We start from the raw sequence: 144,179 nt of genomic DNA on the forward strand, positions 1-144,179 counted from the left end.
CAAATAACTGTTTAAATTAAGTAGTTTCTATCTATCGTTCTAATTTGATCTGATCATTTGATCTTTAATGCCCTATTTGGGAAACAGTATTTTCAGCAGTTTTCTAGAAATCCGACCTTTCAGGAAAAAGTCGGACAATATCGGACTTTTGTCGGATGAATCAGGAAAATGTTATAAAACCTTTGAAAGGTCAAAACAAGCTTCCTACTAGTGATAGTCATAGACATGCACTTTAATGTATCGTTAACCTGAGTTCGGACCCTGAGAGTCCCTGTGGTCGTGTAACTTGAAACCTGTCTCTCCCCGAATCTCCCTTAATTTGCCCATTAACATCAGACGTACCTAGTCTGTATTGAAATTGATACTGAGTATTTTCATAAGTACAAAATATTCATAACCACATTTGAGTAAAACCATCAGTAGAAAATTTTAACACCAAAATGTCACCAGAATAGTATGAAGAAATGAATATTTCGACTGATCTTATACGTGCTGTACTGCTCACCAATCCCTATCGAAGTATAGCCTTATATTTGTGTATATACCCGCTTGTATCTGGTCACATTGTAGCAATGTCACATTAAAGGCACTATGCTATCTGGTTTTAGAAACCATCAGCCTATCTCCAGGTGGGACTGCCTTTGCACCGTCTCGACAGAACCTCGTCACTTGTGATTAAAATCACTTCAAAATCTCTCAGCTTATCATGAAATTGTTTTGCCTCTCGTCCAATTTTTCCCCAGAATGTCTGGTTGAAATTGTCAAAGAATATGTAATCTGCTCTACTCGATCGCTTATGAAGAGTTTTGAGATATGTAAAGTTTCTCCCCGACTGGGGCTTAATTTGGTGCTTTTTATCGAGGTTTTTGTTCAGGTGCAAAACGACTATCTCTTCTGCCTTCCAACACAACATGCGCTTCAATAGTACAAGCAATTCTTTAAAGTATTCCGTGATGGCTACGAGGCGGAAGTGCTTGTCGATATACGCAATGAACTCCTCCACTACCGCGGGGTCATTCTCCGAATGGTGTGAGAATCCAAACTCCGTGCTGATAAAGTTTTGAAAGTGTTTGCCGTAAATGGTATTTTCCTTTAAAGTGGGGTTTTCTATGTTTTAATGGGGTCGGTCCCTTAATATTCAGAGCCCATGGATGGATCTATAATGATTATTACCAACCACGCTTTACACTAGGATCCCATCATAGATTCTATGATAGTAGATCCACTGATGGGCCGTGGACGTTCCATTGATGAGAGTTCCATCATAGGCCCAATGACGGTGGGTCCTATAAAAATGAACGTGAACGTATGCAGCAAAGTACATGCCCATTTGAGTAACAGTCTTCAGAATTCTGGAAAATAGGAATATTTCACCTATTCTGCTATAAATTTGTTGATGGCCTGATAACGGATTCCATCCATGGATCAATGATAGGCCCATGGATGATACGACGATGGGTTCCATCCATGGGTCTGAATGGGGAGTCTTCATCATATATGCATGGATTGGCCATGGGATGGAACTCTTATGATTAATCGCCGTCATAGACGAATGCATGAGCACTTTTGCCTGTGTAACGCAGCCACAGTCACATAATATTAGCTAGCCTATCTCCAGCGTTCACCAGTAGTCGATTAGATGTGAAAGCTAGTACTCCGAACTACAAAAAGACAAGAAAGTACATGCCTATTAAGGTTGTCGGAACGAACTTTGAATAAAGCCGCAACATGTCTCACTCGTGGGAAGTTTTGGCACCAAGTGTTACCAAAATGTATGTCTACCCAGAATTGCCTTCCCTCATTCCCACATCTCAGCTGCACGTCCCTTCCTCAGCAAACGTGTTATTATAGTTTGGCGCAAATTCATCAAGGTATCTTACATATTCATAAAAGGGCCATTTCCCATAAGGCCAATTGTATCATATTTGTTTCTGGTTAACACCCCCTTGTGAATTTTGCATCCTCTTTCGAGTTCAGACTTTTTTTTACCTTAGACAGTCGGTCCATTTTCGGTAACAAAGTCAACAGTTCTAGAGAGGTATGTCATAGTTACCCAGACCTTCTTGGTCAGGATGCCTCGCTTCAAAAAATTATTTCATTTGTATCAAAATGGTCCATTGATTATAAGAATAATTTGATTTTTGCGTTTTGATGACTTCGCCGAATTCAACTCGGACGCCCGGCACGCCGGCGACTATAATTATTTTGATCGCACGTCAGACTGCGACGCAAGCCTATAGTTCTTTACATTGGCGTCAAATTACTGATTGCACGTCGATCGGATGTATGGGCATGCGTCGAAGTATGAAATCGGCTTTATCTGGACTCGCCAATGGATCAGGTAATTATCAGTTGATGTGGTCTAACCAACCGTAAATAAACATTAGACAATTCAATATGTAGAGAGGGACTGAAAGGGAACTAAAGCAGGGGCTAGGGGGTCAAATTAGTAATCATCACAAGACTAGTATGCATAGTTAGGGGAATGGGTCATGTTTGGTTTATCATTGAATATATTCCTCGTGAAAGCGTGAATAGTTTCGTTGTACTGTCAGATGGGAGAGACCCCTATTGGCATGTCCGGGTAACTCAATCTGACCTACCTGGCTCTTCCCTACAGACGCCCTTTAAATAGCAAACAGTGAACTTATTTTCAGGCATCATCTTATTCTAATAAAAATTCAACAATCCTCGTTTTAGTATTTTGACCTGAATCATTTGCAAATATCAGAAAATGAAATGGTCCAGGGACCATGCGCTCACCTCGGCTAATGTAATGCATGTCATTTGCAGTGGATATGGGGAGAACAGTTTCTGGCTAGTTTCACCAGTTTTGATTCCATTGAATACTATTATTCTTTTTGGCTCAATGGCACAAAAGAAAATTACCCGTACCATCTAAGCGTAGCATTTTGGTTATAAAGTTGACTGAATTTCAGGGTTATTGAAGAGTGTACATGTCACATGGAAATTAGTTGACCTCTCTTAAACAGTTTAGGAGTAATAGGACTTTGTTGGATTTTCACGATGGCGGCCTGGCGGCCATATTTGTCATGGGATTTGACTGAAAATTAGGGATATTGATGAGAGTACATAGATACATAATCACATGAAATTTGGTTGCAATCCGATCATTGTTTTTGGAGTAATAGGACTTTGTTTAATTTTCAAAATGGCCGCCTGGCGGCCATATTGGTAGATGGATTTGACTGAAAATCAGCGACTTTGTAGATAGTACATAGATATACAATCACATGAAATTTGGTTTCAATCCGACTTTGTTTAATTTTCAAGATGGCCGCCTGGCAGCCATATTTGAGGTGCGAGCGGGACAAATTTTTTGGGTAGAATAGAGGGTCCCTAGATATATGTCCTCACAAGTTTAGAACTTTCTAGCTCAAATAGAAACGAAACGTGCCATCACCAATCAGTGATTTAGAGAACTTTGACCTCTGTGACCTTGAAAAGTAGGTCAAATCAAAAAACCCGGGAGATATGTCATTGAACCTTATTAGATACACCCACCATAAACATTTAGTCACTCAACGTACAATCATTAGCATCAAAAAGGCAAAAAACCAATTTCCAAGATGGCCGCCTGGAGGCAAGAAAAATACGTCAAATCAAAAACCCGTACCATATGTTATGTATCTTTATTAGATGTACCTATGATAAAAATTTGGATATGATCCAGCTATGCATTAAGGAGATATAGCACTTTTTGTGTTTATGGTTTTAACCACCTGGTGGCCAAATCAGGAATCAGACCGGACTGAAATTTGGTCACCCAGCTTTCATTACATGGGGAAACATGTGTACCAAGTTTCAAGTCAATGGCTCCAGTAGTTACGAAACGTGCCCTGCTAATGGACGACGACGGACGACGACGGACGACGACGACGGACGACGGACGCCACGCCAAAGCAAAAGCTCAGAGGTGAGCTAATGATAAGTGATCGTTAGAGATTGTCCATAAGTTTTTTGACAAAAAAACAATTAATCGACTTTTGTTGGCCTTATTGCCATTATGGAACAGACGATGCAATGCTATTGGTTTTAGATAGTATCATAACCGTTATAATAAATCTTATATCATCCCATGGCCTACATTGTCTTCCGGAATCAATGTATTATACGGTAAATTCAGACTTGTACAGTATATTCCCTCATACAGTAGTCTTTACTGCATGCGACACCATCCTGAGATGTGGATCAGTTAGAGAGAACACTAGCCCGTTGAAATAAGCTGTTCATCGATCACATGTGCGACCTCGACAAGGCCAGAAATTACAGCCGCATGTAATTTAGCCTACTGCGCAGACGGAAGCCCCGGCTCTGTAGTATATTCACTATTCTCAATACGCCCGTGCGTGGAGCTGTTTTGTTGACATTTTGGGGAATTTGTAAGAACTCCCTATTCGCGCTTGCGATACCTACGAAAAACTAATTGAACAATACGTTTAACCAAACCAAGTTGGGCTGGATATCTGGATTGACGATTATAAGCAGATAAAAGCTCGACAGAACATAGAAATTTCGATTATCATTTCAATATGTTCTGATAATCTATTCATTCATATATACTGCATGCTGTCTGGCTAAAAAGGCTAAGTTTGATGAAAGATAAAATCCAAATGTTTGGGTTTTTTCTGTACAGCTATTAGGCAGTCTGGCCGGAGCAGGCATTGTAGCGATAACAGGCGTCATTATGGCTGTTGTTCTATGGTAAGCTACTTCAAATACAGTTCTGTTGGTAAAACGACGATTACTCAACAGATTTCGGTGAAGTTGAAGGGGGGGGGGGGGGCATATAGCTGTCGACCAAGGAGGATACCGTGGTGACATCACAGCTTTTCCAAGATGGCGCTGCATATTGTAAACAAAGTCGATCCACGGCCAAGGGAAAATCAAGTCATCAAATAAAGTTAGATTTTTCGCATCAAATCAGAGTTATTAGTACTTTTCTGCTATGAAATAAGTCTTCAGACAATAAGTTATCATTTGAATAATGAAAAGTGCTGTTTTGATGGGGAAAAATAGGGTTTTTAAAACCAAATAGCCGGGCACCGATGTTCCAAAATTAGCGATGGTTTCAAAACAGTCTCCAAGATATGGGGCAATCTCTTCATTATCATAATGGGATTTGGAGGAATGTTTACAGATTTTACAAGTTCGAGACCTGTAGGACTTAAAACTTGCATAGATCCCCATAGATTCCCTCTATTTGTCGAGTTAGCGCCCTTGTAAGATCATGCATTTTCGGACACTAGAACGAAATCTTCCTGCGGATATCGCGGTTTCGGTGATGATTTAAGGAGAAATTGACTGTTCTAGAGTTGTATGGGACAGAAATGAGTTCATGCTTCATGAATACATGAATATATTATGATATGGGCGGGCTTCTAAGTCAAAACAATAACAAACTCAACTGCATCTCTACCGTGTATCGCGTAGTGCATTGCCTAGAGTATTTCGTAGTGTATTTTAGCGGAGACATTATTTCCGCACTTTGGCCACGCCAAACGTCTTTTTTATTCGTGGAAGTTAATCTGCTCTGTAAATTTTATCTTACACAGGAAGAATCCATACTAGTTATTGCAATATTTCATGTCTATTGGTGTTTTTGTGTACAGGAGCGCACCAGACAGTGATACGTGGAGATGTGTTCAGTGCTGGTGCTGTCAGTAGACTGAATCTGATTGGCCATAGCGATCAGTAATATGGGTCGTGATCATGTAATGTGACGTCACCGCGGTATCCTCCTTGGTTGTCGACACTGGTTTCTTGATCGTATTATATTAAGGACCTACAATAAATATCCCAGAAACTATCAACACATGAAGCTAGTTGATGAAATATTAGATAAATAATCTTTAAGATTCTTACCAAACATTGACGGTTCATAGAGTTGGATAATTTAGGCAAGTCATTTGTCATACCAATGTGAAATTAACCTGCCATGCACTAGTGATGTTTTGATTTTGATCGCTATTTGCGCACATTGACGAGAAACTCAACTTCCAAACCTTTTGTATTTACTTCTGTAGGCAACGTGGTCTGCTGCGATGGGGAAAGAGGCAGAGTCACCGACCTGCAAATGATACCGTTGATTATGAAGATACCAGGGTTGAATTCACAACCGCCGGAAATCGCCCTGTACACACCTACGCTTACATTGAGACTGATTACGTAAATGATTTGTTTGACCCTGTACACTGGCATGGGCAAATGAAAAGGCCAGGGGCCATTTTGCTCACCGGTATTTAGGTAACGATTTAATTGACAATGAATGTTTCTTGAGATATGACCGAGGAAGACTCTGAGGTACCACTAGTATCATATCAGACTGAACATAAGCCAACCTTACCTTTGGGATAATGTGCAACAAATATGAACTTCATTGTCATTGCAGTTAAGAAACTTGCCATAGTTAGGCCGCCAAACAGCAAATTCACGTGATTTGACCTCTTTGACCTTGAAAAGTAGGTCAAATCAAAAATCTGTATAATATGTAATGTATCCTTGCTGGGAGTACCAACCATAACAAATTTATCGAATACGAATCACTAATGAGCGAGATGTCACACTGTCTAGGTTTTCACTTTTTGCCCCCTGGTGTCTAAGTCGAGAAACAGATCAGACCAGAATTCAGTGTCAGAGGTAACCTGACCTAGGGAGTCTTGTGTACAAAGTTTCAAGCCTATTGCTCTAGCAGTTACGAAACGTGTCACAGTTACGCTCAAACGGCCAATTTACGCCATTTGACCTCTATGACCTTGAAAATAGGTAAAATCAAAAACCTCTATGATCTGTGATGTATCTAGGCTTGGTGTACCTACCATAAAAATTTCATCAAAAACAAATCACTAATAAGTCAGATATCACACTTTTGTGTTTTCAGTTAAGGCCCCCTGGTGGCCAAGTCAAGGATCAGATCAGACCAAAATTGGCTGGTAGAGGTCATCTGACCTAGGGGGTCATGCATAAAACTTCCAAGCTCATAGCCCTACCAGTTAAGTAACGTGCTACAGTTACACTCAAACGGCAAATTTACGCCATTTGACATCTGTGACCTTGAAAAGTAGGTCAAATCAAAAACACGTGCGATATGTACTATTATCTTGCTTGGAGTACCTACGATATAAAATTCATCAAAAACGAATCACTAATAAGTGAGATATCACACTATTTAAACCAGACCGAAATTCAGTGTCAAAGGTCATCTGACCTAGGGAGTCATGCATACAAAGTTTTGAGTCCATAGCCCTAGCGGTTAAGAAACGTGCCGCTGTTTTTGGAATAGGATACGGCAGACGACGGACACTGCGCTGTTGTATAGACTCACCCTACCGGTGAGCCAAAAATCCACAGCCAGTGCCTGCGGAGCACCGCGTTCCGGTTCAGGGAGTCCATGGAAATGTAATGTATGGGTTTTTGCCCTCCAGGGACCTTATTCACAAAAGCTCCGTAGCAACATACGGTACCGTAAGGCCACTGTAAGGCCCCCGTAGCGACTTACGCCCATTTCACAAACCAACCGCAAAGTAACGGTCCCGTAAAAACCGACCGTAAATTTGCCAAATATTACGGGAACTTCAAACCTCCTGTAAATTGTTACGGAGCTTCCGTAGAGCAGACCGAGAGAGTCATGGCGGTCGCGTTTCTTCTTGCTGATCAAGAAAATCGGCGGGCGAGACGCCGAGAACGCATTTTTCGGGATCGAATGCAACCACTGGATTACTATGACGATGTGGATTTGATGAAACGTTATCGGATGCCTAGACACGTGCTGACTGAAGTCATAGACTTGATTCGTGCTGACGTTGAACACCCTACTCAACGATCGCATGCCATCCCTGCTACCTTGCAGATTCTCACTGCTATACGGTTTTTTGCGACTGGTTCCTTTCAGTTAGCAACAGCTGACATGTGCGGTAGCATCAGCCAACCATCCACTTCCAGGATTGTGACAAGGGTAGCCACCGCACTTCAGAGGATTTCGCCAAATATCATTGCATTTCCACGGGAACGAGAAAGAAGGAACCTTATTAAGGAGGGCTTTTATAATGAGCGCCGTAGAATACCCAGCGTTCTGGGATGTCTAGATGGATCCCTTGTTCAGATCAAACGGCCGTCCCAAGATGAAGCTGCATACGTATGTCGACACAATTACCATGCAATTAACGTTCAGGGAGTCTGCTCACATGACAAAAAGTTCACGAATATTATGGCGCAGTGGCCAGGCTCCACACATGATTCATTCATGTGGACACATTCGCACCTTAACAGGGAGCTGGCAAATGACCCTCATCGTGACGGACATCTTCTGGGCGACTCTGCATACCCTTTGCGCCCATGGGTACTCACGCCTATACAGAATCCCGCGGATGATGCAGAAAGACAGTACAATATCCACCATAGAAGGATTAGACAGGCAATCGAAGGTACTTTCGGCCGATGGAAGGTCAGATGGCAGTGTTTGCACGCAGAAGGTGAGTTTCAGTCTATTGGACAGAATTTCCTTTCAGCACAGCTTTGAAGAGGGAAAATGGGCAATAGGCCCTTTCCGGCTTTGGATTTGTTCAGGCCCTATCCATTTTCTAAGAAAAAGTAATCGGGACCGACTGAGTGAAATACTCCTGTACTGGGAGTTTCCAGCAACACCTTTTGCAAGGACACTTCCCAAAATACCATCGAAGTCAACCTATTCAACATGAAGAAAATGCCGAGATTGGAAATGTGTCTGCAACATCCCCATGTTACAGTTTGTTCCCAACGTTTTTCAATTTATTTTCAGGAGGAATCCTCAAACTCCGCCCTGAGCGGTGCTGCAGGGTAATCATCGCAACTGCAGTGCTTCACAACATCTGCGAGGAGCATGGTATACCACTTCCACCTGGTGTACAGCCCATGATTGGAAACAATCCAGACCTAGACGATAATCGTCCTGTCATGGCTGATGATGCCGATGGGACCGTTGCTCGAGCAAGGATAATAAGAGAGCATTTCTGGAACTAAACACTTTATTAACGGATCAGTGACTGATTTTCAAATCAAGGACACATAAGAGCAGTGAAAGGGGACTACCTGTCCCACGCTAATCTGCCAGTCAACTAGTTTTTGTCCTTTGTCCTCACTAAAATTGATTAGTTTTTAAAATAGTTAAGAAACCTCACCTTAACGAGAACGTTGACGTTAATTACGCATTCTGATGGCTGAACAAAGCAACCCCTTGAATTTCACAGTTCAATCAATAAAATCTATACTATTAAAAGAATGGACTTCCGTTTGAATGTCTGCACCTGTGCTCATCAAACTCTATACCAAAATGTCAACCATGTACCCACAGCTGAAACCTCCCTATACGAACTGGAACAAATGCAATTCAGCATGATTTTGAGGTGGAATTCTTTCGATATGAACATGTGTCCATAAATGGTCACATCTGCATGGATTCAAAAATATTTTTAGCAGTATTGAAAGACGCGTCGCGGGTTGCGTAGGGTTCTTTTCTGCCGCAAACGTTAAAACTGTACTGCTGCTGGACCGCTGGAGATCCAACTTTTCGCGTTCAATTTGAACGAGCTCTTCGAGAAGGGATGCAGTTTTCACTTCAATTTGAAGTCGCTTTTTATCGACCTCCAACCTCTCCTTCTCCATTGACAACAGGTCACAGGTCACATTGGTCGCAGTGGGAGCAGGGCTTCGCGTCCTTGAGGTAGGCTGAGACGAAGGTGAAGAAGTACCTGGAACACTTTTATCTTCCAAGTGTTCCGAGAACAACGAATTCCGCCCACGTTTTCGAGATTGGGCAACTGCTGCTGAAGTATTTGGAACACTTGCATCTTCGACATGTTCCGAGAAAGGAGAATTCGAACGTCGTCGAAATGCGCCAAAACTGAAGGGAATTTCTTTCTCTGGGCCTAGGTCATCAAGCTCTTCCACATCAGACTGCTCTTGGTCACTCAATGGAGTTGAGATAGTGGCCGGCGCTGAAACTCTCTGAAACGAAAATGGCAGGCCCTTTCTAAAGGAATTGGCAAACAAACACATTTATTTCCATCTAAAGAAAACTTATACAATATGCATCCGTTGATACTGCACTCTAAATATTACTTCAATATCTCACTCTAACATCCTCCATTTGACTGGAAAGAAAGATGTTTGATTGATTTCTCCTTTGTAGATATATCTGAAAAATATTTTAGAAATTCATCTTGAACCTACCATTGGGTGAACATTGGTTAGTGCCAATTTTAATTGAATGGCTCATAACAGTAATTAATTTCAATCATTAGATTGAATTTTAAATTGTTTTCTCTGTTCGTTTTGCTCAAAATTTATTGAAATTATACGACAGTTGAGTTCCTTTGAGGAAATAATGCCTTTAGTAGACTAACCTTGGATTGTTTTGGTGTGGGTTCTACATGTACTTGAGAGTGAGTTGGGTTAGCCGTATCATAGCCTCCTTTAATCCCAAAAACTTTAGTCGTTCCCAAGAGACCAATAACTCTCCGGTCAATATCTGACAAATCTTCAGTTCTACGAGGCTCATTCCCTGTCTTAGCGTCCTCTGCCCTATCTTTGTTCGCCCGTTTCTTGGCCCGAGTCTTTAAAAATCATCCCACCTTTTTTTCATGTCATCGATATCTCTCTGGCATGGTGAAATTGCATTCACTCTCTGACAAATATCCTTCCAATACTTTTTTTTGCGCTCGTTTGTGACACTGTCAGAAAATTTCGAAGAGATTACTTCATAATGTTCTTCAATTAGCTCCAAAAGCCGGCGAGTTTCGTTTTCTGTAAAGTTCAGTTTTCTCTTTCTTTTCTCAGACATTACGGCTGTTGTATCCCTGCCAGGAGTGTTAGTGAATACGCATAAAATGGAACGAAGTACATGTAGTAGAATGTTCACTGCAATCGCCTTGCGACTTTCCGAAAGAACGGTCATCTCTTTACATAACAATCGCTGCGCGTAATGTTGGTATCGGCATTGAAGAATGCATGCGGGCCTTTCCAGGAACGATGATTTCCCGGAATGCGTAACTTTGCGGAGATCCTTAGTAATAAGGATGGTCTACGGAACGTTTTGTGAATAAAGCGTAACGTAAATCTTACGGTATCGCAGGAGGTCCGTAACTAAAGGTTACGGATGCGCAAGTTACGGATCTTTTGTGAATAAGGTCCCAGGTCCCAACCCAATGACAACGCGATATATATCCTTTATATTCTTTATTTCCTCTTGCTTCCTTTTCTCGGTCTATATTCGACCAGAGCCAAGGCTAATCTCCCTCTCTACAGAAAGTACCCCTTGGTATTCGTTAGATATATGAGATGAGTTCGTGTAGAAGGAGTATAATAAATTTCGCCATAGTTTGCAATATATACACCCGGGAAAAGTATATTAGCCCTGGTGGTGGAGAGGTGATTCATTTTTTGACAGTAGTATTTTTTTGGTGCATAACTAGAGAGGTGAACTATAGTTGACACAACTTTTATAGAGAGGTGAACTTTCTTCCATTAGATTGACTTCTGAAAGTGAGGAAATGCAATTTAGACCATATTGTATAATTCGGCGGACGAAAAGCAAAAACTTATAGACCAGATTAAATTCTGATCCAGTCATTAATCTACCAGATCAAATACATATTTTGCAAATGCCACTATAGTTTTCACAAGATAGATAGATTTGATGTTGCGAATGTCTACTAGAATAAACTTCTGTTCATTTTAATTGTAAAATATGTCACCTTGTTTTAAAAAAATAGCCTCTGAGCTTGGCGTTGGCCTAAGTTTTACCACCTTTAAAAAACGCCCAATTGCACAGTGGACACGTGTTCTGATTGCTTTCCGTTGGGTCATTAGTGTGGTTATATATACTTAAAATATGTAATGATTTTGATTAAGCTGATTACCAAATACTTTTTTTCTTTCACTATCTTTTTATTTTCACGAAAATGAAAAGAGTAAAGAGTTGGTGGTAAAGAGTTGGTGGTTTTATATGAATAGTATACATGTCGTCACCCAATCGAATACATGGTACTAGTCAATGAATAATCATTTAAAGCATCATTAACGAGCTGGAGGCTTCTGTAGATTGACGTAAGGAGTTTTCGAAAATCCCCCAAAACGTCAACGTGAACGCCTATCCCATTGTTCGACATAGTTATCGCGTAATCGGGAGGTCGAACAGTGGGATAGGCGTTCAAGTTGGCATTTCGGGGGATTTACGAAAACTCCCAAAACCTCCACCTCGCGGAGAGTTCACTATTTGTAAAGGATTGAATAGACATTGATCGTTGATCGTTGACCGTTGATTAAAAAAACGAATATGCGTGTGCTTTGGACACATCCTCGGCGACATCTATCGTCACGCTAGGTAGTATTGGGAGAGAGACGGGACCAATGTACTTAACCGTATGGCAAACAAATAGGTCCCGCATTCCCCCGAAAAACTCCTCAAATATCATCAAAACTCCACAAATATCCTTAAAATATCTACAACTATCCAAAACTCCCAAAACTCCCAAAACAAGTAATCTCAAGAAATCTCAGCCTCAGAACCTACGTGAAGACAAAGATTCACAGGGGCATGTGCCCCGAGGGTAAGAAGCTGCGCAACCTTAACTTGTGTTGGGCTGCAATTTAGTATCACCATCTTCATTATTGTCATTCTGGCCAAGGCCTAAAATCGTCTGTCTAAAAGGAAAAGCGAGGCAATAAATCACACAAAGAGACATATTACAATCTATCAAATAACTGCATCGGCCAGCATTCACAATAAAAAGCCTGATTAAGATTATGCAATGAACTTTTGGTCCATATTATAGATTATAATGTGTGGTAGACGACATTCCAATACGTTAGCATTTGTTTAGCTCCCACATACCTCTTATGCAGACTTGTTTAAGCAAATGAGGGCGTAATACCGGGTCGATTAAAATTTAGTTGCAAGATACATTCCCCAAAGGGGAGAAATTCACATACACACATCACTAATCTGGGGATACGAACAGTGTTAGTTTATCACTGTCCACTATGGTTACCAAAGCGGCTAACAGACGACAGTAAATAAATTGAGAGCACAGGCAGATTTAAGGGTTGACCATATATAGGTACCGCTATTTTAGCTAGAACTTGAAATCATAAAGCTTTTAGAACTCCTTCAAAAAGTAGTGAATACTTATTTCAAGGGTGGGAGTATGTTCTTTGTTTTCCAGAGAACGGCCTCCTGCCCTTGAAATGAGCATTCAATTCATTTGGGAAGAGTTCTAATTGCTTTAGGTTTCGGAGGTCAAGCCAAAATGGCGGTACTTATGGTCAACCCTTAAGGTCGATCTATACCCATGCGTGGCGCAAAACTTCCCAACTTCAACTAGTGATAATTCATTGATAACAATGATTCCAAAAAAATTATGGTACGGTACGTTACGCATGAAGCATCTAAGTGAACTTTCCCCCTAAATAACTTGATCATATCTCTGGATTACCCAAAAAATGACTTTTTTGGGAAGGTCAAAAAATCACCTTGATCAATATATGTCAACATGCTATGTCGCATCGAAGCACACTCTGTTGGAAAGGACGCAGCCATTCTTACCGCATGTCCGTATAACCGCCGATTATTAAAAAATAATAATAATAATGCATATAATTAACAGTGTATCAATCAACAATGTCTTATAGAGCGCCAAACTCCAGGTAAACCTGCTCAAGGCGCTACCTCCCCACCAAGAAATGCTTCCTCGAACAGCCAGGATTTTAGGAGTCGTTTAAAAGCAAGCAGCGCGTCCGCCCCCCTGATGTGCTCCGGTAGGGCATTCCACAACCGGGGACCACATGATGAGAAGCAGCGGTCACCGAATCCTGTCTTTGTCCGCATACACGCCAATGACGTGTCATTAGATGACATGGTGACACGCCGCCTCTCAACATGTTTGAGGCTCAGGTATGCAGGTGCATAACCCCGGACCACCTTGAAACACATCAGGAGGACCTTGAAAATGACACGCTGCTTCACCGGGAGCCAGTGAAGAGACCTAAGAACCGGTGAGATGTGGTCATACTTTCTCGTCCCGGTCAAGATCCTGGCTGCCCGGTTCTGGAGTCTCTGGAGGGGAGCCAGCGCCTTGTCAGGGAGACCGTAGAGAATCCCATTATTGGAGTCAAGGCGTGACATGACAAAGGCATGGATAAGCCTCTCGATGCTACTTGTGTCGAGAATTTTTTTAATTCGGCTTATCTTATACAAGGCAGCATTTACATTCTTGCAAATCGCCTTGATTTGCTCCTGCATTGTCATGCCCTCATCCAGCCACACCCCGAGATCCCGAACACTGTTTGACTTTGCAACCCATTGCTGTCCCACAGTGATACCTTCCACAGAACCAGTCCTGCGCGACGAAACAAAGTTCAGCATGTCTGTCTTTGGGGCATTCAAGGAAAGTTTGTTCACAACCAGCCACTTCTCTATGCTGGCAATGCACTGCTCTGTATTCGAGATCGCAATATCTCTCTCATCTCCTGAGCCACAAGGAAAAAAGTTCATGAGCTGGTTATCGTCAGCATAAAGTTGAAAAGGCACTTCCCACGACCGCATGATATCCCCAAGGGGTAGAGTATACACAGTGAAAAGTATAGGCCCTAACACAGATCCTTGAGGCACACCATAGGAAAGAGGGGACCAAGCCGACTTTGACCCATCGACCACCACACACTGTTCCCGTCCAGTGAGGTAGGAGGAGAACCACTCCAAAGCTTTTCCGGAAAGGCCAATGCGGCTCGACAGTCTACTGATGAGGATGTGGTGGTCGACAGTATCAAAGGCGGATGACAAGTCGAGCAGAACAAGAGCACCCTCGTTCCCTACATCCATGGCCTTGAGGATATCATTGCACACCTTCAAAAGTACAGTCTCAGTGCTATGTCCTTTTCGATATGCTGACTGGTTCACATCGAGCATATTATAGCGTGACATGTGTTCATTTAGCCGTGACGCAACAATCCTTTCAATGAGTTTTGAAAGGTAGGCCAGGTTGGAAACCGGGCGGTAGTTGCTGAACACATTCTTGTCCAAGGAAGGCTTCTTCAACAGTGGTTTGACCATTGCACACTTTAGGTTTGATGATACCTGGCCACACTCAAGAGACTTGTTTACTATATGCGTGATGGCAGGCAGCAAAGCGTCCAGGAATTTCTTTAACAACCAGGTTGGCACTGGATCAATCGTGCAGCTTTTAGCCGGCAAGGACAATACCAGTCTTTTGATCTCATCCATGGTAGCCGGTCTGAAACAGTCCAAATTGCCAGCCGTTGGCATACTGTGAACACTAGTAACAGGTTCATCACATGAACTGTCCAGCTCGCGACGGATTTTTGAAATCTTCTCCAAGAAGAAGTTGCTGAACTCGTTCGCAATAGGTGTATAGCATTTACTCTACATAATTTCTCTATTTCGGAAATTTCGCAGAAATCTACTTGAAAAACCCAAAATCCTCGGTTATACGGACAAGCTCCAGTCGGTTAACAGCACATTTCCATTTTCAAAATTTGAAAAATATTTTATAAAAGTGGAGAAAAACTGCTTGACATTTTGAAATTTTATCATTCACGTCAGTTTGTTTACTATTTACAACACGAGCCCACTAGAGTGCGATTTGAAATATTATGCGCAAATCAGCGGACCACTCGAGCGCTGACTCTGCCTAGAATCGGCGAACAGAGTCTAGGCAATTATGATTCATTATGTCACCCTCCAATGGGTAGCTTGGAATGTGCTTGCCTTGGGGAAACCCCTTGACTGTAGATCAACCATTTCCTGTTCTATATGGCACCCAACGTAGATTTGCTGGTTTGTATTTCCAGATGATACATTGTACCTCAAACAGATCTTTTAATAGTTTTATATTGATGAACCAGTGAAATCGGTGTTTTTGTAGCCCTACGCCCAATTAAGGGTACAAATTGCGCATATACGAGAAACTCCCACTTATCATATCGTTTCGTACAGACCTAACACTTTCTAAGTTCACATTTGGTCATTCACAGTAGCGGGCGGGTGAATATGACTATTACGTGTAGGGCTACCAGTCTTTTTATGTACGCGCGCATTACCGTACCTGAGTTCACCAAAGACAGGTTTCAGTCAGCTTTGCTTTGCAGAGAGTTGACAGCACGGATGAGAATACTAGGGCTGATGCGAGTTTTGGTCTTTTACGAATGCTTGGCCACGCATGGGAGCGCATCGAGCCCGAAGCTATACTGATAGCTTTGCGTGTCAGTCGTTTAGTTGTAGAAAACGTAGAGATTAATGACTTGTGAATCGAGGAAGAGGACAATGTAGAAGGTTTATAGTTTTTTTCAGAGCCTGCAGATGATTACTGAATTGAATGTAGAAATAATGTAGAAATGCATTACAATCAATAGCGATTTAATCGGTGTTGTTGATTCACTTGCATAGGTGATCCCTAGAATCATGTCAGTTGGAGTTGTGCGTTGAATTTGTGGCTCGGATTGTGAAGTGATGGCAAAACGAATATTAGTGCAAGATGCATCAATCTGTTAGTAACGATGTCTAGTTGTGTCTAATAAGATAAAAAGTGAGCATAAGTGTCCACAATTGTGTGTTTTCACACTTTTGAAAATCAGACCTCGAGGCAGGCTGCAGCTGTGTACAATGCTTCTGTACATACCTTTATTGGTGGGATAACAAAATGTCTTCCTATGGCGAGAGTAGAATTTTTTGTGCGGATTTTGGGAACGTGGTAACTTATGTACGGGGGTGCACCACGATGCACACGAATTGAGTAAAATATTCGCGTTTTAGTCTCTGACAACACCGTCCGCCATGTTTTCTGCTTGATCACAGGTTTGAGAAAATTATGCGATGGCATTGGTCAATCGTGTCAAGCAAGTCTTTAAAATAAAGTGTTAAACATTATTTGAATAATAAATATTATTTACTAATGTTAGTTTTGTCTAAAAAAACTGATTAAAAAGCCATGATTCATTTCGATCTTTGGAGTCGCCTGTGAGCGCTTTCCGAGTGCGTGTGATTTGGGCAGAGGGTATGTCTTCAGGTGCAAGCTGGGGTCCAGGTGGTAAATTTGTATGTTTCGTATGCGCGTTTGCAGGCAAGATGGACGATTATTCAGGCTGGGAACGATATCGCACATGTTGCCGCATCTTTTGTTTTCCGTTCAGCCACTGCAACCGCGACCACGTTTGGAATCTAAATCGGTGAGTTTTTCTACATCATTGAATGTAAAGTAATGTTTACAGTTCCAACGATGATGAAGCTTATAAACCATAGAAAGTAGTTAAGCTGTTTTGCAAGGAAATATGTTTGTTCATCGCGAGATCTGAGGCTCTTCCTTTCCAAGCATCCAGCTCGGAGTGGTTCGGCCATGACGGCGTCGCTTCAATCTACACCGTGTTTGTAATACACTAGCCCTACATCATGACATGCACTACAGCCAGCCATGAACGAACAACAGCCAGCCAGGCTAAAAATGATGGCGCGTCATTCTAATCTAGGCTTTGGTCATGTAACATACTGGTCACTTTCAAATAGGCCTTGTGTCGTTGTGGCCTGAAGTGGCCCATGATTGATTGAAGAGCAGTGACAGTGTTATTTTCCCAATTTTTTGGCCAGCCGCGGCGCAACCTTTTTGGCCTGACATGGTCTTAGAAGTGGATGGAAGATCAGTGGCATAGATAACATCACGCCACCACGAAGTACTTCTTTCCAGACTAAAATCGGAGTCGCTAACTGAAATTGGAGTAATCCCGTAATGCTATAGAGCCTAGGGGCGTAATGCAATCAGTATCAGTAGCTATCAATAGAACCAATAGAACGACACATGTACATATGATTCACTAGCATCACTCGCATATAATTTGAACTCGTTATTGCTAAATACGGAATCAAAACTTCCTTGTGGCAAGCATCAGCAGTATAACATCTTTCAGTTCAGGTTAGCAGGGTACTAACTATAATTTTTCTTATTCTTTGCAGTTCTTGTTCATTAAATTTTCATCACTACGACACTACTACAACACTACGATACTAAATCAGCCATGCCTCCCAGGAAAGCCACAAAATTATCTAATACTTCTCAATCAGCACAGTCACTCAGGTAAATCATCAATGGGTAGAACTAGTTCAGTAAAATGATGCTGTGCTAGTCCCACTTTCGTAAAAAAAGTCCCAGTTTCATATAAAAAGGGTTATATAACTATTAAAGCCTATGTATGAGTATGACGTGTTCTGAGTGTGGGCCTTTCTTTATTTGGGCTGTGTGAAACGGTCCATTGTGTCATATAAAGGCCTTTGGCTACATTATTCCTGAGCATACCGTGATAAGGCTGAAAGTAAACCTCTGATTACGCCATTTGTTCTTTTTCTTTGCAGGTTTTTGCAAATCATCATCATTCTTCATTGCCATCATTTCAAAACAAGGTTAGTATTGTGTTTCAACTGGTACAAATGGTGACACACAGTAAAGTTTATGTATGAGTATGACATTGTCAAAAGACGGCTTAGGCATTCAGATGTGTTCTGAACGGTCCATAGTGTCATAGGCCAGCGGCTACATTATTCCTGAGCCGTTGATACCGTGGTGGTATTGTTTACTACATTCTACGCCATGAAGGCTGATACAAACCTCTGATCATGCCGTTTCTTTTTTTGCAGGTTTTGCTATCTTATGATCATCCTCACAATCATCATTCTTCATTGCCAGTACATTCATATTGTGAACAGTTATGAATGTATTTGAGAACTGCCACATCATGTGATATCCACAATAATTCAAACCTAGTCAACATAATTATCGCTCATTTGTATAACCCACTCTGCCACCCATTGTCGTCATTGAGGTTTCATCATATCATGGTAACTCACAACTTCCATTTTGTCACTTAGTCCTCAATGATACAATGTAGTCACTTACTATGTGCATAGTTAGAAATGATATATTATTTTTACCCAAGATCTCATGAATTCACAATCTTGTGAACATTGTATAAGCCAAATGCCTGCCATTGTTGTCATTTTCAAACAGTCATAATATCAAATTTGCTCTTACTTGTTAAAAATGAATATGTATATGCAATTATGTTCCTCTCCTTTAACATCAGTAGATTTTAATAAAGCTCAAATCGTTCATATTGATATCCCATCTTAACTCTTCTTCCTTGAATTCCTCACAATAAATGTACATTGACAAGAACAGCTTCGTGAACCGAAATGATTCTCCATTGATTTAAGTGCCAAAATTCACAACCTTGCTTGCATCGAACGATCTCGCCAATAGTAGCAAGCAACCTCTATTGCATTGCCCTGAAATGAACATTTCCATGATCAGGAAAACTCCCAGACTACAGCCTCTAGATTGTGACTATTACCTGAAGGACACATTTTCCTACAAAAGTGTGGACAATTCTGTCCTGGGCACGAGTCCTCCGTTTCAAAGAAAAGACAACACCATGAGATAGCCAGGGTGTCTTTCGACTTTCATCCTTCAACTGAGAATGTCTCCTATCCATGCGAATAACTTCTTTTCTTCCCCAGAAATGACAATTATCACTTTTTAACTAATTGCATGTCACAACCTGTCCACTGCACTTGAAACCATTCTATCCAACAAACTTAAGACAATTTCCCCACAACCACTATCATTTATGTCACAACCTGCCCTCGAACTCCACACAAACAATGTCACAACCTGTGGTACATCAATATTCTGTCCCCTATCAAAACCATTCCATCCCCCAACTTCAAATGAACTTTACTCATACATTTGGACAAAAAATTACCCCCCAAGACTTCACGACTGTGCACTATTATCAGTGTAACGGCCCATAACGCTCTGCGGAGGAAGTTGCTAAATTCGTTCGACGACTCCATATTGAAAATTTCATCCGAGTCGTCACCACATGACGATTGTGACGAGGTCGCGCAGGTGGTAGAGTGAACTGGTAAAACATAGTTTTTGGCAAAATAATTTTATTTCGTTTCATTCTCATTTCATCGTATTGATATAAATCAGTGATTTGATAAGACCAATCCATTCCCAAGTGAATCACAACCGCCGAAGGGCTTGTTTGTTTTGTAATGTTGATTCTACCCAATGCCCAACTAAAAAGATGTGCAATAAAGAAAGTCCTCAATTAAATTGTTTTTATTTTAAAGGACTTTCTTTATTGTTCTTTATGGAAATCTTTGAAGGAAAACTTAGTGAGTCATAGGGCCAGCAGTCAAGACTACATGATACAACTATTGAAATCTATTGCGTTCCTGAACATGATCTATGTAATGGACATGGAATATAGAAGCGGCCACACGACCTTTCAATAGAAAATTATTGCAAACGACCTAATGAGCATAATGAACTCTCATTACAATGGTTATGGTTTATCCCACTTTCAAAGGCACAAATTCGAACCTATGACAATACTAGTGGCAGTACTACTTAGCAAGTTGTGTAATATTCGGGATATGCCGGTAACAGCTCATCCTCCAGAACATGGTTATTACGTCCTGTTCAATTCATCAGCATTCAAATGACTACACATACCCCCTACAGAAATCGGGACAAATCGGACTCAGAAAATTTGGCCTACGCGCATGAAACGATGTGGTAAGCGGAAGTTTCCCGCATCTACCATATTTCCTAAGTTGTGATTATCATTGCACATGCTGTGTTGTGTAGCATGTAAAACAGAATAGAAAGATGTGATAACAAGCACTTTACGCAAAGTGTTGCAAAACGTGACTTAAAATGCTGTTAAAGGAGGCAGACTGTCTGTTATGGTTACATGTGGACACTGTCATGACAGTCCGCTATGTTTATGGTTTGACGATTGCCGCCAGTCACACAGGTGCACAGAGGTAACCACAGCGGACAGTCACCTCATAACGCGCTTGTTATCACATCTTCCTATTCTAATGTACATGCTACTAAACACAGCCCCTGCAATGATCCACAAGTTGGGCAATTATGGTAGAAATGAGCGCAAATTGTGCCATTAATTAGGCATAGAGCTTCAAAAACACTGTATCTACTCATTCGGGACAGCTTGATCAATATAAAACTATTAACAGATGTTTTTAAGCCATCGTTTAGAAATACTAACCAGCAAATCCACGTCGCATGCCATATGGAAAAGGAAATATTCGCGGTTGAATATGCCGGCGCTTTAAATTTCTTTGCTGTCGTCTGCTAGTCGCTTTAGTAACCATAGGCGACAGTGATTTGCTCACACTGTCCGAATTCCCACACTGATCATGGCGCAGGGCCATCATGAAATACACCAAGAACTTTCTAGAACGTAATTGAATGAAATGGCCAGGGCCATTGTGCTCCCCTCATGTGGAGAAAAGATGGATGAAGAGCATGGTATTGTGTCATGTAGTGTTAGGTTTGATGTAGGTCCAAGCAATTACAATTTCCCCAAAATGGCCAATTTACAGTAAATTTGACCTCTGTGACCTTGAAAAGTAGGTCAAATCAAAATAGACCCGGGTGACACATTGAATGGTAGTTAGAATTAGATGTACCTCTGATATAAAATTGGTGGCAATCGGGCAAGTAATTAAGGAATAATAGCATTTTGAAAAATTTTGGATTTGGCCCCCTCCCTTGAGGCCAAACGGCAAATCAGATCGCACCAAACTTCGGTACCTTAGATCACCTGACCAAGGGGTACATGTGTACTTAATTTGTGATCAATAGTCATTGCGGTTAAGAAACTTGCCATAGTTACGGCCTGACGGCCAATTTACGCCATTTGACCTCTGTGACCTTGAGAAGTAGGTCAAATTAAAAACCTGTGTGCCATATACTGTATGGTGGTTAGATGTACCCATGATATCAAATTGGTGGCAATCGGGCAAGAAGTTAAGGAATAATCACATTTTTAAGGTTTTTGGATTTTGCCCCCTGGTGGTAAAGTGGTGAATCATATTGGACCGAACTTCGGTCCCTGAGATCACCTGACTAAGGGGTACATGTGTACTAAATTTTGGATCAATAGTCATTGCAGTTTAGAAACTTGCCATAGTTACATCCTAACGGCCAATTTTACGCCATTTGGACTCTGTGACCTTGAAAAGTAGGTCAAATCAAAAACCCGTATGATATGTGATGTATCATTGCTAGGAGTACCTACCATAAATTTGTTATTGAAAACGGATCATTAATAAGAGACATATCACACTTTTTATGTTTTCATCCAGGTGTCATTACATGGGGAAACGTGTACCAAGTTTCAAGTCAGTAGCTCCAGTAGTTACGAAACGTGCCCTGCTAACGGACGACGACGACGGACGACGGACGCCACGCCAAAGCAAAAGCTCACCTCTCTGAGAGGTGAGCTAAAAAGGAGCATGTCCACACATCTCACATTTAGGAACACAAAATAATCGAGCGCAACTCCTCCTATAGAGTCGTCGTATTTATACCCTAGCTAATGCTCACAAGGTAGCTCGCAGGCGGATTTTTTATAGACCCCAACTAATGCTCGCAAGGTAACCGCAAGCAATGCTCGCAACAGATGATATAAATATTACCCCAGCATGCTGCTATTGCTGGTCACAAATGTCTCGCAAGGTATCTTACCCCCAGCAATGAATGACGCAAACACGATCGCCGCAAAGAGAATGGCGAACGAATGACGGGTAGGCCAAGCTATTCATGCGCTCGACGTAACAGATGTCGCCTCGGGTGGTATATGATTTCTGAGCCCAACGAAAAGGGAGAGATTTGGTAACTAAAGGCCGCGCGTCACGTGATTGCGTCGATTTGAACTACATGTAGATTATGTAATCCAAGAGGTTAATAACGTGATACATGTATCTATAATAGTAAATCTACCATTAGCTCTCATAAATGAATTATGAAAACATATGCTCTGAAACTGGAAGGGTTTGCCTGTATTCATCAACATGATTGCATAGTGAATAGAACGTAAAAATTCAAATAGGGCAACAACATGATTATTACAGTCACGAGTCCGGTAATGTTAACTTGTTAAATAAAGAGGTCCCGTGCAGTAAATCAGAGTACATAATTATGTATATAATATACTTCTTTGTATATTTGTATTCGCCAGCCCCGTCAGACTACGGTGATGTATCGAATGCCATTCATATTACGTGTAATGCTTTGTTTAAAAAAACCATACAGATCTGATAGTTTTCATGTTGACCATTGCCGGGAATTAAGGCCAATAGGTCAGATCAAGAAGGGGCCGTGTGGTGTCATCTTGTCACGAAACTTTATGCCTTAACACCAAGAGCCATCGCATTCCACGAAATTGTATACCTAGAGCTGGTTATCGCGTTTAAATGGAGTAACCCGTACCCGGAGCGGAGACATTAGTTGACATGATAATAGTCTGAACTAATTACTATATACTCGAAATTTATCAGCCCACCACAACTCTGATCGCAATCACGATGAAGCTTCTTCAACTTTCGGTACTTTCATTTCTCATGTTCAGAGGTAAGTCGTTTTTATGTACATTACATTTTCTTTTATCGCACTGCTGCAATAATATACATCATTACTAGAGCAGAGTTGCTACTTATTTATAGTTCTATGGGCTATACCTAATGCAAATATAGCCATAACCATAGTCGTCCAGACCTAAACCTAGGTCAAGAAAACGGGAATCAGCGGCCAACTTCAAATTAAAAAATATATTTTTCGAAAACCAAATAAGAAAACAACTAGAGGTGTCCGGCGGTCGCGGGGCAAACCTCGGAGGCTTCCCCGCAGTGTTTTCTTATGCAAATTAGTTATGTAACTGAAAAAAATCAAAATCAGTGTCACGATTTAAGTTTGTGCAACCTTGCATCTATCCGTTGTTGACACCTTGGTGGACACTTTCTTACAGATCATTGAATATTATTTTTTTAAGAAATACATTGCTAATTCTACTTATTTTCTCTGTTTATAATAATATTCACAAATATCGAAATTACCTTCAAATTTATCTCTGTTCCATTTCGAAATTATGTTTCTTTTTAAAATTTCACAACATATTATTATCAAACTTCTCTGTGGACAGTGACGTGCTTTCTTGTAACCTCAATCTCTACTTCCATTTCGAAATCATCCTCCACATTTCTTGGTGGACAGTTTTCTAAATCTTTCCCTCATTTCTCTGTCGACAGTTCTTTCTCTTAAGAATGTTTCACTATATTATTCATGAAAACATGTCCACAACATTTTCAACTTCGAAGGCATCTTTGGGGATTAACCCCGTCCACAAAATGCCAAATTTTCTCCGTCTAAAAGACATATTTTTGAGTGGACTAAAATGCTCCTTAAACAGTTTATTCCTCAATCTCGAAGCCAAATTGTTTAGCTAGTACACGGAAAATGTCCACAAATGTTTAATTTCCTTATTTCAAAGATACATTGCCCAGTAGACCAAAACATGTCCTCAAAAATATTTTATTTCTCCATCACAGAGCCATTTCTTTGAGGGCAAAAAGCGTTCAAAATGTGAAATTTCTCAGTCTCAAAGACTTAAATTTTTCAGTCATCAAAAAGTTCAATCTCGAAGCCATCTTTTTTCGCGCACCAAATTATGTTCACAAAATGTTTGACATTAATATTTCCTTGCCAAATTACTCAGTGGACCAAAATTACCCCCAAAATTCTAAAAGTTTTTGTCGCTCAAAGCCATATTTTTCAGTGGACTAAAAAGCGTCCTTAAATAGCTAACACTTTTCAATTTCGAACACAACATATTTTTGGTGCACGAAAACATGTCCACAAAATGTTCAATTTCTCTGTCACAAACCCATATTTCTCAGTGGACTAAATAACGTCCTTAGAAACCAAAGAGTGTCATAAAAAAGTGTTTCTCCCCAATTTTTGCCATATTTGTCGAAAAGGTATCCACAAAAGGTTAATTTCTCATTCTCATTCTCATGTTTTTCAATGTTGTCCACAGAGAGATATCATATGAATCTAGAAACGGAACAAAAAGATGTGATGGCCTTTTGTCCCTTAAGATTTTTGGTTAAAAATTCTATGAGAATATATTTTGTTTAGTTAAATTAACCACAGAATATTAAGGAAAAGAATTTCGAAATGGAAGAAAGATATTTTAAGAATGATGTCTTGTCCACTGAGAGTTTTGCTGGTAATTCGATTCAAAATTTTTTCACTGAAACTGTCCTCAGATAAATTTGGCAAAGGATTTTGAGGAATGTATTTTGATTCTTGAAAACATATTGTTCCGCAGATATATTACGAGAAGGATTTCGACTGTACAATGGAGATTTGAAGATATGTCAACAGAGAGTTGTGTTAGTAATATACGATTTAATAGTTTCAATAAAATCTAACAGTCCACAGAGAAATTTGTGAAAAAATATTCAGAAATGAAAAGTGAGTGATTTGATGAGAGAAGTTTGTCCACAGATAATTTTTTTCATAATTTAGTTTGATACATTGTATATCATTGAAATTTCACTGTCTACAGTTAAATTTGAAAGAAAGATTTCGAAATGGAAGAGGGATATAATTTTGATTCTTGAAAAAATGAAAGAACTTGTTCACAAATAAATTTGGGAAAGGAATTCTAAATGAAAGACAGATTTGATGAGGGATGACTTGTTTACTTATAATTTGTTCATAAGTTAGTTGCATACCTGACAATTAATTTGTTACACAGAAAAATTTGGAAAAGAAATGCAAAAAGAAATAGCAGAAAGAGATTTGATGAGTGATGTCTTATCCACTTCGAATCTTGTTGATAATACAGATTGATATAATATACTGTCAACAAATAAATTCGGAAAAAGATTTCGAAATGGAAGAGATATTTGGAAACAGTATTTCTTTAGTATTTTTGAAATTTATTGTCCACAGATATATTTTGAAAAAGAATGCGCGTGAGGAAAGAGAGAGAGATCTGATGAGAGATGTCTTGTCCACTGAGAATTTTGTTGATGATAAAGTTTGATTTATCATTGGACTTATTCTGTCCACAGATACATTTTAAACAAGATTTCGAAATCGAGGAGGGAGATTCAGATTGATTAAATGTGTTTAAAATAATCTCTCGAGAGGTTATTGTCCACACAGAAATTTGGAAAAAGAATGCGTGTAAGGAAAGAGAGAGATTTGATGAGAGATGTCTTGTCCACTGCGAATTTTGCTGAAAATATAGTTTGATATATTATTGAACTTATAATGTCCACAGAGAATTTTGGGAAAAGGTTTCGACATGAGAGAGATAACGATTTGATTACAACATATCGGAACTCATTATTGTGCAAATTAGTTATATAACTGAAAAAAAAACCACATGACAACTTCAACATATCACCTGTTATTCCTGAAAGTTTTAGTGCTCTCTGCCAAGCGGTTACGGAGAAGTTGTCCAAATTTGACTAAAATTAGCCATAAAACATTCGATTTCATGCAAATTACATAATCAATGATAAAAAGGACAGTGCCATTTTCATTCATATCCCCCCCCCCCCAACTGATACGTTTGTCAAATTTCATTGAAGCTCATAACCGTTTGGGCCCAAGAAGTGATGATACGAATAATAATAATAAGAAGAAGAAATATTTTTGGTTGAGTAAAATCAACAGTCTTCCCCAGCTTGTTGGCTGGGGAAGCCTGAATACATTTTTCGAAAACTAAAAAATTAAAACAACTATGGGAGATGTCACAGGTTGGAAGGAAATTTCAATGAAACCAAAATCGCTTGAGCGCTGCGAAGTCACTCAAAACATCTGCTTCGTTTCATCAATTTTTCGTTCGAATAATGATCTATTACCACTGAATTGTTCTACCTCGTCAACACATTGATACGATGTTACTTCATATTGTTTTTCGTTGACAAAAGACCGTGTTGCTTTTCTAATTTCAGGTACTCTAGAGTTAACGGTAACTAATACCATCAGCAATTCAGGTCCACGCCTCGGTGAAACAATAACGCTGAATTGTAACATTGTGAATGGAATCGCTAGTAGTGTTATATGGTACAAGGGCAGCGATTCCAACACAAAGGAGATATATATGTCGCACAATTGTTTAGTGGTTGAAGAAGAGTATAAAGCAAGACTAACAAACGTCAAGTGTGATACGAATGAATATATATTTCAATTAAGTAATGTTGAAATTTCGGACAGCGGGAATTGGACGTGTGAGGCTAATGGAGAGGAGGCCACAACCTTGGAATTGGATGTTTTAGGTAAGTTTGAAAAATATATAAATCAATGCAGAATACATGTACATAATTTTCTTCCTGGAAAAATGAACCGATGAAACGATAACGAGACGTACGTAACAAAAGACCACAACCAGGCTGAGATTACATGTTGGGTAATATTGTTAAGGCTAGGGTTCACCGAAGACACATCTTGTGTGCGCTGCAAACAAAAATATCTATAACAAATTACTCACAAAAGGGTATCTATTTATTTATATGTATGTTTTAGTTCCAACCATTATCTTCCCGATTGCATAGAAAATATCAATTTTTACTGATTAGAATAGAATTAATTAGCTTTTAATTAAAGATCATAATTTGATTTTTGAACAATCCTACAGACTTTACGATGCGACACATCTGTTTCAGATTTGAACTCGATCACACATCGAGGCATGGTGCGTGCAGGTGCTAACAATCCGGGGTTTTTTCCAAAAATACATTCCATTTAATTGGTATCAGCAAATAAATGCCCTAAAAGGCCTCGGTTTACAATTTTCCTGAATATTGCCTATTGCCTATTTCCGTCCAAATATTTCAAAAAAGCGATCGTTGGGATCTGGAATGCACATTTGGCTATATTTTACAAAAATAATTTTTCGAATGCAACCGTCCATAAAAGAGAAGACTTGTAACAAAAATCTGAAATTATCGCGTGCCGACCGCCACTTACAACTTTGTTATTGTATTTCGAGTCATTCCCGCCACTACGTATAGCTGTTCGGATATTCTGTGGTCGCTTGCGCGCGTTAACTTGTGGTCAATTGCAAACCCAAAAAGCGCTTGCTGTTGGTGAACCCAAACGTATAGAAAGGGCCACAAACCAGGTTTGATGTATTCGGTATGTCAAAAAAAAGTCAATGCTTACACTGCAAGCATCTCCCTCAAAATAGCAAACTGTAGTAATTCTGGCCGGTTAGTTTCAAGAACATTTTCAAGAATAAATACCTGAATTCGAAGATGCATGCACTTGATTGTAAACGGGGGCACAATGGCTAGCCTCGATTTAGCTGGAGGTAATATAAGGAGTGGTGTTGCGTTACTGGTTCTGCCGTTGGGTTATCCTCACTTTCCATGTCTTGGCTGGTAAAATATTCACGTAGGCGGAGACGGCGAAAGTAGTCCTCCATATCACCGCAAAGCTGAATTTTGTCCAGTTTGGTGGTAGGACAAAAACTCAGACCATGCGATAGAACACTAGATTCCAAATCGGTCAGTTTATGGCTTGATATGTTTACAACTTGATTGTCCTTCTCTGATGTATTCCCAAGGAACGGTGGGGATATTCGTTTCAATTTCTTGTCTTTGCGTGCAAGAGCGGTTTCAATCCTCTGCTTGTAGTGTTGTTTGATAGCATTTTGAAATGGTAGGTGATAAAGCTTGGAAACAATGAAACCTAGGAACCAGTGATGAACCTTGGAATAGTCACTACTAAACCGTGGAATCACTGTGCAAGTACCGCGTGAAATCGGGTGCGTTCCTTCCACGATTTATACCCTCCCAACTGCCGATCTCGTCCCAGCTGACTTTATTGATGGGTGATACTACACAGTGCAGAGGACAGTGTCAAGGGCAGCGTCAAATTGGCCCCGGGCAACCGACACGAGGTAGTCTTTCAGTTCCTGTTGAGGCCTAATCATACATCACAGGCACCATAATCTATACATTTCTGGGTTCGTATGAATCCAGAGATGAAGTCTACGGCATTTTCATTGCATTTAATTCATAAGTGCACCGATGGATTGCGCCACCTTTGACACCACTTGGATCCTGAAAATGTTGTATAATTGACCAAGAAATGGCAGGATGTGTGCGATCTTCAAACGGGCATCAATCGGTTCAAAATGAATGATTTGGGAATTACATTACCACCGACATATGGCCAAATGAATCTTGTTTCTTTATTTGATGTGAAAACATGGGGTCATCTCGGCTATTTTTTAGCTATATGGCCTAGAATTTAGACGAGCATAATTGATACACGCACAACTACGCCCAACCTCGCGTGGCAGATGGAAGGTACGTTATATAGTGAGGTTAAACTGGGGATTGAAACCCGCCTCAAATTGCACAGGAGCTAGGGTCATAAAATAGCCATATTTGAAATACGATTGACCCATTCAGGAACATGAAAACGGCCTGCGTCTTAAGAACTACTTTTCTCGGGGATGGGGGACAAAACAGACCCCGACCCCACTGTGTAGTGCCACCATAGGTCTTACTAGCCGTCGCGGAGGCCAAGCCTACCTGCCTCCAAAAATGACCCGACGTCATTTCATGCATACCCCTATTCCAACGGCTGTAGACTTGGCAGTACCTTACTCTCACATAAACCTATACATTTCTGAATAGCTTGTCTATTGTAGAATACATCTGGCCAAGTTTAAGCATCGTCTAGATATACAGTCATGCATATACAGATGCAGCACAATGCATGAGACACCTTGTGTGTTATCGCAAATTTGTAAAATTTCACCTCTATGCCTTATAACTTCAAGATTAACAAGGCTGGCGAAAAAACATTTTCATACACATCTACTCATCACCTTGAGAAAGCCAACTGACGACTATTTCAATATTTTATACAAAAATAGGCTGTCATTGCAGCTCTTCTTTGAGTTTTTTTGCCCTCGAAATTTTACATGTGCATTGTCACAGGAACCAGTCGATTGAGCTATAAATAGTATGCGAGGCCTGCTCACCGCGTAAGTGCACAGAGGAAACTGGTATTTTCCTCAAATCATCGTCAGAGCTACCCCTTCACAAAAAACATCGGACATTGACATTTGAACAAGCAGCAATTGGGATAGAGTAAGCCCATCTGTATCCATGGTAAGCACTCGAGATTGAGGAACTAGTTTTTTGCGAGGGTACAATCCCGACCTGCTCACCACTTGCTAGTGAGACCATAGCAATTTGTCAGTAGTTCCAGAATCAACCTTTTGGTGGATGATGACGTCATCATGGAATGCACTAGAAATGCGTTGTTATCGTTAAAAAATAAACTTATATTCATGACGGGCCGCAATTGCAAATATCTAATTATTTCTCTTCAATAAAAGCAAAAGTAAGTTTTTGTGATTGTTTTGTATTCCATACACTAGAATAAAACGTTGTTTATTAGAAGAAACATTTTGTATATATTATGCTCTGATAAAGCTCGGTAGATAGGACAAAACATGCACACGGGAATCACTAAAAGATGTGTCCGCTTAGAATTGGTGACATTACGAAAAGATCTCTACATCCCTCGATGTGTACATGAAGATGTACGAAATCGCTCACGGTAAAGGAATTTGTTCACATTTTTCATCTCCAAACCCGGCTAAAAATGTTTGGGAATAAACCTTCTTCTACGTTCTTGTCATGTTTAAGATGTACGGATAAGTGCCAGCCGGTACTGCATGATGTAGTCAATCTTCTTTGTATCACCCTGTATGATCACACCGCTCCGTAGTTCAAATAGGCCCCGTGTGGTGGCGTCGTAAGCGGAGCGCTGATTGGTCCATATCATGGGTGTGTGGTTGGCGTGTCGTCACGTGCATGCCCATATTTGGGAGCTCAGTACTGTACACGCGAGGCGAGGTACGACTTGGTTGTTTTAAAAAATAGATTGTTGAATCGGATATGCCACTGATTTCTAAACTACCGTCAAATATCCGATCTGATCATTTAAAAATAAGCTCCAAATATTGATTCGTAACCACCTTAGGTTCCAATGGCATTATTTCATGTTTAATGTATTTTTAGGACTGTTTCCAAGGTTTATCACTGGTTCCAAGGTTTCACTGTTTCCAAGCTTCATCACCTACCTTTTGAAATGACTCTGTGTTGTTAGCTGAAGTCAATTTCAGAAGGGATTGTTCCTGATTCTGTTTCAGCGACTTCCTCTTGCTGTAGAGGACATGTATAAGATGTTTCCTTAATCTTTCAGAGGTCGGATGCAAAGATCGTTTGAAAATCGTGTGTTGTGAGCAGTTATCTTGATCTTAAGTTTTTAGTTCACCTTTATTTGGTTCACCTTGTTTTTTAGTTCACCTCTAATAATTGTTGTTTTTAATATAATGCGTCATTTCCTCTGTGCACCCTACAGGTGTTTTGTCTTTAATTACCTTATTTCCTACTCTTTAATTACCTTATTTCCCACCTTTTTTGCCCCTGTCTACGTTTAAACCTTATTAACCCTGATCGCTTTGTTTTTCTGTGGTTTTCAATCTAGTGTATAAACAACTTTTGTGTTTACTCTACAATTTGCATTGCATGTATTAACTTGGATATTTCACTTTTTTGCTCATACTTGATTAAGGCACAGTACGTGTCAAAAGCTAGCACCGGTGTAAAAGTAATCCAGGTCCTACCTAGCTGGAGTCGGCCGGACTCTAACTCCTAGGAATCAAAGTCCTACGGTCCTGGACGACTAGAAGCTGGAGTCCTAGGACTTAGATTACTAGCAACCAATGTCCTAGGACCGTGACTCTTTAGGAATGTAGGTCCAAAATCTAGTAATCAGCGTCCCAGGCGGACTTTCTTTCCAAGGAATCTAACTCCGCCAGACCTTCTTTCCTAGGAATCTAAGACTGCTCGGCGGATTGACCGCTTCCTCGAGATACTGCAACGAGCTGGATAGGCCTGGTTCCGTAGAAATGCAGGAATGAAGGCCAATACAAGTTTCCAAGTGCGTTTTATTGGTCTAGAAAGCAGGCTAGACTGATGAATATGGTTTAAATGTGATCGACCCATTCCTTAATTGATGAATCAGTCGAATGATTGTAATCGATTATGCAAGAGGTGACAAGGAAAAAAGAAAGAGTAGACCGAGAAGGACTCAAAACCTAGGGTTCTTGCTGACTTGGCAGGGACCATGACCACTAGACTACGAGTGATTGGCTGGCCGACACCCCAAAACCTTAGATATTAGAACGCATGTTCTATTATATGCCATAGTACATTCTATTGTGTATGCAATTTAAATGGGTACGGACATTGGTTACGGGGGATATTAATTTCTGTCACTGCTGTAAAAGAAATCTAAGTCCCCCAGTAATCAGATTCCTACCTACTATATAGGAATCGTTGCCCAGGAACGGTAGGGCCCCATTCCTTAGGCACCAAGGTCCGTAGAACTTCGGTTCCGGGCGGACTTGTATTTCTTTTACACCGGGTCCTCGGACCAAATTATTCAGTCTATCATGAAAACAGTGTTACTTTCGATCTTTTCGTTATTGTATGTATTAGACTCGCATAAAGTGCATCCTCGCATTCAATGATTATATCTTCCAATACCCAAGTTCCAGGTCTCTTGGTGATGTAAATTATGGATTTCATTTATAATCACAAAAACTGTTAGACCAGTCGAGTCGGTGCCAGGTTTATTTTAAGAGATGAAAAGTCGTCTGAACGATCAATGTGAGTCATCGTTTGATTTTGCGAAAATAAACTCATCCAAAAAAATAAGATCAGACTGAGTTCTTCTTGTAGGCCAACTTTTTTCGAAATGACCGGATGCTGTTTTCTTATAGTGGCTGCGGTATAAAGGCCGGCCTCTTTCTCCATTTATCGGGTTCTGCATGTAAGAACGATAAAGATATATGCTTACACGTTTCTTACTATGCCGCCCAGTTACTGACTTCTCTCTCCTTTCTTGATTTCAGTTCCACCCCTCACCCCGGCCGTCACAAACCCATCACCGATCAAAGTTGGAGACACTGCAAATTTTACCTGCAATGCCGAAAATGAAAACGTCACGAAACCAGTCACGTACACGTGGACTAAAAATGGCACCACTGTGTCACGATCTGGGACTAAAGAACCTGGTGCTCTGCTTTTTTCACCCGTCAAGAAGGCTGATGCGGGAAAATATGTCTGTGTTGCGAAAAATGATGCTGGCTCTAAGGCAAGCACTGTACAGGATTTCGTTGTATACTGTGAGTATGAGTATTTATGCATTTCTGTATTGTTTGGGTCTTGTGCCTTCTCAAGTGCACAAAGACGAAGAAACAGTTCCTTTCCAGGGTCGAACCCACGAGTTTATGAATATGAGCCTGAATATAAAGGCCGGCCACTTTCTCCATTTATTGGGTTCTGCATGTAAGAACGATAAAGATATAGGCTTACACGTTTCTTACTATGCCGCCCAGTTGCTGACTTCTCTCTCCTTTCTTGATTTCAGTTCCACCCCTGACCCCGGCCGTCAAAAATCCATCACCGATCAAAGTTGGAGACACTGCAAAATTTACCTGCAATGCCGAAAATGAAAACGTCACGAAACCAGTCACGTACACGTGGACTAAAAATGGCACCACTGTGTCACCAGGGACAACTGAACCTGGTGCTCTGCTTTTTTCACCCGTCAAGAAGGCTGATGAGGGAAAATATGTATGTGTTGCGAAAAATGATGCTGGCTCTAAGACAAGCACTGAAGAGGATTTCGTTGTATACTGTGAGTATGAGTCTTTATGCATTTCTGTATTGTTTAAGCAAACCCATAATTAAGAGATTTGTTTAGCGCTTAATCCAGTTGCTCAAAGCCCTTTATATTTTCACGCCAAGCTGCCTGTACATGTACATTTATGATTTAAGCATTTAGTAGGGCAGGTCCGACCTCCGCGCTCAGGACTGGCATTCATATTCGCCATCAATGCTAGCTAGGTACCCATTTACTCTCGAGTGGAAAGAAGAAATCTCACTGGGTCTTGTGCCTTCTCAAGTGCTCAAAGACGAAGAAACAGTTCCTTTCCAGGGTCGAACCCACGAGTTTATGAATATAGGCCTGAATATAAAGGCCGGCCACTTTCTCCATTTATTGGGTTCTGCATGTAAGAACGATAAAGATATAGGCTTACACGTTTCTTACTATGCCGCCCAGTTACTGACTTCTCTCTCCTTTCTTGATTTCAGTTCCACCCCTCACCCCGGCCGTCACAAACCCATCACCGATCAAAGTTGGAGACACTGCAAATTTTACCTGCAATGCCGAAAATGAAAACGTCACGAAACCAGTCACGTACACGTGGACTAAAAATGGCACCACTGTGTCACGATCTGGGACTAAAGAACCTGGTACTCTGCTTTTTTCACCCGTCAAGAAGGCTGATGCGGGAAAATATGTCTGTGTTGCGAAAAATGATGCTGGCTCTAAGGCAAGCACTGTACAGGATTTCGTTGTATACTGTGAGTATGATTCATTGTCGATTCTGTTTTTGTTTAAGCAAACCCATAATCAAGAGATTTGTGTAGCACTTAATACAGTTGCTCAAAGCGCTGTACATTATATCGCCCAGTATCGGCCCGTACATTCATGATTTAAGCTTTTATCTACTCTCTGGGAGTTTGACTGGTCCGACCTGCCGCTATTTACAGCGCTCAGGACTGGCATTCATATTTCGCCACCTATGCTTGCTAGGTACCAATTTACTTCTGGGTGGTGAGAAGCAGGGTTATATGCCTTCTTAATGACACAAAGACGAAAAAAGTCGAACCCACGACCTTATAAATATGAGCCTGGCACTCCAACCACCATGTAACTGATCTCTCCTCAACTTGACGGCTTGAACAGAGAGATTCTCGGCAAACGATCAACAGGGTTTACACAGGAGAAGAAAGAATTCACAGAGGTCTCAACAAAAGGCTGAAAAGTAGGAAACCTAACACTTTTCATCAGTTTACAAAATCTTCCCCGTATGCATCGCACTGTGCATTATGCATAATGGCCACTGAAACTCCCTTTTCACCCATAGACTCTCCTAGAATAGACCCAGAGGCCAAAATGAAGTATGACGTGGAAGGAGAGATAGGCAAGGAGGCATCATTCGAACTTTTCATAATCGCCAAACCGACTCCGGCAACAACTGGTTACATTTGGTCCAAAGCTGACATTAAACTTTCAAACTCATTGTCCAAATATGAAATTACATCCGGGTCGACGTCGAGCAAGTTGTCAATCAAAAACGTCACATCCTCCGATTATGATAACTATACGTGTTCTGTGCAAACGAGCGGATTTCAAGCGATGGTTTTCAAATTTAAGCTCCTCAAACCAGGTAAGTTGTATCATCTGTGTTAGTGTTTCCACGAAGAGGGGTGTACTTCAATAGCCATCTTAAGAGTAAATTCTAAAAGGTATTGGTCACAGAATATTAGTATGTTTACACTACGAACACCAACTCTCGTTTTTCTCTCGGAAAACTCTCGAAATCTGCATCGGTCACGAAATCTCTCGTAAATCACTCGTAAAGTGCAGGGATTCCTAATCGGATTACACGCTCAGTGGCGATGCCTCTCGAAAAGTCTCGAGTTCTTGAATTCCGAGACCTTTCGTCAGTTTTTCGATACCTTTCGACAGTATAATCTATTAAACGGTTATTTTCATGTTGGTTTGCAGGGGGCGCGACAAGCCCGACCATTATGATTAGCGTGCTCAATATTCATGATAGTTGTCAGTTCCACAATGAAACATAGGAGGCGGATAAGAATGCCGTTGCTTATATTTTGTAAAAAGTCAACTATGCGGCCAGAGGCAATTCATTTATTGAGTGTCCCTTCCCGGGCAGGCTCTTCCCCTATCATAATTATGTTGATGACAACCGATGCGTTTATTTAACGCGTTGGCCTTTGATGATTCCAAATAAGCATCAAGAAATAAACATTAACCTCATTAAGTGTGTTATAAAAAAAAAATTATTTTAGGATTTTACCCGATCCGCAATGCATGGTATGAGTGCGTCCATATGACACCGTTGAAGGTCGCTATCAGTGTGAATCGAGTTTAGCCAAGTTCGTATCAGACCGATTCCTCGCGTCAGTGTATTGTACACTTTTTTCCGCGCTTCACGTTCGCAAGGCGGAGATAGACTGGCGCTTCGACATAGCGTTTTGTATTAGTAGCGCTGTGCTTCAGAAAATAACAGTAAAAACGTCAGTCTGTCATTACTGCAGCATCTGAACAGACAAAATCTTAAAACCACCGGATGCCATCACCTTTTTATACATATGTAAATTAAACCGCAGTATCAATAAATGGTTTATGATATTTGCTGCTCGGGTGGTGCATTAGCAACAAAACGGCAAAATAGCTGTCTATCACATTATCATTTAGCCATTACTGTCAAAGACCCTTATTCGTCGGTGATTATCTCGCAATATATCACATCGGATTATCACACCAAACTACTAATTTCTTTTTTGGATCATTCAACATAATAAGACTTATACGAACAACACTGAATGACCACAACTTCCTGATGTCAGGTAATCCTTTAATGTGTGTCTATAGAAATGTTTCTTTTGAGCTAAAAATACATTCGTCCCTCAATCAAAACAGGTTTTCTTTTTTATTTGACCAACAATAAACTTGCAAGGGTTACATACACCTTACTTTCCACTTTTTCTTTTAGCAAAATATGAACTTTCGAGGATCTAAGTTCCCGTAAGTGGATGCTTAAGCCAGTGAAACATCATTCCTGTGTTTGTCCCCACTATATTTTTATGTTTCCATACAAAAGACAACTAGAAGAAAAACCATGAGGGGAAAACAGAAAATGTGCCAATCTGTGTTTCAGCGTTTCCAAACAGCGAGGTTCGCGAACATATGACGCAAGAGCCAATTAATTGCTTTTTTACATAGATATTCCAAAGGGAAACATAAAATCTGGTGTTTTCTCCACCACATAGGACATTGAGATGTAGTAGGGTCAAATAATGGTGGGAAAGTTTGGAAAGGTTGGCGTGTCTTCGGAAGGTGGACCAGCGTGAAATTTAAGAGCCGTAGAGCACTGACAAAACTGAAGTTAAGAGTCGCCCGCATACACTGCTCTACAAGTAGGAAGAACAGTCTAATGGCCACATTCGTTCTTTATGCTGGGGGCCGGGAGGGGGGGGGGCACAACTTGGAAAAAGCGCAATTGATCGGATCATTTTTCAATAACACTGTAATCGGTCAATGTGTAACAGAAGTGATGATAGACATGTGATGGGCTCCTGTCAAATGGTAACCCAAATGAATGTTGTCAAAATCAGTAACCTTGGCATATCAACTCTCTGATCTCGGATTACCTTTTTTTGATACGCACTGTATAACTTCCCATCTTACTTGATGTTTACCGTTCATTGTAATGAGGCAACAATCGCCGTCACCGAGCGCAATGCTCAATCCGCGTTCATTAATTTGTCGTGCATCAGCAGTCGCTCTGCTCTGTGATGAGTCTTTAGCGATCTCCTGAGTTTGTCTGTCGTATGAAGAATTTAGTGGTGTGTTTTTTCCACAAGACACTTGTCTTAAACCAAACTAATTCTCACCAAAGTCAACCCACTGCAAAGAACAATGATACCGAACTGGGTGACATGAATAGATTCAAAATAACCTCCCGGGGAACAATAGTAACTAATTACAAAAATTCGAGACTGTGTGTGCCACTAGTAGTCACATCATAAATCGACCTTAAAATATTTATGACTGTTTACAACATGACGGGCGCGTCCCCTTTGTCTTTACCTGTTGAGTTGCTGGACATGTGTGAGGCAAGGATTATGTTTGATTGTTTCTAGAGACACAGCCACATCTTTTTGGGAATAAAGTGAATTGCAATTCCTGGAGAGACATTCACTAGCCTGTTCTTCCTTGTCTGTTTAGGTGTGACACTTACATGACTAATGGGAGACTGTCGCAGCCTAACGCGGGCCTTAAAGTCAGATATGATTGTTCCTACTAGTAGAGAAAGACACATCCCGTCTTTCCATGTATTTTGAGATGTTACAATAATAAGAGACTATCGCAGCATAACGATGACCTAAAGAGTTGGAATAAATTGCAGATCGTTCCTAGAGAGACACGTACCGTCTTTCCAAGTCAGTTAAGGTGTAACAGTAGGTGACTATCATATAATAACGCAGGCCATACGGTGCAGGACTAATCGCTGATTTTTCCTGAAAATATAGTCACATCACCGTCTAACCGTGTATTTTAAAATATGACACTAATGCAAGATGTCGCAGCATATCGCACGCCTAACACGCCTAAATGTAGTGGAATATAGTTGAATGATTCTGTCATGTCCGTGGACAGACAGTCAGACCCGGTCGTCGTTCCATGCTTGTTGAGATGTGACACTTATAATAGGCTGTCGCATTATAGCACAGGTCAAAATGCGTGAGAATATCCATGTTGGCTGAGATGTGAGAATAATAGGAGACTTCTCAGCATATCGCAGGTCTAATTGGTAATCATAGTTGTTGATTGTTTATGTGAAGACAAACACTTTCATTCCCATTCTGTGGAGACCGAGACCAGAGTGCCAAAGCATAACGTGGAGTATGGGACTATCACATCTTGTTTTTCATATTTGATTTATGGTGTTGTGACACTGAAACAAGGTTATCATTACAGTCACAGCTTTAACGTAGGAACCGCGTAGTTAAAACAATTTTTGATTGTCCCAGGGAAACAGTCACATCCATCCGTGGCCTGTTGAGTAAATACTTACATGTGACAGTCACAACATGACGCATGCGGAAATTTGTCCTGCTATACAGTCACAAACCGGGGAGACTATCAAAAGGACAGAGTATATATGTTGGGATGGCCATGGATCAGCAGTTACGCTGTGTCTTGCCATCCTTGCTGAGTTGTGACACGGACACTGGCATAGTACAGTTAAAGCGTAAGACAGGTTGAATGAATGCTGGAGATTATTGCTGATAGTTTCTGCGACACGGTCATATATACCTCTAGCTTTGTTGTCTTTTGAGCTGAGGTGCTGATATGACTGACAGGAGACAGTCACAGCATAGAGTATGACCAATATTAGTACACCCCAGAATAATTCATTAGCACATTACTTTCCTGCTGCAAGGCGAGGCAGTCGTCAGGATCCCTAATTAGTTTACAAAACATTGACGTTCGACATGCTGTAAATGTAGGTAAATACTAGTATCTTGTCATGTTCATGGAAATTGTATCTAAAGGACTTCCAAGACATGAACAATGGATTCTATCATATTAACACACCAGGCTGGGTAGGAAACATCTGGTAATATCAGTATAACAAAAGTAACTGTTGACATAATATTAGGATGTCAGTTGATATGTCGCTGTTATTGATACCGTTCTGATGAGTCTAAACAACATTTCTAGACCTTATTCAACTTTAACATATTGACATCAATAAAATGATGTCATGATAGGCGGGCTCTGTCAAATTAGTCAGAATGAATTTGTGGTTGGTTAGACTATACCATGCAGAGAACTCATAGTGTTCAATATCTATTTAGTTTTTCATGGAGGGGGGGGGGGAGGGGCGACACCCACCCGTGGCCGTGTTGAAAGGAGTGACTTAGCTTTATGCATTTCAAATATAATGAAAAGACAGTATCTTAAAGTCTAGCTGAATATAACTATGTACATTATTGTTCTTTTTTGAGTGGTTTTGCAGTTGTCTGAACTCGGCCTACGAGCAATAGTTTTTCAACAATTTATTTTATAAAACCAAAACGGTACTTCGCTCTAGCAGAAACGAGTAATCGTGAAGGTCGCGTTCAAAAATGTGACATCAAATCCGGTAGTAGCTTAAATTAAATTAAAGTGTATTGGATATCAACACGATTAGTTTTAGGAACATTATCCTTAGGATAATCGACTTTCATACTCGGCCATAAAGCGTTTAAACTCAACAAAAACAAATATCTCAAAAACTACTGTTCCTATCGAAAAATGGCAAGAAACGTTGTCAGCCATCAATAATTGCAACAATGTGTGATTGTTTTTCAACCTACAGCCCTAAATGCGAAACTAGCTTAACGTTTCGAATATTCAAGATCATTCACATTATCAAAGTCACCTTTTCGTCGTTTCGATCCAACTCTTCAGCTGGGACCTGCTCATGACATGCACACAGTCTACTACGTTTGTGTTAGCCACTCATGCATTATTGTCAAACTTGAATTGACTGCCTCTGGCAGAGAGAACTTTTCTATCAGAAAGAAGAATTGGCGGTTCTTGGGAAGCAGCCGACAACTTTGTTATGCTGCCCTAAAATCACCGTTGGTTCATGCATGAAGCTATGCTATAAACCTGGTCCTGTAGTACAGTGAAAAAAAATTCCCTGAGGCTGCTTCTTTCAAAACGTCTCTGATAGATGACTGTCTGACTCACATACTTGAGCATTGTTCGATAAACTAGCCTCGGGCTTTTGCCCGGACTGACTGACCATGTTGCATCACTATTAAGTAAACATTCAAAATAAATTAGGTGCAATTATCCACCTTTGGTTATGTTGGTGTAAGACCAATGGAATGGTCTGATAATGTTGCGTTTTAGTAGAGAAATGCAGATGATATTTTGGGTATATTGCAGCACATTTTCATAGAGCCCCATGTTTCAAGATAATTTTAGGAAGATTTGTTCATGAAATACTTCGTATGGAGTGTAGTGCTGCTGTAAGAAATGCAACTTTCTGTTATGACATTTCTTAGAAATTCGAAGACCAGGCAAACAAGTACATGTAGTCAATTAATTCTAACTTGGTGTACGGGCCTAAAGGAGAGATTATTCAATATCGAGATTTTCACGTGATTTTTACTTTGTCAGATTGTTGCCATTATAAATGACTATACCTATATATCAAATATTCTTTCGTCATCTTTTGATGCCAGCCAACTGGCAAAGTTAAAATGTAACGAACAACATCATTTCAATATGTTTTTGATCTCATATCCGCCTAAGTGGACAAACGTTTTGAACGAATGAGTGTTAGAAAAAGGTCTTAGAAGAAAAGGGCAAGTTATCAAAATAGCGCAAGGAAATGTGGGTTTTTTTTAATTATCATATTTTCATGATATTTCTAAACTGACCTTTTTATTTGGACAGTTTATTGATCGTTTAAAATTACTGCACACGCAATTGTTAACGCTTCCATGCCAACGTTATGTCGCTTATTCATGTACTTATGCTTTATATATTTTATATGACTGAAGATATAAGGCAAGTAGAAAGCGGACATGGAGTTTCGTGCCAACCATCTATTAGTTTCAAATATAAACCAGAAAATGTCCAAGCCACCACAAAAACATTTCGTGCTCTGAACGTTCCAACGTTAAATACGGGAAGTGTCCTGAAGACTTTAAGTTGGAATATTTTTTGGGCTTCAAAGTTTTTGACTATATCTAAACCGAACACGTTTTCTCTTATCAACGAACAAACTGCAGAATTGCAAATTCCTATAGAGCCCATGGAATGTTTTTCTTAGCGTTTTGTTGGATTGTAAAGCATTCACTTGGTTTTGAAAAGGGCCATCAAAGTCACACTATGAGAAAGATTTACAACATATTTGTCAAAGTAACTGGGGAGTAATTAGGGACACCATTCCAAAGAAGGGATGTGGGCCGTTTATTGAGAATATTCGAATGGTTCATTTCGTATTTCTCTGACTAGGGTAACATGGCCGATACAAAAATGTCCAAAACTGAAAATCATGACTTTGAAATGAAAAAAAAGTCCCAACTTTAAAGGACGAATGACATTTTAAAGGGCATTATTACCAAGCTGTAGGCTGCCTAGTCAATTTCCACTCTGATGTAGCAGCCAGTTATGTCAATCCTGCGTGCAGCGATAATTTTTGCGCGGGTCGATGCATTTAAAACGCGCTGCGCGATGGCGAGAACCTTCACTGTGAAGTTACTGTGAAGGCACTGTTTGTGGTGGTTTCAATTCTTTTATCGAATTCGCTATATTATTATACCAGACTTTTATGATAATCCAAGGACTTTTATTTGCAATTTTACAACAAATTATTTTGCGTCAATCTTCTCTCAAGTTTTACTTACTCGTAAACTAAGCAGTTAAAAAGCCGTTACAATTTCCCAGCAGACCAACTTTATTAAAAGGTGGAGATGATGCTCAAATATTTCCAAATCTGCGATCAATTAAAAATTTTGCGATAAAAGCAAGATCACTGTCCACACACTGACCACCACATTTCTATTTGCTCATGTGTTAGCGACAATACTACGCTGCAGTAATATATATTGCCTAGCAGAAATCGAGGAGTCAATGTAAAGTCTTTATATAGTTGGTCCGCTCTGAGGGGTCCTAATGAATCCATCTTGTCAGGGCCAACTTTTTGTTGACCCAAGGGCTTATCTGAAAACAGGTCTTGGGGCAAACCATGCTTTGTCAACAAATTACCTTTTGCTTTGTGGTTATATATGACGATTGTCAGATTAATTTTGTTCCATTTTTGGTTGTCGAGCAAGGGATTAGCCTCCGGTTGGCCATATAATGTGTTGGTCATAACAAATCAGTATGAACAAAGTCAATTCTGCTTGTATTTTAAAGAAAGGATTGCACAACGAGACGCTCGTGTGGTAGCACTTACGAGTAATCCTAGTAAGCATGGTAATCAGCGACGGCACGTGGCTCGTTGCGCATCACCTCAACACTGTGACACAAATTTAAAAACGGCCGCCCAGCAGCCGGACAAATCATCTATAGCGTGATCAACGTTTTTTTCCACAATTATGCGCACAAAATGTCCATATTATTAGCAGGAATGGCAGGGCTCGCGAGGCATATCGCAAAAGTTACTGCCAGTCATGCCAATGGCAGATGAAGATTGTAAGCTTGTAAGCAACAGTGGGATGAATATTGTTTCCACTCGTTGGAATATTATTATTTTGCAGAGCGCCGCGAATATGCCCAAAAATGAATTGTCTTTTTTAATCATCAATAGAAATCCATGGTGCAGATAGTGCATGTTACTTCATAGGTAACACTCTCAGGGTAGGATGGCGGACTATTTTTCTATCAAGACGCACGATCTTCAAAATATCAGTGAGATATTAAACGCGCAAAAAAGGGTCCGACATGTCCGAAGGAGGTGTGATGTCATAAAAATAAATGTGCGTGTTGAGGTGTTTAAAGTCTGCGCAATGCAGTTCGCGTTTACAATAATAGGGTGTTTTTGCAACCTCACGCGAAACGCCTACGTGAACGCCTATGTTCACGCACGTAGGCGTTCACGTAGGTTCTGTTTATTTGTTTTCGCACTAGCGCTCGTGTACGTGTACGTGTACGTTCACGTGAAAGTTGAACGGTATGCTCTTTTGTGGGGAATAGGCATTCATGTTAAACATCTTACGCAATTAAGGCGTGCACTCTTTGATAACGATGCTCGGACCCAAGGAGAAATTGCACATTCATGTATTATACATGACATACTGGTAGCAAGAAAATGGCTGTGTATAACATGCCGATAGAAAACGTGCTGCAACTTGCCGTTGTGCTTGAGGACGACGGGCTACTTTTGGCAGCAGCTGAGAACAAGAAGTCGAGATCAACCTACAACTCGGAAACCCTGCTGTTTGACCTGGAAAACCAAACAGACGGAGAAAACAAGGCAATGTTTCGGTTTTCCAAGGAAGAGATCTTTAGACTTGCCGAAGCTCTTAGAGTTCGAGACAAGATAGTACTCCGCAATCGTGGAGTAACGAATGTAAGTCGGTACTTTCATGCCTATTTTCCGACACTGTTCTTAGACAAACATACACTCAGTTGGCTGTTAAACATGACACACATTCAGGAATGAGAGCGGCAAAGCCATCAGTGGAGCAATGCCGTTTTTTGTAGTCTGTTTTCACTTAAAGAGTATCATTACTGAATGACCACTAACAAAGCTATCATAGGGACAGGGACATCGAAAAGGTCGGAATGGCTTCTAACCAATTATTTGCTTTTTAGGGTGTTGAAGCTACATGTGTTATTCTGAGGCGGCTGGCTTATCCAAACCGTCTGTGTGACCTGAAGGGGGTGTTCGGAAGGCCTGCAAGTACACTATCGCTGATTTTTACTTACATGGTATGTTTTGATGTTGCAAACTTGTTAGTCTAACAGATGCTTCCTATATACATAATATAAGACACCTCGTGGCCGATATAAAAGAGACTGACACGAGAGCACGTACAACACCAGGTCAACCTTTTTCATTCTTAGTGTATGTATTTAGCATGACCGACGGATTTTACACTGTATGGGCCATACAACCCCAAGCCGCGTTAAAAATATCTAAAACTTGTCCGGTGTTTTATTTTCAGGTTGACCACTTGTGCACAACATTCGGTCATCTCCTGTCGAACCTCAACCAGCCTTGGCTTGATGCACAGCACATCCAGACATATGCGGAGGCGGTGGAGGCGAAGGGTGCTCCACTTAGTCATTGCTGGGGATTCCTGGATGGAACCGTCCGTCCCATCTGTCGGCCGGTACAGTTTCAGAGAGTGTGCTACAACGGCCATAAGAGAGTTCATGCACTCAAATTTCAATCGATCATGCTGCCCAATGGACTGATTGGCAATTTGTTTGGGCCAGTTGAAGGAAGAAGACATGATTGTGCCTTGCTCCGACTGAGCGGGCTTTTGCCGCAGTTGCAGGCCTTGGATTTTACCGATCAGGACGGAAATCCATACTACTTGTATGGCGACACAGCCTACCCTATTCGGCGCTGCCTGATAAAGCCGTTCAAGGGAGCGAATTTGACGGAGGAACAAGTTGAATTCAACAGAGGCATGTCGAGCGTTAGGGAATGTGTAGAGTGGGGGTTCGGGAACATAGTGCAAGAATTTGCTTTTTTAGATTTTAAAAAAACCTAAAGGTCTTTTTGCAGCCGGTCGCAAACATGTATTTGGTTGGAGCGCTCCTGACAAACTGCGACACCTGTTTTTATGGCAACACCACATCCATGTTCTTCCAGTGTAATCCACCGTCACTCGAGGAGTATTTGCGACCGGTGTGATAGAATCAAATGCCCTCCCTTTCCTGATGCCCGCCTGTATTGTTCGTCTTCGGATTAAGGGTCTTGGCCTCTCTGGAGGCCTATTGAGTGGTGCCGTGTTCTATTGTTGAGGGCATTTAATATCAGGGGGCATCTGATTCTATTACACCGGCTCCACTTCTACATGTACATTGTAATGTGAATTGTCAAGAATACTTTAACACCAGAATGCTGCTGGAAGCCATTGGATTTGTAAATATATATTATATGTAAAATACATGTAAGCCCTTAAAAAAGAATAAAAAATCAATGAACGTTGTTAGTTGCAAGCATGTAATTTCATTTCATTCTACATGTACATGAAATTGTATAGATCTCTTGAGTCACTTTTTCGCCAGGCAGTCACGCATCATCTGCATATATACTTGTTTTTCTTCTTTCTCCATTTCCAATCTTTGCTCCCGTTCCTTTCGTTCCATTTCGAACTTGGCTGCCTGCAATTTCAGCTCCTCCTTCTTTAGTTCCAATTCCTCCTTCATTAACTTAGTTTCCTCATTTTTAATCTCTGCATCCTGGCCTAGTTTTTCGGCGAGGTAGTCTGTCAAAGACGTTGTTGATCTCCTTTTCGCACCTGAAATAAGGATTAAACCTGATAAGGATTAAACCTGGTATTTATAACTAATATTTGGCCAGTTATTTGAGGGGTAGGACATCCGTATTTGAGGTGAGACCAAAAGTTGGGTAAACGTTTTGGAAGTCTGCTATTACCCCCGTTCAACATTCAGTTTTCTTACACTGACAAGATCGTGAAGGCTCGCCACCTCGTCCCCTGGGCTTAAGGGGCGAGATGGGCAGGTAGTTCGCCATATTGTAAACGACCATCAACCCCGTCGAGCGGGAAATACCCTTGGAACGAGGTTGGAAGATTCGCTCTGCTAAAACATGACTAACATCGTCCACGGCAGTACTTAGGGTTCACTAACTTCTTGACACCACAAGATTTGTGGAACTGTTTTGCGGCCTTGTTTTGTATTCTGCTTTCTCTCAATACATACATAAAATACAAGCGTAGACATACCTTTGGTTTTGCCCTCTGTTGCAGCTTGCCGAATCGCTTTTCCGGCTTCCTCCAACTGTTTTTCTTTTTCATCCTTTGATGGAGCATCCGTTACGGCTTGTAACGCTTTAGCCGCTTCCCGCTCATCAGCCATGGTTACCATTTCACCCAGGAGTTGTTTTCTTTCATCGTACTCTTCAGCTGTACCAGAGCTAAAAGGCGAATGAAGCTTGAACATATCAATAAAGTCGACCCGATTGGTCAGGAGCCTCCGCTTTTTGGGACTAATGACTTGGCCCAACAAAACACTTCCATGCGCATAGAATATTGACAGAAAGCAGAAACTTGTTTTAGTTTGAAGTTGGCGAGTACTTCAAATTGACAGTTTTTTGGTTAGGAGATAATTTACAATGGATGTTGGCCCAAAATACCATGGACATCATACTGTAGGAGAGAATAGCATGCGCGGACATATTTTGGGACACGCCATAATTTGTAGGCCTAACCATAAAGTCATCGCATTATGCGGAGAATGTGAAATGTGATCTGGTTTTGTAATACCGCAGGCAAGTAACCTCCTCTCGATAGGCCCGAAGTTTAGACCATCCGTTATGAATGATGACCACTGTGAATACTGATTATCTTTCCTCAACGCAATTGGTTAGAAGTTCCATTGGGGCGGAAACTGATCTTAGAAGGTTGGGCTATGGCAACGTAAACTCCAAGTCTAATCTTTTGGACAAGGCATGGACAGAAAAATAACCTTGCGTTCAAACATTTTAAAAAAGTGGAAATACTTACGATTTTATGGAGTCTAGCTCCTCTTTTTTAAACATCTTTACCAGGCGCTCACATCGCTCTTTTACACATCTTGCTGTGAGCATACCGAAATGGTACCCCACTTCTTTGGTCTTCTTTTTCTCTTTCACCCAAGTGTTAAGAGCTGCTGCTATTGTTTCCCATCTATTTGCATCACCATCTACCGCCACAGCTTCCCGCAACATTGCGATATCCAGCGCAGGAAAAAAACGGACGAATTTTTTACTCATAATTGCTCCTGAAATGAAAACAAAGCAAAATAAAGGTTGCAGGCATCTCATGTGTGGATGAAGTATCTAAACTAATAGCATGTAGTCTGTCTACCTAATATCCAGATTGCTTGAGTCGCGGTGCAAATAAATCAGGGCACCCATACACCCCTGTTAGGTTGAAGAGCTTGAAATATAAACACCGAAAGGATAGGCAAGAAACGAAGATTTTCCCGGGGCCACCACGGTGCCGGTGTACACGAAAGAAAGGGGGGAAATTCGGACAACACAGAGACAACGTGGCAGACACATCTTTGAAATACCCATGGGCCATAGGCCATGGGCGTACAAGTGCAGAACTCACCTCTATCCAGCGAAATGGACGGTCGAATAGGACGCGCATCCTTTATAGGCCTGTGGTTTACGTCATACAGTGCGCATAAACTACTGACGTAACAGTTTCGGGATTCGATTCACGATGAAAGGCCATTTATAAGCAAAAACGGGCGTCTGAATAATAGAGCTTTAACGAAGGCCCGCACGTTATCCGTGAAATGACTTTCACTCGCGTATGTGTATACGTCACAGGTACACAATTTTCAGTGAGTAGACGTTCACGTAGGCGTTTCGCGTATCGGTGCGAAAACACCCTATTATCTGGTTGACATGCCGGAGCTGCTCAATTACATTTGACTTTGTACAAGTTGTTGTTAACTGCCATGTTGGGAATTTCACATTTATCAGTGAGAACTGTTAGAACTGATGTGACCGGCTTCGAGTTCGAATTCGAAGACTTTTATGCATTATTACTTTTAGTTTAATCTAAAATAATTCATTGCTTATACATCAAACACACACATATTGCCTGAAAGAATATATATTGACACCATCTTCTTCTTCTTATGATTTTTCAATGGATGATAACGGCTTTTGTCTAATAAGCAAGAACCTAGTTCATACCGTTTTGAAAATAAATAAAGTCCGAAGATTTTGATAATTTTGACAGGTTAAAAGCGTTGGTTATCTGGGCGAACATTTGGCGCATGTTTTGTCAACGCTGAAGGGTGTTGTGACAACCAATGTTACGAGGGTAACAACCGGACATTTACTCGGGACATGCCGTTTTCGAAACCACCTGTGAGAAAAACGATAGAAAACGATACTTTTCGAGTCCTTTTGTATTCCACCGCACCTAATTTCGGTAACATTCGATTCTTTTCGATACTTTTAGACCCCCACCTGCGGTTTCAATAGATGTGATAAGATTGCGGGTTTGCGACACCTATAACGTATTGCAGAACTGAAATAATTGCTCGATCTGAATACCTCTCGAACTCTGTCGAAAAAAATCGAAAATACTTCTCAGGCAAAAGCATTAACATTTTCGGTCATTTACGATCGTTTTCGGAAATATTCGACAGGGATTAGACCAGCAATCACAATAGAATTAACTGTTTCGATTTTCTTCGAAACTTTCCGAGTTCTTGCCCAGCATGGCTCGCCAAGGCCGGGTCGAATTCCGTGAGATTTCCGAGAGACGGTTTAATGACCGTGAAGCATTTCGAGTGATTTTCGAGTGATTTCGAGACCGATGCAGATTCCGAGAGTTTTCCGACAGAAAAACGAGAGTTGCTGTTCATAGTGTTAATGGAAAACACGTTGAAACTTTTTTTGGCCGCACGGGTCATTGCATCACAACAAAAGACAGCCTTGGTAGGTGTGGTGTTCAAGAGGAATCTCGTAGTGTGGAGCCACGTGTATCGAATAGTGAAAGAGAAAGAGTTCGAGGCCAATCTGCTCGATCTGTTGTAAAACTTTATTTAAACTGAACTAAAACATGAAACATAAAACCATCATAATTATGATGTGTAAGTAAGTCGAAAATCAATAGTAGGCTGGAGAAAACCTAGTTATAATAATGAGAAGAATAAGTATTATTTTTTAGGGTGGAAGGCAATTTCAATAAAACCAAAAAGCTGGAGCGCTGCGAAGTCATTAAAGAAAAAACAATGAAACAAAAAAACTGATGAAACGAAGCAGATGTTTATCTGCTCCGTTCCATCAGTTTTTCGTTCAAATGAATAATCCTTATCGCTTAATTGTTCCACCTTGTGAACGCTACATTGACAAAATATCGTGTTGCTTTAATTTCAGGTACTCGTCAGTTTAAGGTCACCAATACCATCAGCGATTTACATCCACGTCTCGGAGAAACGATAATGCTGAATTGTAACATTGTGCATGGAAACGCTAACGGTGTTGCATGGTACAAGGACAAACAGTTCGTCGAAAAAGTGATTTATTTGTCGCACAATTGTTTTGTGATTGCAGAAGAGTATAAATCAAGACTGACAAACGTCAAGTGTAATTCGAATGATTATAATTTTCAATTAAGTAATGTCGACATTTCGGACAGCGGGGATTGGAGGTGTGTGGCTGATAGAGAGGAGGCCACTACTTTGAGATTGGATGTTTTAGGTAAGTTCGAAAAATACATTAATCAATGAAGAATACATAATATTCTCCCAGGGACAGTGAAACGACGGTACGATAACGGGACGTACGCAACGAAAGGCCACAACCAGGTTGAGATTTGTATGTTTGTTAATATTGTTTAGTAAAGGCCACAAACCAGGTTTGATGTTTTCGGTATGTCAAAAAGTCAATACAGCACTCAAAATCGCTCTTAAAAGAGAGGACAGTGTCATTAACTCGGATTTTAGAGTGTTCCGTATTATTATGCCGAGTAATTTGTAACGTCAAACCAGGAGGACCACAGTTAAGTGCTGTGCAGACATGTGCGCCTTTGTTGGTATTGTAACTCGCTTTTCTCAACTCCATCAGGGTGTTATCCTTCTAGAGATGACATTGTATATATTAAAACTCGCGTAAAGTGCATCCTCGCATTCAATGGTTATGTCTTCCAATACCCAAGTTCCAGGTCTCTTAGTGATGTGAATTATGGATTTCAATTATAACCATAAAAACTGTTAGGCCGGTCTAATCGGTGCCATGTGTATTTCTAAATATGAAAATATGGTTTTTTGGTTTGAGAACCTGCACATGTATACAATCAAGTGCTCCAATGGCACAAGGAAATTGATATTTCGCTTGCCACGAATCTTAGCAGTCTGAATATCTGCTGCTTCAGTTGGAAACTGAATCCAAATATCGGCTTCTCTACAATCTGGTTAACAATGGCAGCAAAGGTCTTTGATACTGTGCACTGATGTATCTCAATGTCTTTGCCAACGCCGAGCTGAAAACCTGGATCCCCAACATGCCTCAAAAAAACCTCAATTTGCTGCTTGGAGGAAAGAGTGCCACCCCTAGTCTCAATTCGTTCTCCAAGAAAATGTTCCGCCATCTAAATAACGTTTTCTTCATTAAATCGAAATTCCAATCGATACGTTGCACCTGATGTTGGTCTTCGTGCGTTATACTCCTTTCTCTTCCTCGGTACACCTATAAATGCAGCCATTTCCTAAAAATACGTCTTTCCTGTTTGACTTCCAAGGTTGGTCTGGAGCTACCTTGGAATTTTAAAGTATTTACTAGAGGATTGGTAGTAATTACTTCGTTTTATGCATACTGATTGAAGTATCTACTAATTTTGGAGTAAACGCTAGAGGAGTAAATATTTCTTGCTTCTACTAGTGGAAAAAACTTCTAAATAAAAGTTTTACTTCATCTTTATGCATACAGATGGCAGTAAATACTAGAAATTTCAAGTAAAAAGTATTTACTAGTTTTTATGCACACCACCCAATGTTCGATTTTGCGAAAATAAACTCATCCAACAAAATAAGATCAGACTGAGCTCTTCTTGTAGGCCAACTTTTTTCGAAATGACCGGATGCTGCTTTCTTATAGTAGCTGCGTTATAAGGGCCGACTTTTTTCTCTATTTATTGGTTTCTGCATGTAAGAACGATAAAGATATAGGCTAACACGTTTCTTACTATGCCGCCCAGTTGCTGACTTCTCTCTCCTTTCTTGATTTCAGTTCCACCCCTGACCCCGGCCGTCAAAAATCCATCACCGATCAAAGTTGGAGACACTGCAAAATTTACCTGCAATGCCGAAAATGAAAACGTCACGAAACCTGTCACGTACACGTGGACTAAAAATGGCACCACTGTGTCACCAGGGACTAAAGAACCAGGTGCTCTGCTTTTTTCACCTGTCAAGAAGGCTGATGAGGGAAAATATGTCTGTGTTGCGAAAAATGATGCTGGCTCTAAGGCAAGCACTGAAGAGGATTTCGTTGTATACTGTGAGTATGAGTCTTTATGCGTTTCTGTTTTTGTTTAAGCAAACCCATAGTTAAGAGATTTGTTTAGCGCTTAATCCAGTTGCTCAAAGCGCTTTATATTTTAACGCCAAGCTATCTGCCTGTACATGTACATTTATGATTTAAGCACTTAGTATGGCAGGTCCGACCTCCGCGCTCAGGACTGGCATTCATATTTCGCCACCAATGCTAGCTAGGTATCCATTTACTCCCAAGTGGAGAGAAGAAATCTCACTGGGTCTTGTGCCTTCTCAGGTGCACAAAGACGAAGAAACAGTTCCTTTCTAGGGTCGAACCCACGACTTTATGAATATGAGCCTGGCGCTCAACCACCAGGCCACTGAACTCTCAACTTGACGGCTTATGTACCTTTAACGAGTTTCCTATGTGTTCATGCGCCTTGCAACCCCAAACCGTAGTTCCATGCCCATGCCTTCAAATCTGTGTCAAATGTTTGTCTTCACATGCTTGAGGCAGTTTTAAGCATATTTGTGCAATTCTCGAGGAGCTTTGGTGGAAATGACGTTCCAATGATTTTACAAATGTCAGTACCAGAGCGTGTGTGGTTTTATTGAAATCAGGGTGATGAGCAGGGACTATCTGAAGACTGACCTCGAGTTTAATGTGGTCAACTTTTTGTCAAACTCACACTTTTATAGGTAGGAATAAAATCAGCTGACTATCTTTTTTTTCTGGTTTAGGAGTGCTTCCAGACAGAAAAACTATTTTTGTGACAATTTACCTATAGTATGGGTATCTTTTTCTGCATGCTCAAGTGACCTTGACCTCGTCGTTTCGGCCCCCTGTCTCCAGTCAGATGTTCGAAGGTACTGCCCAATCCTCATCTGTCAAGTTAATGATGGGATGTCAACTGATATGTGTGTGACATTTGGATACAGGAGACAAATACCAGTCAATTGATATACATGTATATATAACACTTCTGGGTCATTTTAATTAATGTTGATCTATCAGGATCAAAGTCTATTGCCTGGCCGAAGTTCGCTGGGGAATGCACCTCAGATTTTGGCTGAAAACTGTTAAGTAGTACCTTACACAGAACCTATCGCCAAACAACCAATAGATATGCTACACTGGAAAACTGGAAGTAGTCGGCCAATACTCATGGATCTAATCCGACTTCTTCTGTTGTTGGCTGTGCCAATGCACTTTAGTGGAAGGCCGGTGTAATTGCTTTAAATGCCCTTAAAGAGTAAGTAGGACAGAGTGTCATTGGGACAAAGGATTCTTTTATGCAATTTCAATCTCTAATCCGTCTCAAAAACAATATGGAAGGACACTTTTTCCACGGTTAGGTTGGCATTTGAGACTGCTACACCGATGCGAGTGGTTTTGATCGGAGAAATTACACAGAGTCCGATTATATTCTATCATAAATCATTAATTATTTAGGAGTTTCATAGCCTAGTGGTAAACACTGCTGACTACCACGCAATAGGGCCCGGATTTGATCCCGGGGAGAACCCAGGATTGTGTTGGAGCTTCATAGCCTAGTGGTTAACATTGCTGGCTACCACGCAATAGGGCCCGCGTTTGATCCCGGGGAGAACCCAGGATTGTGTTGGAGCTTCATAGCCTAGTGGTTAACATTGCTGACTACCACGCAATAGGGCCCGCGTTTGATCCCGGGGAGAACCCAGGATTGTGTTGGAGCTTCATAGCCTAGGGGTTAACACTGCTGGCTACCACGCAATAGGGCCCGCGTTTGATCCCGGGGAGAACCCAGGATTGTATTTCTGGATAAACCGGCCTGGCTTTCAAGGAACAAAAATTCCTGGCTCTTCATAACACTTGTCCGTGGTCCCTTGTACCTGAGTGTCCTATATTGGGATCATATATACCATATAGCCGCCATACCCCCGGCAAAAATCCAATAGGGTTACGACACCGGTGGATGATATGATATGGTGATATAATGATAATAAATTATATTTTCCCGTGTTTAGGTTTTTCATTATTTTCTATGAGTTTCACTGGCTTGAGATACCACAGCTGGTCAACAAGAGAATTCTTTCTGCAACATATCAAATTATTATTGACTTTGCCTTTAGTTTTCTCAACACTTAATCCAACTAACATGTCAAGTTATGGCCTTGAATATAGAGTACATTGAATGTCTCCTCTTTCTAACGTAAACTTCTCATTTATAGCTCCATTGACACTATGGATGACATTACGGGATGACCTGCGTATTTTGTTGTGGGTTGAAACATGGGTGAGGTGGTATTTGGTCGTACAGCTTCACATTATGCAGAGTAATAATTCCTGAGGGGGATATTTAAGGTTGAAGAGAGATCAGTGGGTTTAAGGTGTTATAACGCATAACTTGCTGAAATGGAATCAGCTTTAAAAAGCCTTGCTTGAATTTTAGATGCTCCATCAGTTGCTTTGTTATTGAATAAAACAACTCGGTCTTATTCAACATCGGAAGGTGACATGGAAACGTTTACATGTGAAGCTATTGGCGGCATCCCTGTACCGCTGGTGAAACTAATACGCCAGGAGGGCACAACAAAAGAAATGATGATTCAGCAAAATAATCGTGTTGTAATATTTCGACGGCAAATGATTTGACAGGATAACTAGATCAAATTCTACTGCGAGGCGACTGGACTAGGAATCCCCGAGTATGATTTGTCTTCGATTGTCACATACACCGTGTGTTATAGACCAGGAGCCCGGGGGTTCAGCCTAGCTAAAACGTTAACCAATTTCTATGTGTGTCTACAGGCTGCTTAAGGGTAACTATCAAAGGATATGAACGTCTGCCGCGCTCGTTGTGGTGGGTGTGGTCAGGAGGGGATAAATAACTGGACCCCCAAAATAGGCTCGACTAGTTCGTTTATTAACCGCACGAAACTTGTTGCAAAATGTTCAGCATATTCTCATGTCTCATGTACCCCCACCAGACGTTCCTAATTATCCTACCCCTAAAGCTAAGCAAGACTAGCTCATTTACTAACCGCACAAAACATGTTGCAAAATGTCAAGTATATTCACATGTATCAAGAATGACCATCGCCAGATATTTTCAGTGGTGGGGTACTCCCACCAGACATCCCTAATTGCACCACCCTTACCGAGGTAAGCTAGACAGGCCCATTTACTATAAACCGCACGAAACTTGTTGCAAAATGTTTAGTATATTCACATTCAAGAATGACCATCGCCAGATATTTTCAGTGGTGGGGTACCCCTGAAAGCTAAGCCAGACTAGCTCATTTACTATAAATCGTACGAAACTTGTTGCAAAATATCCAGCATACTCACATGTATCAAGAATGACCATCGTCAGATATTTTGAGTGGTGGGGTACCCCCACCAGACCTCTTTATTTGCCCCATCCTTCTAAGCTATGAGCTGGACTAGCTTATTAACTAACCGCATGAAAATTGTTGCTACAATTTATCAAAAACATACTCATATGAATCAAGAACAACCACCGTCAGACATTTTCGGCGGTGTCACACATCCCTTCAAAGTTGACTAACCAATAAAGTGTATCTCAACATATCCCAATGCGTCATAAATTACCAAGCTCGAGCATCTGTAGGGGTAGGTGGTCTACTCCTGCCATGCAGAAGGACATAGTGACAGTCATGGCAAAGAGACTATTGTTGGGAACGAATGAGACCCCGACACTGCATCTCTTAGTGAACTTAGTTGTTCTGATGACGAACCCATGGACAGAAGACTCTGATTCTGATCCTGAATAAGACAAATACTATAGTCTTTTACCTGTCCAGACAAAATGAACTTAGTTATTCTAACATTAGCTGATTTTGCAACAAATTTAAAACGTGTTATACCAGTCACTGAGGGCTATACGATTTGGAGTTATAACTTTCCTGAAAAATACAGTAAATATAATAAACAGAAGCTCATATACCAAGTGATTGAATATGTAGATCTGTTACCACTAATATATCAAACAAGGTAATCATGTTTGTCATCAAGATCAAATCAAAGAATGTGCAAGACACCTCCGCACCCTTTGTATATGTATCAATATACCCAGCATCAATCAATTGATTAACCTCATGTAATCAATATAACAGGAACGGACCAAGTCTGAAATGACAATTTGATAGTGTGTAGTTCTGGAGTATATCTTCAATAAGACATGGCATGCCTACCTGTAAAAGGCTGATGTGAAATAGTACCCGCTGAAGGCATAGCATGGTATCCGGGTAGTGCTCTGGAAAGTCCTGGTTTGCGCTGTTCAAGAACTTCGGCAATATATTGGTACGTTGATGTATCTCCGACTGTTTCCCAACCCACAATCCATAATGATGGTCTTCCCAGATCGTAGTTCTTGATGTTGCTATCCTAGTGCACCAATTAGTATAACCAAAACATCTGTGTCTGATGCCCTGACAATTATCTCACCTGCCGAAATGTTAGAAACATGAAATTCAATCAGTGTGTCGACCACTTCGTGATCCTCTTGGAGATGTACTGGCTTGGTGACTTCTTCATCAAGGACATACCATCAGCAATATCCCACCCAAACAAAGTCTTCCCACCGAAGATATTCCAGTAATGATCTCGTCTCCATTCGCTCAGGAGGAGTTTCCCAAGTTCATTCTTGAACACTCCGTATTAAAGAAGTTTTTCACCATTTGCTCAGTCCCCCTGATACGTATGTGTCTTCAACTGCACCTCGCATCTTCATCTATATCTTCATTGGAGTTTCCAACACATTCATTCAAACAAATATGAACCTCTTAAGCCACCCCCCCCCTCTCCCCCGCCCCAGAACACCGACTTGAAATAATTTTCCTGGAAATTGATGAATAGAATGCACCAGATTTAGTTCATGACTTGACTGAATGCAGAAAAAGGCGTGGATATGAGTGGAGTTTCTCGGAATCTCGGAGTCAGTGATGGGTTCAGTCTGCATGGACTATCCGGACAAAAACATCAATCTTTTCAGCATTAGTCGTTGCCATCTGCAAGGCAGGTGACTTTGCTTTCCTCGTTTTCGTTTTCTGAAGCAAAGTTTTGCACTTTAGTACGTTTCACTCTTTCCAGGCTCCCGTTCAAGTTCAAAATTGCAAATTTTTGATAGAAAAGAGACTTACCCTGTTGATATTCAATCATTTAACTGCTATTTTCCAAGGAACGTTATTTTGCTCCAATCGTTTCGTATTATTGTTTTCAACAGAAACTCCAACAGTAACTGAAAGCGATAGTAGGCCGGTAGGGACGCAAAAAAATGTGATTTAGCTAGGAGTCGAACACATGCCTAAGGGTGTCAACAGCAAGTGTGACGGTGGTATTTCCCCTCTATTAACTAAACGTCTCTGGGTCGTGGGGGATGCGCAGATGTATGATGCAGATGTAGCGAGTTGAGTAGCCCCGCTTGCATTTTCTGTTCCAATTATCTCTAATAAACGTTGTGAAACGGAACACCCTGACGTTCGTGTTGCATTGCTAGCGGGAGGACAACACGAGTGTCACAGTGGCGCCCGACGAGTGGGCCTGAATCTGCGAAAAGAAGGATAAATTCGGACCGAAATCGTGCAAGTATCGGAAAAATCATGGTCAGTTTCGAGTTTTTGATCATGACAGGTCGGAAAATATCAGGTTTACGAACCCGCTGTGGGGTTAAAACGTGATGTCAGCTACTGCCGATGGCATGATGTGTTCCTTGGAAACACTTGGAAACTACGTGAGGTTACCCTGCTTGTAATGTTTTTCTGCGAGAAACGGTCTGAAATTAACACCAATACGATCGCTGTCTCGTTCTATTCCGACGCTTCGTTGATTTTATTAATACTGAACCACAAAGCGATGTACGTGCATGCAATGCATTGGATGCTGAGTATTAAAGCGAACCACGAGAAATGACGTCACGATAGTCTAATACCATTAGGCCCCACGGGTGGCGCTGAAGTGGTGGCCAACCGAGGGGCCTAAATCTTAACGATTTTAAACTCACTTGGCAAAGTGATCTATTAAATCTGTGCATGCTATTTTTTGTAGACCCGATTCCTCGGCGATGGCATAACGAATATTTGTGCAAGAGGTATCGTTGCGTTTGTGGTGATGTCTATATTGGCTTGTTGAATCAGAAATGAACTTTATTGTCCAGAAATATGTGTATTCGAACTCTTGGAAATCGAACCTAGAAGCAGGATGCAGCTGTGTCCAATGCTCGTGTACTTGCCTTATACAACTAGATAATAAAATAGCCATCTGTGGCGAGCATGAAATTTTGTGATGCGGATTCACTGAATGTGGTAAGTTATGCATTGGATGTACACGCGCAGAAAGGTGTCTATTGAGACTGAGAGTATCAACAGTAAGCATGTCTATAAATAGCATGTACATTTAATATGTATCGCGCTCGTTGCATTGTTCATAGGGTATTGTGTAGTGGATCATAGTCAGGCGGTGGTGGTCTCTGATGTCACTAATACTGTTTTCTGACCTTTCTTAGCATTAGCTGGCATTGCTGTCCTTTTCAGTAGGGATTGCATTTGGACAGTGCCCTGTGGTTACCATAGTGCTAGCAGACGACAACAACAAATGGAGTAGTAACGTATCTGTTTTGTCTGTCAGGCTTATATTCTAAGTAGCAAGCATTGATTTTAAAATCTATGCCTGTTAGCAGTAAGAGAGGATCCCAAAACTAGTACTGAATGCGCAACCCTCAAAATGATCCACCACTGCTTGATATTGAGCATGATTAATCAACCATGTTTTCTAAATATCCCAATACCACAAAAAGAATATTGGCCTCGATCATTCCTCGCCACAGAATGCAGGCGACCAAGGAGGATACCGCGGTGACGTCACGGCTTTTCCAAGATGGCGCTGCATATTGTAAACAAACTCGATCCACGGCCAAGGGAAAATCAAGTCATCATAAAAGTTAGATTTTTCGCATCAAATCAGAGTTATTAGTACTTTTCTGCTATGAAATAAGTCTTCAGACAATAAGCTATCATTTGAATAATGAAAAGTGCTGTTTTGATGGGGAAAAATAGGGTTTTTTAAACCAAATAGCCGGGCACCGATCTTCCAAAACTAGCGATGGTTTCAAAACAGTCTCCCAGATATGGGGCAATCTCTTCATTATCATAATGGGATTTGGAGTCATGTTTACAGATTTTACAAGTTCGAGACCTGTAATACCTAAAACTCGCATAGATCCCCATAGATCCCCTCTATTTGTCGAGTTAGCGCCCCTGTAAGATCATGCATTTTCGGACACTAGAACGAAATCTTCCTGCGGATATCGCGGTTTCGGTGATGATTTAAGGAGAAATGGACTGTTCTTAGAGTTGTATGGGACAGAAATGAGTTCATACTTCATGAATACATGAATATATTATGATATGGGCGGGCTTCTAAGTCAAAACAATAACAAACTCAACTGCATCTCTACTGTATATTGCGTAGTGCATTGCCTCATGTATTTCGTAGTGTATTTTAGCGGAGACATTATTTCCGCACTTTGGCCGCGCCAAACGTCTTTTTTATTCGTGGAAGTTAATCTGCTCTGTAAATTTTATTTTACACAGGAAGAATCCGTACTAGGTATTGCAATATTTCATGTCTATTGGTGTTTTTGTGTACAGGAGCGCACCAGACAGTGAGACGTGGAGATGCGTTCAGTGCTGGTGCTGTCAGTAGACTGAATCTGATTGGCCATAGCGATCACTAATATGGGTCGGGATCACGTGATGTGACGTCACCGCGGTATCCTCCTTGGCAGGCGACTAAATACCGGTGTTGTCATGGTCACCATCTGGAGCGGCAACATTGAACTATCAACCCAAGTGAGTCAATGGGTGATTTCAAAGTTGGTTTTGGTTTTAGTGTTGGGTGTTAGTGTCAGTTTTACTCTTAATTTCTACCCCTAAAAACCTATGTCTGGATAAGACCAATTCGAGGTTTTAGTTTAACACCAACACCTGGTTTTGTCTTAACTCCTAAAACCTGGGCTGAAACTAAGAAGAGGTTTTATTCTGCAGAGATAAAACCTTGGAAAAACCAAACATGCATGTTGTTGTCGTTGTTACTGTTGTTTCCCTATTGTAACCGCTTCCGATCTATATAAATTTGTTCGTCTTCTTTCACGTCCATCATCATTCCCATCAGCGTTCAAAATACCAGTAACTACTTCTTGAAATGGTACAAACAACATGATTTTTTTTTTAACACCAACACCAACTTTGAAATCCACTCGGTGTTAATGCCTAAGGTGTTAGTTTTATTGGTAATACAAAATGCACTACAAATCTTCCAAATATAACACCGAGCTGGGATTAAGATCAGACCTTGGTGTTCCAATTGGTTTCAGTGTGAAACTAAAACCTAATTTGAAATAGGATAATGCTAAAACTGAGTGTCAAAACTAACACCAGAACTGACTTCATTTGTGGTGTTGTGGAGAGTTTTAGTTTTAGTCCCGGTGTTAGTTTTTGACACTAAAACCATCCCTTAGTTTTTAGCTCAAACCGGACATAATGCTAAAACCAACAAACACCAACTTTGAAATAGGATGCAACTAAAACCCAATTCATTTCAATACTGGTTTAATCAAGGGTTTTAGTGTTCCATTTAGTTTTAAAACTAAATCTAAAAACTGACTTTGAAATCACCCAATGTCGCCAAATGGCTTGTATTTTTGTATTTTGGAAAATACGAATCTTTGGCTAGGAATAAATTTTAGTGTTTTAACGACCCAAACAAATGTCTTACATTTAGTTGTTCATGTAAGGTGTCTGTTTCAGTCGTAAATTACACAAATTTGACTGTTAGTATGGACTGGCAGATTTAATTGAATAAAATATTCCATGTTTGAAAATCGACGACCAACTTCTGTACAGGTGACCAGTGTGTAACAGTTCATTCCAAAGCGAGGCGGGTACTGTAGGTGATTGCATTTAGCATCTGTCGTGTGGAACCACTATTAGCCAGTTCCGGGCCACTCTCTGCAATGTAATCAAGAGAGCGGCTGTTATAAAACGCGAATTCCGCGGAAATCCTCGTGGATTCCGCGGAAATCCTCGGAAAAATCACAAAGCCGCCAGTAAATACGCGCATGATATTTAATGATAATTATATTATACAAATAACAACATAAATCATAAATCGGAGGCAAGAACTACCAGTTATCTGCACATTTCATCGGTCAGATTTTAATCCTCTGGAGCGCCATCCATGCCATTCCGATCGACTCTTCCCTCTTTTTTTCTTGGTGTTGATAAACTTTGCATGTTATCTTCGACACCACCGTGGTTCCTTCCCTAACGGAACACATTACGAGGCTGCTTTCAAGTGTGATTGATGCCCGGATTGATGTACGTTACGGTGTATGTCTCCTTCAAATATAAGTCTCGATGACGAACTGAATTCTGGTCTACGAAAATGTTTTAGGACAATCTCCTTGCAGCTCGAACCTAACCAACCATATGCGACTGCACATCGGAGTCTATTTTAAGCAATCACAAAAACTTACTTCGCGGCCCGTCTAGAGTATTAGTTTATTTCAAACTACAAGGTGCTTGTGATTTACGGCGCATACAGCGCACCATATAACGGGAATTCCCAAAGACCTTGTCACCAGGAGTACTTCATGCCCACAACAATGCACACTACTAATATGAAAAACTCTCACCTGCGGTTCAGGTAGCCACCCAGTAGCCAAGTTAGATTTTTCCGCGGATTTCCGCGGAATCCGCGTTTTATAACAGCCGTCAAGAGAGTGGTTGAGTCACTCTAACGTCACGATCGAGCTTTGCGCGTACTGGTGTACAGTTTTGCAGCATTTTCCAGTTCATGAATAAAGAGGTTTAGAAACTACTTACGGTGAAGGAGGTAATAAGAAAATTGCGTGATTAGACAAGATGCCCGCTTTTATTAGACCACCAAGGCTTGAACCATTGTCTGATGATGCCACCCAGGATATCGTTACATGGTTTAAGCGGTTTGACCTGTTAAACCCTCAAGTACCAGATGATGCTGCTGCTGATGTTCTAAGAAGACATCAATCGCTACCATTATATTTGACTAGGCGTGCCTTTGTCATTTATGTTGATCTTACCCCAGCTCAGAAGGGTGATTATGAGGATATCAAAGAGGCACTGAACGAACGTTTGGACCCAGCTGAGCATGCATTGCTACACCGACACGAGTTTTCGGGTTTCCAGAGGGCACATGAAGATTTGTTAGTTGATTTCGAGCTGAGAGTTACCCGAGCGACTTCCAGGGCTTATGCAGAAGTTCCTAGACGACACGACAATTAATGACGAGAGAACAGTTTATGAGGAGTGTTGGAGATAAGGCAATGCGGTTACATCTTCTCACTCATAACCCCGCAAATATCAGAGAAGCGGTACAAATGGGACAGCAGTATTAACAGATTCATAGCATGGTGAATCCTAATGTGGATCGGAAGGTTAAGCCACCGCCAGTTGTTGGGATGCTGCAGGATCCCGGTGGGTTGGGCGCACCCTCTCACTCGGATTCCGCTAACCAAGCAGCTGGTGCAACCCAGACTGGAATAGATGCTAGACGCCTTTTGGATCTGAGTAAGTTGGTCGCTCCTACGAATTGATGGAAGAGTACGAACCGGATTCATACAAACCCAAACCGAATGAACATCAGGATGAAAGACTCCCAGCTCTCGACCTGAGTAAGAGTATGTTCACTATGAGAGGTGAAAAGCATAGACTGAAAAACCTGTTGAGATAATTTAATGATGTATTTAGTAAACATCCAAATGATCGAGGACTGACAAATTTAATTGAGCATGAGATAGATACCGGGGATGCTGCTCCCATACAGCAGCAAGTGCGAAGAATACCATTTCATTTGAGAGATGAATTGAACAAACAAGTTCATGATATCAGATATCCATTATGGCGATGGAGTTGTTGAAGACTGACTTGGTCAGAGGTCATCCCCTGTAGTGTTAGTTAAGAAGAAAACAGGAGGGTTTAGATTTTGCGTAGACTACCGTAAGTTTAATGCTGTGACTAAAAACGACGCGGATAATTTACCAATTACTGATGACTCTTTGGCAAGCACGGATGGTGCGGTGGTGTTTACGAACCTCGATTTGACCTCCGGCTATTGACAGGTACCCTTAAAAACGGCTGATAGAGACAAGACAGCGTTTAGCTGTATCGATTTACCAGATTATCCTTTGGGCTTTGCAATGCACCACCCCTTCTTCAGCGCCAGATAGAACTTGTGTGCTTGGATGAGTTGGAAAGAGATGCTCACTTACTTGGATGATCTGGCCATTTTCACTAAAGACTTTGATTCCCACTTGGTGGTACTACGGGAAGTGTTCACACGGCTGAAACGTGCTGGCTTGAAATTGCAACCAAAGAAATGCAACCTAGTGGGAGACCAAATCGTATTTCTTGGCCATCACATCAGTAAGTCAGGAATCAAGCCTGATCCTGGTAACATCGAAAAGGTGGAGTTGGGAGCGCCAACAATCGGCACGTCTGGACAGACGTTTTCTAGGCCTGGGCTCGCACTACCGTCGCTTCGTCCAAAACTTCTCGGAAATTGCGAAGCCATTAAGCCGGTTAACTGAATCATACGTACCCTTTGTGTGGGACAGTCAGTGTGATGATGCGTTTGAACTTTTGAAATCAAAACTGACTACAACGCCGATTCTAGGATTTCCCCGATGGGGTGAACCCTTCAAAATGTACATTGATGCAACTGATTTGCAGAAGGGGTTGTCGCGCAGGAGCAAAATGACGTGGAAAGAGTTATCGCCTACTGCAGTAGTTCTCTTGGAAAAACTGAGAGAAATTGGTGTACCTATGACAAAGAGCTATGAGCTAGTAAGACGCGGGATTGTCCCAGTTGGCTGAAGCTGAATGTAAGCAATTGCTGTATCTCACCAAAGCAGCTAGGAATAGGAAGAACGGAGAGATGAGGAAAATGGAAGAGAGTGCTCTGTGGGATGACGCTTTTGCCAGCTTGGGGATAACCCAGCATGGCAAAGTCCCTAAAAAGGACACTATGACTAATACTACCGGCTGATCACTTGGTCCCTCAAACAATCGATGCCCTTACGATAGAACCACTTTCATCTGCAGCAGTCGCAGTCGCAGTCGCAGTACCGAGCAACAAACCGACCCTACAGTTTCGCAAGTGTATTGCTGGTTGAAGGACAACGATTGGCCAATCTGGGAGGCTGTAAAGGACCAAGGTCGGGAGTTAAAGAAATATTGACATTTATTCGATAAGCTGGAGATCCGGGACGGATGTCTTGGCAGACGTTGGACACCCCCAAGCCGCCACAAGGAGATCTTTGCACAAGTCATTCCAGTGGGGCTGAGACCTCAGGTGTTGGAGGAGTCTCATGCAGGACTATACGTATATACGCTCCACATTTTGGACGAAACTAGACCAAACTTCGAATGTTGATACGACTCTATTGGCCGAGAATGGATACAGATGTGGCTGAGTACTGTAACACGTGTCCCACCTGTGTTGCTCGAAGGAAACCCAAGCCAGGAGTGAAAGCGCCATTGGTCAATATTGTCGCTACGCGGCCATTTGAAATCGTAGCAATGGACACAACTAAGTTACCCATAACTCCACGGTAGAATAGCTATTGTTTAGTTGTCGGAGATCATTTTACAGAGTATGTAAATCTCTACGCGATGCAAGACCAGACCGCACGTCCCATAGCAGACATTCTGTTCTAAAACCATGTGATTGAGCATGGACTACCACAGTCGATTCATTTAGATCAAGGCCGTCAGCTGGAAGAAAACATCATGTAGGATCTATGTACCATGCTTGAAATAGATAAGACCCATACTAAGCCACATTGGATGATAGAACGATTCAATGAGGCTTTCAAGATCACTATTGTCGTGACTGTGGCCGATGTATTGTATGGGAGCCCCAGCAAGGATGATTAATGGAGGTCAACAAGCCGTTATTCTAAAGAGACATTTGGGAATTTGCAAGCGGCATGTGCAAATGCGGGAGAAGCTTTGGGAGTTGCCTAGGCCAGAGAGAAAAGACAAGTGGGCCACACATCATCCTTACACGAAAGGGGATCAGGTCTGATTGTATAACCAAGTTTGCAAGGATAGACATCGAACATTGCTTCTTCCATTGGTAGGACCACATGTCGTGAAGAGATGATTCAACTAGCCAATGAGTTACCAGGTGTCACTTACCGCATTGTACATACTAGCATATACCCGAGGCGCGGGCTGTTCGAGGTATAAAAATCGGATTGTGTGGGTGCAGGTATGTTGTGGGTTTGGTGTAAATGGGGTGCTGGTTTGTGAGTAACACTTTTTTTCATGAGTGTAATACTTCTTGAAAGCGGAACTATGTAACCATGTACATGATGTACAGGCGTCCACAATGCTAAACCAATTCTCGGAAAACCAAGATGGTGCAGACTGGTGATGTACTCGATATCAGTCAGAGATTAGCGCCAGGATGGTTTAAGTTACCGGTGTGTGCGTAAATCTTGTCTCCCGTTGGGTACATTGTGTCCTAAGATGAGCTATTTGTGAATAAATGGCTGTCTCGAGGTGGAAAAGCAGCATTTTTCCTTCAGCATGTTCAGAGATGGGCGCCGCCATCTTACATGCTGGCGTCAGTGACGTCGATTTTGATTGGTGGATGATGCGCGCATGGAAGTGACCATTTGAACAGGACATCTGATTGGTCGATCGCGGAATTGGGAGGTGGCTCGGCAATTTTCGTGACGGTAATAATGCAGAGAGATTACTGATGGCCTTCTCGGCGAAGAGATTACTTGGAGCTCTCCAGTTGATGTCATCTCCACAAAGTTGTTATTTATTCCAAAACCACCAAGATATTCGTGGTATGACACCCTCAGTGACACTCTTACTTATGATCCACACCTACGAAGCCAAAAGTTGCAAGAATTCGACGCATTTCCGAGGCCCAATTTTGAAACAAAAATCGCCTCCTATTTAGCGGCCACAACGCGCATTATAGTATAGATGGAGACTCACAAGGAACAGGTGGTCCATCACAGTCGTTTGAAACCCTTTGTTGCTCCAAGGATTCCGAGGCCATTGGCGAAGGCGGCACATCAACCAACTGTGGGTGCTGGAACCGGGATAGTCCCGGCAACTACAGACCGACTACCGAGGCCGTCAACTAGCAAGATCGTTCCGTTTGCAATGACTGATATACCCCATGATGTATCTTGACCCAGGATTGTTGCATGACCTGGATCCAGAAGTGGAAGTGCAGCCTGAACCAGAAGGGCTGCCAGGACCAGCACTAGATGTGCCAATTCAGGATGTGTCTGTTCTTGGGCAGGAGTTACCAGAACCAGGACCCGTCGTAATTCCTGGAGATAACCCGGATACGCCGGTGAGGACACAATGTGGTCGTCCTGTACATCGCCCAGGACACCTTCAGGATTACGTGAAAAGACTTCAACTTGGAGACCATACTTAGAAACAGCACTGTAGTGCAAGAGTTTGGAATGATAGACAGTGATCATCATGTGTTTCTAAGTGTGAGGATTTCAAGGATTACTAGTAAATTCATTGTGGATATATAATTATTCTATAATGTGAGACTAAAAACTGGCAGCCGATGCCCATTTTTGTGACTATCAATAGGCCTGTGTGTGTTGTGGACATGCTAGGTGTGGTATGGATAATAGACATTTATGGTTGTGCTAGGACGATTTTGAATCACAACTCGACCAGTGTTATCAGACTGTTCAGATATTTACTATTGGACTTCTGCAGTTATTTGTGTTTAGTAGTGTCGTGCGCATCTTGGAGACTTTTAACCTTCACCTTGTCTGTAACCGTATAGGTACACTGCATGAAGCCTATGGCAGTAGTGATTCAGTTTATGGTTACATGCAGTAGAACCTTTTGTTTGTGGTTGAGTGAAGATGTGGGACACATCTTTTCTTAGGGGGGACGGATGTGACGGTGGTATTTTCCACCTATTTACTAAACCTCTCTAGTGAAGCTGCGCCGTGGGGATGCGCAGATGTGTGATGCAGACGTAGCAAGTTGAGTAGTCCCGCTTGTATATTCTGTTCCAATTATTTCTAATAAACGTGATGAAAAGGAACACCCTGACGTTCGTGTTGCATTGCTAGCCAGAACACAACACGAGTGTCACACAAGCATCTCCCTCAAAATAACAAACTGTAGTAATTCTGGCCGGTAAGTGTCAAAGCAATTTTCAAAAATAAATATCTGAATTCGAAGATGCATGCACTTGATTGTAGAAAAGGGGACAATGGCTAGCCTCGATTTAATTGGGGTTTACATTAAAGAGTCGCTACAGTTTTGCCTCAAAATGCAACACCAATGTCCCTTTTTCTCAACACCAAAACCTTCTCTTTTTAGTTCCGCTCAACGTTCAAGTCAAGATCAATAAGATGACTGTGAATGAACATGGATTCGTGCGGTTTGAATGTGCCACCAGCGGTGACAACCCATGGGTCATCGAGCGGTACCAGTGGCTCTGGTTGAAGATTGGCTCCCCCGCGGAACAGGTCATCCAAGACACCGCGACCAGCACGCAGAATGGGAAGTTCCTAGAGTTCACGCGCATACCGTACGATAGGAGTGGGACGTACACATGTAAGGCTTGGATCCTTGGTAGGATGGAACAGGAATCGGCATTCCTGAATGTGCAATGTAAGTTTGGTTCTGCATTCTTTGTCATATATGCTGAGTGATTTTACTGAATCATCTATATCCAAACTGAGATTTCATATGAAATTCATTTCTATTTATTTGGAACAACTGGTATTCAATAGCTCACCTGTCTAACCATTATCATTTAAAATTATTGCTAAAATAATTGAAGAGGGTGAAACATTGTGAAACATCCGTAAAGGCTTTACATAGGAGGAGAAGGAATTCACAGAGGTCTCAACAAAATACTGAAAAGTAGGAAACCTAACAGTTTTCATCAGTTTGCAAAATCTTCCCCGTATGCATTGCACTGTGCATTATGCATTAATGGCCACTAAAAACTTCCTTTACACCCACAGACTCTCCTAGAATAGACCCAGAGGCCAAAATGAAGTATGACGTGGTAGGAGAGATAGGCAAGGATGCATCATTTGAACTGTTCACCATCGCAAATCCGGTCCCAGACACATCTGGTTACGTCTGGTCTAAAGATGACAACGTTCCACGGAAATTTTCTTCAGGTTATAAATTAATTTCCTGGCCAAAGACGTATAGCAAGTTGATAATCAAAAACGTCACATCCTCCGATTATGAGAATTATACGTGTTCTGTGAAAACAAGTGGATTTCAAGCGAAGGTTTTTACATTTCGGCTTCTCAAACCAGGTTAGTTGTATCATCTGTTGTTAGTGTTTCCCCGAAGCCACCTTAAGAGTCAATTCTGAAAGGCCTTGGTTACAGAATATTAGTATGGAAAACACGTTGGGGGTTCCAGAAGAATCTCGTAGTGCGGGGCCACGTGCATCGAATAATGGGAGAGAAGGAGTTCGATGCAAATCGGCTCTGTTACAAAACTTTACTGAAACTCAACAAAACATGAAAGATAAAACTATCACAATTTAATGTGTAAGTAATGTTATTGATTGGTCAAGCTATTATACAGAGATGCGTGACCTGATAGCGTCCCGGGTTCCGGCAATTGGTATGAAATTCTGAATCAGCAGCCGAATTCTTTTCATTGTCAAGTCAACATTTTAACGTCAAAGTACAGCTCAAAACCCATTACCTGAGATTATTCAAAATGTTCCGGTGAAGTTGTAGGAACTCAGAAGACGAAGGCCTACAATAACAGTGTAGCTTAGCGTATTGTCGCATACAAATTGTCCGGAGGGCAAAATTCCTTGATTTCATCGAAAATTACGCATGAAGTGCGCATCAAACACCTAGATATCTATCACAGCCGTTCATTACCCTCTCAAATGAAGCTTTAGTGTCTTAATTATACAACAAAGGACTTCATGCTCGGTATCAGCCTTAAATCCGAGTCATTCTCTAACAAAAAACATACTGTGACATAATGGAGTTGCCGTCCAATCAGCATGGGGAATGATCTGGCTCGGTCATGATTATTGATGAATCATGTGTGCGTAAATGTATTTAGCCCAATAATGAACACTCCCAACCGTATTAGACCTCGTTTCCGATGTCCAATTGCATGCATTTCATCGTGTTTGTGAAAAGGCATAGAAATAGGTACCACTTTTTTGGTTTCCCCCGTTCATTGCGCTAGGTGTAATGATTGCGCTGAATACAGCAAGCCGAATCTAACAAAAGGTGACGTGAATGTCGGTATTTTCCAACTTGAAATTAGTTCTTAAAAGCCTTAAGATAGAGTTGTGGTCGTTGCCCTGTTTACCCTTTGAGTGCAAGATGACGTTTTAAGCTCTGTACACACTGACAACATTTTCGGTAACATTTTCTGAAACATCTCGGCAACACACCTGGGCAACAAAAATGTGGCCCTGTGTACACATGTCAACATTCGACAACATGTTGGGCAACTTGTTATCGAATGTTTCTGAGAAAATGAGGATTTTGGACGGAAATTCATAAACAATGGAAGATTCCAAGAGAAGAAGATGTATTGTCGGGGGCTCTGCCATAATTTTCGTATCCTGATTGAAAGACGGCAAAGAAGACGTAAAGATGAGAAAAGAGTGTGGACAAGACCATGGATATATATGAGAGACCAGCATGGGGCCTAGCACTGTCTCCTGTCTACTGTCATCCCATAAACAGGCACAACTTTCCCATACTGCGATAAGTTGTTCCACTTCACTCAATAACCATTCCTTGCTAGATGCTGCTATTTTGACTACATCAGTCACACATGGCTTCAGGTAGATCATGTGATTTGTGGCCTATTTCTGATTGGATAAAACTCGACAACACTCGGCAACAAAATTGATTTTGTATTATTTCGACAACATTTGAGCAACATTTGGCCAACATGTTACCGAATGTTTCCGAACTGTACACACTGCCAACATTTTCGATAACATCGCACCTGGACAACATGTTGGCCATGTTTCCCAAAATGTTGTCAGTGTGTACAGTGCTTTAGGGTTGCAGTTTAAGGCTTAAGGAATTGAACCCGAGGCGGAGGACCTTGGTTGAGTTACCAAGACACTCGAGGGTGGAGCTAAAATACAGTCCAAACCCGAGCCGATAGGCGAGGGTTTGGACGAAATTTTAGCTCCATCCGAGAGTCCGGTCCGAAGCCGAGGGTTCAATTTCTATTCTAAAATACCTCAAACTTAAAAAGATAGGCCACGAAAATAGCTTGAATATGTGCGAATTTGGCAAATTCCATCTATCGCCGGCCCGGAGCGCCGGTAGCGCCGTTGTTTACATTATGTTACGGCAACGTTACAGAAAATGAGACATGTACATTTTGTACAGCGCGCACAGGAAGTCTGCATCGGCTCGCTCAAGTGATGCTAAAATCCGCGCAAATGGGCTATTTGGAGCGTTTTTCTCGGCAAATATCTGTAGTGCTCATTAAAAAACTTAGGGTGGTTGATGCTTCCTTGGCTGATTTGTGTTTGAAGCAGTGTTTTGAGAGCTTCAAACTTCTGAAGTGAGCTGAAATTCCATTGACGTGACGTGTGCATGGTTTCCACATTTTAGTGCAACCCGAGGGAACTTGGTTGCGTGTCCAAAACACTCCACTCTCAGAACGAGGCTTATGCATTTTCCGTTTAAAAGTTGACTTTACGGTACCAAGGTATTTTAGAATATATAATTATGTGTCTATGCTGTCAGAAAGTGACAGTCATCACAGAAATTATCAACGACTATATTCTATAAGCACTTGTAGTTCATGATTCCAACTGAGAAATTAAAAAACCGAATGTGCACATCTATCTCATCCACCCTCTACATCCAGCAAACGCAAAGTAGTCAACACAACTGCGGTAGCAGCGCAGCGACTCTCGAATGGATCTCAGATTTCAATAGCAAATTGGACACTCAATTTTTTTCAGCTGTTAGTTCACACCTGAGCTGCAATATTTGCGTCTTGAGGAATACCTCCGACACTTGTTATGGCTTTCTATGAATCTTTACTCTCAGCAGTGCCTCTAAATAGGATGAAAAGCTGAGATACCCCCGCCTTAAATTGGTACACCACTTTGGGTGCTGATGGATTCGATCCAAAAAAAGCTGTTCGGTATAACAATGACTTCCCATACCATCATCATATCCTCAGCCATTGCTTGAACCATTTCTTCAAATGTGTTTGTTTATTTACTTTGCAGAGAAGCCCGAAGCGTCCCTCATAGGTGTGAATCGGATAGGTAAAAAAGTAATCGAAAATATTCAGGGCAAATGATCAGATACTGCCAGACTAGTATGGACGGCTGCAAAACATACACTGTGCCTAAATCGGAGGATATATGCATCATTTTCCGTTTAGCCCGATAAGTCATATGATTATTATGTGGTTGATGGTGGTGATATTGTGTACAGATGCGCGAGCTTCAAAAATGAAGTTGATCACGAGACAAACTTAGATGAGTCGGGTTGGCTTTAGCTTAATATGAGTATATCGACGATTATGAACACGCCAGATAATTAAGCTCGACATATCGAACATATATAGAAACGTCGCTGGGAATGCAGCATAATCCGAAAATCTATTCATTCATACTTCATGCTGGCTTAAAAGGCTAAGTCTGATGAAGATAAAATCCACATTTTGTTTTTAATTTCTTTACAGCTGTTGTTGCTATCGTTTGCAGTCTGGCCGGAGCAGGCATTATAGCGATAACGGTCGTCATTATGGCTGTTGTTCTATGGTAAGCTACTTCGGATACAAGTCTGTTGGTAAAACGACGAGTACTCAACAGATTTCGGTGAAGTTGAGGGGGGGGGGGGGCATATAGTTGTCGACACTGGTTTCTTGATTGAATCATATCAACACATGGGAGCTGATCGAATATTAGATAAACTAGCATAATACCCATGGCGCGGGTTGTTTTTGGGTGTTGGCTTACTGTGGGGTTTGGGCAATTTGGGTGAAATGAAATGATACGTCTGGGGGTTGTGATGTTGTCTTGATTTTGATGATTGGGACATTATGGGTGATATGGGTTGATTGGCATGAGGGGGTGTGACCTGAAAAATCAAGCTCCACTCCATTTCGACGAACTATTTCGCGAATGGTGAAGAGGTAATGGCGTGAAGTTACGAACTTAGTACAAAAAATGTCGCGACCATAGTGGGTGGCAGCACCAGACGGAGGAAGTAGTTCGCCTAGGGTTTTTTCGACACCCTCCGCACGGACTCCACTCGTTCCGGAACACTCACTTACTTGTTAATCTGCAGTGGTTAGCCGGTTTTTATGACTGTAAAGAAATGTTAATCGGAATTTTATATTATATTTTATATTTGCCCCGGGTATTCATATAAGGAGCTGTGCGCTACTTTGCGCCCAGTGCTTGGGTCGGGTGAGGCGGTTTTGTTATTATGTGACGCGTATCACGTGATGAATTCCCATAGGGTACTTCGAAAAGTTAAGAGCGATTATCAACGTCAGGTGAAAGAGTACGACCAAAATAAAGGGGGAAAATTGCGGAGATGGATGAATGCTTTAAACATATAGTGGCCCCAATACTTTCCCGGCTTATTTTTGTATAATCCCACACGTTTGATTTAATAGATGGCCCCATATGCAAATCAGACCTGCTGAAATGGCCCCTTATGTTAATGAGTATGCCCATCTATAGAAAGAACAAAAAATGCTATTTCTCCGAGATGGCTGCAAAGTTTACCCATTTAACCCGGCAAGGACCATCTCCATATCAACCACGACTTTCAGGAAAAGGTTTCGAGGTCATCCGATCTGAACTGACGAAGGAGATGTGTGACAAACTATTTGAGCTCTACGTCCATTATAGTAGTGATTATCCTTGAGATTCTTATCAAACATTGACGGTTCATAGAGGTGGGTAATGAATAATTGAGTAATGTGACATACAAATGTTAAATTAACCTGCCTAGCACTAGTCATGTTTTGATTTAGATAACTATTTGCGTGCAATGACGAGAATTCCAACTTCCAAATCTTAGCCTCTCTGATAAAACTGTATTTACTTGTGTAGGCAACGTGATCTGCTGCGATTGGGGAAGAGGCACAGTCACCGACCTGCAAATAACACCGTTGACTACGATGATACCAGGGTTGAATTCACAACAGCCGGAATTCGCCCTGTACACACCTACGCCAACATTGAGACTGATCACGTAAATGATGTGTTTGACCCTGTACGCTGGCGTGGACAAAACCCCACACAGCCAGTGCCCACGGGGCACCACGTTCCGGTTCACCGAGTCCATGAGAATGAGCCAACAGACTCAGACGATGACGTTTGTGCGTACGACTACGCGACATGGCAGCAGGGTGTTCTAGGTCAAAGCCCAGTTCCTGAACCTCAGCAGAGTCAAATGGAGTGTGGCTCCTCAGACGATGAGTATGGGGAGTACATTTTAAGCGATCCAATGAGCAGGCAGGAGGGACAGGAGCCTGAAGGCACATACAATGAGCTACCAATCCTCGCAGAAGACGAACATATGGAGCTAAGAATCCTCGTAGAGGGGCAGCCTCACCGCAGCACAGCAGAGAGCAGTTCAAGCCAAGCCAATGGGGCCAATGGGAGGACTCCAATTCGCTCGAATGTGGCCCAAGAGTTGACTCCAAGTCGTTCGAATGACGATATGGCAAACGAGCAAGGGTCACCATATGCGCATTTAGATCCAGTAGCGCCAGTAACGCCTGGAGATTATTTGGACTTCAGACAACTAGGTTCGGAATAATAGGGTATCCACATCCCAATAGCCGGCGCAGATATTTACTTAAGTATGCGTCAAAAATACGTCGAAATGCAGACGAGATTAAGGTTACAATGAAATACCCTAGTGACAATCAGTGTCACGTGGGGGCGGCTGTGGTATTGCTGGTACGCTGTTAAGACCTATCAGAAAACTCTCAGAGGGACACCTATGTCGAGTTGTTTGTCTTTGCTTGTGAAACAGGTGGCGCTGTGTATAACATGATATATTGTATTGTTAATGTAATCTATAGGAAGGTTGTGACCGTCGGTTACGTCACGTCGGTTTTCGTTGATACTGGGCTCCATCAAGGCCGCAAAATTCCGCTGTACATTTTAATAGATAGAAGTTCTTTTTGCCGCGAAAAGTCCTTACAGTATATCTTCAAAAATGAGTGGTTTTGTAATATATTGCGTACATTTGAGCACTGACATGACTGAAGTACTGTGGTAGCGTACCCGGGGACGAAAGAATTCGAGCTTCGTGACATAACCGAAGGTTTCCACCAGTCCGGTCCTATAAGGTATCGATATGTACGATATCCATAGCCTGCAATATACATACACCCGGGAAGAGTCTAGCAGCCCTAGTGGTGGGGAGGAGAACTATAGTTTGCACAACTTTTATGGAGACATAAAGGTTTCGTTGAAGGAGAACTTTCTTCCATTAGATAAACTTTTGAAAGTGTTTATATTCAATTCAGATCCTATTTGATTCTGCGGACGAAAAGCAAAAACTTCGACCAGACTAAATTCTGATCCAATCTTTAATTTTCCGGATCAAAAATATGTGTTTTGCAAACGCCACTATAGTTTTCACAAAATAGATAGAGTTGATGTTACGAATGTATGATAGCATGAGTTTCGATTCATTTTTATTGTAAAAAATGTCACCTTGTTTTTCAAAATTAGCCTCTGAAAGCCAAAATTGGCCAAAATTTAACCACTAAAGTCGGCACAACTATTTATCGAACTTACTTCCAGCGGAGTAAGTTCTGATAGTATCGAAGAAATTTCCATTTAGACTATCTTATTCTGATGTTGCGGACGAAAAGGAAAAACTTAGACCAAATTAAATGTTGATCCAGCCTTAAGTTACCGGATCAAGATTTAGTATAAACCGTAGAACCTCTCTATTAACGACACCCTCGGGACTGACAAGTGCTGTCCTTAATAGAGAAGTGTCCTGATTGAGACGTCAAATTGAATGGAAACAATCGATTTGGGACCAAAACTGATGTCCTCAATAGAGAGGTGTCCGCTAAGGAAGGTTCTACTGTAAATGAATTTTGCCAACACCATTATTAGCCTGACAAGAAGACATATTTGATATTGCTAATGTATACCATTACATGTATAAGCTTCTATTCATTATCATTGTAAAATAGTATGCCACATCTGTTTCAGAATAAGATGTTGAAAGTTTGGCGTTGGCCAAATTTTGGTGAATACCACTTTTAATAATCCAATTGTGACGAATGGACTTATATTTTGATTGCATGTGTCCGAGTTGGCAAGGTTTGATCGTTTAGAAGGTTTAGTTTTTAGTTTTGCATGACTGTATAATAAATATTGATAAATAATAACTACTGAATTAAAAAAAACTGAATTGCCATGATTTTTGATTTAGCTGACTAAGGAGATTTCTTACGCGATCTGTGTATTTTCGTGGGTGTAAAAAGTCCGTGGAAAAATTAGCTTTTTTATGTTAGTATCGTACGTCAACCCATCAAATACTATACTGCTCTTAATGATGATGAATTAGGTGATAACATCAGAAAGTCATCAGGTTCTAAGAAGAACACAAAGACGAAACAGTGGTGATTTCCGTTTGTGAAATTCACGACCCCCTATAAATCAGGAGCCCGGGGCTCTCGCCACTTTGCCACTGATTCCCCTAATCTAGATTCAGAGAAGGGATGGGAGGGTACAATAGTATAGATACTATTCTTAACCCCCTACATGACCCTCAGAACAGCCTAGTGCACACATCATGTTGTACATTTGGATTAATGGGTGTACCCTTCGCAGATCCAAATGCACATTACAAACATTCCATAATATACTTGGCTTCGGACTGATCCGTGCTCATCCGACCGTGGGCCCGAATCATTTAGGTGACACTGATAGGGCATATTTGATCCGTCAGCTATAAGTCATGAGCATTTTTATCAAATCTAACGCCATCGTCTAGTTGAGGTTTTTTATTCTATATCGAGCTACTCAGATTTAATCAGGCTAGCTATCAGGAAATCATATCAGGCGAGCGACTCGCTTGTATAACTGGTAAAACTGTGGCTCCAAAACCGGCCAAATAGCGTCTAATTCACAATATATTTCCATTCCCAGTATTTTCGTTCATGTTTTATTAGTCTCTGGACATTCTAAATTGCGTTCGCACAGGGAAGTACCGAAATGTACCGAAATGGCCACGACCACTTATTTGTATTCAGGGGAATTGCACAAATAACTGTTTCAATTTAGTAGTTTCAATTTGTCGTTCTAATTTGATCTGATCATTTGATCTTTATTGCCCTATTTGGGAAACAGTATTTTCAGCAGTTTTCTAGAAATTCGACCTTTCAGGAAAAGTCGGACAATATCCGACTTTTGTCGGATTAATCAGGAAAATGTTATAAAACCTTTGAAAGGTCAAAACAAGCTTCCTACTAGTGATAGTCATAGACATGCACTTTAATGAATCGTTAACCTGAGTTCGGACCCTGAGAGTCCCTGTGGTCGTGTAACTCGAAACCTGTCTCTCCCCGAATCTCCCTTAATTTGCTCATTAACATCAGACGTACCTAGTCTGTATTGAAATTGATACTGAGTATTTTCATAAGTACAAAATATTCATAACCAAATTTGAGTTTTAAAACCATCAGTAGAAAATTTTAACACCAAAATGTCACCAGAATAGGGTGAAGAAATTAATATTTCGATTGATCTTATACGTTCAGTACTGCTCACCAATCCCTATCGAAGTATAGCCTTATATTTGTGTATATACCCGCTTGTATCTGGTCACAATGTAGCAATGTCACAATAAAGGCACTATGCTACCTGGTTTTAGAAACCATCAGCCTCCAGGTGGGACTGCCTTTGCACCGTCTCGACAGAACCTCGTCACTTGTGATTAAAATCACTTTCAAATCTCTCAGCTTATCATGAAATTGTTTTGCCTCTCGTCCAATTTTTCCCCAGAATGTCTGGTTGAAATTGTCAAAGAATATGTATTCTGCTCTACTCGATCGCTTATGAAGAGTTTTGAGATATGTAAAGTTTCTCCCCGACTGGGGCTTAACTTGGTGCTTTTTATCGAGGTTTTTGTTCAGGTGCAAAACGACTATCTCTTCTGCCTTCCAACACAACATGCGCTTCAATAGTACAAGCAATTCTTTAAAGTATTCCGTGATGGCTACGAGGCGGAAGTGGTTGTCGATATACGCAATGAACTCCTCCACTACCGCGGGGTCATTCTCCGAATGGTTTGAGAATCCAAACTCCGTGCTGATAAAGTTTTGAAAGTGTTTGCCGTAAATGGTCTTTTCCTTTAAAGTGGGGTTTTCTATGTTTTAATGGGGGTCGGTCCCTTAATATTCAGAGCCCATGGATGGATCTATAATGCTTATTACCAACCACGCTTTACACTAGGATCCCATCATAGATTCTATGATAGTAGATCCACTGATGGGCCGTGGATGTTCCATTGATGAGAGTTTCATCATAGGCCCAATGACGGTGGGTCCTATAAAAATGAACGTGAACGTATGCAGCAAAGTACATGCCCATTTGAGTAACAGTCATCAGAATTCTGGAAAATAGGAATATTTCACCTATTCTGCTATAAATTTGTTGATGGCCTGATAACGGATTCCATCCATGGATCAATGATAGGCCAATGGTTGATACGACGACGAGTTCCATCCATGGGTCTGAATGAGGAGGCTTCATCATATATGCATGGATTGGCCATTGGATGGAACTCTTATGATTAATCGCCGTCACAGATCCATGCATGGACACTTTTGCCTGTGTAACGCAGCCACACTCACATAATATTAGCTAGCCTATCTCCAGCGTTCACCAGTAGTCGATTAGATGTGAAAGCTAGTACTCCGAACTACAAAAAGACAAGAAGGTACATGCCTATTAAAGTTGTCGGAACGAACTTTGAATAAAGCCGCAACATGTCTCACTCGTGGGAAGTTTTGGCACCAAGTGTTACCAAAATGTATGTCTACCCAGAATTGCCTTCCCTAATTCCCACATCTCAGCTGCACGTCCCTTCCTCAGCAAACGTGTTATTATAGTTTGGCGCAAATTCATCAAGGTATTTTACATATTAATAAAAAGGGCCATTTCCCATAAGGCCAATTGTATCATATTTGTTTCTGGTCAACACCCCCTTGTGAATTTTGCATCCTCTTTCGAGTTCAGACTTTTTTTTTACCTCAGACAGTCGGTCCATTTTCGGTAACAAAGTCAACAGTTCTAGAGAGGTATGTCATAGTTACCCAGACCTTCTTGGTCAGGATGCCTCGCTTCAAGAAATTATTTCATTTGTATCAAAATGGTCCATTGATTATTAGAATAATTAGATTTTTGCGTTTTGATGACTTCGCCGAATTCAACTCGGACGTCCGGCACGCCGGCGACCATAATTATTTTGATCGCACGTCAGAGGGCGACGCAAGCCTATAGTTCTTTACATTGGCGTCAAATTACTGATTGCACGTCGATCGGATGTATGGGCATGCGTCGAAGTATGAAATCGGCTTTATCTGGACTCACCAATGGATCAGGTAATTATTAGTTGATGTGGTCTAACCAACCGTAAAAAAACATTAGACAATTCAATATGTAGAGAGGGGCTGAAAGGGAACTAAAGCAAGGGCTAGGGGGTCAAATTTGTAATCATCACAAGACTAGTATGCATAGTTAGGGGAATGGGTCATGTTTGGTTTATCATTGAATATATTCCTCGTGAAAGCGTGAATAGTTTCGTTGTACTGTCAGAGGGGAGATACCCCTATTGGCATGTCCGGGTAACTCAATCTGACCTACCTGGCTCTTCCCTACAGACGCCCTTTAAATAGCAAACAGTGAACTTATTTTCAGGCATCATCTTATTCTAATAAAAATTCAACAATCCTCATTTTAGTATTTTGACCTGAATCATTTGCAAATATCAGAAAATGAAATGGTCCAGGGACCATGCGCTCACCTCGGCTAATGTAATGCATGTCATTTGCAGTGGATATGGGGAGAACAGTTTCTGGCTAGTTTCACCAGTTTTGATTCCATTGAATACTATTATTCTTTTTGGCTCAATGGCACAAAAGAAAATTACCGGTACATCTAAGTGTAGCATTTTGGTTATAAAGTTGACTGAATTTCAGGGTTATTAAAGAGTGTACATGTCACATGGAAATTAGTTGACCTCTCTTCAACAGTTTAGGAGTAATAGGACTTTGTTGGATTTTCACGATGGCGGCCTGGCGGCCATATTTGTCATGGGATTTGACTGAAAATTAGGGATATTGATAAGAGTACATAGATACATAATCACATGAAGTTTGGTTGCAATCCGATCATTGGTTTTGGAGTAATAGGACTTTGTTTGACTTTACTTGATTTGACTGAAAATCAGGGACTTTGTAGAGAGTACATAGATATACAATCACATGAAATTTGGTTTCAATCTGACTTTGTTTAATTTTCAAGATGGCCGCCTGGCAGCCATATTTGAGGTGCGAGCGGGACAAATTTTTTGGGTAGAATAGAGGGTCCCTAGATATATGTCCTCACAAGTTTAGAACTTTCTAGCTCAAATAGAAACGAAACGTGCCATCACCAATCAGTGATTTAAAGAACTTTGACCTCTGTGACCTTGAAAAGTAGGTCAAATCAAAAAACCCGGAAGATATGTCATTGTACCTTATTAGATACACCCACCATAAACATTTTGTCACTCTACGTACAATCATTAGCATCAAAAAGGCAAAAAACCAATTTCTAAGATGGCCGCCTGGAGGCCAGAAAAATACGTAAAATCAAAAACCCGTACCATATGTTATGTATCTTTATTAGATGTACCTATGATAAAAATTTGGATATGATCCAGCCACGCATTAAGGAGATATAGCACTTTTTGTGTTTATGGTTTTAACCACCTGGTGGCCAAATCAGGAATCAGACCGGACTGAAGTTTGGTCACCCAGCTTTCATTACATGGGGAAACATGTGTACCAAGTTTCAAGTCAATGGCTCCAGTAGTTACGAAACGTGCCCTGCTAATGGACGACGACGGACGACGACGACGGACGACGGACGCCACGCCAAAGCAAAAGCTCAGAGGTGAGCTAATGATAAGTGATCGTTAGAGATTGTCCATAAGTTTTTTGACAAAAAACAATTAATCGACTTTTGTTGGCCTTATTGCCATTATGGAACAGACGATGCAATGCTATTGGTTTTAGATAGTATCATACCGGTTATAATAAATCTTACATCATCCCATGGCCTACATTGTCTTCCGGAATCAATGCATTATACGGTAAATTCAGACTTGTACAGTATGTTCCCTCATACAGTAGTCTTTACTGCATGCGACACCATCCTGAGATGTGGATCAGTTAGAGAGAACACACTAGCCCGTTGAAATAAGCTGTACATCGATCACATGTGCGACCTCGACAAGGCCAGAAATTACAGCCGCATGTAATTTAGCCTACTGCGCAGACGGAAGCCCCGGCTCTGTAGTATATTCACTATTCACAATACACCCGTGCGTGGAGCTGTTTTGTTGACATTTCTGGGAATTTGTAAGAACTCCCTATTCGCGCTTGCGATACCTACGAAAAACTAATTGAACAATACGTTTAACCAAACCCAGTTGGGCTGGATATCTGGATTGACGATTATAAGCAGATAAAAGCTCGACAGAACATAGAAACTTTGATTATCATTTCAATATGTTCTGATAATCTATTCATTCATATATACTGCATGCTGTCTGGCTAAAAAGGCTAAGTTTGATGAAAGATAAAATCCAAATGTTTGGGTTTTTTCTGTACAGCTATTAGGCAGTCTGGCCGGAGCAGGAATTGTAGCGATAACAGGCGTCATTATGGCTGTTGTTCTATGGTAAGCTACTTCGAATACAGTTCTGTTGGTAAAACGACGAGTACTCAACAGATTTCGGTGAAGATGAAGGGGGGGGGGGGGGCATATAGTTGTCGACCAAGGAGGATACCGCGGTGACATCACAGCTTTTCCAAGATGGCGCTGCAAACTCGATCCACGGCCAAGGGAAAATCAAGTCATCAAAAAAAGCTAGATTTTTCGCATCAAATCAGAGTTATTAGTACTTTTCTGCTATGAAATAAGTCTTCAGACAATAAGTGATCATTTGAATAATGAAAAGTGCTGTTTTGATGGGGAAAAAAAAAGTTTTTAAAACCAAATAGCCGGGCACCGATGTTCCAAAATTAGCGATGGTTTCAAAACAGTCTCCCAGATATGGGGCAATCTCTTCATTATCATATTGGGATTTGGAGGCATGTTTACAGATTTACAAGTTCGAGACCTGTAGGACCTAAAACTTGCATAGATCCCCATAGATCCCCTCTATTTGTCGAGTTAGCGCCCCTGTAAGATCATGCATTTTCAGACACTGGAACGAAATTTTCCTGCGGATATCGCGGTTTCGGTGATAATTTTAGGAGAAATTGACGGTTCTAGAGTTGTATGGGACAGAAATGAGTTCATACTTCATGAATACATGAATATATTATGATATGGGCGGGCTTCTAAGTCAAAACAATAACAAACTCAACTGCATCTCTACCGTGTATCGCGTAGTCCATTGCCTAGTGTATTTCGTAGTGTATTTTAGCGGAGACATTATTTCCGCACTTTGGCCGCGCCAAACGTCTTTTTTATTCGTGGAAGTTAATCTGCTCTGTAAATTTTATCTTACACAGGAAGAATCCATACTAGGTATTGCAATATTTCATGTCTATTGGTGTTTTTGTGTACAGGAGCGCACCAGACAGTGATACGTGGAGATGTGTTCAGTGCTGGTGCTGTCAGTAGACTGAATCTGATTGGCCATAGCGATCAGTAATATGGGTCGTGATCACGTAATGTGACGTCACCGCGGTATCCTTTTTGGTTGTCGACACTGGTTTCTTGATCATATTATATTAAGGACCTACAATAAATATCCCAGAAACTATCAACACATGAAGCTAGTTGATGAAATATAAGATAAATAATCGTTAAGATTCTTATCAAACATTGACGGTTCATAGAGTTGGATAATTTAGGCAAGTCATTTGTCATACCAATGTGAAATTAACCTGCCATGCACTAGTGATGTTTTGATTTTGATCGCTATTTGCGCACATTGACGAGAAACTCAACTTCCAAACATTTTGTATTTACTTCTGTAGGCAACGTGGTCTGCTGCGATGGGGAAAGAGGCACAGTCACCGACCTGCAAATGATACCGTTGATTATGAAGATACCAGGGTTGAATTCACAACCGCCGGAAATCGCCATGTACACACCTACGCTTACATTGAGACTGATTACGTAAATGATTTGTTTGACCCTGTACACTGGCATGGGCAAATGAAAGGCCAGGGGCAATTTTGCTCACCGGTATTTAGGTAACGATTTAATTGACAATGAATGTTTCTTGAGATATGACCGAGGAAGACTCAGAGGTACTACTAGTATCATATCAGACTGAACATAAGCCAACCTTACCTTTGGGATAATGTGCAACAAATATGAACTTCATTGTCATTGCAGTTAAGAAACTTGCCATAGTTAGGCCGCCAAACAGCAAATTCACGGGATTTGACCTCTTTGACCTTGAAAAGTAGGTCAAATCAAAAATCTGTAAAATATGTAATGTATCCTTGCTGGGAGTACCAACCATAACAACTTTATCGAATACGAATCACTAATGAGCGAGATGTCACACTGTCTGGGTTTTCACTTTTTGCCCCCTGGTGTTTAAGTCGAGAAACAGATCAGACCAAAATTCAGTGTCAGAGGTAACCTGACCTAGGGAGTCTTGTGTACAAAGTTTCAAGCCTATTGCTCTAGCAGTTACGAAACGTGTCACAGTTACGCTCAAACGGCCAATTTACGCCATTTGACCTCTATGACCTTGAAAATAGGTAAAATCAAAAACCTCTACGATCTGTGATGTATCTAGGCTTGGTGTACCTACCATAAAAATTTCATCAAAAACAAATCACTAATAAGTCAGATATCACACTTTTGTGTTTTCAGTTAAGGCTCCCTGGTGGCCAAGTCAAGGATCAGATCAGACCAAAATTGGCTGTCAGAGGTCATCTGACCTAGGGGGTCATGCATAAAACTTCCAAGCTCATAGCCCTACCAGTTAAGAAACGTGCTACAGTTACACTCAAACAGCAAATTTACGCCATTTGACCTCTGTGACCTTGAAAAGTAGGTCAAATCAAAAACACGTGCAATATGTACTATTATCTTGCTTGGAGTACCTACGATATAAAATTCATCAAAAACGAATCACTAATAAGTGAGATATCACACTATTTAGACCAGACCGAAATTCAGTGTCAAAGGTCATCTGACCTAGGGAGTCATGCATACAAAGTTTTGAGTCCATAGCCCTAGCGGTTAAGAAACGTGCCGCTGTTTTTGAAATAGGATACGGCAGACGACGGACACTGCGCTGTTGTATAGACTCACCCTACCGATGAGCCAAAAATCCACAGCCAGTGCCTGCGGGGCACCGCGTTCCGGTTCAGGGAGTCCATGGAAATGTAATGTATGGGTTTTTGCCCTCCATGTCCCAACCCAATGACAACGCGATATATATCCTTCATATTCTTTATTTTCCTCTTGCTCTCGGTCTATATCCGACCAGAGCCAAGGCTAATCTCCCTCTCTACAGAAAGTACCCCTTGGTATTCGTTAGATATATGAGATGAGTTCGTGTAGAAGGAGTATAATAAATTTCGCCGTAGTTTGCAATATATACACCCGGGAAAAGTATATTAGCCCTGGTGGTGGAGAGGTGATTCATTTTTTGTCAGTAGTATTTTTTTGGTGCATAACTGGAGAGGTGAACTATAGTTGACCCAACTTTTATAGAGAGGTGAACTTTCTTCCATTAGATTAACTTCTGAAAGTGAGGAAATGCAATTTAGACCATATTATATAATTCTGCGGACGAAAAGCAAAAACTTATAGACCAGATTAAATTCTGATCCAGTCATTAATCTACCAGATCAAATTCATATTTTGCAAACGCCACTATAGTTTTCACAAGATAGATAGATTTGATGTTGCGAATGTCTACTAGAATAAACTTCTGTTCATTTTAATTGTAAAATATGTCACCTTGCTTTAAAGAAATAGCCTCTGAGCTTGGCATTGGCCTAAGTTTTACCACCTTTAAAAAACGCCCAATTGTACAGTGGGCACGTGTTCTGATTGCTTTCCGTTCGGTCATTAGTGTGGTTATATATACTTACAAAATGTAATGATTTTGATTAAGCTGATTACCAAATACTTTTTTTCTTTCACTATCTTTTTATTTTCGCGAAAATGAAAAGAGTAAAGAGTTGGTGGTAAAGAGTTGGTGGTTTTATATCAATAGTATACATGTCGTCACCCAATCGAATACATGGTACTAGTAAATGAATTATCATTTAAAGCATCATTAACGAGCTGGAGGCTTCTGTAGATTGACGTAAGGAGTTTTCGAAAATCCCCCAAAACGTCAACGCGAACGCCTATCCCATTGTTCGACATAGTTATCGCGTAATCGCAAGGTCGAACAGTGGGATAGGCGTTCAAGTTGGCATTTCGGGGGATTTACGAAAACTCCCAAAACCTCCACCTCGCGGAGAGTTCACTATTTGTAAAGGATTGAACAGACATTGATCGTTGATCGTTGACCGTTGATTAAAAAAACGAATATGCGTGTGCTTTGGACACATCCTCGGCGACATCCATCGTCACGCTAGGAAGTATTGGGAGAGAGACGGGACAATGTACTTAACCGTATGGCAAACAAATAGGTCCCGCATTCTCCCGAAAAAACTCCTCAAATATCATCAAAACTCCACAAATATCCTTAAAATATCCACAACTATCCAAAACTCCCAAAACTCCCAAAACAAGTAATCTCAAGAAATCTCAGCCTCAGAACCCACGTGAAGACAAAGATTCACAGGGGCAGGCGCCCCGAGGGTAAGAAGCTGCGCAACCTTAACTTGTGTTGGGCTGCAATTTAGTATCACCATCTTCATTATTGTCATTCTGGCCAAGGCCTAAAATCGTCTGTCTAAAAGGAAAAGCAAGGCAATAAATCATACAAAGAGACCTATTACAATCTATCAAATAACTGCATCAGCCAGCATTCACAATAAAAAGCCTGATTAAGATTATGCAATGAACTTTTGGTCCATATTATAGATTATAATGTGTGGTAGACGACATTCCAATACATTAGCATTTGTTCAGCTCCCACACACCTCTTATGCAGACTTGTTTAAGCAAATGAGGGCGTAATACCGGGTCTATTAAAATTTAGTTGCAAGATACATTCCCCAAAGGGGAAAATTCACATACACACATCACTAATCTGGGGATACGAACAGTGTTAGCTAATCACTGTCCACTATGGCTACCAAAGCGGCTAACAGACGACAGTAAATAAATTGAGAGCACAGGCAGATTTAAGGGTTGACCATATATAGGTACCGCTATTTTGGCTAGAACTTGAAATCATAAAGCTTCTAGAACTCCTTGAAAACGTAGTGAATTCTAATTTCAAGGGTGGGAGTATGTTCTTTGTTTTCCAGAGAACGGCCTCCTGCCCTTGAAATGAGCATTCAATTCATTTGGGAAGAGTTCTAATTGCTTTAGGTTTCGGAGGTCAAGCCAAAATGGCGGTACTTATGGTCAACCCTTAGGCACCTATTCCATAGAGCTATACCCTATACTATACTATACGCGAACAATAGTTTCATGGTCATGCACCCTTTGTGAAGCCATTGTTCGCGTATAGTGTAGTATACCGTATACCTCTATGGAATAGGTGCCTGTATACTACACTATACGCGAACAATGGCTTCACAAAGGGTGCATGACCATGAAACTATTGTTCGCGTATAGTATAGTATCGGGTATAGCTCTACGGTATACTACACTATACGCGAACAATGGCTTCACAAAGGGTGCATGACCATGAAACTATTGTTCGCGTATAGTATAGTATCGGGTATAGCTCTATGGAATAGGTGCCTTAAGGTCGATCTATACCCATGCGTGGCGCAAAACTGCCCAACTTCAACTAGTGATAATTCATTGATAACAATGCCAAAAATTACCTTCCCAATTACCTTCCCAAAAAATGACTTTTTTGGGAAGGTAAAAAAATCACCTTGATCAATATATGTCAACATGCTATGTCGCATCGAAGCACACTCTGTTGGAAAGGACGCAGCCATTCCTACTGCATGTCCGTATAACCGCCGATTATTAAAAAGAAATAATAATAATGCATATAATTAACAGTGTATAGCATTTACTCTACATAATTTCTCTATTTCGGAAAGTTCGCGGAAATCTACTTGAAAAACCCCAAATCCTCGGTTATACGGACATGCTCCAGTCGGTTAACAGCACATTTCCATTTTCAAAATTTGAAAAATATTTTATAAAAGTGGAGAAAAACTGCTTAACATTTTGAAATTTTATCATTCACGTCCATTGGAGGGAAACATAATGAATCGTAATTGCCTAGACTCTGTTCGCCGATTCTAGGCAGAGTCAGCGCTCGAGGAACTTTTATCGATGCCTATAACCGCAACCCTGAAATGTGACAGGACTTATACATGCTTCCCGAAATTGGTGGCTTGCATTGGAACTAACTTTTTCCCCCTTGTCCGTCATTACAGGCATTTAAGTGTGTTGGTCAACCATGACTATCTCCTTTGTCCCTCCACCATAACGCCAAGTTTCCCCTTATGACATCACTATTTCGGACTCTCAGCGCCCCATTTCTGGAAAGGTGTATAGGCCTTGGTTTTCAGTGGTCCGCTGATTTGCGCATAATATTTCGAATCGCACTCTAGTGGGCTCGTGTTGTAAATAGTAAACAAACTGGTAGCTTGGAATGTGCCTGCTTTGGGGAAACCCCTTGACTGTAGATCAACCATTTCCTGTTCTATATGGCACTCGACGTAGATATGCTGGTTGGTATTTCCAGATGATACCTCAAACAGATCTTTTAATAGTGTTATATTGATGAACCAGTGAAATCGGTGTTTTTGTAGCCCTACGCCCTATTAAGGGTACAAATTGCGCATATACGAGAAACTCCCACTTACCATATCGTTTCGTACAGACCTAACACTTTCTAAGTTCAAATTTGGTCATTCATAGTAGCGAGCGGGTGAATATGACTATTACGTGTAGGGCTACCAGTCTTTTTATGTACGCGCGCATTACCGTACCTGAGTTGACCAAAGACAGGTTTCAGTCAGCTTTGCTTTGCAGAGAGTAGACAGCACGGATGAGAATATTCGGCCTGATGCGAGTTTTGGTCTTTTACGAATGCTTGGACTCGCATGGGAGCGCATCGAGCCGGAAGCTATACTGATAGCTTTGCGTGTCAGTCGTTTAGTTGTAGAAAACGTAGAGATGAATGACTAGTGAATCGAGGAAGATTACAATGTAGAAGGTTTATAGTTTTTGTCATAGCCTGCAGATGATGACTGAATTGAATGTAGAAATAATGTAGCAATGCATTACAATCAATCGCGATTCAATCGGTGTTGTTCGTTGTGTAATGTTGATTCTACCCAATGCCCAACTAGAAAGAAGTGCAATAAAGAAAGTCCTCAAATAAATTGTTTTTATTTTAAAGGACTTTCTTTATTGTTCTTTATGGATTTCCCTTGAAAGAAAACTTAGTGAGTCACAGGGCCAGCAGTCAAGACTACATTATACAACTATTGAAATTCACTGCGTTCGTGAACATGATCTATGTGATGGACATGGAATATAGAAGCGGCCACACGACCTTTCAATAGAAAATTATTGCAAACGACCTAATGAGCATAGCGAACTCTCATTAAAATGGTTATGGTTATCCCACTTTCAAAGGCACAAATTCGAACCTATGACAATACTAGTGGCAGTACTACTTAGCAAGAGAATATATGTATTGTGGTGGTAGGAATCTAGGTAATTCTAAGCTATTTTAACAAAAGCCCTTACAGGCCTTTTTGTCTCAAAATAGCTTAGAAACCCCTAAGAACCAGACACCACAATACATATATTCTATCATTCATGAAATGGTCAGTGAAGCGTTGCAGTGAAATGGTAAGGGAATACTAGAGTTCAATGGGTTAATGTAATCATGACTTACTGTATTCCAACAGAAAGTACACGTCAATAGCTTTTTTCCGTGCATTTTACCTGATATATGATGTTGGCACTGTTCACTGCATGTACATAATTTTACTAGTAAATAAATAGAAAATGGCAACAGGATATTTATTAAATACCGAAAGGGCACATAAGATTCCACTTGGTTTAAAAGCTGAGAGGCAGCATCATATCATTACTCATAACCCCTCATCTGCTAACCCCAAAGAAACACTGTATGTTAGAATACCGGCATTGCGAGAGAATACATTCTTTGTACCTAAATCTCTTTATCTGTCTGCTGATGTAACCATTTCTGGTGATTCTAAAAATAGTGTTGTAAATAATCTTGGTAGAAACCTAATCTCAAAGATGGTGGTTAAGTGGGGAACAGAGCAGATATTTGACCTTGACGAATACAGTCATTATTCTACATTTAAAGATCTGTGGTTTACAGAAGAAGAAAGAAATGATAGAGTTTTTCAGGGTATTCAGTCAAAAAATCTTAGAGAATTAAGATCAGGAGTCGCTGAAGCTGATGTCACTGGAGAAACAGCTAATGAAAAGACTTTAAAGAAAGTGTTTGACAAGAAGTACAAAATACCATTAGATTTTGAACTATTCCATCATCATGCTCCATTTTACAAGTTTCCAATTCAAGAAGATGTGATTATTGAAATAACTTTAGCACCAAAGGAGGAAATCATAGTTACCGCAACCACAGCTAGCATGGGCTACAAACTTGAAAATATTTGTTTTGAATACGACACGGTTACTAATAAGATGATTGCTAGTCAATTGAGTAACAAGTACAATTCTGGATTCTCAATATTTTATGATTGGGTAGACCATTTTAAGACAGTCAATGTTACTGCTAATGAAACACTAATTAATGAGAACATCAACCTTCCAAGAATGTCTATTAAAGGATTATTATTACTATTTGTGTCTGACTATGTAGATGGAGCTAGAGATTCAGAGAAGTTTGAAAACCCTAACATAAGTAAAGTGCAGATCACAATTGAGGGTGTTGCCAATCAGGTGTTCCCAGAAGGAATGAGAATGATGGATCAATGGGAGGAGATCAAGAAACATTTTATGTCTGAAGATTTGAAGAAAACTCATGACTGTAACATGACCATTGAGAAATACTATGGTGATTCTAATCACTATGGTTTATGGTTGGACCTGAGAACTTCTGAGGATAATCGCCTTCACGGATCAGGAAAGAAGCTCCAGAACACAAAAGATGGTATTCAATTATCTATTACAAAGAAATCTGGAAAGGGACCATACAAAATGCACATATTCGTGGTTTCTGACGCCCAGGTAAACATCCAGAATTCTCAGATTGCTTCACTCCAGCACTGAGGTGCTGCAAGAACAAAGTTCGCTCCAACACTGAAACAAAGTTCGTACAACACTAAATTAAATACTGAATACTAGATAAATGAGTTTTACTAGTGATTTTCTAAGTAATTAAATGGATACACCAGGAAAGAAAGATATCATAAATACACTGTATCAAAGTTTACTGTTGGCATCAACAACAATTGGTTACTCTATGTTACTGAAAAGGTTCTTGAGAATCAATATTGGTCCCCCAAGTCAGGCCAACCTAGAGGAAATTCTTAAACTGGGAGGAACTGTAGCTATTAGTAATGGAACATTAGAGTACCTTTACGATCAAGGAATCCTACCCAGAAATATTATGAAGTAAGAATAATTTACTTATTTGATAAAAGCTAAATTTGAAAACGAAAATTTGCTTAAGTAAATGATTACTGTAATGAACATAGATTCAAGTGACTATCCAGATCAGAGTTCAAGTGATTTAACAGTCAATCTAAAGACTGAAATTCAGGATGCATGTAGCATCACTTTAACTTTTGCAGTAATACCTTGTACATTCTACAACATAAGTGCAGCCAGGGAGAATAACCGAATCAAAGTTAAGGGTTTTGATGTGGCAGAGATTACGCTACCAGATGGTCTCTATGACCTACAGAGCTTTTCAAAAGTATTTGCGGATAAGTTGAAAGAAAATAGTATGAGTAGAGGTGCTGTCAGATTTGACCTTGAAGAACCAACAGGTAAGGCCATCTTACACTTCCTAAAGAGAAAAAATGAGGCGCATTATCAGATCTATTTTCTTGGTAAAAGTAATGAATTATTTGGCATGAAATCAGAATGGCCTTACCCTTTAGACAATAAAAGTAAGGATGATGTTGTAAGCGAGAAACCCATCAATTTTAGACCAATTAACCATTTTGTTTTTCACTGTGACATAATCGAATCTAATAGTGTATTAAGTAATGGTGAAGCATCTGATGTGCTAACCACAAGACCAATAAAGGAAGCTAATTTTGGGGATTTAATAGCATACACATTTGAGAAACCAATAGCAATTCCCTGTAAACCAAGATTCAATAAGCTGAATATTCGCTTAACTGATGAAAAAGGTGAAATCATCGATCTTAATGGTCATAATGTACAGTACCAATTGGTATTAACTCGAGCTATGCTCTCAGGGACACATCATTGAAATTAAAATTCATTGGAATTAAATGGCTGGCATTGGCATGTTATTTGGATCTGCAATAATCAATGGATTAGCATTCACTGGATCCGGTTACCTTTTTAAAAAACTAGACAAGAATGGCTATGAGACTGAAGTGAAAAGACATGATTTGGCTCAGGAGCAATTACAAAAAGCTTCAACCGAATGGGAGGAGCATAGGAAAAGTACCATTGACTTCGTTAATCTTGAATTAAAGAGAGAAAGAGACGCTTCTATTGATTTTAACAATACTGATTCAGCACTTACTGTTTACAATCATTTACATCCAGAAAGAACTATTGTACTACCTCAGCGACCACAATTAAGTGATTACTACCAACCTAGTGATGAAATGAAGAAATACGAGTACCTATGGATTATCCTAGGACTTAGTGGTTTAGGGTTAATAATTTATTATTTTACTAGGGTTAGAAAGACTAAGACCACTGATCGGACACAGTCCTGATAGCATAGCTCGATGAGAAGCGGGACTAAGATTTTTGATGTGAAAGAGTAAATCCAAATGGATGTTGTAGTCTAATGATCAGTTTTGATCCTTTTTTCATCTTAAGTTCTTCTATGTAGTACTGTCTTTTCTCCTTAGGAATAACACTGTTTTCTTCTAAGGCATCTTTCATGGCTGATTCATCCTTATTAAAAAATAATACTAAAATTCTTATGTTCTCTCTGTAGTCCTTGACAACTGAATTGTACTTCTGAACTAGTAACCAAACAGTGAGATTGTAGTGCCTGCCCGAAAAGGCAAGATTACATAACTCGGACACCTTCTTTTTTGTGTCACTCAAATTAGCACAGTCATCAATGAGGAATAATGTGTTAGAACCAGCAAAGGTCAGAGTAGCAAACTGAAGCACAAGGTCCAAATTACTGGCCACAGCTTCGGGATTAACTATGTAGACGTTCTTGTCTTGGTAAATCCATTTCCTTTCATATGTCTTATTGTTGAAATATGTTGGACAGAAAATTACTATGTTCTGGAACTTGTGCCGATACTCCTTTTCTAAGAGGTCAAGGGCAAAATATGTCTTACCACAATTGGTAACACCAGAAATTAACATATTGTGTGGCTCGTAAATAAATACTTCACTCATTTAAATGAATGTAAAGGATGACAAACAGCAGTATCTAAGGGATTTGTACTACAACCCCGAGAGTCCCGTGGCTTACAGTTCTTTGAGTAAAATCTGGAAACAGGTCAAGGAAGATATGACTTCGTCACGAGAGCAGAGCACAACTTCGTTGTTAGGGACAAAGTCCCGCTCAGGAAAACTTATTAAACAAAAAGAAGTGAAAGAATTTCTAGAAACACTGCCAACTCACCAACTACACAAACCGGCCATTAAGAAATTCACCTTCAGGAAGACAATGGTATCGTACATCGATCAACAGTGGCAAGCTGATCTGGTTGACATGCAGAAATTCGAGAGTAAGAATAAGGGTTTCAGATTCATTTTAACAGTCATAGATCTATTTAGTCGTTTTTCTTGGGCTCTAGCAGTTAAGAGTAAGAGGGGAGAAGAAATCAGAGATGCATTTAAAGTGATATTTTCAGGACTTCGTCCAAGGAGCAAAGCTCTAGAGGAAGCAAAACCAACGAAAATCCAGTTTGATGACGGTAAAGAATTTTACAACAAACACTTCAAGGAACTCTTAACAGAAAATGACATAGACTGGTTCTCCACAAAATCTGATAAGAAGGCAGCAGTAGTAGAGAGATTCAATAGAACCCTTAAAGAAAAAATGTGGCGTTATTTCACCGCTAAGGAGACTGACAAGTGGATTGACGTTCTGGATGACCTGGTCAGCGGCTACAATAACACATTTCACTCATCAATAGGTATGAAACCTGTAGACGCCAGAAAGATGGAAAACGAAGGAACAGTGTGGTACAATCTTTACGGTCTTCATCTCAAAGAGACATTTGGTGATCCAAAGTACAAAGTAGGTGACAGTGTAAGAATTTCAAAGTACAAGTCCATTTTCGGTAAAGGTTACATGCCCAACTACACTGAGGAGGTGTTCCAAATCAAACAGATCATATTTACTCACCCTATCGTCTACCAGCTTGAGGATTACCACAAAGAAGAAATTCAAGGATATTTCTATGAAGAGGAATTGAGCTATGTTCCTAATCCTGACCAGCTAGAGTACAAGATCGAGAAAATCCTAAGGTACAAGACCAGTAAAGGCAAGAAATACGGATTAGTGAAGTGGAAGGGTTACAGTGATAAGTTCAATGAATGGTTACCAGTTTCTGATATCAAATCATTGAAATGAAATAAAGTCTCTAAAGTGACTTAAGTCACAAGAACAAGTTCGAAAAACGTAATTTAAAAAAAAAATGTCCTACTAAATAAAGAAAGAAATGGATGGAGCAATATTTGATAATCAAAATGGTATGATGAATCAAAATGGTATGATGAATCAGAATAATATGATGAATCAAAATGGTATGATGAATTAGAATATTCAGAAGTTTTTGTATTATTTGCATCAAAATAATATGTTAAATCAAAATCTGATAAATCAGATTATGTTAAATCAAAATATGATAAATCAGTTTATCTTAAATCAAAACATGGAAAATCAAAATATGATAAATCAGAATAATATGATGAATCAAAATATGGAAAATCAGAATAATATGATGAATCAAAACATGGAAAATCAACCTACAATTTATTGTGTTAAGTGCTGTGAAAAGAAACCTGAAATTAATTTTGAAAAGAACAGGCGTAATAAACTACTTGATTACTGTAAAGAATGTGGTTCAAGTAAAATCAAGGGATGTAATAAATGTTATGAAAATAAATTACTAAGTGATGGTGAATTTGGTAAAGACGGAAATAGAGGTAACTGCAGATCATGTTTTAATTCATATTACAAAAATGATTACCTTGACCAAAATGGTAATAGAGACAGACACAAAATTAGAGTTGGTCTAAACCGCATTTCTAAGGGAGAGTGTAATCGAGCTATGCTCTCAGGACGAAGTCCGACCGGTAATTCATCATTCAATCTAGGATGTACAGACAGTTTCTTCTCACAGTGGTTAAAGTACCAGAGGAGTCTATCTCCAATAGGACAAAGTCCCGAGAACAGAGTTCGAATAGTAGAAGAAGAGTTGGATCATGTCTTACCAATCAAGGAATTCAAAGATAAACCTGAACTGTGCTTTGCTTGGTTTAACATTAGACCAATGTCTAAAACACAAAACAGACAGAAGAGTGCTAAAGTAGACTACACACTATTTAAGGATCAATTGGATAGGTCAATGGATTTCATGGTAAAAATGAGAAGTGAAAACTGGTTTGTCTTTCGAGACCAAGATGTAATACCAAATTGGAAAATAGTGATATCACAGCATTTCGGGGATTATCTTCGTGATGAAAATATGATTCTGCTTGATAGATTATCGAATTTAAATAATAACATGAGAATGAACCAGAACATTAACATATGTAGTCAGACAGAAATCATAAACGAGATGATTAAGTTGAATAATAGACTTGAAAGAAATTTACTCTTTGCAGTGAATTGATTTTATTTTACTTAATTAAATGAATAGAACTTGGGGTTACACAAAACGACCACGTAATTGGAAAGAAAGATTAGAACGATTTCATAGAGAATTAGAGGCAGAAGTAGAGTCAAAGTTGGAGCCTGGTCCCGAAAAACCTTTAAAACCTGCTGTGCCTGCTGGGACAGAAAAACCTGTTGGGTCAGAAAAACCTTTAAAATTTAATGTACTTCAAAAACCTGTAGTGTCTGTAGGATCAACACTAAACACTAGAAATGACAGAACAACTGATTCTAGTTATTCCCACTAATTAAATGGATGGAGACAATAAGGTTTATCCAGATTTAAGTAATTTAAACTCTGAAAGTCATTTGAACTATGAAAGGTCTGAAAAGCATACAGAAAGTAACCCTCAGGCTTTCAGACTACAACAAATATGTGAGGTTAAGAGTTTCTTAGAAAGCGAGATTGAATTTAGAAGAAAGATATTTTCAAAGTACAAAAAAGCATTTAGCGTAATTACTGGCATTAGCCATTTCCTTAATTTTGCCAGCGTTGCAGCCGGATCTGTTGGTGTTTCCGCTCTAGCTGGTGTCATCACGGCACCGATAGGCTTAGCTTTGGGTGGCGTAACAATAGGTAGTGCCATTATTTCATCAGCCTTAGGCTGGGAGAAAAAGAATATTCTTAAGAAAATTGAAAAGCATGAGAATATCAGAATGTTGGCAATTTCGAAACTGAACACAATCAATGATTTGGTTAGTAAAGCCTTAACCGATTCTCACATATCTACAGATGAGTTTACTTTGATTCTCAAGGAGAAGGAGAAATACATTTCGATGAAAAATGCCATTAGGAAAAAACAAAGGGAGGCAAGTTCAGCTGTTGATGTAGAGTCTTTAAAGAAGACTTTTTTAGAAGAAGGAAAAAAACTAGCACAGACAGAGATGCTAGAAAAACTAAAAGTTCAGTAAATCAAACAGGACCCGGACTACGTCCAGAGAACAAAGTTCGACTCGAGCTATGCTCTCAAGACGAAGTCGGACCCGGACTACGTCCTAATCCTAATGTGGTGTATCACTATCACTATTATCATGACTTCGGTGTTAGGGATGAATTTCACCAAGTAACACTACCATCAGCACCACCCTATTCATTAGTTTAATCTAGCTATGCTCTCAGGACAAAGTCCGTCTAGGACAAAGTCCAGAGAACAGAGCTCGACTCGAGCTATGCTCTCAAGACGTAGTCGGACTAGGACAAAGTCCAGAGAGCAAAGCTCGACTCAAGCGAAGTTTGAATCGCTGTAATCTATGTAGCCTTCATAATACATTCCAAATGGTAAGGTGCTTATTCCATCTTCAAGTATGAACCTCTTGTCATCAAAAGGACTGAGGCTTTTTTTGTCAACTTCTTCCAAATAGATTTGGTGTTTATCTGATCTTAAGTGTCTCATCTTGTGGTAAAATGACCTACTCTTTTCAAGACAATCAACATAGTCATCAAATGAGATATTTCTCCTTACTACATTCTTGGCAATACCCTTCAATTTCTTAGAATCGTAATCTTTTGTCGAACTTTGTTCTTGGGACTTTGTCCTAGTCGAGCCTTGCTCTCCAGACATAGTCTTGGTCCTGTAAGCGTACATCTTACTTCTCAGGGCAATGAATTCAGTCATCTCTACTCCTCCTAGCTCATCCTTAAAGTAGCCTGGTACCTTCTTCTTACTGGTATCATAGAGTGGATGATCTTTTGGATAATTACTGAAGTCAAAATAGTGTTTCAACTCCTTTAAGTCTTTAGTTAAGTCATCAGTATTAATGTTAAGTACAAAGGAATCTGTATCTAGATACAGCAGTTCAATATTTTTCTCACCAAAGTACGGTTGAAGAACTTCATAATAGAATTCATACATTAATAATTTAGACAATTCAAGTACTGAAGCTCCTATGTAGATTGGTTTGTTGAATTTCATTGATGTTTTCCTCATGCTAATAGCAGCATTATGTTCGTCAAATACGCATATCGATGAAAACCTGGGATTGGCCATTACATTCCTGGCTCTCTCCCCGTCCGATACAAATTCAATTTCAACCCTGTTCCTTACATTCTCACAAGTTTTTCCATAGAACGCATTGTTCATTAATTTAAAGTAATCTTTCTCAAAATCAGTCTTAGAATCCATACGTCTTTTAGTGTTAAAATCAATGTATGGTGCTAACCACTTTGATTGTTTAAAGCTTATCACTGAATGAACCCTCTTAAGTACCATTCCGTGATTGAGGTAAAATTGTAGCATTCTGTAATGCACTATGTAATTAGTTTTATCCTTTTGTGTTAGTATTAGTTTCTCTACATTTGATCTTTTATCATCACCCAGTAACTCTCTCTGGTAAGGACTTAATTCATCATCTTCAATAAAGAGAGATTCGGGACAGAATGGAAAGTTCCTCGACTTAAATTTAATATTTCCTGGATACTCCAAATCAACCTCTAAGAAGTAGCCTACTTCACTATCACTTGGAATTGCCATAATCTGCTCTTTACTGATAACATTCATGTTAAGTCGAGCTTTGCTCTCGGGACTTTGTCCTAGTCGGACTTTGTCCTGAGAGCATAGCTCGAGTGGATCAATATCTATCATTTCAAAACTACCATAGGGTTGAGGTTCCATCATGGACCAGCCGTAGAGATTATTTGCGTCTACGTAGAGTAGTTTGTGGTGTTCATCTGCCTTGACATGTCTTGTTCCCATAACACCCGAAATTCCACCTCGTATTGCTTTCTCAAAAGTAAGTAAGATGTTGGTATCAGTCAGTAGTTCTAGGTTTATTCCTGTGTACTTCAAACCAGCTTGCCAGGTTAGGCCTGGTGCCGAGTAACAGTGACATGGATCTATCTGAAAGTAGTTCAAATTGACATCCCTGAATTTCTCAAATAAATCAGCTAAAAGGATCACATCAGTTTTGAGGTAGAGGTCAATGAACTCACCGTGATTCCTGATCTTGAAATGATCCCATATTACCTTAGCCTCATCATAGGCAGAATCAGGTGCCATTTCATTTTTCAATTCGTCAAAAAACATAGACTTTTCTAGGTAAGTAACATTGTAGCTTTCATGTGATGTGTAAAAAGAGTAAGGTACTGAACCCTTCTTCCTCAATAGTTTAAAGTCAGTGGTATTTGGGAACAGCTGTCTGGTAATTTTAAAATCATCATCCAACATTGATTTGGTTATGTTGTCTAAACTGGACTGCAGGAATCTGTACGAGTCCAAAAACCTGAAACAACCGAACTGAAATGAGATGTATTCCTCTGATGTTTTGGCAAGTATTTTCAGTTTCTTGTACTTCGGTAGCTTATTCATTAATTCTTTAATAAATAAGTGAGAATCGTAATTACTGAGATTGTGAAAAAACACTGGAACAAACATAGCTTTCTTTTCATTCAAATTACACGAGTTGTGAGCAGCACCTCGATATCTACCACAGTAGTGATCATGATCCTTGACCTTGTCATATCCCAAAGGTTGATTACAATAGTAACAATGTGTTTCTAATTGATATTTATGCCAGTCGGACTTCGTCCTGAGAGCAGAGCTCGAGTCTTCATCTGTCATTGTTAGAGGAAAGTTACAGTTCAATAAATTAGAGAATTGTTCTTCCATCCTGATTAACCAATTACAGAACACATCTACAACATCAGCACCCCTGTGAGACACATACTGGCTACTGTAAAGGTGTGTGTAGTCTGAGTGAACATAAACACCAACAGCTGATGCATTTTGTTTAAAAAGTTTCTTTGAACTCGGTTCTTTCATCATAGGTGGCTCTACTGATACTACTGGTATGTTGCCTTCGGCAGAAGAACAAGGTTCGCTTATCGCTTCGAAATCAGCATAGATCACAAACGGAACTCTATTTTTGAATGAGTGTTTTTCAAATTTAATTTGTGACCATTTACTGTTAGGTGGAGGCAAAGTAATCTTACAGTAATCGTGTTCTCCACATTTCTTTTTATGTTTATCTAGTGTTGACTTCCTGTAAAAGTAATTCATGCATCTCCTGCAAAGATACACTCTATGAGCTAGTGTCCTGAAGAAAAGATTGATGTTTCTTATGTACATGAAATGGTCCTTGAAATACAACAGATCGATGACATCATCATCATCATAATTCTTGGACAGGTAGAGAGGTTCTAGTTTTGCCTCACAGGTGCTCTTAGCCCATTCGTTCTCTAACTTGAACACATTAATCTTGAGATTATTATCACTCTCTATCTTAGGGATATCCTTTTGAATACATACAGGAAATGATTTGATTTTGATATCGGTAGTGATATTGAATGTACTCTCGAGCTCTGCTCTAAGAACAAAGTCCGTCTCTGGATTTTCTTTCAGATATTTAGCGGCCAATAAAGACCAGAGAAAACATTTATTGTCATTTGATTCCACATTTATTACTGCTTTTGTTTTAAATGGTAATTTAGTGTAATGACCACCTTTACACCTCTTGTAAGAACAGATGGTCATGTTACAAGACTCTATTTTATTTAAAGTAAGTCCAGACCCTTGAAAGTACCTTTCCTCAATCTGTGTCTTAATGTAGTTTAACTGGTTGGTTATGGCATAAATTGCCTGGTTCCTTGAAATTATGCTTTCCATTGGAGACTGTATGGGGTGTGTTACACTTTCACCCTGACGATCAAACTGAGCAAATACTGATATGCTAATTTTGTGATGGTAATCATTGAGTTGAAATAATACCTCCTCTAATTTATCTCTGTATTCATACACTTGTTTAGCTTCTCTGTCAATCTTCAAACTAATGGTGACTACAGGCTTGCCAAATTGTTTTACTATTTCTATTCCACTCACTTTCTTTATGCCATCTAGCTCATTTTCCTCAAATGCAAGTTTCTTATCCATAGTTTTAGGGATCAGGGATGGGGCTCGGGGTTGAGCAATAGGTACATAATCCGGATTTAATTTACTTAAGTGACCTTTGGTTCTCCTGTGAATAGCCATATTATTGTAGGATATGTACTTGTCACATGTAGTGCAAAGTATTTTCTGATTCTTATCAGTCATTCTATTTATTAGATTAAAATTTATTAAATTCAATAAATCTCTTGAATTAAATAGAAATGGACTTCATTATCAATGAACAAGGATGTAATGAAGCCAAATTTGAGTACTACTTAACAGACCAATTAGACATAAAATCCATTACTTTGAAATCGATAACCTTTTACAATTCATGGTGGACAGGTGATTTTCTACCAGAGGGAGTAAGGATTTTCTCATTTCTAGTCGAAATAACCAGAATTACAAAACATGAGCCCTTAGATAAACAATTATGGTGTAGGACATTATTTGCTCCTGGACTTGAAACAGATACACTTGAAAAGGAAGTCATGAAAATTTGCGAACGGCATTTGGAAAATGATTCTACCACAACTAAAGACACCATTACTCAATACACATTTCCATACTCTCGACATTTTAGTTTAAGTGAGTTTTGTGAGGTATGGCAAAAATACATAAAAGAAATTGGAATAAGCCATGTGAAAATTTACTGTGATAACAATAATTACATAACCCTTGAACTTACAGAGGATAAAGAGTACCCTCTGAAAGTAGACAAGTTAGATAAAAATGAAAAAATCAAGATTGAGAGAAACACAGAAGGTTTTCAAATAAGCAAAACCATAAGAGAGGTGATAGAAAAACAGCTCACAGTGGTGAATGAGTGGTTTGGCTTTAAGCAAACTAAATTCACCAAGAAAGGAAAATACTACTCCACAAGACCACTCAACTTTTACAGGAAATATCTATTCCTGCAAGCTAATTTGGTTGACAAAGCTAAGACACTCTACAACAATAAACCATCTAACATTTTCTGCATCATACCTGTAGAAGATGGTGACCAAATAAAAATGCAGCGATACGAACCGAATTGTAAGAAAACGATAAATAAGTGTACTAATCACATAAAATTCGAAATCACTGATGAGAATGGTAAGCTAGTTAATTTCAGAGGAACAGAGGTTTCTTTAGAGTTAAGAATCGAGCAGAGCTCTCAAGACGAAGTCGGACTAGGACAAAGTCCAGAGAGCAAAGCTTGACTAGGACAAAGTCCAGAGAGCAAAGCTTGACCACCTGATGAGATCATTCCATTAAAGGAATAGTACATTTCTTCTCTTTAACTACAGGTTTAACAAGAGGGTTAATTGATCCCTTCATGACTGCTTCATTCGGACTTTGTCCAGAGAGCATAGCTCGATTCAAGCCTGATCGCTGCTCTTTACTTACTTTTTTAGGAAGTTTCTTAAACATGATAAATGATGCTAAAATAATTGCACCTAAACCTAGTACATAGACATAAGTATTACTACTAGATTCACGCAGTGATACATCAGTATTTTGAGATTGTGGTTCTTCTTCCTCTAATTCTTCTTCCTCCTTTTCCACAACTCTGTTGTTTGGTGAGGAGTCCTGTACTTTAAATGTCGTCTTATCCTTTTTTATCCTCTTAAATTCCTTAGATCTTCTACCCAGTTCTCTAGACCATGCTAATTGTTTCTCTGATCGAGGTTTCTTAGACACTGAAACTTTAGTCGAACTTTGTTCTCTGGACGTAGTCCTAGTCGGACTTTGTCCTGAGAGCATAGCTCGAGTAGTATCAGTTACAGTTTCAAGTTCCATTTATCTTGGCCGAATTTAATTCGAACTATGTTCTCATAACCAGGTTAATTTAGTCTTCTTTATCATCACTACCTGTGATATCTAGACTTTCATCTATTGATTTGTCACATTCAGAGACAGTCATATTTGGTGTATTCATATTTGATGCAGTCATACTCGATGTATTCATAGATGATTCCTCATGACAATGACCTAAAGTAATAAGTGTTGTTGAGGCAAGTGCAGTTAATGGTCCCATTCTCAAACTCAACCATCCAAGCCATTTATCCAACTCGTTAGTTATCAAATAATCATTTCTAAGATCATGGTAAAGATTATCTTCATCATCTATTGGTAATAACCACCTTGATAATTTAGTGTAAGCTTTAAGTACTGTCTTACCCAAAGAATCATTAAGTCTGGCAGCCATCTTTGTTTCATACATTCTATGGTGTTTTAAGATTTCTTTTTCAGTCATATTATCTAAGTCATTAAAAGTTATTTGTTTATTAAGGAAATCCTTGCTTTTACCAGTTGCAACTAGAATCTCTAAGTCTTGTTTGGCTTTAAGGCCACTATCAGTCAAATAGTTCAAATTTTGTTGATTGCTAGTCGGACTTTGTCCTGAGAGCGTAGCTCGAGTTGAGCCTAGTTGGCAACTAGAATTGACTATTCCTTGACTGGGATTAACTATTCCTTGACTAGGATTAACAAAATTTGAACTATTCAACTGCTTGTTTGAAACTTGTTGATTTGTAGAGCAGTTCTGTTGAAAGTTAGTTCTGTTTTGTTGGTAACTACCAGTGTTCTGTTGGTTAGAAGCCCCAACTCGAGCTAAGCTCTCAGGACTCATAACACCAATCTGTTTCATCTGTTGTTCAATCACTGCAGATGTCTGACTATTCATTTGCTGATTATTCATTTAAAATTATGGAAAAATGACTGTTAAGTGCAAAATGCTGTTTTCACAACTTTATTGCATCTTAACACTAGATCGAGCTGTGCTCTCAGGACGAAGTCCGGCTCGAGCTGTGCTCTCAGGACGAAGTCTGGCTTGTGTAAACTTAATATTACTGATGCAGTTAATGTCTCGATCTGCACTGGCACTCAGTAAAACGTCAAACTGCTTGTCAATATCCTGGTCATATTCCTTCTCAACCTTGTAATTCTGGAAGAAAATACTTTGAGTGAAATCATACCATAATATCTCCAAATCATTTACTCGCTCCTTGTTGGTTAAAAAAGGTGTAAATATTACATAATCGATTTTCAGCGTTTTAAAGGCTTGGTGTAAAAATACCTTGTAGTTAATGGTGACCTTGACACCACAGTAATGCAGAAATCTAAGGAAAGCATAGTACACTAGTCTAAGGTCAGTGATATTCTCATCGGTTAATTGCGGTTTACCAATTGCCCTGTTAATAAATTCAATGGCAAGAAACCAATCATATTCCCCACAGTGAAATTTAAAAAGCATTGCTTCACCATGTAACCCTTGGTTACATAACTTAGAGGGGAGAGTGTTAATACCCATTTTTAGGGCTGACTGAAGAGTACTTTCATATCTCTGCTTACTAAGACATTTTCTGTGACTTGAAAAGTAGCACTGTAAATACCCTTCCACAAAGTCCTTTAAATACTTAACTGCCGATTCGGACAGCCGACTCCATCCAAGTTTCCTTAGAATACTGTCAAAGTAACGTGTCTTGTTGTCAATATTGATCTCAAGAGTTTTAAAATCATCGTCGTAAGTAGTCGAATTGCAATTGGTGCAGAATTGATACTTCACAGTTTTAGCTGCGTACCTTGCTGAATTCAAGTTTTTTTGATACTCAAAAAGTGTCCACCTTTTACAATTACGGCAGAATTGAGCATTAGTGTTGGTACTGACGTCATATTCTTTCATTCTTGGCAGGACTACTTTGATTGTCTCAGTCGAGCTTTGCTCTCTGGACTTTGTCCTAGTCAGACTTCGTCCTGAGAGCTCTGCTCGATCCATAACCCTAGGACGAATGTATCCTTTAAGATTCTCATTGTTCCACTCGAGCTCTGCTCTCAGGACGAAGTCCGACTCACTAGAATAATAGTCTTTTAATGAGATGTATTTATTCATATTTACATAATAATTATTTTTTAAACATTGTTTTGATAGAAGGTAACCTAAGACCTTTTACGTGATTTTACTGTTTTACGTGATTTTAAGGCTTTAACACCCCCAATTAAACCATAAATTATGGAACTAACAATAGCAATAACTGCTATGATCAGATGTTCGGCTAGAAAGCCAACAACTGCACCAATTGTTTTCAGGAGAAATGATACGATAGAACCGATGATTCCCGGTAAAGCCGCAGCTGATTTCTTGGCTAGTTCTTTTAGCCATTCAGCAAACTTCTTGAGACCTTCTTTTACTTTATCTGGTATTGATGGTTTTGGTCCTGGTTCTGGTGTAGGTCCAGGAGTTGGTTCTGGTCCTGGAGTTGGGTCTGGTCCTGGAGTTGGTTTTACAGATTTAGTAGCACCACTTAAAGCACTACTGATACTAAGACCTAGAGTTGTAAATGTCATTACAACAGCTGTTATTATGGCGCTAATGGTTACACCATACGTCTTAAAAAGTAACTTTATTCTGTCCTTCAGAGGAATAGTTGAATCTGGTTTCTTTAGAACATCAACAATTAAACGTTTAATTCTTCTAGTTTGTGACTCCCTGTCATTGTCTAACCTCCATACCTTTGACTGTTCCTCATACAATTTGTCATTTAGTTCATCTATTTGCTTTTTCAACTCTCCTTTATCTTCAGTATCTTCTTCTACAGACTTTACATAGTCTCTTGTTAAATTATTAAGTTCTTCTTCTAGGCTTTCTATTTGCATGTCCTTATCCCTCTTTACTGCAGCTAGATCATCACCAGCCTGTTTTAACCCTCTAAGTTCTCTCAAGGCAGATTCAGTAAAACCCAGTGTTTTAAGTTCATCATCATTAGAATCAATTAATTTATCTATTGGTTGGTTTGAACTGTATACCTCATTAATTACTGCCTGTGTTTCAGGGGTTACTAATGTAGGTTGACTTACTGGTGGGTCAGGTGCAATCATACCTCTAATCATGTCAACAAATCTAGTACCAAACTTAGTCTTTAATGTGCCTTCAGCATAGAAGATTCCATTATCCTTAGTTAAAGGAATTAACTTTATCTTTTCTCCATTTTTATCAGAATATTCAAATAAATTTTTGTTTCCTCGTTTATCTTTTATCAAATCAAATTCAGAATTTCTCGGATTGTAATAAAGTTTGTTTCCATTGTAACTAATGTGTGGTGAAAGATTACTCAATTTTTTCTTGTCATAATTCCAGATTGATCCTCCCAATGCTTTATCAAGTTTATCCTTTATTGTATCGTAACTTAACTCCTTTTCCATCAATTCAGGGACAATACCTCTTACTCTTTCTGGTGTACTGAATGAAGTTTCAGTAGTAAGATTTCCACCTCCTGTGTTGTATGTTGTGCCGTCATCTTGAAAAGTTCTATTGGTTTCACCTGTATTAGGATCTATCTCATCCATTTGGATATATTCACCTCCTGTGTTGTATGTTGTGCCGTCATCTTGAAAAGTTCTATTGATTTCACCTGTGTTGTATCTTGCGTGAATATATTGATTAATTAAATCATCCTTTCTCATTTCTAGAATTTGTTCAAAAGTTCCTGATGATGATGATGATGATTGTGAATCGTAATCATCCATTTCATAATTTTCACCTCCTTCAGCCATAATTACTTATTTATCTAACCATAAAAACAATCAATGTACCAACAACTGAGTAAAGCATGAATTTAATTGTTTCATGAGTATCATCCTCCTTCTCAACTTTGGTGTCAAGTTTAGTAGTAGTAGGAGTATTCTTTGAGGTTTCATTTGTTTTTGGTGTATCAACATTACTATTTGGTTTATGACTGGTCTCGAGCTTTGCTCTCAGGACGAAGTCCGACTTGACAGTACCAACACTACTCTTAACTCTTATTTTCTTAGAACTATTTCCTTCCATCAGTGGTGGTGGTAAGGTCTTTTTGTGGTTAATGTCATTCTTACCGGGTTTAGCATTTTTTGGCGCTATTAAAATGTTATTATTGTAGTTATCCAGCTTACCAATAACGAGTACCATATTTGATCCTATGACATACAATCCTGGTGCTATTACATAATCTAGTCTTGTATGAGTGTCACTCACTGCTTTTTGGTATCTTTGAATTGAAGTGGGAATATCAGGATGTTGATTAATCGAGTCCTTTAATAGTTTGTTAAATTCCTTCTGTGCATCCAATTCTGTACCCGGTACTCCAATTATTGGTGTTCTGGTCAACGCCTGAGCACCCAGAATACAGTAAACATATGTTCTTATTGTATCATTCAACCTCTCTATTCCAGGATTAGAGAAACCATTTGATTTAAATATCATGAATTGTTGATAGGTTTGACATTCATTTTGTGTAATTACATCAAATACATTCTTGTGTCTCCTGACATGATCCTTGATGAAAATATCTGGATATTTGAAATTAGCCATTCCAGCATCCCAGTCTTTACTGAACATCGGTGGCATTCTATTTTCATGAACTTGCATGAGGAAGAAATTGATTTTAGAATCATTGATGTAATATCCGGGATCAGTTATGTTCGGGTTGTAATCCGGTACATTCCATGACCTCCAACCACCGTTATTTTCAAACACCGAGAAATCGTACTCGTCTTTTAAACCAAATTCACTCAATAACCCTCCTAGTTTCCTACGGTTAATGTTATTGTTTGTCTCATTAAAATCACTTTCACCTGGAATTGGTATCTCTAGATTCTTCATGATCTTCAATATTTGATAGTAAACATGAAACCTGTAAATTGACCTTAACAATGGGTCACTGTGATTCAAGTGATCGTCTATTGAAATACCACAACCTGTTGTAGCAAACCAAACAGCCATGTTAAATTGGTTTTGGTAAAACGATAATTGATTCTTTTCCAGTCGCAGACAGTCTTTCTTATTTTTCAGGCTCAAAAACCCAGGTGTTATCTTAGTTTCTTGTAGTCTGAAGAAGTTATTAGTATTAACAGTTACTTCTAAATTAAAGAAGTCATAGGTGAATTTACTTTTATGTTGATTTGCTATTGGATAATACATTTAATTTCCGTGAAATTTTTCCTTGAATTTTGGATAATGAAGACAGTAAAAAGGCCATTTATTTTAATGGAATAACCCATTGAACTCTAGTATTCCCTTACCATTTCACTGCAACGCTTCACTGAAGAATGATAGAATATATGTATTGTGGTGTCTGGTTCTTAGGGGTTTCTAAGCTAATTTGAGACAAAAAGGCCTGTAAGGGCTTTTGTTAAAATAGCTTAGAATTACCTAGATTCCTACCACCACAATACATATATTCTAGCAAGTTGTGTAATATTCGGGATATGCCGGTAACAGCTCATCCTCCAGAACATGGTTATTACGTCCTGTTCAATTCATCAGCATTCAAATGACTACACATACCCCGTATAGAAATCGGGACAAATCGGACTCAGAAAATTTGGCCTACGCGCATGAAACGATGTGGTAAGCGGGAGTTTCCCGCATCTACCATATTTCCTAAGTTGTGATTATCATTGCACATGCTGTGTTGTGTAGCATGTAAAACAGAATAGAAAGATTTGATAACAAGCACTTGACGCAAAGTGTTGCCAAACGTGACTTAAAATGCAGTTAAAGGAGGCAGACTGTCTGTTATGGTTACATGTGGACACTGTCATGACAGTCCGCTATGTTTATGATTTGACGATTGCCGCCAGTCACACAGGTGCACAGAGGTAACCACAGCGGACAGTCTGCCGTATATTTTTGCATTTTGAGTCACCTCATAACGCGCTTGTAATCACATCTTCCTGTTCTAATGTACATGCTACTAAACACAGCCCCTGCAATGATCCACAAGTTGGGCAATTATGGTAGAAATGAGCGCAAATTGTGCCATTAATTAGGCATAGAGCTACAAAAACACTGTATCTCCTCATTCGGGACAGCTTGATCAATATAAAACTATTAACAGATGTTTTTAAGCCATCGTTTAGAAATACTAACCAGCAAATCCACGTCGCATGCCATATGGAAAAGGAAATATTCGCGGTTGAATATGCCGGCGCTTTAAATTTCTTTGCTGTCGTCTGCTAGCCGCTTTAGTAACCATAGGGGACAGTGATTTGCTCACACTGTCCGAATTCCCACACTGATCATGGCGCAGGGCCATCATGAAATACACCAAAAACTTTCTAGAACGTAATTGAATGAAATGGCCAGGGCCATTGTGCTCCCCTCATGTGGAGAAAAGATGGATGAAGAGCATGGTATTGTGTCATGTAGTGTTAGGTTTGATGTAGGTCCAAGCAATTACAATTTCCCCAAAATGGCCAATTTACAGTAAATTTGACCTCTGTGACATTGAAAAGTAGGTCAAATCAAAAAAAGACCCGGGTGACACATTGAATGGTTGTTAGAATCAGATGTACCTATGATATAAAATTGGTGGCAATCGGGCAAGTAATTAAGGAATAATAGCATTTTGAAAAATTTTGGATTTGGCCCACTCCCTGGAGGCCAAACGGCAAATCAGATCGCACCAAACTTCGGTACCTTAGATCACCTGACCAAGGGGTACATGTGTACTTAATTTGTGATCAATAGTCATTGCGGTTAAGAAACTTGCCATAGTTACGGCCTGACGGCCAATTTACGCCATTTGACCTCTGTGACCTTGAAAAGTAGGTCAAATCAAAAACCTGTGTGCCATATACTGTATGGTGGTTAGATGTACCCATGATATCAAATTGGTGGCAATCGGGCAAGAAGTTAAGGAATAATCACATTTTTAAGGTTTTTGGATTTTGCCCCCTGGTGGTAAAGTGGTGAATCATATTGGACCGAACTTCGGTCCCTGAGATCACCTGACTAAGGGGTACATGTGTACTAAATTTTTGATCAATAGTCATTGCAGTTTCGAAACTTGCCATAGTTACATCCTAACGGCCAATTTTACGCCATTTGGACTCTGTGACCTTGAAAAGTAGGTCAAATCAAAAACCCGTATGATATGTGATGTATCCTTGCTAGGAGTACCTACCATAAATTTGTTATTGAAAACGGATCATTAATAAGAGACATATCACACTTTTTATGTTTTCATCCAGGTGTCATTACATGGGGAAACGTGTACCAAGTTTCAAGTCAGTAGCTCCAGTAGTTACGAAACGTGCCCTGCTAACGGACGACGACGACGGACGACGGACGCCACGCCAAAGCAAAAGCTCACCTCTCTGAGAGGTGAGCTAAAAAGGAGCATGTCCACACATCTCACATTTAGGAACACAAAATAATCGAGCGCAACTCCTCCTATAGAGTCGTCGTATTTATGCCCTAGCTAATGCTCACAAGGCAGCTCGCAGGCGGATTTTTTATAGACCCCAACTAATGCTCGCAAGGTAACCGCAAGCAATGCTCGCAACAGATGATATAAATATTACCCCAGCATGCTGCTATTGCTGGTCACAAATGTCTCGCAAGGTATCTTACCCCCAGCAATGAATGATGCAAACACGATCGCCGCAAAGAGAATGGTGAACGAATGACGGGTAGGCCAAGCTATTCATGCGCTCGACGTAACAGATGTCGCCTCGGGTGGTATATGATTTCTGAGCCCAACGAAAAGGGAGAGATTTGGTAACTAAAGGCCGCGCGTCACGTAATTGCGTCGATTTGAACTACATGTAGATTATGTAATCCAAGAGGTTAATAACGTGATACATGTATCTATAATAGTAAATCTACCATTAGCTCTCATAAATGAATTATGAAAACATACGCTCTGAAACTGGAAGGGTTTGCCTGTATTCATCAACATGATTGCATAGGGAATAGAACGTAAAAATTCAAATAGGGCAACAACATGATTATTACAGTCACGAGTCCGGTAATGTTAACTTGTTAAATAAAGAGGTCCCGTGCAGTAAATCAGAGTACATAATTATGTATATAATATACTTCTTTGTATATTTGTATTCGCCAGCCCCGTCAGACTACGGTGATGTATCGAATGCCATTCCTGTTACGTGTAATGCTTTGTTTAAAAAAACATACAGATCTGATAGTTTCCATGTTGACCATTGCCGGGAATTAAGGCCAATAGGTCAGATCAAGAAGGGGCCGTGTGGTGTCATCTAGTCACGAAACTTTATGCCTTAACACCAAGAGCCATCGCATTCCACGAAATTGTATACCTAGAGCTCGTTATCGCGTTTAAATGGAGTAACCCGTACCCGGAGCAGAGACATTAGTTGACATGATAATAGTCTGAACTAATTACTCTATACTCGAAATTCACCAGCCCACCACAACTCTGATCGCAATCACGATGAAGCTTCTTCAACTTTCGGTACTTTCATTTCTCATGTTCAGAGGTAAGTCGTTTTTATGTACATTACATTTTCTTTTATCGCACTGCTGCAATAATATACATCATTACTAGAGCAGAGTTGCTACTTATTTATAGTTCTATCGGCTATACCTAATGCAAATATAGCCATAACCATAGTCGTCCAGACCTAAACCTAGGTCAAGAAAACGGGAATCAGCGGCCAACTTCAAATTAAAAAATACATTTTTCGAAAACCAAATAAGAAAACAACTAGAGGTGTCCGGCGTTCGCGGGGCAAACCTCGGAGGCTTCCCCGCAGTGTTTTCTTATGCAAATTAGTTATGTAACTGAAAAAAATCAAAATCAGTGTCACGATTTAAGTTTGTGCAACCTTGCATCTATCCGTTGTTCACACCTTGGTGGACACTTTCTTACAGATCATTGAATATTATTTTTTTAAGAAATACATTGCTAATTCTACTTATTGTCTCTGTTTATAATAATATTCACAAATATCGAAATTACCTTCAAATTTATCTCTGTTCCATTTCGAAATTATGTTTCTTTTTAAAATTTCACAACATATTATTATCAAACTTCTCTGTGGACAGTGACGTGCTTTCTTGTAACCTCAATCTCTACTTCCATTTCGAAATCATCCTCCAAATTTCTTGGTGGACAGTTTTTTAAATCTTTCCCTCATTTCTCTGTCGACAGTTCTTTCTCTCAAGAATATTTCACTATATTATTCATGAAAACATGTCCACACAACTTCGAAGGCATCTTTGGGGACCAACCCCGTACGCAAAATGCCAAATTTCCTCCGTCTAAAAGACATATTTTTGAGTGGACTAAAAAGCTCCTTAAAGAGTTTATTCCTCAATCTCGAAGCCAAATTGTTTAGCAAGGACACGGAAAATGTCCACAAATGTTTAATTTCCTTATTTCAAAGATACATTGCCCAGTGGACCAAAACATGTCCACAAAAATATTTTATTTCTCCATCACAGAGCTATTTCTTTGAGGGCAAAAAGCGTTCAAAATGTGAAATTTCTCAGTCTCAAAGACTTAAATTTTTCAGTCATAAAAAAGTTCAATCTCGAAGCCATCTTTTTTCGTGCACCAAATATGTTCACAAAATGTTTGACATCAATATTTCCTTGCCAAATTACTCAGTGGACCAAAATTACACCCAAAATTCTAAAAGTTTTTGCCACTCAAAGCCATAATAGTGGACTAAAAAGCGTCCTTAAATAGCTTATACTTTTCAATTTCGAACACAACATATTTTTTGTGCACGAAAACATGTCCACAAAATGTTCAATTTCTCTGTCACAAACCCATATTTCTCAGTGGACTAAATAACGTCCTTAGAAACCAAAGAGTATCATCAAAAAAAGTTTTTGTCCCCATTTTTTGCCATATTTGTCCAAAAGGTATCCACAAAAAGTTAATTTCTCATTCTCATTCTCATGTTTTTCAACGTTGTCCACAGAGAGATATCATATGAATCTAGAAACGGAACAAAAAGATGTGATGGCCTTTTGTCCCTTAAGATTTTTGGTTAAAAATTCTATGAGAATATATTTTGTTTAGTTAAATTATCCACAGAATATTAAGGAAAAGAATTTCGAAATGGAAGAAAGATATTTTAAGAATGATGTCTTGTCCACTGAGAGTTTTGCTGGTAATTTGATTCAACATTTTTTCACTTAAACTGTCCTCAGATAAATTTGGCAAAAGATAATGAGGAATGTATTTTGATTATTGAAAACATATTGTTCCGCAGATATATCACGAGAAGTATTTCGACTGTACGAGGAAGATTTGAAGATATGTCAACAGAGAGTTGTGTTAGTAAAATACGATTTAATAGTTTCAATAAAATCTAACAGTCCACAGAGAAATTTGTGAAAGAATATTCAGAAATGAAAAGTGAGTGATTTGATGAGAAAAGTTTGTCCACAGATAATTTTTTTCATAATTTAGTTTGATATATCATTGAAATTACAATGTCTACAGTTAAATTTGAAAGAAAGATTTCGAAATGGAAGAGGGATATGATTTTGATTCTTGAAAGAATGAAAGAACTTGTTCACAAATAAATTTGGGAAAGGAATTCTAAATGAAAGAGAGATTTGATGAGGGATGACTTGTTTACTTATAATTTGTTCATATGTTAGTTGCATACCTGACAATTTATTTGTTACACAGAAAAATTTGGAAAAGAAATGCAAAAAGAAATAGCAGAGAGAGATTTGATGAGGGATGTCTTATCTACTTCGAATCTTGTTGATAATACAGTTTGATATAATATACTGTCAACAAATAAATTCGGAAAAAGATTTCGAAATGGAAGAGATATTTGGAAACAGTATTTCTTTAGTATTTTTGAAATTTATTGTCCACAGATAAATTTTGAAAAAGAATGCGCGTAAGGAAAGAGAGAGAGATCTGATGAGAGATGTCTTGTCCACTGATAATTTTGTTGATGATAAAGTTTGATATATCATTGGACTTATTCTGCCAACAGATAAATTTTAAACAAGATTTCGAAATGGAGGAGGGAGATTCAGATTGATTAAATGTTTTTAAAAAATCTAGAGAGGTTATTGTCCACACAGAAATTTGGAAAAAGAATGCGTGTAAGAGATTTGATGAGAGATGTCTTTTCCACTGAGAATTTTGCTTAAAATATGGTTTGATATATTATTGAACTTATAATGTCCACAGAGAATTTTGGGAAAAGGTTTCGACATGAGAGTGATTACGATTTGATTACAACATATCGGAACTCATTATTGTGCAAATTAGTTACATAACTGAAAAAAAAAACCACATGACAACTTCAACATATCACCTGTTATTCCTGAAAGTTTTAGTGCTCTCTGCCAAGCGGTTACGGAGAAGTTGTCAAAATTAGGCTAAAATTAGCCATAAAACATTTGATTTCATGCAAATTACATAATCAATGATAAAAAGGACAGTGCCATTTTCGTTCATATCCCCCCCCCCCCCCCCCCCCAACTGATACGTTTGTCAAATTTCATTGAAAAGCTCATAACCGTTTGGGCCCAAGAAGTGATGATACGAATAATAATAAGAAGAAGAAGAAATATTTTTTGGTTGAGTAAAATCAACAGTCTTCCCCAGCTTGTTGCCTGGGGAAGACTGAATACATTTTTCGAAAACTAAAAAATTAAAACAACTATGGGAGATGTCACAGGTTGGAAGGAAATTTCAAGAAACCAAAATCGCTTGAGCGCTGCGAAGTCACTCAAAACATCTGCTTCGTTTCATCAATTTTTCGTTCGAATAATGATCTATTACCATTGAATTGTTCTACCTCGTCAACGCATTAATGCAATGTTACTTCATATTTTGTTTCGTTGACAAAAGATCGTGTTGCTTTTCTAATTTCAGGTTTTCTTGAGTTAACGGTAACCAATACCATCAGCAATTTACGTCCACGCCTCGGCGAAACAATAACGCTGAATTGTAACATTGTGGATGGAAACTCTAATAGTGTTATATGGTACAAGGGCAGCGATTTCAACGCAAAGGAGATATATATGTCGCACAATTGTTTAGTGGTTGAAGAAGAGTATCAAGCAAGACTAACAAACGTCAATTGTGATACGAATGAATATAATTTTCAATTAAGTAATGTTGAAATTTCGGACAGCGGGAATTGGAGGTGTGAGGCTAATGGAGAGGAGGCCACAGTCTTGAAATTGAATGTTTTAGGTAAGTTTGAAAAATATATAAATCGATGCAGAATACATAATTTTCTCCCAGGAAAAATGAACCGATGGAACGATAACGAGACGTACGTAACAAAAGACCACAACCAGGCTGAGATTAATATTGAGGTAATATTAATAAGGCTAGGGTTGACCTAAGACACATCTAGTGTGCGCTGCAAACAAAAATATCTATAACAAATTACTCACAAAAGGGTATCTATTTTTTTCAATGTATGTTTTAGTTCCAACCATTATCTTCCCGAGACCGATTAGAATAGAATTAATTAGCTTTTAATTAGAGATCATAATTTGATCTTTGAACAATCCTAGAGACTTTACGACACGACACATCTGTTTCAGTTTTGGACTCCATCACACATCGAGGCATGGTGCGTGCAGGCGCTAACAATCCGGGTTTTTTTCTAAAAATACATTCCATTTAATTGGTATCAGCAAATAAATGCCCTAAAAGGTCTCGGTTTACAATTTTCTGAATATTGCCTATTGCCTATTTCCGTCCAAATATTTCAAAAAAGCGATCGTTGGGATCTGGAATGCACATTTGGCTATATTTTACAAAAATAATTTTTCGAAAGCAACCGTCCATAAAAGAGAAGACTTGTAACAAAAATCGGAAATTATCGCGTGTCGACCGCCAGTTACAACTTTGTTATTGTAATTCGAGTCATACCCGCCACTACGTATAGCTGTTCGGATATTCTGTGGTCACTTGCGCGCGTTAACTTGTGGTCAATTGCAAACCCAATGAGAAAATCACTCTTTGACCGACCATGAAAGCCGAAAACGGCATTGAAATATATTTTTGAAAAGACGAAGGGAATTAAATCTGCATGTAAATTATGTGAAGTAAACATTAGTTCAAAGGACCGCCGCTTGTCAAAAGTGCTTGCTGTAGGTGAACCCCAACCTTTAGAAAAGGCCACAAACCAGGTTTAATGTCTCCGGTATATCAAAAAAGGTCAATGCTTACACTGCAAGCATCACCCTCAAAATAGCAATTAGTAATTCTGGCCGGTTAGTTTCAAGAACATTTTCAAGAATAAATACCTTAATTCGAAGATGCATGCACTTGATTGTAAACGAGGGCACAATGGCTAGCCTCGATTTTGCTGGAGGTAATATAAGGAGTGGTGTTGCGTTACTGGTTCTGCCGTTGGGTTATCCTCACTTTCCATGTCTTGGCTGGTAAAATATTCACGTAGGCGGAGACGGCGAAAGTAGTCCTCCATATCACCGCAAAGCTGAATTTTCTCCAGTTTGGTGGTAGGACAAAAACTTAGACCACGCGATAGAACATTAGATTCCAAATCGGTGAGTTTATGGCTTGGTAGGTTTAAAACTTGATTGTCCTTCTCTGATGTATTCCCAAGGAACGATGGGGATATTCGTTTCAATTTCTTGTATTTGCGTGCAAGAGCGGTTTCAATCCTCTGCTTGTAGTGTTGCTAGATAGCATTATGAAATGGTAGGTTATAAAGCTTGGAAACAGAGAAACCTAGGAACCAGTGATGAACCTTGGAATAGTCAGTACTAAAACGTGGAATCACTGTGCAAGTACCGCGTGAAATCGGGTGCGTTCCTTCCACGATTTATACCCTCCCAACTGCCGATCTCGTACCAGCTGACTTTATTGATGGGTGGCACTACACAGTGCGGAGGACGGTGTCAAGGGCAGCGTCAAATTGGCCCCGGGCAACCGACACGAGGTAGTCTTTCAGTTCCTGTTGAGGGCTAATCATACATCACAGGCACCATAATCTATACATTTCTGGGTTCGTATGAATCCAGAGAAGAAGTCCACGGCATTTTCATTGCATGTAATTCATAAGTGCACCGATAGGTGGCGCCACTTTGACACCACTTGGATCCTGAAAATGTTAAATAATTGACCAAGAAATGGCAGGATATGTGCGATCTTCAAACGGGCATCAATGGGTTCAAAATGAATGATTTGGGATTTACATTACCACCGACATATGGCCAAATGAATCTAGTTTCTTTATTTGATGTGAAAACATGGGGTCATCTCGGCTATTTTTACGCTATATGGCCTAGAATTTAGACGAGCATAATTGATACACGCACAACTACGCCCAACCTCGCGTGGCAGATGGAAGGTACGTTATATATTGAGGTTAAACTGGGGATTGAAACCCGCCTCAAATTGCACAGGTGCTAGGGTCATAAAATCGCCATATTTGAAATACGATTGACCCATTCAGGAGCATGAAACGACCTGCGTCTTACGAACTACTTTTCTCGGGGTGGGGGACAAAACAGACCCCGTCCCCACTGTGTAGTGCCACCATAGGTCTTACTAGCCGTCGCGGAGGCCAAGCCTACCTGCCTCCAAAAATGACGCGACGTCATTTCATGCATACCCCTGTTCTAGCGGCTGTAGACTTGGCAGTACCTTACTCTCACACAAACCTATACAATTCTGAATAGCTTGTCTCATTGTAGAATACATCTGGCCAAGTTTAAACATCGTCTAGACATACAGTCATGCATATACAGATGCAGCACAATGCATGAGACACCTTGTATGTTAACGCAAATTTGTAAAATTTCACCTCTATGCCTTATAACTTCAAGATTAACAAGGATGGCGAAAAAACATTTTCATACACATCTACTCATCACCTTGAGAAAGCCAACTGACGACTATTTCAATCTTTTATATAAAAATAGGCTGTCATTGCAGCTTTTGTTTGAGTTTTTTGCCCTCGAAATTTTACCTTGAGAACATGTGCATTGTCACAGGAACCAGTCGATTGAGCTATAAATAGTATGCGAGGCCTGCTCACCGCGTAAGTGCACAGAGGAAACTGGTATTTTCCTCAAATAATCGTCAGAGCTACCCCTTCACAAAAAACATCGGACATTGACATTTGAACAAGTAGCAATTGGGATAGAGTAGGCCCATCTGTATCCATGGTAATCACTCGAGATTGAAGAACTAGTTGTTTGCGAGGGTACAATCCCGACCTGCTAACCACTTGCTAGTGAGACCATAGCAATTTGTCAGTAGTTCCAGAATCAACCTTTTGGTGGATGATGACGTCATCATGGAATGCACTAGAAATGTGTTGTTATCGTTAAAAAATAAACTTATATTCATGACGGGCCACAATTGCAAATATCTAATTATTTCTCTTCAATAAAAGCAAAAGTAAGTTTTTGTGATTGTTTTGTATTCCATATACTAGAATAAAACGTTTTTTATTAGAAGAAACATTTTGTATATATAATGCTCTGATAAAGCTCGATAGGTAGGACAAAACATGCACACGGGAATCACTAAAAGATGTGTCCGCTTAGAACTGGTGACATCACGAAAAGATCTCTACATCCCTCGATGTGTACATGAAGATGTACGAAATCGCTCACGGTGAAGAAATTTGTTCACATTTTTCATCTCCAAACCCGGCTAAAAATGTTTGGGAATAAACCTTCGTCTACGTTTCTTGTCATGTTTAAGATGTACGGATAAGTGCCAGCCGGTACTGCATGATGTAGTCAATCTTCTCTGTATCACCCTGTATTATCACACCACTCCGTAGTTCAAATAGGCCCCGTGTGGTGGCGTAGTAAGCGGAGCGCTGATTGGTCCATATCATGGGTGTGTGGCTGGCGTGTCGTCACGTGCATGCCCATATTTGGGAGCTCAGTACTGTACACGCGAGGCGAGGTACGACTTGGTTGTTTTAAAAAATAGATTGTTGAATCGGATATGCCACTGATTTCTAAACTACCGTCAAATATCCGATCTGATCATTTAAAAATAAGCTCCAAATATTGATTCGTAACCACCTTAGGTTCCAATGGCATTATTTCATGTTTAATGTATTTTTAGGACTGTTTCCAAGGTTTATCACTGGTTCCAAGGTTTCACTGTTTCCAAGCTTCATCACCTACCTTTTGAAATGACTCTGTGTTGTTAGCTGAAGTCAATTTCAGAAGGGATTGTTCCTGATTCTGTTTCAGCGACTTCCTCTTGCTGTAGAGGACATGAATAAGATGTTTCCTTAATCTATCAGAGGTCGGATGCAAAGATCGTTTGAAAATCGTGTGTTGTGAGCAGTTATCTTGATCTTAAGTTTTTAGTTCACCTTTATTTGGTTCACCTTGTTTTTTAGTTCAGCTCTCATGCTTGTTGTTTTTAATATATTGCGTCATTTCCTCTGTGCACCCTACAGGTGTTTAGTCTTTAATTACCTTATTTCCTACTCTTTAATTACCTCATTTCCCACCTTTTTTGCCCCTGTCTACGTTTAAACCTTATTAACCCTGATCGCTTTGTTTTTCTGTGGTTTTCAATCTAGTGTATAAACAACTTTTGTGTTTACTCTACAATGTGCATTGCATGTATTAACTTGGATATTTCACTTTTTTGCTCATACTTGATTAAGGCACAGTACGTGTCAAAAGCTAGTACCGGTGTAAAAGTAATACAGGTCCTACCTAGCTGGAGTCGGCCGGACTCTAACTCCTAGGAATCAAAGTCCTACGGTCCTGGACGACTAGAAGCTGGAGTCCTAGGACTTAGATTACTAGCAACCAATGTCCTAGGACCGTGACTCTTTAGGAATGTAGGTCCAAAATCTAGTAATCAGCGTCCCAGGCGGACTTTCTTTCCAAGGAATCTAACTCCGCCAGACCTTCTTTCCTAGGAATCTAAGACTGCGCGACGGATTGACCGCTTCCTCGAGATACTGCAACGAGCCGGATAGGCCTGGTCGTAAAAATGCAGGAATGAAGGCCAATACGAGTTTCCAAGTGCGTTTTATTGGTCTAGAAAGCAGGCTAGACTGATGAATATAGTTTAAATGTGATCGACCCATTCCTTAATTGATGAATCAGTCGAATGATTGTAATCGATTATGCAAGAGGTGACAAGGAAAAAAAGAAAGAGTAGACCGAGGATGACTCAAAACCTAGGGTTCTTGCTTAGTAGGCAGGGACCATGACCACTAGACTACGAGTGATTGGCTGGCCGACACCCCAAAACCTTAGATATTAGAACGCATGTTCTATTATATGCCATAGTACATTCTATTGTGTATGCAATTTAAATGGGTACGGACATTGGTTACGGGGGATATTAATTTTTGTCACTGCTGTAAAAGAAATCTAAGTCCCCCAGTAATCAGATTCCTACCTACTACATGTATATCGGAATCGTTGACCAGGAACGGTAGGGCCCCATTCCTTAGGCAAAAAGGTGCGTAGAACCTCGGTTCCGGGCGGACTTGTATTTCTTTTACACCGGGTCCTCGGACCAAATTATTCAGTCTATCATGAAAACGGTGTTACTTTCAATCGTTTCGTTATGGTATGTATTAGACTCGCATAAAGTGCATCCCCGCATTCAATGATTATGTCTTCCAATGCCCAAGTTCCAGGTCTCTTGGTGATGTAAATTATGGATTTCATTTATAACCACAAAAACTGTTAGACCAGTCGAGTCGGTGCCAGGTTTATTTTAAGAGATGAAAAGTCGTCTGAACCATCAATGTGAGTCATCGTTTGATTTTGCGAAAATAAACTCATCCAAAAAAATAAGACCAGAGTGAGTTCTTCTTGTAGGCCAACTTTTTTCGAAATGACCGGAGGCTGTTTTCTTATAGTGGCTGCGGTATAAAGGCCGGCCACTTTCTCCATTTATTGGGTTCTGCATGTAAGAACGATAAAGATATAGGCTTACACGTTTCTTACTATGCCGCCCAGTTGCTGACTTCTCTCTCCTTTTCCTGATTTCAGTTCCACCCCTGACCCCGGCCGTCAAAAATCCATCACCGATCAAAGTTGGAGACACTGCAAAATTTACCTGCAATGCCGAAAATGAAAACGTCACGAAACCAGTCACGTACACGTGGACTATAAATGGCACCACTGTATCACAATCTGGGACTAAAGAACCTGGTGCTCTGCTTTTTTCACCCGTCAAGAAGGCTGATGCGGGAAAATATGTCTGTGTTGCGAAAAATGATGCTGGCTCTAAGGCAAGCACTGTACAGGATTTCGTTGTATACTGTGAGTATGATTCATTGTGCGTTTCTGTTTTTGTTTAAGCAAACCCATAATCAAGAGATTTGTGTAGCACTTGATACAGTTGTTCAAAGCGCTTTACATTATAACGCCCAGTTATCGGCCCGTACATTCATGATTTAAGCTCTTATCTACTCTCTGGGAGTTTGACTGGTCGATCCGATATGCCGCTATTTACAGCGCTCAGGACTTGCATTAATATTTCGCCACCTATGCTTGCTAGGTACCAATTTACTTCTGGGTGGTGAGAAGCAGGGTTATATGCCTTCTTAATGACACAAAGACGAAAAAAGTCGAACCCACGACCTTATAAATATGAGCCTTGCACTCCAACCACCATGTAACTGATCTCTCCTCAACTTGACGGCTTGAACAGAGAGATTCTCGGCAAACGATCAACATGGTTTACACAGGAGAAGAAGGAATTCACAGAGGTCCCAACAAAAGACTGAAAAGTAGGAAATCTAACAGTATTCATCAGTTTACAAAATCTTCCCCGTATGCATCGCACTGTGCATTATGCATAATGGCCACTGAAAACTTCCTTTTCACCCACAGACTCTCCTAGAATAGACCCAGAGGCCAAAATGAAGTATGACGTGGAAGGAGAGATAGGCAAGGAGGCATCATTCGAACTTTTCATAATCGCCAAACCGACTCCGGCAACAACTGGTTACATTTGGTCCAAAGCTGACATTAAACTTTCAAACTCATCGTCCAAATATGAAATCACATCCGGGTCGACGTCGAGCAAGTTGTCAATCAAAAACGTCACATCCTCCGATTATGATAACTATACGTGTTCTGTGCAAACGAGCGGATTTCAAGCGATGGTTTTCAAATTTAAGCTCCTCAAACCAGGTAAGTTGTATCATCTGTTGTTAGTGTTTCCCCGAAGAGGGGTGTACTTCAATAGCCACCTTAAGAGTCAATTCTGAAAGGTCTTGGTCACAGAATATTAGTATGTTTAATGGAAAACACGTTGAAACTTTTTTTGGCCGCACGGGTCATTGCATCACAACAAAAGACAGCTTTGGTAGGTGTGGGGTTCAAGAGGAATCTCGTAGTGTGGAGCCACGTGTATCGAATAGTGAAAGAGAAAGAGTTGAGGCCAATCTGCTCGATCTGTTTTAAAACTTTATTTAAACTGAACTAAAACATGAAACATAAAACCATCATAATTATGATGTGTAAGTAAGGTCGAAAATCAATAGTAGGCTGGAGAAAACCTAGTTATAATAATGAGAAGAATAAGTATTATTTTTTAGGGTGGAAGTCAATTTCAATAAAACCAAAATCGCTGGAGCGCTGCGAAGTCACTAAAGAAAAAACAATGAAACAAAAAAACTGATGAAACGAAGCAGATGTTTATCTGCTCCGTTCCATCAATTTTTCGTTCAAATGAATAATCCTTATCGCTTAATTGTGCCACCTTGTGAACGCTACATTGACAAAATATCGTGCTGCTTTAATTTCAGGTACTCTTCAGTTAACGGTCACCAATACCATCAGCAATTTACGTCCACGTCTCGGAGAAACGATAAAGCTGAATTGTAACATTGTGCATGGAAACGCTAGCGGTGTTGCATGGTACAAGGACAAACACGTCGCCGAAAAAGCGATTTATTTGTCGTACAATTGCTTAGTGGTTGCAGAAGAGTATAAATCAAGACTGACAAACGTCAAGTGTGATTCGAATGATTATAATTTTCAATTAAGTAATATCGGCATTTCGGACAGCGGGGATTGGAGGTGTGTGGCTGATGAAGAGGAGGCCACTACTTTGAGATTGGATGTTTTAGGTAAGTTCTAAAAATACATTAATCAATGCAGAATACATAATATTCTCCCACGGACAGTGAAACGACGGTACGATAACGGGACGTACGCAACGAAAGGCCACAACCAGGTTGATATTTGCATGTTTGTTAATATTGTTTAGTAAAGGCCACAGACCAGGTTTGATGTTTTCGGTATGTCAAAAAGTCAATACAGCACTCAAAATCGCTCTTAAAAGGGAGGACAGTGTCATTAACTCGGATTTTGGAGTGTTCAGTATTATTATGCCGAGTAATTTGTAACGTCAAACCAGGAGTACAACAGTTAAGTGCTGTGCAGACATGTGCGCCTTTGTTGGTATTGTAACTCGCTTTTCTCAACTCCATCAGGGTGTTATTCTTCTAGAGATGACATTGTATATATTAAAACTCGCGTAAAGTGCATCCTCGCATTCAATGGTTATGTCTTCCAATACCCAAGTTCCAGGTCTCTTAGTGATGTGAATTATGGATTTCAATTATAACCATAAAAACTGTTAGGCCGGTCTAATCGGTGCATGTGTATTTCTAAATATGAAAAGCCGTCTGAACGGTCAATGTGAGTGAATGGGTGGTGCATACAAAAGAAGTAAATACTACTAGCAGAAGCAAAAAGTAAGAGCATTTAATAGTAGTATATAGTAAAAGTATAAGTAAAAGGTCAATTTCATATGCATAATATTTACCTTTTACTTCAAAGCTGATGCTTTTACTTGACTAGTATCTACTTGTTAACAACAGTGAGGTCAGCCGATTCAGAGGCCTGGGCAGAAGTGATGTAAGCACAGTTATGTGGTAAGCGTGTAATGCGGCTTAACTCCTGTGTTATATCTTTGAAAGTGAAACAATTATGTCGTTGTGCAAAATGAAGCATGCAACAATTACACTGGGAACTTTTTTCAGCTGTAACATAACACGTCCTTGCAGGATAGGAAAACGTTTCTTTAACTGTCCAAAACACCATTAAATTATGGCTCTTTCCTTCTTATGACACTTATTATATGATCTTTGCTCTAATAAATTTACCGGGTCCTTGAAAGGAGTCATAAGCCAGGGGGCAATACGGTATCCATTACCCCTTACAACAAAGCATCCGTCACCGATTTGGCCATAAAAAGTCCCAGGTCAGATCTAGAGTATTTTCAGATTCTGCTGTCGTGGATAGATCCTGGCCAATTGGCTGCGACACTTGTAAACCGCTCTCCGGCATCACATGTTGCTTGTACATTCAAAGTGGCCACGCTTTTTCGACAAATGTACTCATCTCCGTGGTTTGAGAACCTGCACATGCATACAATCCAGTGCTCCAATGGCACAAGGAAATTGATATTTCGCTTGCCACGAATCCTTAGCAGTCTGAATATCTGCTGCTTCAGTTGGAAACTGAATCCAAATATCGGCTTCTCTACAATCTGGTCAACAATGGCAGCAAAAGACCTTGATACTGTGCACTGATGTATCTCAATGTCTTTGCCAACGCCGAGCTGAAAACCTGGATCCCCAACATGACTCAAAAAAACCTCCATTTGCTGCTTGAAGAAAGAGTGCCACCCCTAGTCTCAATTCGTTCTCCAAGAAAATGTTCGGCCATCCAAATGACGTTTTCTTCATTAAATCGAAATTCCAATCGATACGTTGCACCTGATGTTGGTCTCCGTGCGTTATACTCTCTTCCTCGGTACAAATATAAATGCAGCCATTTCCTAAAAATACGACTTTCCTGTTTGACTTCAAAGGTTGGTCTGGAGCTACCTTGGAATTTTAAAGTATTTACTAGAGGATTGGTAGTAATTACTTCGTTTTATGCATACTGATTGAAGTATCTACTAATTTTGGAGTAAACGCTAGAGGAGTAAATACTTCTTGCTTCTACTAGTAGTAAACACTTTTAAGTAAAAGTTTTACTTCATCTTTATGCATACAGATGGCAGTAAATACTAGAAATTACAAGTAAAAAGTATTTACTAGTTTTTATGCACACCACCCAATGTTCGATTTTGCGAAAATAAACACATCCAACAAAATAAGATCAGACTGAGCTCTTCTTTTAGGCCAACTTTTTTCGAAATGACCGGATGCTGCTTTCTTATAGTAGCTGCGGTATAAAGGCCGGCTACTTTCTCAGTTTATTGGGTTCTGCATGTAACGATAAAGATATAGGCTTACACGTTTCTTACTATGCCGCCCAGTTGCTGACTTCTCTCTCCTTTCCTAATTTCAGTTCCACCCCTGACCCCGGCCGTCAAAAATCCATCACCGATCAAAGTTGGAGACACTGCAAAATTTACCTGCAATGCCGAAAATAAAAACGTCACGAAACCTGTCACGTACACGTGGACTAAAAATGGCACGAATGTGTCACCAGGGACAACTGAACCTGGTGCTCTGCTTTTTTCACCCGTCAAGAAGGCTGATGAGGGAAAATATGTCTGTGTTGCGAAAAATGATGCTGGCTCTAAGGCAAGCACTGAAGAGGATATCGTTGTATACTGTGAGTATGATTCTTTATGTGTTTCTGTTTCTGTTTAAGCAAACCCATAATTAAGAGGTTTGTATAGCGCTTAATCCAGTTGCTCAAAGTTGCTCATATTTTCTCGCCAAGCTATCTGCCTGTACATGTACATTTATGATTGAAGCATTTAGAATGAAAGGCCCGACCTCCGCGCACAGGACTGGCATTCATATTTCGCCACCAATGCTAGCTAGGCCATTTACTCCCAAGTGGAGAGAAAAAATCTCACTGGGTCTTGTGCCTTCTCAAGTGCACAAAGAAGAAGAAACAGTTCCTTTCCAGGGTCGAACCCACGACTTTATGAATATGAGCCTGGCGCTCAACCACCAGGCCACTGAACTCTCAACTTGATGGCTTAGGTAGCTTTAAGGAGTTTCCTATGTGTTCGTGGCCTTGCAACCCCAAACCGTAGTTCCTATTCATATTAACATATCATGCCCATGCCTTCAAATCTGTGTCAAATGTTTGTCTTGACATGCTTGAGGCAGTTTTAAGCATTATTTTATGCAATTCTCGAGGAGCTTTGGTGGAAATGACGTTCCAATGGTTTTATAAAATGTCAGTATACCAGAGCGTGTGTGGTTTTATTGAAATCGGGGTGATGAGCAGGGACTATCATTCTGAAGACTGACCTTGGGTTTAATGTGGTCAACTTTTTGTCAAATTCAAACTTTTATAGGTAGGAATAAAATAAGCCGACTAACTCTTTTTCTGGTTTAGGAGTGCTTCCAGACAGAAAAACTATTTTGTGACAATTTACCTATAGTATGGGTATTTTTTTCTGCATGCTCAAGTGACCTTGACCTCGTCGTTTCGGCCCCCTGTCTCCAGTCAGGTTTTCGAAGGTACTGCCCAATCCTCATCTGTCAAGTTAATGATGGGATGTCAACTGATATGTGTGTGACATTTGGATACAGGAGACAAATACCAGTCAATTGATATACATGTATATATAACACTTCTGGGTCGTTTTAATCAATGTTGATCTATCAGGATCAAAGTCTATTGCCTGGCCGAAGTTCGCTGGGGAATGCACCTCAGATTTTGGCTGAAAACTGTTAAGTAGTACCTCACACAGAACCTATCGGCAAACAACCAATAGATATGCTACATTGGAAAACTGGAAGTGGTCGGCCATGGCTCAAATCCGACTTCTTCTGTTGTTGGCTGTCCCAATGCACTTTAGTTGAAGGCCGGTGTAATTGCTTTAAATGTCCTTAAAGAGTAAGTAGGACAGAGTGTCATTGAGACAATGGATTCTTTTATGCAATTTCAATCTCTAATCCGTCTCCAAAACAATATGGAAGGACACTTTTTCCACTTTTAGGTTGGCATTGGAAACTGCTACACCGATGCGAGTGGTTTTGATCGGAGAAATTACACTGAGTCCGATTATATTCTATCATAAATTATTGATTATATAGGAGCTTCATAGCCTAGTGGTAAACACTGCTGACTACCACGCAATAGGGCCCGGATTTGATCCCGGGGAGAACCCAGGATTGTGTTGGAGCTTCATAGCCTAGTGGTTTACATTGCTGGCTACCACGCAATAGGGCCCGCGTTTGATCCCGGGGAGAACCCAGGATTGTATTTCTGGATAAACCGGCCTGGCTTTCAAGGAACAAAAATTCCTGGCTCTTCATAACACTTGTCCGTGGTCCCTTAATTGTACCTGAGTGTCCTATACTGGGATCATATATACCATATAGCCGCCATACCCCGGCAAAAATCCAATAGGGTTACGACGCCGGTGGATGATATGATGATATAATAATAATAAATTCTATTTTCCCGTGTTTAGGTTTTTCATTATTTTCTATGAGTTTCACTGGCTTGAGATACCTCAGCTGGTCCACAAGAGAGATTCTTTCTGCAACATATAAAATTATTATTGACTTTGCCTTTAGTTTTCTCAACACTTAATCCAACTAACATGTCAAGTTATGGCCTTGAATATAGAGTACATTGAATGTCTCCTCTTTCTAACGTAAACTTCTCATTTATAGGTCGATTGACACTATGGATGACATTAAGGGATGACCTGCGTATTTTGTCGTGGGTTGAAACATGGATGAGGTGGTATTTGGTCGTACAGCTTCACATTATGCAGAGTAATAACTCCTGAGGGGGATATTTAAGGTTGAAGAGAGATTGGTGGGTTTAAGGTGTTATAACGCATAACTTGCTGAAATGGAATCAGCTTTTAAAAGCCTGTCTTGAATTTTAGATGCCCCATCAGTTGCTTTGTTATTGAATAAAACAACTCGGTCTTATTCAACATCGGAAGGACATGGAAACGTTTACATGTGAAGCTATTGGCGGCATCCCTGTACCGCTGGTGAAACTAATACGCCAGGAGGGGACAACAAAAGAAATGCTGATTCAGCAAAATAATCGTGTTGTGATATTTCGACGGCAAATGATTTGACAGGACAACGAGATCAAATTCTACTGCGAGGCGACTGGACTAGGAATCCCCGAGTATGATTTGTCTTCGATTGTCACATACACCGTGTGTTATAGACCAGGAGCCCGGGGGTTCAACCTAGCTAAAAAGTTAACCAATTTCTATGTGTGTCTACAGGCTGCTTAAGGGTAACTATCAAAGGATATGAACGTCTGCCGCGCTCGTTGTGGTGGGTGTGGTCAGGAGGGGATAAATAATTGGACCCCCAAAATAGGCTCGACTAGTTCGTTTATTAACCGCACGAAACTTGCTGCAAAATGTTCAGCATATTCTCATGTCTCATGTACCTCCACGAGACGTTCCTAATTATCCTACCCCTAAAGCTAAGCTAGACTAGCTCATTTACTAACCGCACAAAACATGTTGCAAAATGTCAAGTATATTCACATGTATCAAGAATGACCATCGCCAGATATTTTCAGTGGTGGGGTACGCCCACCAGACATCCCTAATTGCACCACCCTTACCGAGGTAAGCTAGACAGGCCCATTTATAAACCGCACGAAACTTGTTGCAAAGTGTTTGGTATATTCACATTCAAGAATGACCATCGCCAGATATTTTCAGTGGTGGGGTACCCCTGAAAGCTAAGCCAGACTAGCTCATTTACTATAAATCGTACGAAACTTGTTGCAAAATATCCAGCATACTCACATGTATCAAGAATGACCATCGTCAGATATTTTGAGTGGTGGGGTATCCCCACCAGACGTCTTTATTTGCCCCATCCTTCTGAGCTATGAGCTGGACTAGCTTATGAACTAACCGCATGAAAATTGCTGCTACAAATTATCAAAAACATACTCATATGAATCAAGAACAACCACCGTCAGACATTTTCGGCGGTGTCACACATCCCTTCAAAGTTGACTAATCAATAAAGTGTATCTCAACATATCCCAATGCGTCATAAATTACCAAGCTCGAACATCTGTAGGGGTAGGTGATCTACTCCTGCCATGCAGAAGGACATAGTGACAGTCATGGCAAAGAGACAGCGATGAGACAATTATTGTTGGGAACGAATGAGACCCCGACACTGCATCTCTTAGTGAACTTAGTTGTTCTGACGACGAACCCATGGACAAGACTCTGATTCTGATCCTGAATAAGACAAATACTAGTCTTTTAGCTGTCCAGACAAAATGAACTTAGTTATTCTAACATTAACATTCTAACATGGTATCCGGGTAGTGCTCTGGAAAGTCCTGGTTTGCGCTGTTCAAGAACTTCGGCAATATATTGGTACGTTGATGTATCTCCGATTGTTTCCCAACCCACAATCCATAATGATGGTCTTCCAAGATCGTAGTTCTTGATGTTGCTATCCTAGTGCACCAATTAATATAACCAAAACATCTGTGTCTGATGCCCTGACAATGATCTCACCTGCCGAAATGTTAGAAACATGAAATTCAATCAGTGTGTCGACCTCTTCGTGATCCTCTTGGAGATGTACTGGCTTGGTGACTTCTTCATCAGGGACATACCTTCAGCAATATCCCATCCAAATAAAGTCTTCTCAGCGAAGATATTGCAGTAATGATCTCGTCTCCATTCGCTCAGGAGGAGTTTCCCAAGTTTATTCTAGAACACTCCATATTAAAGAAGTTTTTCGCCATTTGCTCAGTCCCCCTGATGACGTATGTGTCTTCAACTGCACCTCGCATCTTCATCTATCTTCATTGGAGTTTCCAACATATTCATTCAAACAAATATACAGTATATATATATGGATATGTTTATTCGTATAAGATTACAAAATCAGATACACTTGATAACTGTGCAGTGCTTAGATTACATGGTGCAAAAATTTACAATTCAACTGACAAGTGTTACATTTTGTGTCTTCTCCGCTGGCAAATAAATATCACATGAGTCCAGGTTACAGCTATGAAACGCAAAGAAATTCTATCATATCTGAAATCTCGTCCTTGGATAATAAGGGGTGTCCATAGTCTCGCATGGAAATTAACTCTCTAACTTGAGCACCAATTAATACATTGCCGTCATTTTCAGCGTCATTTAAAAGTCCAATGCTGATGCCAGCCCTAACTAGCTCAAATTTGGACTTATTGGCAACCCTACTGATGTAATTTAAACTATTGCTGAGAGGCGAGCCACTCCCATTTACCATCAATTTCGAACAGAGTTCAACGTACATGTTATGTGAAGCATAGATTGTCCTGATGAAGTTCAGTGTTCGCTTTATGATTACAGTTTTTACATCGAGATCGTCAATTATATTGGGAATAAGGCAGTTGTGAGTTCTGTACGGGCAACCCATGATACGTCGGATACATTTTCTCCACGCGATATAGAATGAGTCGACCACTGCGGGCTTGGACTAGTCCCACATTTGGCATCCGTAAAGTGACATACAACAAGTCTTGAACAGTGCATACTTGACATCAGTGCTGGCATGATAAAACTGACAAAGAAGAAGATTGGTCCTAGCGTACAGGTCATTGATACTAGACTGTATTCGAACCCGGCCGGAATCCGGTCCAAACGGAATTCCCAAGTGTAGCTCACTGTTGTTGGGTGTTAAAACAACACCACTGAAAAATACCGTAATATGTCCAACATTCTGAAGGCAGAACACCAACAGCTTACTTTTAGCGGCATTGAACTTTATCTTGTATTCAACTGCTCACTCATTACAGATTCCTAGTAATTCATTCAGCGCAAATAGTGCTGGTGCAAGAATAATTATATCGTCGGCGTAAGCTAATGCTGCAAGGGGGATATTCCCGATCCGACAGCCGAACTTCGATTTACCCAGGTTATCAACGAGTTTTCCAATGTAGAGATTAAAGAGAATCGGGGACAGGACCCCACCCTGTTTAACCCCATTGGAGACAGTGAAAGGAATCGATGTATACCAATCCCACCTGACACTCATTTTCTGAATACTGTATAGTGTCGCCAGAAAGCGAGCTATAAGGGGACACAAACCTTTGTTAAGAAGAAGTCTAAATAGTTTGATGAAATGTACACTGTCGAAAGCCTTACTAGCGTCCAGCATTACACAGTAGACGGGGGTGTCATTATTGTTGTAGTGACGTATTACTTCTTCAACAACGAAACTGCAGGAGGTTGTTGAAACACCTTTCTTGAATCCGAACTTGGCATCAGAGCACCGTATTTGTCCAAGATGACATAATCAAGAATATTTCCTATGATACTACTGAGAGCGATACCTCGGTAGTTATCAGGGCTTACTGGACTTTGCGCAATATTTCGCCAAAAAAGTATTCTACGCAACGGTCCCTAGGTGACATTTTCTATTCATAATACACAGCCTGTCCATCCCAGATCGTGGTTACATGGGGAGTAATCGTTGTAAAATTAGGCCAGACGCAAAGACAGTTAACCCGGGTACCACTATGTTTACGATGCGAACAAGCCGTGTAAGTCATTATCAGCATTTTTTTCATTGAACATTTGCGGGTACAGCGCCACAGGGAGCAGCATTGAACGGTAAACAGGTTCACATCATATTCAGACAACGACTTGTAACGGCTATACAGGAAACGATTCGTATCAAAAACCGACGATCACAACTATTCGCTTGCTGAGAGTATACATTACGCGCATACATTACATTCTGACATTTGAGCTTCCAAGCTTTGAGAAATAACAGGTCATGTGCGAATTTGGCATGTAATTTTGGTAATTTACGTGAGTACATTTTCAACCCCGAAAAGTGTGAAGTGAAGTTATGCTTTCATTTGGACCACAAAACTTAGGCTCCTAAACTGAAACGTCGTCATCGTTTTCTTCTAATGGAAAGGAAATTCATGATTTTATTTTTAAAAACACGTATTCATAATGGAAAACACATATATACTGGTGACTGACACCATGTATCGAACTTGACGTACCGGGGTAAAACATAATGGTCGCTCCCCCATTTCGCTCGTTTCGTTGCGTTGCGCAAAGTCCAGTAAGCCAGTTATCAGAACCATTAAGCGACTTCCTTGTATTCTTAGGAATAGGTACAATGACTGATTGTGAAAAAGCCCCGGGACAGAAACCATGTGACACCATAGCATTCAATAAAAAAGACAGATAAACGCCTAGCTTGTGGCTTGCATGAATGAAATGGTTGGATGATAAACCAGCGGTACTGTCCTGCTTGCCATTCTTAAGTTTTCCCATTCCTGCCATCACATTATCTATTGAGATGCTGTGTCCCCCCTCACAATCACGGCCACAACATTCATCGGTAACCTTCTCCAGAATATCATTAAACAGCTGATGCAATTCGATTTCATTGTATGATACAGAGTTGTACAAAGTTCGAAATTTATCCGCAAACAAATCACCAATTTCCGCCCGACCGGATCTAGCATCAACAGTAATCGGACTTTCTTTGTTTTTACCCTTAACCTTTTTAACCTCTTTCCAGAAGTCATCAGTCTTTTTGCCATGAAGAGAAGTTGCCAGAGTGTTTGCTGAGGTTTGATCCCTATTCTTTTTCACATTCTTGACAGCTAAGTGATATCTTGCCCGCGTTTGTCTCATTATATCAGCCACAACGCCATTTCTAGGGCTTCCATTGTCCCTCCAAATGTTATGCCAGAAAATTGATGTGTTCCTTAATTCCCTCACATTGTCATTCCACCCAGCAATACCCATAGCCACCTCATCCGAGCGATTGACACTTGGTATACTATCTGAACCCGCCTTCAAACAGGCACTTATGATACTGTCATGGAATATCTCTATGTCAGTTCGATGGTCATCACAGGTACACAGAAAGTCATTGCTAAAAATTGCATCGAACGGAATGTTAATGTCATCAACGAAACTATCCAGTTTATCTCTGTACTCATTCAGAGTCTGAGGTGTAGCTTTATCCCAACACAGGCTTTGAAAAGGGATAGGCTGTTCAACCGCCACCGCATTTGAGGTTGTTATTTCTATTGAGATTTGCAGACTTGAATGATCTGAGAGATTTGCGCCACTATGATTAACTCTATACTCCTTTATAGCCGCAAACACATTCTCAGAAACAATGAAATTGTCTAATGTAGACCGGGAACCTGTGATTTTGCATTCAAACGTGAAATCAACCTCATACTTTTCATGCGTCAGCCCACAGTGTAGTGATTCGAAGTTAATGAAATGCTGCAGGGCGAGAGTTTCTCCAGATCTAGTCCTACCAAAGTCAGTATTATAATCACCACCGATACAAATATAATCCATATCTGAGGAAGCACATATTCTTCAAATTTCATCAAGTACATCACTAAATTAAGGAACGTTTTCTGCACTGTCGGTTGGCATGTAAACATTTATGAACAGAAAGCCATAGTTGTCAAATTTAACGGATACCGCACATAAGCGATGGGACTCGCATTCAATAGGATTAACTGATGCAGCAATACCTCTCTTCCAAATAAAAGCACAGCCCCCATAAGGTCTCCCCCGTAATAATGTTTTGCCATCCATCGCAGATGTGCCATACACACGCACTTGACAACCAAGCTTGACAAGACTATTTTTGAAGTCTGGGAATTGATCTTGGCAAAGCCAATGCTCCTGTAGATAAAGAAAGTCAGAACTTTCAAGAATATCGCGTATGTGTTCTTTACGACCAGCGCCAAGGCCGTTACTATTGTATGTTGGCAGTTCACATGTTTGTTGACATCGAACACGGTTAACATGCGCCACACTGTTGTCCTTACGTGAAGACAAGTTCTGAACACTAGCACACATAACAACAAGTAGTACAATAAGGCGTATTCGCATGAACTTGATTGCTTAGGTAGTGGACTCCCCACCGCGCGGAGTGACATATTTCCTAATTCTTACACCTTCTGGCCACAACTCAGTGTCAAACAGGTCCTTGTATTGATTGACAGCTACCGTTAGTTTGTACGACTTATATTTCGATTCTGCGTGAGAAACCTGTTGTAGTTCTCTGACCACAATGTTATTATCTTCGATATACTTTTTCATGTCACTAAGATGTGGATCACCAGCAACGCGGCAAATGAATAAATGACAACTGGGAGCTGGAGCTCCCTTGAAGGCCACGCTGTCTTGGCGTTTGGCCTTCCCCTCTATGACTTTCTTCCTCTTGGTCTCAGCTCGTCGCTCCTTACGCTGATGATAGCTAGACTGACGGAAGCCATCATCACTTTGATATGTTCTCTCACTACATCCACTCAGGCGATCTAGTGAAATGTTACTGCCACCATGAGTATCGATCAGTTTCGATACCGCCGGTGGTTTGAGTGACTGTCGCGTTGGGAATGGTCCGGGTCGACGCCCCCTCCCGCTGGCCACTCCACGCCGATCAGGTCGAGGTGAAATACCCCGGCATCCTGCAAGGACACTAGCAAATGAGCGTGGTTGTTCACTTTCATTTTTCGAACCCGACTCAGATACCTTTTGAGATGCTGGCCATACAGACTCGAATGACTCAACGTTCATATCGTCCCAGTTCGCAGTATCATCGTTGCCCTTTGATACCCCCTTGCTTTTAAGGGCGCCGATCGACTCCTTCAGGACACGATTTTCTTTCATTAGCATATCGACACATTCCTGAATACTTTTCGTTTTCTCCTCCACATCAGCCATGCGATAGGCGATCGTCATATAACTGATATCCTACGGGTGAATCTTTGGCAGGGCACCCAGCTGCATTGCTGTAACCACTATATTCGGCATGGCACCAGCGGCATCGAGCTTTCCCATCGCCTCCATGATATCACCGATATGGACCTCCTCTGCAGTTCTAGTGGCAGATGACTGGCGACTCTTTTTGATACCGATTATATCCTTGCCAGCTGCTTCCCACAAGAGGTCCTTCGCTTTCGTAACATCATCTCCCGTGAAGTTCTGGACAGCCACCTTTTTGATATTGCTCCGTGAGGCTGATTGCATCGTGTATGCAAGATATGCTAGTAGGGCACTGTCTACTACATGAACTCCACCCTTCTGGGATGCGGTATTTTCAGGAGTATCTGCAATCGTCTGAGCATCGGAAATTTCAGCCTCACCATCGGCATTGACAAGGTCTCTTCGGGTCGTTTTTAAATCTGGACTTCCTATTAGGCTTAAAGCCCTCATGTGGCGAACGTTGATCGCATTTACACTTTTCCCAAGCTAGTCTGGGCGTTCAAGAGAAATGTTCAGCAATGGTCTTTGAGGCCATTGAAGCTTGACGAAAGTTCGGCTGTGCTCGTTGCCCACTGCTAATGAACATACATATGTACACGTACATGTATGTTCACACTTAGGACAGTCTTTCAGCAACAAACCACAACGGTTTTTGCAAGAAGTAGGAATAAAACCTTCTTCAACCAACAATCACTGGATACTCTCTCCTCAGCTCTATCTTACTAATGTCTTTTCATCGTCGAACGATAGTTATTAACTATGAAAAAAACGTGATTTTGTCGGAGCAGAAAAATTAGATTCCCTTCACACTCGTGACGTCATATCAACCCAATATGAACCTCTTAAGCCACCCCGCCCCCTCCCCCGCCCCAGAACACCGACTTGAAATAATTGTCCTGGAAATTGATGAATAGAATGCACCAGATTTAGTTCATGACTTGACTGAATGCATAGAAAGGCGTGGATATGAGTGCAGTTTCTCGGAATCTCGGAGTCAGTGATGGGTTCAGTCTGCATGGACTATACGGACAAAAACATCAATCTTTTCAGCATTAGTCTTTGCCATCTGCAAGGCAGGTGACTTTGCTTTCCTCGTTTTCGTTTTCTGAAGCAAAGTTTTGCACTTTTGTACGTTTCACTCTTTCCAGGCTCCCATTAAAGTTCAATTGTGCAAAGTTTTGATAGAAAAGACACTTAACCTGTGTCCAATAAACTTCTCAGTTGTCATCGATAATCGTTCGCGCGGGTCGAAGGGGGGGGGGTTGATAATATGCGTCTGGTGGGGGTAACCCACCACACAAAAGGTCTGGCATTGGTTTTTCTTGAAACGTGAGGATATGCTGAACATTTTCCTACACGTTTCGTGCGGTTAGTGAATGAGCTAGCCCAGCTTAGCTTATGGGGTGGGGCCATTAGGGATGTCTTGCGGGGGAAAACCCCACCACCCAAAATGTCTGGCGATGGTCATTCTTGATACATGTGAATATGCTGAACATTTCTATTATGTAGAATTCTCATCGGTTGTTTTGATAGAGATAGAAATGTCTTTCCTGATTGGTTGCATGGTCTTATGATAATGATAATCAATCATTTAACTGCTATTTTCCAAGGAACGTTATTTTGCTCCAATCGTTTCGTATTATTGTTTTCAACAGAAACTCCAACAGTAACTGAAAGTGATAGTAGGCCGGTAGGAAAGCCAAAAGTGACTTAGCTAGGAGTCGAAAACATGCCTAACAGCAAGTGTGACGGTGGTATTTCCCCCTTATTAACTAAACATCTCTGGCTCGTGGGGGATGCGCAGATGTATGATGCAGATGTAGCGAGTTGAGTAGTCCCGCTTCCATTTTCTGTTCCAATTATCTCTAATAAACGTTGTGAAACGGAACACCCTGATGTTCGTGTTGCATTGCTACCGGGAGGACAACACGGGTGTCACAGTGGCGCCTGACGAGTGGGCCTGAATCTGCGAAAAGAAGGATAAATTTGGACCGAAATCGTGGAAGTATCGGAAAAATCATGGTTAGTTTCGAGTTTTTGATCATGACAGGTCGGAAAATATCAGGTTTACGAACCCGCTGTGAGGTTACAACGTGATGTCAGCTACTGCCGATGGCATTATGTGCACCTTGGAAACACTTGGAAACTAACGTGAGGTTACCCTGCTTGTTATGTTTTTCTGCGAGAAACGGTCTGAATTAACACCAAAACGATCGCTGTCTCGTTCTATTCCGACGCTTCGTTGATTTTATTAATACTGAACCACAAAGCGATGTACGTGCATGCAATGCATTGGATGCTGAGTAAGCGAACCAGGAGAAATGACGTCACGAGAGTCTATTACTATTAGGCCCCACGGGTGGCGCTGAAGTGGCGGCTTACCGGGGGCCTAATTCTTAACGATTTTTGACTCACTTGGCTAAGTGATCAATTAAAGGGAATGGCCCGCCAAAAATGGGGAGTTTTGGACGGCCCGGTCAAAACCTTAGGCGGGAATAAGGTTTCATTGATAAATATAAGGAGTTTCAAGGCCCCCAAATCACTTGTAAGGTTCAATAGATACTGGCCTTTCATTGGTTTACCGTCTGCGTATCATTTACATACTCTCATTTTGAAAAATATGACAATATTTACGATCACGTTATTGATTTTTGCAACATTTTCGGTAACGCGCCCCTTGCGGATCTGTAAGGTACCATTTGGATGCTTGAAAAATGCTTGTCTCGTCGATTCGCTCGCGGATAAACGCATCAGGTTGACTGCAGCAACTTTTAATTGTTGGAGACAGAGAAGGAAGGAATATGATTATCAGTTTGATGAAAACTTTACAAAGTTTCTTCTTGGGACTCGAAATCCATACTACTATTCTCTCTATTTTCCATTTTCTCCTCTCTCCAACTCACTACTATCGCTATTGACTGCGTAACATACACTAACATTCTTTCGCTATCATTGCTAACTTCATTTACTAGAACACTGGCCTCTTTGTAGCCGATTATGTAACCCATAGTGGAAACACCTGACAGCGCCGCCCGGCATGATCCACGTGCTACTGGCATATTTATAACTCATAGTAAATAAGGTTGTAAAAATATGCAAATGAGATGCCGTATATGGAAACCATGACGTCACTAAGCAGTTCTTATTTCTGCTACGGGTGGCGCTGTTGCTTGCTTCTGGAGGCGCTATTCAACCTCTTTAAATCTGCGCGGGCTATTTTTTGTGACCCGATTCCTCGGCGATGGTATAACGAATATTTGTGCAAGGGGTATCGTTGCGTTTGTGGTGATGTCTATATGTGGCTCGTTGAATCAGAAATGAACTTTATTTCCAACAAATATGTGTATTCGAACTCTTGGAAATCGAACCTAGAAGCAGGATGCAGCTGTGTCCAATGCTCGTGTACTTGCCTTATGCAAATAGATAATAAAATAGCCATCTGTGGCGAGCATGAAATTTTGTGATGCGGATTCACTGAATATGGTAAGTTATGCATTGGATGTATACGCGCAGAAAGGTGTCTATTGAGACTGAGAGTATCAACAGTAAGCATGTCTATAAATAGCATGTACATTTATAATGTATCGCGCTCGTTGCATTGTTCATAGGGTATTGTGTAGTGGATCATAGTCAGGCGGTGGTGGTCTCTGAGGTCACTTATACTGTTTTCTGACCTTTCTTAGCATTAGTTGGCATTGCTGTCCTTTTCAGCAGCAGGGATTGCATTTGGACAGTGCCCTGTGGTTACCATAGTGCTAGCAGACGACAACAACAAATGGAGTAGTAACGTACCTGTTTTGTCTGTCAGGCTTATATTCTAAGTAGCAAGCATAGATTTTAAAATCTATGCCTGTTAGCAGTAAGAGAGGATCCCAAAACTAGTACTGAATGCGCAACCCTCAAAATGATCCACCACTGCTTGATATTGAGCATGACTAATCAACCATGTTTTCTAAATCTCCCAATACCACACAAAGAATATTGGCCTCGATCATTCCTCGCCACAGAATGCAGGCGACTAAATACCGGTGTTGTCAAGGTCACCATCTGGAGCGGCAACATTGAACTATCCACCCAAGTGAGCTAATGTCGCCAAATGGCTTGTATTTTTGTATATTGGAAAATACGAATCTTTGGCTAGGAATAAATGTTAGTGTTTTAACGACCCAAACCAATGTCTTTAGTTAATATATGTTTCGTTAATATATTTAGTTTTTCATATGAGGTGTCTTTTTCAGTCGTAAATTACACACATTTGACTGTTAGAATGGACTGGCAGATTTAATTGAATAAAATATTCCATGTTTGAAAATCGACGACCAACTTCTGTACAGGTGACCAGTGTGTAACAGTTCATTTCAAAGCGAAGCGGGTACTGTAGGTGATTGCATTTAGCATCTGTCGTGTGGAACCACTATTAGCCAGTTCCGGGCCACTCTCTGTAAGTTAATCAAGAGAGTGGTTTAGTCACTCTAACGTCACGATCGAGCTTTGCGCGTATTGGTATACAGGTTTCAAGGAGGATACCGCGGTGACGTCATATCACGTGATCACATCCCATATTAGTGATCGCTATGGCCAATCAGATTCAGTCTACTGACAGCACCAGCACTGAACATACCTTTACGTCCCACTGTCTGGTGCGCTCCTGTACACAAAAACACCTATAGACATAAAATATTGCAATACCTAGTATGGATTCTTCCTGTGTAAAATAAAATTTACAGAGCAGATTAACTTCCACGAATTAAAAAGACGTTTGGCGTGGCCAAAGTGCGGAAATAATGTCTCGGCTAAAATACACTACGAAATACACTAGGCAATGCACTACGCGATACACGGTAGAGATGCAGTTGAGTTTGTTGTTGTTTTGACTTAGAAGCCCGCCCATATCATAATATATTCATGTATTCATGAAGTATGAACTCATTTCTGTCCCATACAACTCTAAGAACAGTCAATTTCTCCTTTAATCATCACCTAAACCGCGATATCCGCAGGAAGATTTCGTTCTAGTGTCCGAAAATGCATGATCTTACAGGGGCGCTAACTCGACAAATAGAGGGGATCTATGGGGATCTATGCGAGTTTTAGGTCCTACAGGTCTCGAACTTGTAAAATCTGTAAACATGCCTCCAAATCCCATTATGATAATGAAGAGATTGCCCCATATCTGGGAGACTGTTTTGAAACCATCGCTAATTTTGGAAGATCGGTGCCCGGCTATTTGGTTTTAAAAACCCTATTTTTCCCCATCAAAACAGCACTTTTCATTATTCAAATGATAACTTATTGTCTGAAGACTTATTTCAGAGCAGAAAAATACTAATAACTCTGATTAGATAATTTCTAACTTTGTTTGATGACTTGATTTTCCCTTGGCCGTGGATCGAGTACTAATAACTCTGATTTGATGCGAAAAATCTAACTTTGTTTAATGACTTGATTTTCCCTTGGCCGTGGATCGAGTTTGTTTACAATATGCAGCGCCATCTTGGAAAAGCCGTGACGTCACCGCGGTATCCTCCTTGTACAGGTTTGCAGCATTTTCCAGTTTTATAAATATAGAGGTTTAGAAACTGCTTACGGTGAAGGAGGTGATAAGAAAATTGCGTGATTAGACAAGATGCCCGCTATTATTAGACCACCAAGGCTTGAACCATTGTCTGATGATGCCACCCAGGATATCGTTACATGGTTTAAGCGGTTTGACCTGTTTAACCCTCAAGTACCAGATGATGCTGGTGCCGATGTTCTAAGAAGACATCAATCGCTGCCATTATATTTGACTAGGCGAACCTTTGTCATTTATGATGATCTTACCCCAGCTCAGAAGGGTGATTATGAGGAAATCAAAGCGGCATTGAACGGACGTTTGGACCCAGCTGAGCATGCATTACTCCGCCGACATGAGTTTTCGGGTTTGCAGAGGGCACATGAAGAGTTGTTAGATGATTTCGAGCTGAGAGTTACCCGAGCGACTTCCAGGGCGTATGCAGAAGTTCCTAGACGACACGACAATTAATGGCGAGAGAACATTTTATGAGGAGTGTTGGAGATAAGGCAATGCAGTACCATCTTCTCACTCATAACCCCGCAAATATCAGAGAAGCGGTACAAATGGGACAGCAGTATTTACAGATTCATAGCATAGTGAATCCAAATGTGGATCGGGAGGTTAAGCCAACGCCGCCAGTTGTTTGGATGCTGCAAGATCCCGATGGGTTGGGCGCACCCTCTCACTTGGATTCCGCTAACCCAGCAGCTGGTGCAACGCAGACTCGAATAGATGCCCTGATCTCAAATATGCAGAGCTTGACAGACACAGTTAGTATTAGGTTAGCAATTCAACAGAAACTCCAAGTCCCACGACAGCAGGCCTTGAATGATAGTGTTCAGGAAGTCGCATCCCAACATCAGGATGCGACTAGGCGTGGTCACTCTACATATAGGACATTGCTTTGGGGGCGTGGACGTTGGGAGCCCCCACACTACCGCCCCCAGGGTCAGCAGAGAGATCTCAATGATGGATTTGGTGCCAACTAACAACCGCTTCATCCTCCGCCAGATTCTCATTATCAAGCTGGACCTCATAATGATGAACGGTACTACAGGCGTAACGCCCAAGATAGGCGATACCCCGAGAGAATAACTGGTCATATGCTGACTCTAGATGGGGAGAAAACACCCATCCAGCAGATAGACGTCGAGTCCAGCCTCAACAATAATGATAATAATAATAATGAAGTTTTTGTATAGCGCTTTTCCATGGATTTGGTCCGTGCTCAAGGCGCTCCCTCTCCGTGTGATCTTGTAAATAAGTGCGTTTTTAGGATTTTGAATTCAATCCGAGCAGACACTGGGAGCCAGTGTAACTCGCGCAATGTTGGGGTTATGTGCTCAGATTTCTTCGTCCTGCACACAATTCGCGCCGCAGTGTTTTGTACACGCTGCAAGGGCGCGATCGTCTTCTTTGGAAGGCCGTACAAAATGGCATTATTGCAGTCCAATCTGGAAGTGACGAATGCATGGCTCATGTTATCACTGTGGCTACTATATATAGACACTGCAGTGCCTACTGCCCTGAGTGGAGTTCGCTAAACTGGAGCGAGCTGTAGATGCGGGTCGGTCGGCAGCTGCTAACCAGAGAAGACCCCAGGAAATAATTCACGGATCCTAATGCACATTAGGGATAACATTATCCCCATTCTGCTTCACACCGGGGCTAATGTATCCGTCATCCGAGCAGATGAATGGAATGGTGTTTATAGACAGGGAGAATGTACCCCGTTAAGACCCAATCCTCAAGGATTGCATGGTGTGTATGGAGAACAACTTTCAGTTATGGGCAGTTCTGTTTGTTTAGTTGTTTTAGGACCTTTGAAATTTAAACACGCATTCAAAGTGTGTGAAAATTTGGAAACCCTTACGATTCTCGGTTGGGATTTCATGTTGGCTAACGATGTAGCCATTAGCCCACGGCATAAGAAACTCAATATCCGCGGTCATGATTTCCCACCCATCCAGCAGATAGACGTCGAGTCCAGCCTCAAGAATGGCTCATGTTATCACTGTGGCTACTATTTATAGACACTGCTGTGCCTACTGCCCTGAGTGGAGTTCGGAAAACTGGAGCAAGCTGTAGATGCGGGTCGGTCGGCAGCTGTTAACCAGAGAAGACCCCAGGAAATAGTCCACGGATCCTAATGCAAATTAGGGATAACATTATCCCCATTCTGCTTCACACCGGGGCTGATTTATCCGTCATCCGAGCAGATGAATGGAATGGTGTTTATAGACAGGGAGAATGTACCCCGTTGTATGGAGAACAACTTTCGGTTCTGGGCAGTTCTGGTTGTTTAGTGGTTTAAGGGCCTTTGAAATTTAAACACGCGTTCAAAGTGTGTGAAAATTTGGAAACCCTTACGATTCTCGGTTGGGATTTCATGTTGGCTTACGATGTAGCCATTAGCCCACTTCAGAAGAAACTCAATATCCGCGGTCATGATTTCCCACTAATTGATGAGGTTTGTATGCCAGAAGTTTGTAAAGCCAGACTGTTGACAACAACCATTGTGCCTCATTGGACTGACGTGATCGAACCAGCGTACTTGATGCACGAGGGGGGTACCACCGGTGGTTCTTATGAGGGAGTCTTGGAACGAAACATCCTGACTGGAGGAATGGCATACAGAATCGTTGCCACGACACAGGGTGCATTGATTCCTGTCCGGATCATGAACCCAGATGATAAACCGCCTTTTGGATCTGAGCAAGTTGGTCGCTACGAGACCAAATCGTATTTCTTGGCCTTCACATCAGTAAGTCAGGAATCAAGCCTAATCCTGGTAACATCGAAAAGGTGGAGAGTTGGGAGCGCCCACAATCGGCACGTCTTGACAGACGTTTTCTAGGCCTTGGCTCGCACTACCGACGCTTCGTCCAAAACTTTTCGGAAATTGCGAGGCCATTAAGGCGGTTAACTGAATCATACGTACCCTTTGTGTGGGATAGTCAGTGTGAGGATGCTTTTGAAATTTTGAAATCAAAACTGACTACAACACCGATTCTAGGATTTCCCTGGTGGGATGAACCCTTCAAAATGTACATTGATGCATCTGATTTTGCAGTACGGGTTGTCTTCGCGCAGGAGCAAGATGACGTGAAAAGAGTTATCGCCTACTACTGTAGTTCTCTTGGAAAAACTGAGAGAAATTGGTGTACCTATGACAAGGAGCTATGGGCCATAGTTTATACTCGCAGATCACCGCCCGTTGTTGCATCGGAACAAGTTAAGATTGGATGCCGATGTTACTCAGAAACGGACAAGGTGGATGAATGAATTAACAACTTGGGGTTACATCAGCATCGAGTATAGGTCCGGCGTGAAAAATTGTAACGTGGATGCGATGAGTCGTAGAACAGATACCAAGACAAGTAAAAAACTACTGGCTCTGGCAACAGAGCTGTTCGCGCCCCATCCGAAGGATGAGAGCCCACCAGTAGTCCAGCGAGTGGTAAAGACTACATCCGTAGAACGTGTTTCGAGAATGAAACAAACGCCACCAATAATCACGGAAGAACAGATGTTAGAAAGATTCATAGAGTTCCCTACCATACAGCCTGTGACGGAAATTGCCTTACAGACTGACGTCACCAAGTCAAACGAAGTTTGTTCCACAGCCCAGTCAGAAGCGGGATTGTCCTAGTTGGCTGAAGCTGAATGTGAGCAATTGCTGTCTCTGACCAAAGCAGCTAGGAAGAGGAAGAACGGAGAGATGAGGAAAATGAAAGAGAGTGCTCTGTGGGATGGCGCTTTTGCCAGCTTGGGGATAACCCAGCCTGGCAAAGTCTCTCAAAAGGACACTAAGACTAATACCACCGGCTGATCGCTTGGTCCCTGAAACAATCGATGCCGTTACGATAGGACCGCTTTCATCTGCAGCAGGCGCTGGTTTAATAAGTACCGAGCAACAAGTCGACCCTATAGTTTCGCAAGTGTATCCCTGGGTGAAGGACAACGATAGGCCAATGTGGGAGGCTGTGAAGGACCGAGGTCGGGAGTTAAAGAAATATTGACATTTATTCGATAAGCTGGAGATCCGGAACGGATGTCTAGGCAGACGTTGGACACCCCCAAGCCGCGACAAGGAGATCGTTGCACAATTCATTCCAGTGGGATTGAGACCTCAGGTGTTGGAGGAGTCTCATGCAGGACTATACGTATATACGCTGCACATTTTGGACGAAACTTGACCAAACTTCGAATGTTGATACGATTCTACTGGCCTAGAATGGATACAGATGTGGCCGAGTACTGTAACACGTGTACCACCTGTGTTGCTCGAAGGAAACCCAAGCCAGGAGTGAAAGCGCCATTGGTCAATATTGTCGCTACGTGGCCATTTAAAAAAATCGTAGCAATGGACATAACTGAGTTACCCATAACTCCATAGAAGAATCGCTATTGTTTAGTTGTCGGAGGTCATTTTACAAAATATGTAAATCTCTACGCGATGCAAGGAGGAGGAGATGACGATGTGCAGCCCCCAAGATTGTAGCATGACCTGGAACCAGAAGTGGAAGTGTAGCCTGAACCAGAAGGGCTGCCAGGACCGGTATAGAAGTGGTCATAGTCCCCTGGAGGTATAGTCCAGAGACTATAAGTCCTAGGGACCATAGTCCGGGGGTCATCGTGCACTAGGGACCATAGTCCGGCGGACTATCCCCACTAGGTATCATGGTCTTAGCACCAGGGATTAATGTCCGACCTGGACTATGAGCCCTGGGGTTAACGGGGGTGATAGTCCGCCTTGACGCCAAGAGGAGAGAAGTTTTTCAAATGCAATAATAAAGATGGAGGCGAATTTTCTCAATGAACAGTGTTTATTTTCAAAGAATTCACATTATATCTAAACGTTGTAAACTTTAAGCTGGCATGCGTTTACGCCTACTTTGCTAGTTTTTCCTCCTTTTGATATTATGTAAGTTCCACTTTCGTTCCTTTTTTCTACTGTATATGGGCCCAGCCAAGGTTCATCCTGCTCCCCCCCCCCTCCCTTTCTGTCTGCCCTCCTATTGTTCTTTTTAAGCACCAAAGTCCCAACTTGGAAGAACTGAAAAGATATAACCATGTATCACGTACAGAATATCTTGATATAATGGCCATGAAATATCGACAGCCGAGCTTTGCATTACAGACATTTAAGGATGGTTAATAATTAACACTCTACAGTGCACTAATTAATGCAAAGCATAATCGCCCCTGCCCCAAGCGTCTCTTTTCTTTTTCGTACCTGTTGTACATCTTGGCGACATCGCCGCTTGTCATAGTTCTTCTTTTGACGGGTCTGGGCAGCTTTAATGTTAGCCATTGCTTTTTCTCCCACGGCGCTTCGCATTCTAGGTACCCTGGCTGTTATCTCAGTGCTGGTCGAGGGATCTGACGTCTCTATTTCCTCCATTTCTTCATCAGTGTTCTGGGCATCTTCGGGTTCGATTGGTTCGCTGGATGAAAGAGGAATAGTATACAGTGGTATGAATAAAAACTGACACAGGACAATATCTTTCCGATGTAGGTGCGTAATAAAGGAGCATTGGTAGAAGGCGTCAACAGTTTTTAAAAGTATTTCGTTAATATTACTCACCGCCCGAACATCAGATAGAATGGCTGAAATCCTGTTGACGCATGTACAGAGGTATTGTAAGCAAACACGCACTCTGGTAGAAGGTCATCCCAGTCGTTTTTATCATCATTTTGCAGCTTCAGAATCTGTCGCTCGAGAGTTTGGTTGTGTCGTTCTGTGTAACCAAAACAGAATGCACCAATCAAACCAAGTTTCCACACCGTTTAAGTTGGCCAAGAAATTTTCAAGCGAATTCGTTATCCTTTTATTAATAAATATTCGGCATGGATGGATCATCAATTTGCAGTAGCCGTGAGATGTCGGTGCAAAGCATTCCCTATGAATTAAAACTATGTAACCTACCTGTAAGGCCATTACACTGGGGATGATAGGCAGGGGTGTGTCTGTAAGTGATTTTGAGTATTTGTGTTATTTCCCCTACGACAGCATTATTAAATTCTCTTCCCTGATCGGACAGGAGTTTTTTGGGGAATCCAAAGCTAGAATGAGATGGAAAAGAGTAATTTCGTTTGGAGGTCTTACATTATGCAATTCAGTTTGAAGCGGTTAATGATTCCACATCGGAGGTAGCTTGAAGGGACAAAACTAATAATGTAAAACCTATTGGCAGGTTGAATTCTCACACTAAGAACAGTTCGTAAAGTACGCATCCGACACCGACCGCCTCCTTCGACTTCAATGGTTTGGCCTGTGCCATCTTGCTGTAATAGCACGTTACAGTGCATATGTATTTATTACCGCGCGGTGTTTCAGTGAGAGGGCCAATTAGATCAATTCCGATCTGAAATGGAAAATACATTATCTGTCACATATCGGGTTTCATATTTAGTAGTTACAGGAATTTTCAAATCATAAATAC

General features: G+C 40.5%; 1 protein-coding gene and 1 long non-coding RNA gene across 2 annotated transcripts; both read left to right on the forward strand.

Annotated features, from left to right (window-relative positions):
- The first annotated feature begins 23,250 nt into the window (after positions 1-23,250).
- On the forward strand, positions 23,251-74,803 carry LOC135502552 (hemicentin-1-like). The gene is made up of 13 exons (XM_064795503.1): positions 23,251-23,507; positions 26,906-27,229; positions 32,899-33,171; positions 33,417-33,686; positions 34,145-34,417; positions 34,984-35,286; positions 49,243-49,566; positions 51,094-51,363; positions 66,768-67,061; positions 67,421-67,726; positions 70,660-70,698; positions 71,121-71,199; positions 72,505-74,803. The coding sequence occupies exons 1-13, from the start codon at positions 23,462-23,464 to the stop codon at positions 73,214-73,216; spliced, it is 3,513 nt and encodes a 1,170-aa protein (XP_064651573.1). The 5' UTR covers positions 23,251-23,461; the 3' UTR covers positions 73,217-74,803.
- Positions 74,804-118,639: 43,836 nt separating this feature from the next.
- LOC135502021 (uncharacterized) lies at positions 118,640-120,329 on the forward strand. Its single transcript, XR_010449720.1, has 3 exons — positions 118,640-118,723; positions 119,297-119,599; positions 120,217-120,329. It is a non-coding gene; the product is annotated as an uncharacterized LOC135502021 (long non-coding RNA).
- The last annotated feature ends 23,850 nt before the right edge of the window (positions 120,330-144,179 follow it).

This window comes from Lineus longissimus, chromosome 18 (genome assembly GCF_910592395.1).
Source record: "Lineus longissimus chromosome 18, tnLinLong1.2, whole genome shotgun sequence".
NCBI classification, from domain to species: Eukaryota; Metazoa; Nemertea; class Pilidiophora; order Heteronemertea; family Lineidae; genus Lineus; species Lineus longissimus.

Excerpts from the sequence above, each read along its gene's own strand:
- LOC135502552 (XM_064795503.1), top strand. The coding sequence starts at position 23,462 with ATGAAGCTTCTTCAACTTTCGGTACTTTCATTTCTCATGTTCAGAG. Across the intron at positions 70,699-71,120 it reads CATAGGTGTGAATCGGATAG|CTGTTGTTGCTATCGTTTGC; the intron begins GTAAAAAAGTAA and ends ATTTCTTTACAG. Across the intron at positions 71,200-72,504 it reads ATTATGGCTGTTGTTCTATG|GCAACGTGATCTGCTGCGAT; the intron begins GTAAGCTACTTC and ends TTACTTGTGTAG.